General features: G+C 48.9%; 2 protein-coding genes and 1 long non-coding RNA gene across 13 annotated transcripts; 2 read left to right on the top strand and 1 right to left on the bottom strand.

The window, feature by feature from the left end:
• The first annotated feature begins 63,213 nt into the window (after nucleotides 1–63,213).
• LGALSL (galectin like) lies at nucleotides 63,214–69,661 on the top strand. The gene is made up of 5 exons (XM_056342304.1): nucleotides 63,214–63,386; nucleotides 63,573–63,644; nucleotides 63,803–63,891; nucleotides 64,363–64,540; nucleotides 67,255–69,661. Exons 1-5 carry the CDS (start codon nucleotides 63,354–63,356, stop codon nucleotides 67,396–67,398), a joined length of 516 nt encoding a protein of 171 aa, XP_056198279.1. The 5' UTR covers nucleotides 63,214–63,353; the 3' UTR covers nucleotides 67,399–69,661.
• On the bottom strand, nucleotides 67,428–92,293 carry LOC130150955 (uncharacterized). Of its 8 annotated transcripts, none has more exons than XR_008822437.1 (6): nucleotides 91,900–92,144; nucleotides 91,254–91,439; nucleotides 90,305–90,378; nucleotides 87,409–87,491; nucleotides 85,756–86,742; nucleotides 67,450–67,558 (listed from the first exon to the last, which is right to left on the bottom strand). It is a non-coding gene; the product is annotated as an uncharacterized LOC130150955 (long non-coding RNA). The 8 variants fall into 8 exon arrangements; XR_008822436.1 differs by lacking the exon at nucleotides 87,409–87,491 and adding an exon at nucleotides 86,868–87,054; XR_008822440.1 differs by lacking the exon at nucleotides 87,409–87,491 and having other exon boundaries at nucleotides 85,756–85,868; nucleotides 86,080–86,742; nucleotides 91,900–92,142.
• A 59-nt stretch (nucleotides 92,294–92,352) lies between these two features.
• Nucleotides 92,353–139,733, top strand: AFTPH (aftiphilin). 4 transcript variants are annotated; one of them, XM_056342300.1, is made up of 10 exons: nucleotides 92,353–92,506; nucleotides 104,148–105,951; nucleotides 116,836–116,987; nucleotides 117,525–117,651; nucleotides 117,974–118,030; nucleotides 120,337–120,459; nucleotides 126,766–126,826; nucleotides 128,481–128,564; nucleotides 132,526–132,649; nucleotides 138,508–139,733. In XM_056342300.1, the coding sequence occupies exons 2-10, from the start codon at nucleotides 104,179–104,181 to the stop codon at nucleotides 138,650–138,652; spliced, it is 2,646 nt and encodes an 881-aa protein (XP_056198275.1). In that variant the 5' UTR covers nucleotides 92,353–92,506; nucleotides 104,148–104,178; the 3' UTR covers nucleotides 138,653–139,733. The 4 variants fall into 4 exon arrangements, 3 of the variants coding, with proteins under 3 accessions (XP_056198275.1, XP_056198277.1, XP_056198276.1); XM_056342301.1 differs by lacking the exon at nucleotides 128,481–128,564 and having other exon boundaries at nucleotides 92,354–92,506; XR_008822433.1 differs by lacking the exons at nucleotides 126,766–126,826; nucleotides 128,481–128,564 and having other exon boundaries at nucleotides 138,508–138,647.
• Nucleotides 139,734–141,228: the final 1,495 nt, after the last annotated feature.

The following is a 141,228-nucleotide window of genomic DNA, read 5'->3' as shown; positions in this document are numbered from 1 at the left end:
CATTAGGGCTGCCTTGAGGTGCTTTAGGTGTGAAACCACATCACAATATCACACAGAAGGCTGCCACCGGAAGGGACCCATGGAGATCATCTGGTCCAACATCTGCTCAAACAGGTTGCACAGCCGCAGCATGGCTGCTCTGCTACAGACAGAGCCGGGACCTTGGGTCCTGGTCCCGTTGACTCTGCTGCTTCCTACCATATGACTAGAGTGGGACAACCTCCCAAAGCCTGTCTACTTCTCAGAGGCAAATCCCCTTACAAAAAGCAGTCTGAGGTCTTCAACTAACTCATGGCCACTCCACGCCACAGAACTCTAGACACGTGTGGAGCGGCTGTCTCCTAGTCCTCAGAGGGAAAGAGGACGAGAGCCACCAGAGCCACTTCCTCCCGAGCCACCAGAAGCTCTTCTGAAATGCCAGGGGGGTCCGTCAGAGCAGTGGTCTTCCATTTTTGGCCGGCAGACCGGGGGCATCCAAAGTCCGTTAAAGCTAAGAAAACCAGCCTCTTACCCGTGGGCTTCAATTTGCCATCAAGGAGGCCGAGCAGCTCCCCAAAGCCTTTTCAAGACCGGCAAATCAAGAAAGCTGGAAAATTGCTCCCTCAACATTCTGCACCAAAATTCTCATTTCACCTCCCTCTCTGGGGAACGAGATAGGACAGCACCATGAGCCAAGGCGCCGTGGCTGCAGGCATAACCCCCAGCCTTCTCACTCAAGCTGCTCATCAGATGAATAACCTGGATGAGTCTCCCTTCATGGTGAGTCTCTCGGGGCTCAAAGAAGCCACAGCTACAGAACTGGAAGTCTAATTCTGTGTGTGTCCTTGGGAAGTGCTTTCCCGTAAGGTCAAACAATAGCAACTGCTCAGTCAACACCACGAATCGCGTTGCGGTACCAGCCTTTATCCCCTTTCAGAATTCTGTTCTAGAGAAAAAAAGGGCAAAATAATATTAGAATGTTGAGGGATTGCACAGTTCCATGGGAGAAGGTGCCCCCTGTGTTGCAATGCCTGTGTGTGCCTGCACGGGGGTGCGCACAAGGATATTGCCTTGGCCCTGCTGGGTCACAGTCATCACACCTGACAGAAAGGCTTCACAGCTCCCCAGTACCCAAAGGTTTTGGGAAAACAGACAACAAAGGTGAGGAGCCAGACTCCACCGATGCCCTCGGTGAGGGGAAGGCCACAGCGGCACCCCGTGATTGCACCATCAAAGGCCAACATCAGGCGTCCCTGGGACTAGCCTTTAGCCGCAACACCGGAGGAAACCAGGCTTTGCTGGCTCCACGGCTTGTGCCGTGAGTTGCGGCTCCCGCAGCAGTGTCACTGCACTGGGGACCTGGGCTGTCCTGGGTAGATGAGCACGGCTTTGTTCTCCTCCGCTCCCTCACCCCCACCTCCGGGGCAGGCTCGGCAGACACTTGCCCCGCTTCCCCACTGACCTGCTGAGACACTTTCCCTCTCAGCACCTCTGTTTCCTCTTCTTCAAAATGCCCACTATGACCTCTGTGAGACACTTGGATGTCCACAGGTGAAGCGTGCTACGGCACGCCTGTGCGTTCTCTCTATTTTAAACTCTAGGTAACATAGGGCCGTGGGTTTTTTCTTTTGGTTATTCACCTTTACGAGTAAAAATGGAAATCAATGAGCCACTCTGAAAAACAAACAAACAAAAAAAACCAAAAAAAAAACCAAAAAGGAGAAAACTCTTTGGATCAGCTTTCTCTTTCGAAGATAATTATGGGAAGGAAAGCAGTTTGAAACAATGGACGGCAAAGTGTAATGCTTAAAACTACAGGGCAGGGCATACTTGTCCACCCCACGGTTCACTGCTGCAATATTCCTCTTCTCTTCCGTTTTCTAAGTCATGTACAAAACATGCTTCCAAAATCAATTCTTTGGCTCCGAACCGCTGCCCCGTGCAGCAGGACGCCTGTCAGAGCCAAGCGTCACTAACGGAGGATTCCTCAGGGGATCTGCATGGGAAAATGAGTTCAGACTGCAACAGGTCCGGAGCGAGAAGGCAGCAGCCCCCCCAGGCTCCGCCCACTTTCCATTGGGGGTGGAGCTTTGGTCTCTGTGTTGGTTGTTATGGACAGATTGTTGGTCTTTGTGTTGGTTGCTGGGGACAGAGCGTTGTTCTCTGTGTTGGTTGTTGGGGACGGAGTGTTGGTCAGTTGGAGCCAGCAGCCACCAGAGGTGGCAGGAGGGAGCTGTGCTGGCACGGAGTGGCGCTGGGACGAGGCAGGGTTTGGCCAAACAGCGCTGTCCTGGCACCAGCGCCCTATTTCCCATCCTCGCTATCGCCGGCTGGGCCACATCCTCTGTGCACGGCGAGGGTGCTGCTGTCCCGGGCAGGATGGGCCAGGCCAACTGCTGCAGTGGCTCCAGGTGGGCTCCCCCTGCGGCCTGGGGACACGCGGGCACGGCCGGACCCCGCAGCAGTGGCCTTTCTCATGCCCGCTCTTCTCTGCTCTGCAGGGAGGCTCTCAGCGACGACGAGGCAGCGCTGAGCGCAGACGTGCGGCTGACCCAGGGCCGCAAGAGGAGTGAGAGGCGCCTTCTCCTCCTCCCGGAGGAACTGGTGGTGGCCAAGTTGCAGTAAGACCCTCAGAGCCCACCTGCTTTTCCCCCAGCCCTTGCCTGGCGACCAGGACAGGGACACCCTGGCACCCACCCCGGGCCCCGGCACCTCGGTGCTGGAGGCACCGGTGCCCGTCCCAAGGGCAGGTGGGGGACAGGGCTCTGCCTGTGGGGATCCCAAGGAGGCCACCTCCACCTCACTGCCCACGTCTCCCCTCCGCAGACGTGGCACCACCCTGCGCCCACAGCTCCGCGTGGCCCTGCACGAGCTGTGGGTGCTCAGCAGCCCAGAAAGGGCAGCGGGACACCAAGAAGAGGAAGGCAGCCATGAGGGCAGGACCTCCCTCATCCTCGCCTGGCCCACTGGCTCCTGCGTTGCCGACTTTGGGTGAGTCGTGGTGCCACGTCCCATGGCCGGGCAGGAGAGGTTCCCAGCTGTGCCCACGCCACCCTGTGAGTGGCCTCTGCCCCCCGTGCAGAGCCTGGCCAGGGGACAGGCAGCACGCCGGCAGGGAGGGATGGGGGCATTGCCACCTCCTGCATCCCCTGGCCACCTTTTGGTCCCCAGAAGGGAAGGGCAAAAGCATCTGTGTGGGCAGGGTGGCAGGACAGAGGGAGCCAGGGCTTGGGCAGCACCTCTGCCCCGCCCCGCGGGGCTCCATCCTGCCCCTGTGCCCTTCCCCACGGGGTAGGGGTGTGCAGGCACCCACCTCTGCCCACGGGCTGGGGGCTGCGGGGCCTGACACTGTGTCTCCTCTCTTTCTGCAGCTCCTGGGCCCTGAAGGAGCAGTGGGTGGACACGCTGCTTGGGTAAGCCGGGGGGATGCTCCCAGCTGGCCGGGGGAACACAGCTCCCCAGCTCTCCAGACAAGGGAGAAGAGGCGGCCTGGGGCTCACCCAGCTCTTTCCCTGTGCCTTCCCGCTCCACAGGACACCAGAAGGGCACAAGAGACCTCGAGTCACCCATGTGCCGTCACTCAGACTCCTGGAGAAGGAGCTAAGCCGCCGCTGTGCCGTGAGTGTCTCTCTGCTCCGGGCTCTGTCCCCGAGCAGTGGTCCTCCAGCCGAGCAGCTGAGGCATCGCCGCTCATCTTCTTCCCCTCCTTCTCTCTTGCCCAGTGGAGGACGTTCAGCGCCAGGAGCCTGGAGAGGCTGGTGGAGCGGCAGGCAAGGGTGAGGATGGCTGCCTTTCACCCGCCTCTGGCTGTGCCGGGGTGCCAGGGATGTGGAGCGAGGCGGGGGAGCTTGTGCCGGGGGGAGGGAGAGAGCATCCCACGGTGCCTCTTGGGCAGTGGAGGGGGTCGGGGAGCCACTAGGAACACTGGCATGGCCTCGCCGGTGGCACTGGTGCTAAGCGCTGCCGCCTTCTTGCAGACTGATGCCAAGCAAGGGCCTCCCGCGGCCGAATCGAGCAACGGAGAGGGACTTTGCCGCTCACCAGGTGAGTTTTGGAACAAAAGGCCACCTCCTGCAAGCAGCTGATCTGTGTTCACTTGTCCCTGGAGCGTCACCGTGCAGGTTGGGCAGCCCGAGGGAGGACATCGCCTGGATGAGCAAGGACACCCACTGGGCAGCGGCTGCCGGATCTGGCTCTGGGGGGACACGAAACCTCTGCTGCTGCCCTGGTGGCACGCCGGCTCTCGGGAGCTTCCCAGCCACTGAACCGGAGCCACGGCTGCAGCTGCTGGCTCCCTGCCCATCCTGCCGCACTGCTCAGCACTGGGCGGCAGGCCGGGCAGGCTCCGGGACCGCTGGCCTGGCAGTCTCCACTGATGGGCTCTGGCTCTCTTTTGCTTTGCAGCAGGAGGGAGCAGCAGCAGCAGCAGCAGCAGCAGGAGGGGGCTGCCCTGGCCCTTAGCTCTGCGGCAGAGCGCGGCCGTTGCCCAGGCACCAGGGCAGGCGGGCTCCAGCTGTGGCAAGGCGCTCTTTGGGCAGCCCCTGGCAGCCCTCGGTGGGGAGGATGGCGCGCTGCCCCAGCCCATGCAGGTAAGCCAGCCTGCACAGGGCTTGCCCAGCCCTCCCTCCGCATTTTCCGTAGAGGTGGTGGGTGTCCCGCGGCTAACGGGCAAAATGGCTAACTGTCACGTCCCGCTCCAGGTTGTCCCTTGCCACCTCCCAACTGCAACATTTCCCTTGTAGGCACCTCCAGCTTTGCCTCCAACCACCATCAAGAGTGCAGCAGGCCCCCTGGGGTGTCCAGTCAAGCTGGCCAGCCTTTCAGAGGACAGAAGGTAAAATGGGCTCGCTTTGGGTCAAATCAGAGGGTACTCCGCTGGAGGGTGGCTTTCCCCCTAACTAATACCACTGTGGGATGGAAAGGTCTGCAGGCTCTCTCCAGAGCAAGGAAGGCAGAAGGCTAAGGAGAAGAGAGGCCTGGGGAGAGGACACTAAAAGCTGCACGGAAAAGAGGAGGACGACGATAGAAAAACTGTTGCGGGCTGGACCAGCCAAAAGACGCACGAAGGTGCAGAAGATCAGGAGGTCCAGGTGTGTACCAGGCGCTGCTGCCCATCTTTCTCAGCTCTCAGCACTGCTCTGCGTCAGTGCAACTCGCTGGCAAGGGCGGGCGAGGGATGGTGCTGGGCAGGGTTTGGAACGAGCTCCGTGGTGGCAGCCCAGGGGCTCCCCAGGGAGCCCTGCTGCGTGGCACAGGGGCACTACGCATCTCTGCTCCCACGCAGGTCTCTAGGGGCATTCCCCATGGGGACAAGGCGCCACAGACAACCCCTAGCCGATGGCAGCAACGGCTCTCTCTTCTGGGCCACAAAGGGTTCCTGCTGAATGCTGTTCCCCACAGAACGGGGAGCAGAGTCCTGCCTCTTCCTGCCCTCAGGGACTTAGCAGAGCTTTCTGACTCTCTCTTTGCAGGTGGAGATTCATTTCCAGCAGCTGAACCGCTCTGCCTGTTGGGCCTCCGCAACTGTTGTTTCCAATAAAATGTTCTTTTCTCTCTTCCGCCTGTGCCTGCCATGGGAGTTTCTGCTGTGGGGACCTCTTGTTTGGGCATGAATCCGCGGGGAGGAGTTTGGGACGGCCCCTTCTCCCAGCGCCCTGCCCAGTGGGCATTAGGGCTGCCTTGAGGTGCTTTAGGTGTGAAACCACATCACAATATCACACAGAAGGCTGCCACCGGAAGGGACCCATGGAGATCATCTGGTCCAACATCTGCTCAAACAGGTTGCACAGCCGCAGCATGGCTGCTCTGCTACAGACAGAGCCGGGACCTTGGGTCCTGGTCCCGTTGACTCTGCTGCTTCCTACCATATGACTAGAGTGGGACAACCTCCCAAAGCCTGTCTACTTCTCAGAGGCAAATCCCCTTACAAAAAGCAGTCTGAGGTCTTCAACTAACTCATGGCCACTCCACGCCACAGAACTCTAGACACGTGTGGAGCGGCTGTCTCCTAGTCCTCAGAGGGAAAGAGGACGAGAGCCACCAGAGCCACTTCCTCCCGAGCCACCAGAAGCTCTTCTGAAATGCCAGGGGGGTCCGTCAGAGCAGTGGTCTTCCATTTTTGGCCGGCAGACCGGGGGCATCCAAAGTCCGTTAAAGCTAAGAAAACCAGCCTCTTACCCGTGGGCTTCAATTTGCCATCAAGGAGGCCGAGCAGCTCCCCAAAGCCTTTTCAAGACTGGCAAATCAAGAAAGCTGGAAAATTGCTCCCTCAACATTCTGCACCAAAATTCTCATTTCACCTCCCTCTCTGGGGAACGAGATAGGACAGCACCATGAGCCAAGGCGCCGTGGCTGCAGGCATAACCCCCAGCCTTCTCACTCAAGCTGCTCATCAGATGAATAACCTGGATGAGTCTCCCTTCATGGTGAGTCTCTCGGGGCTCAAAGAAGCCACAGCTACAGAACTGGAAGTCTAATTCTGTGTGTGTCCTTGGGAAGTGCTTTCCCGTAAGGTCAAACAATAGCAACTGCTCAGTCAACACCACGAATCGCGTTGCGGTACCAGCCTTTATCCCCTTTCAGAATTCTGTTCTAGAGAAAAAAAGGGCAAAATAATATTAGAATGTTGAGGGATTGCACAGTTCCATGGGAGAAGGTGCCCCCTGTGTTGCAATGCCTGTGTGTGCCTGCACGGGGGTGCGCACAAGGATATTGCCTTGGCCCTGCTGGGTCACAGTCATCACACCTGACAGAAAGGCTTCACAGCTCCCCAGTACCCAAAGGTTTTGGGAAAACAGACAACAAAGGTGAGGAGCCAGACTCCACCGATGCCCTCGGTGAGGGGAAGGCCACAGCGGCACCCCGTGATTGCACCATCAAAGGCCAACATCAGGCGTCCCTGGGACTAGCCTTTAGCCGCAACACCGGAGGAAACCAGGCTTTGCTGGCTCCACGGCTTGTGCCGTGAGTTGCGGCTCCCGCAGCAGTGTCACTGCACTGGGGACCTGGGCTGTCCTGGGTAGATGAGCACGGCTTTGTTCTCCTCCGCTCCCTCACCCCCACCTCCGGGGCAGGCTCGGCAGACACTTGCCCCGCTTCCCCACTGACCTGCTGAGACACTTTCCCTCTCAGCACCTCTGTTTCCTCTTCTTCAAAATGCCCACTATGACCTCTGTGAGACACTTGGATGTCCACAGATGAAGCGTGCTACGGCACGCCTGTGCGTTCTCTCTATTTTAAACTCTAGGTAACATAGGGCCGTGGGTTTTTTCTTTTGGTTATTCACCTTTACGAGTAAAAATGGAAATCAATGAGCCACTCTGAAAAACAAACAAAAAAAAAAAAACAAAAAAAAAAACAAAAAGGAGAAAACTCTTTGGATCAGCTTTCTCTTTCGAAGATAATTATGGGAAGGAAAGCAGTTTGAAACAATGGACGGCAAAGTGTAATGCTTAAAACTACAGGGCAGGGCATACTTGTCCACCCCACGGTTCACTGCTGCAATATTCCTCTTCTCTTCCGTTTTCTAAGTCATGTACAAAACATGCTTCCAAAATCAATTCTTTGGCTCCGAACCGCTGCCCCGTGCAGCAGGACGCCTGTCAGAGCCAAGCGTCACTAACGGAGGATTCCTCAGGGGATCTGCATGGGAAAATGAGTTCAGACTGCAACAGGTCCGGAGCGAGAAGGCAGCAGCCCCCCCAGGCTCCGCCCACTTTCCATTGGGGGTGGAGCTTTGGTCTCTGTGTTGGTTGTTATGGACAGATTGTTGGTCTTTGTGTTGGTTGCTGGGGACAGAGCGTTGTTCTCTGTGTTGGTTGTTGGGGACGGAGTGTTGGTCAGTTGGAGCCAGCAGCCACCAGAGGTGGCAGGAGGGAGCTGTGCTGGCACGGAGTGGCGCTGGGACGAGGCAGGGTTTGGCCAAACAGCGCTGTCCTGGCACCAGCGCCCTATTTCCCATCCTCGCTATCGCCGGCTGGGCCACATCCTCTGTGCACGGCGAGGGTGCTGCTGTCCCGGGCAGGATGGGCCAGGCCAACTGCTGCAGTGGCTCCAGGTGGGCTCCCCCTGCGGCCTGGGGACACGCGGGCACGGCCGGACCCCGCAGCAGTGGCCTTTCTCATGCCCGCTCTTCTCTGCTCTGCAGGGAGGCTCTCAGCGACGACGAGGCAGCGCTGAGCGCAGACGTGCGGCTGACCCAGGGCCGCAAGAGGAGTGAGAGGCGCCTTCTCCTCCTCCCGGAGGAACTGGTGGTGGCCAAGTTGCAGTAAGACCCTCAGAGCCCACCTGCTTTTCCCCCAGCCCTTGCCTGGCGACCAGGACAGGGACACCCTGGCACCCACCCCGGGCCCCGGCACCTCGGTGCTGGAGGCACCGGTGCCCGTCCCAAGGGCAGGTGGGGGACAGGGCTCTGCCTGTGGGGATCCCAAGGAGGCCACCTCCACCTCACTGCCCACGTCTCCCCTCCGCAGACGTGGCACCACCCTGCGCCCACAGCTCCGCGTGGCCCTGCACGAGCTGTGGGTGCTCAGCAGCCCAGAAAGGGCAGCGGGACACCAAGAAGAGGAAGGCAGCCATGAGGGCAGGACCTCCCTCATCCTCGCCTGGCCCACTGGCTCCTGCGTTGCCGACTTTGGGTGAGTCGTGGTGCCACGTCCCATGGCCGGGCAGGAGAGGTTCCCAGCTGTGCCCACGCCACCCTGTGAGTGGCCTCTGCCCCCCGTGCAGAGCCTGGCCAGGGGACAGGCAGCACGCCGGCAGGGAGGGATGGGGGCATTGCCACCTCCTGCATCCCCTGGCCACCTTTTGGTCCCCAGAAGGGAAGGGCAAAAGCATCTGTGTGGGCAGGGTGGCAGGACAGAGGGAGCCAGGGCTTGGGCAGCACCTCTGCCCCGCCCCGCGGGGCTCCATCCTGCCCCTGTGCCCTTCCCCACGGGGTAGGGGTGTGCAGGCACCCACCTCTGCCCACGGGCTGGGGGCTGCGGGGCCTGACACTGTGTCTCCTCTCTTTCTGCAGCTCCTGGGCCCTGAAGGAGCAGTGGGTGGACACGCTGCTTGGGTAAGCCGGGGGGATGCTCCCAGCTGGCCGGGGGAACACAGCTCCCCAGCTCTCCAGACAAGGGAGAAGAGGCGGCCTGGGGCTCACCCAGCTCTTTCCCTGTGCCTTCCCGCTCCACAGGACACCAGAAGGGCACAAGAGACCTCGAGTCACCCATGTGCCGTCACTCAGACTCCTGGAGAAGGAGCTAAGCCGCCGCTGTGCCGTGAGTGTCTCTCTGCTCCGGGCTCTGTCCCCGAGCAGTGGTCCTCCAGCCGAGCAGCTGAGGCATCGCCGCTCATCTTCTTCCCCTCCTTCTCTCTTGCCCAGTGGAGGACGTTCAGCGCCAGGAGCCTGGAGAGGCTGGTGGAGCGGCAGGCAAGGGTGAGGATGGCTGCCTTTCACCCGCCTCTGGCTGTGCCGGGGTGCCAGGGATGTGGAGCGAGGCGGGGGAGCTTGTGCCGGGGGGAGGGAGAGAGCATCCCACGGTGCCTCTTGGGCAGTGGAGGGGGTCGGGGAGCCACTAGGAACACTGGCATGGCCTCGCCGGTGGCACTGGTGCTAAGCGCTGCCGCCTTCTTGCAGACTGATGCCAAGCAAGGGCCTCCCGCGGCCGAATCGAGCAACGGAGAGGGACTTTGCCGCTCACCAGGTGAGTTTTGGAACAAAAGGCCACCTCCTGCAAGCAGCTGATCTGTGTTCACTTGTCCCTGGAGCGTCACCGTGCAGGTTGGGCAGCCCGAGGGAGGACATCGCCTGGATGAGCAAGGACACCCACTGGGCAGCGGCTGCCGGATCTGGCTCTGGGGGGACACGAAGCCTCTGCTGCTGCCCTGGTGGCACGCCGGCTCTCGGGAGCTTCCCAGCCACTGAACCGGAGCCACGGCTGCAGCTGCTGGCTCCCTGCCCATCCTGCCGCACTGCTCAGCACTGGGCGGCAGGCCGGGCAGGCTCCGGGACCGCTGGCCTGGCAGTCTCCACTGATGGGCTCTGGCTCTCTTTTGCTTTGCAGCAGGAGGGAGCAGCAGCAGCAGCAGCAGCAGCAGGAGGGGGCTGCCCTGGCCCTTAGCTCTGCGGCAGAGCGCGGCCGTTGCCCAGGCACCAGGGCAGGCGGGCTCCAGCTGTGGCAAGGCGCTCTTTGGGCAGCCCCTGGCAGCCCTCGGTGGGGAGGATGGCGCGCTGCCCCAGCCCATGCAGGTAAGCCAGCCTGCACAGGGCTTGCCCAGCCCTCCCTCCGCATTTTCCGTAGAGGTGGTGGGTGTCCCGCGGCTAACGGGCAAAATGGCTAACTGTCGCTTCCCGCTCCAGGTTGTCCCTTGCCACCTCCCAACTGCAACATTTCCCTTGTAGGCACCTCCAGCTTTGCCTCCAACCACCATCAAGAGTGCAGCAGGCCCCCTGGGGTGTCCAGTCAAGCTGGCCAGCCTTTCAGAGGACAGAAGGTAAAATGGGCTCGCTTTGGGTCAAATCAGAGGGTACTCCGCTGGAGGGTGGCTTTCCCCCTAACTAATACCACTGTGGGATGGAAAGGTCTGCAGGCTCTCTCCAGAGCAAGGAAGGCAGAAGGCTAAGGAGAAGAGAGGCCTGGGGAGAGGACACTAAAAGCTGCACGGAAAAGAGGAGGACGACGATAGAAAAACTGTTGCGGGCTGGACCAGCCAAAAGACGCACGAAGGTGCAGAAGATCAGGAGGTCCAGGTGTGTACCAGGCGCTGCTGCCCATCTTTCTCAGCTCTCAGCACTGCTCTGCGTCAGTGCAACTCGCTGGCAAGGGCGGGCGAGGGATGGTGCTGGGCAGGGTTTGGAACGAGCTCCGTGGTGGCAGCCCAGGGGCTCCCCAGGGAGCCCTGCTGCGTGGCACAGGGGCACTACGCATCTCTGCTCCCACGCAGGTCTCTAGGGGCATTCCCCATGGGGACAAGGCGCCACAGACAACCCCTAGCCGATGGCAGCAACGGCTCTCTCTTCTGGGCCACAAAGGGTTCCTGCTGAATGCTGTTCCCCACAGAACGGGGAGCAGAGTCCTGCCTCTTCCTGCCCTCAGGGACTTAGCAGAGCTTTCTGACTCTCTCTTTGCAGGTGGAGATTCATTTCCAGCAGCTGAACCGCTCTGCCTGTTGGGCCTCCGCAACTGTTGTTTCCAATAAAATGTTCTTTTCTCTCTTCCGCCTGTGCCTGCCATGGGAGTTTCTGCTGTGGGGACCTCTTGTTTGGGCATGAATCCGCGGGGAGGAGTTTGGGACGGCCCCTTCTCCCAGCGCCCTGCCCAGTGGGCATTAGGGCTGCCTTGAGGTGCTTTAGGTGTGAAACCACATCACAATATCACACAGAAGGCTGCCACCGGAAGGGACCCATGGAGATCATCTGGTCCAACATCTGCTCAAACAGGTTGCACAGCCGCAGCATGGCTGCTCTGCTACAGACAGAGCCGGGACCTTGGGTCCTGGTCCCGTTGACTCTGCTGCTTCCTACCATATGACTAGAGTGGGACAACCTCCCAAAGCCTGTCTACTTCTCAGAGGCAAATCCCCTTACAAAAAGCAGTCTGAGGTCTTCAACTAACTCATGGCCACTCCACGCCACAGAACTCTAGACACGTGTGGAGCGGCTGTCTCCTAGTCCTCAGAGGGAAAGAGGACGAGAGCCACCAGAGCCACTTCCTCCCGAGCCACCAGAAGCTCTTCTGAAATGCCAGGGGGGTCCGTCAGAGCAGTGGTCTTCCATTTTTGGCCGGCAGACCGGGGGCATCCAAAGTCCGTTAAAGCTAAGAAAACCAGCCTCTTACCCGTGGGCTTCAATTTGCCATCAAGGAGGCCGAGCAGCTCCCCAAAGCCTTTTCAAGACTGGCAAATCAAGAAAGCTGGAAAATTGCTCCCTCAACATTCTGCACCAAAATTCTCATTTCACCTCCCTCTCTGGGGAACGAGATAGGACAGCACCATGAGCCAAGGCGCCGTGGCTGCAGGCATAACCCCCAGCCTTCTCACTCAAGCTGCTCATCAGATGAATAACCTGGATGAGTCTCCCTTCATGGTGAGTCTCTCGGGGCTCAAAGAAGCCACAGCTACAGAACTGGAAGTCTAATTCTGTGTGTGTCCTTGGGAAGTGCTTTCCCGTAAGGTCAAACAATAGCAACTGCTCAGTCAACACCACGAATCGCGTTGCGGGTACCAGCCTTTATCCCCTTTCAGAATTCTGTTCTAGAGAAAAAAAGGGCAAAATAATATTAGAATGTTGAGGGATTGCACAGTTCCATGGGAGAAGGTGCCCCCTGTGTTGCAATGCCTGTGTGTGCCTGCACGGGGGTGCGCACAAGGATATTGCCTTGGCCCTGCTGGGTCACAGTCATCACACCTGACAGAAAGGCTTCACAGCTCCCCAGTACCCAAAGGTTTTGGGAAAACAGACAACAAAGGTGAGGAGCCAGACTCCACCGATGCCCTCGGTGAGGGGAAGGCCACAGCGGCACCCCGTGATTGCACCATCAAAGGCCAACATCAGGCGTCCCTGGGACTAGCCTTTAGCCGCAACACCGGAGGAAACCAGGCTTTGCTGGCTCCACGGCTTGTGCCGTGAGTTGCGGCTCCCGCAGCAGTGTCACTGCACTGGGGACCTGGGCTGTCCTGGGTAGATGAGCACGGCTTTGTTCTCCTCCGCTCCCTCACCCCCACCTCCGGGGCAGGCTCGGCAGACACTTGCCCCGCTTCCCCACTGACCTGCTGAGACACTTTCCCTCTCAGCACCTCTGTTTCCTCTTCTTCAAAATGCCCACTATGACCTCTGTGAGACACTTGGATGTCCACAGATGAAGCGTGCTACGGCACGCCTGTGCGTTCTCTCTATTTTAAACTCTAGGTAACATAGGGCCGTGGGTTTTTTCTTTTGGTTATTCACCTTTACGAGTAAAAATGGAAATCAATGAGCCACTCTGAAAAACAAACAAAAAAAAAAAAACAAAAAAAAAAACAAAAAGGAGAAAACTCTTTGGATCAGCTTTCTCTTTCGAAGATAATTATGGGAAGGAAAGCAGTTTGAAACAATGGACGGCAAAGTGTAATGCTTAAAACTACAGGGCAGGGCATACTTGTCCACCCCACGGTTCACTGCTGCAATATTCCTCTTCTCTTCCGTTTTCTAAGTCATGTACAAAACATGCTTCCAAAATCAATTCTTTGGCTCCGAACCGCTGCCCCGTGCAGCAGGACGCCTGTCAGAGCCAAGCGTCACTAACGGAGGATTCCTCAGGGGATCTGCATGGGAAAATGAGTTCAGACTGCAACAGGTCCGGAGCGAGAAGGCAGCAGCCCCCCCAGACTCCGCCCACTTTCCATTGGGGGTGGAGCTTTGGTCTCTGTGTTGGTTGTTATGGACAGATTGTTGGTCTTTGTGTTGGTTGCTGGGGACAGAGCGTTGTTCTCTGTGTTGGTTGTTGGGGACGGAGTGTTGGTCAGTTGGAGCCAGCAGCCACCAGAGGCGGCAGGAGGGAGCTGTGCTGGCACGGAGTGGCGCTGGGACGAGGCAGGGTTTGGCCAAACAGCGCTGTCCTGGCACCAGCGCCCTATTTCCCATCCTCGCTATCGCCGGCTGGGCCACATCCTCTGTGCACGGCGAGGGTGCTGCTGTCCCGGGCAGGATGGGCCAGGCCAACTGCTGCAGTGGCTCCAGGTGGGCTCCCCCTGCGGCCTGGGGACACGCGGGCACGGCCGGACCCCGCAGCAGTGGCCTTTCTCATGCCCGCTCTTCTCTGCTCTGCAGGGAGGCTCTCAGCGACGACGAGGCAGCGCTGAGCGCAGACGTGCGGCTGACCCAGGGCCGCAAGAGGAGTGAGAGGCGCCTTCTCCTCCTCCCGGAGGAACTGGTGGTGGCCAAGTTGCAGTAAGACCCTCAGAGCCCACCTGCTTTTCCCCCAGCCCTTGCCTGGCGACCAGGACAGGGACACCCTGGCACCCACCCCGGGCCCCGGCACCTCGGTGCTGGAGGCACCGGTGCCCGTCCCAAGGGCAGGTGGGGGACAGGGCTCTGCCTGTGGGGATCCCAAGGAGGCCACCTCCACCTCACTGCCCACGTCTCCCCTCCGCAGACGTGGCACCACCCTGCGCCCACAGCTCCGCGTGGCCCTGCACGAGCTGTGGGTGCTCAGCAGCCCAGAAAGGGCAGCGGGACACCAAGAAGAGGAAGGCAGCCATGAGGGCAGGACCTCCCTCATCCTCGCCTGGCCCACTGGCTCCTGCGTTGCCGACTTTGGGTGAGTCGTGGTGCCACGTCCCATGGCCGGGCAGGAGAGGTTCCCAGCTGTGCCCACGCCACCCTGTGAGTGGCCTCTGCCCCCCGTGCAGAGCCTGGCCAGGGGACAGGCAGCACGCCGGCAGGGAGGGATGGGGGCATTGCCACCTCCTGCATCCCCTGGCCACCTTTTGGTCCCCAGAAGGGAAGGGCAAAAGCATCTGTGTGGGCAGGGTGGCAGGACAGAGGGAGCCAGGGCTTGGGCAGCACCTCTGCCCCGCCCCGCGGGGCTCCATCCTGCCCCTGTGCCCTTCCCCACGGGGTAGGGGTGTGCAGGCACCCACCTCTGCCCACGGGCTGGGGGCTGCGGGGCCTGACACTGTGTCTCCTCTCTTTCTGCAGCTCCTGGGCCCTGAAGGAGCAGTGGGTGGACACGCTGCTTGGGTAAGCCGGGGGGATGCTCCCAGCTGGCCGGGGGAACACAGCTCCCCAGCTCTCCAGACAAGGGAGAAGAGGCGGCCTGGGGCTCACCCAGCTCTTTCCCTGTGCCTTCCCGCTCCACAGGACACCAGAAGGGCACAAGAGACCTCGAGTCACCCATGTGCCGTCACTCAGACTCCTGGAGAAGGAGCTAAGCCGCCGCTGTGCCGTGAGTGTCTCTCTGCTCCGGGCTCTGTCCCCGAGCAGTGGTCCTCCAGCCGAGCAGCTGAGGCATCGCCGCTCATCTTCTTCCCCTCCTTCTCTCTTGCCCAGTGGAGGACGTTCAGCGCCAGGAGCCTGGAGAGGCTGGTGGAGCGGCAGGCAAGGGTGAGGATGGCTGCCTTTCACCCGCCTCTGGCTGTGCCGGGGTGCCAGGGATGTGGAGCGAGGCGGGGGAGCTTGTGCCGGGGGGAGGGAGAGAGCATCCCACGGTGCCTCTTGGGCAGTGGAGGGGGTCGGGGAGCCACTAGGAACACTGGCATGGCCTCGCCGGTGGCACTGGTGCTAAGCGCTGCCGCCTTCTTGCAGACTGATGCCAAGCAAGGGCCTCCCGCGGCCGAATCGAGCAACGGAGAGGGACTTTGCCGCTCACCAGGTGAGTTTTGGAACAAAAGGCCACCTCCTGCAAGCAGCTGATCTGTGTTCACTTGTCCCTGGAGCGTCACCGTGCAGGTTGGGCAGCCCGAGGGAGGACATCGCCTGGATGAGCAAGGACACCCACTGGGCAGCGGCTGCCGGATCTGGCTCTGGGGGGACACGAAGCCTCTGCTGCTGCCCTGGTGGCACGCCGGCTCTCGGGAGCTTCCCAGCCACTGAACCGGAGCCACGGCTGCAGCTGCTGGCTCCCTGCCCATCCTGCCGCACTGCTCAGCACTGGGCGGCAGGCCGGGCAGGCTCCGGGACCGCTGGCCTGGCAGTCTCCACTGATGGGCTCTGGCTCTCTTTTGCTTTGCAGCAGGAGGGAGCAGCAGCAGCAGCAGCAGCAGCAGGAGGGGGCTGCCCTGGCCCTTAGCTCTGCGGCAGAGCGCGGCCGTTGCCCAGGCACCAGGGCAGGCGGGCTCCAGCTGTGGCAAGGCGCTCTTTGGGCAGCCCCTGGCAGCCCTCGGTGGGGAGGATGGCGCGCTGCCCCAGCCCATGCAGGTAAGCCAGCCTGCACAGGGCTTGCCCAGCCCTCCCTCCGCATTTTCCGTAGAGGTGGTGGGTGTCCCGCGGCTAACGGGCAAAATGGCTAACTGTCACGTCCCGCTCCAGGTTGTCCCTTGCCACCTCCCAACTGCAACATTTCCCTTGTAGGCACCTCCAGCTTTGCCTCCAACCACCATCAAGAGTGCAGCAGGCCCCCTGGGGTGTCCAGTCAAGCTGGCCAGCCTTTCAGAGGACAGAAGGTAAAATGGGCTCGCTTTGGGTCAAATCAGAGGGTACTCCGCTGGAGGGTGGCTTTCCCCCTAACTAATACCACTGTGGGATGGAAAGGTCTGCAGGCTCTCTCCAGAGCAAGGAAGGCAGAAGGCTAAGGAGAAGAGAGGCCTGGGGAGAGGACACTAAAAGCTGCACGGAAAAGAGGAGGACGACGATAGAAAAACTGTTGCGGGCTGGACCAGCCAAAAGACGCACGAAGGTGCAGAAGATCAGGAGGTCCAGGTGTGTACCAGGCGCTGCTGCCCATCTTTCTCAGCTCTCAGCACTGCTCTGCGTCAGTGCAACTCGCTGGCAAGGGCGGGCGAGGGATGGTGCTGGGCAGGGTTTGGAATGAGCTCCGTGGTGGCAGCCCAGGGGCTCCCCAGGGAGCCCTGCTGCGTGGCACAGGGGCACTACGCATCTCTGCTCCCACGCAGGTCTCTAGGGGCATTCCCCATGGGGACAAGGCGCCACAGACAACCCCTAGCCGATGGCAGCAACGGCTCTCTCTTCTGGGCCACAAAGGGTTCCTGCTGAATGCTGTTCCCCACAGAACGGGGAGCAGAGTCCTGCCTCTTCCTGCCCTCAGGGACTTAGCAGAGCTTTCTGACTCTCTCTTTGCAGGTGGAGATTCATTTCCAGCAGCTGAACCGCTCTGCCTGTTGGGCCTCCGCAACTGTTGTTTCCAATAAAATGTTCTTTTCTCTCTTCCGCCTGTGCCTGCCATGGGAGTTTCTGCTGTGGGGACCTCTTGTTTGGGCATGAATCCGCGGGGAGGAGTTTGGGACGGCCCCTTCTCCCAGCGCCCTGCCCAGTGGGCATTAGGGCTGCCTTGAGGTGCTTTAGGTGTGAAACCACATCACAATATCACACAGAAGGCTGCCACCGGAAGGGACCCATGGAGATCATCTGGTCCAACATCTGCTCAAACAGGTTGCACAGCCGCAGCATGGCTGCTCTGCTACAGACAGAGCCGGGACCTTGGGTCCTGGTCCCGTTGACTCTGCTGCTTCCTACCATATGACTAGAGTGGGACAACCTCCCAAAGCCTGTCTACTTCTCAGAGGCAAATCCCCTTACAAAAAGCAGTCTGAGGTCTTCAACTAACTCATGGCCACTCCACGCCACAGAACTCTAGACACGTGTGGAGCGGCTGTCTCCTAGTCCTCAGAGGGAAAGAGGACGAGAGCCACCAGAGCCACTTCCTCCCGAGCCACCAGAAGCTCTTCTGAAATGCCAGGGGGGTCCGTCAGAGCAGTGGTCTTCCATTTTTGGCCGGCAGACCGGGGGCATCCAAAGTCCGTTAAAGCTAAGAAAACCAGCCTCTTACCCGTGGGCTTCAATTTGCCATCAAGGAGGCCGAGCAGCTCCCCAAAGCCTTTTCAAGACTGGCAAATCAAGAAAGCTGGAAAATTGCTCCCTCAACATTCTGCACCAAAATTCTCATTTCACCTCCCTCTCTGGGGAACGAGATAGGACAGCACCATGAGCCAAGGCGCCGTGGCTGCAGGCATAACCCCCAGCCTTCTCACTCAAGCTGCTCATCAGATGAATAACCTGGATGAGTCTCCCTTCATGGTGAGTCTCTCGGGGCTCAAAGAAGCCACAGCTACAGAACTGGAAGTCTAATTCTGTGTGTGTCCTTGGGAAGTGCTTTCCCGTAAGGTCAAACAATAGCAACTGCTCAGTCAACACCACGAATCGCGTTGCGGTACCAGCCTTTATCCCCTTTCAGAATTCTGTTCTAGAGAAAAAAAGGGCAAAATAATATTAGAATGTTGAGGGATTGCACAGTTCCATGGGAGAAGGTGCCCCCTGTGTTGCAATGCCTGTGTGTGCCTGCACGGGGGTGCGCACAAGGATATTGCCTTGGCCCTGCTGGGTCACAGTCATCACACCTGACAGAAAGGCTTCACAGCTCCCCAGTACCCAAAGGTTTTGGGAAAACAGACAACAAAGGTGAGGAGCCAGACTCCACCGATGCCCTCGGTGAGGGGAAGGCCACAGCGGCACCCCGTGATTGCACCATCAAAGGCCAACATCAGGCGTCCCTGGGACTAGCCTTTAGCCGCAACACCGGAGGAAACCAGGCTTTGCTGGCTCCACGGCTTGTGCCATGAGTTGCGGCTCCCGCAGCAGTGTCACTGCACTGGGGACCTGGGCTGTCCTGGGTAGATGAGCACGGCTTTGTTCTCCTCCGCTCCCTCACCCCCACCTCCGGGGCAGGCTCGGCAGACACTTGCCCCGCTTCCCCACTGACCTGCTGAGACACTTTCCCTCTCAGCACCTCTGTTTCCTCTTCTTCAAAATGCCCACTATGACCTCTGTGAGACACTTGGATGTCCACAGATGAAGCGTGCTACGGCACGCCTGTGCGTTCTCTCTATTTTAAACTCTAGGTAACATAGGGCCGTGGGTTTTTTCTTTTGGTTATTCACCTTTACGAGTAAAAATGGAAATCAATGAGCCACTCTGAAAAACAAACAAAAAAAAAAAAACAAAAAAAAAAACAAAAAGGAGAAAACTCTTTGGATCAGCTTTCTCTTTCGAAGATAATTATGGGAAGGAAAGCAGTTTGAAACAATGGACGGCAAAGTGTAATGCTTAAAACTACAGGGCAGGGCATACTTGTCCACCCCACGGTTCACTGCTGCAATATTCCTCTTCTCTTCCGTTTTCTAAGTCATGTACAAAACATGCTTCCAAAATCAATTCTTTGGCTCCGAACCGCTGCCCCGTGCAGCAGGACGCCTGTCAGAGCCAAGCGTCACTAACGGAGGATTCCTCAGGGGATCTGCATGGGAAAATGAGTTCAGACTGCAACAGGTCCGGAGCGAGAAGGCAGCAGCCCCCCCAGGCTCCGCCCACTTTCCATTGGGGGTGGAGCTTTGGTCTCTGTGTTGGTTGTTATGGACGGATTGTTGGTCTTTGTGTTGGTTGCTGGGGACAGAGCGTTGTTCTCTGTGTTGGTTGTTGGGGACGGAGTGTTGGTCAGTTGGAGCCAGCAGCCACCAGAGGCGGCAGGAGGGAGCTGTGCTGGCACGGAGTGGCGCTGGGACGAGGCAGGGTTTGGCCAAACAGCGCTGTCCTGGCACCAGCGCCCTATTTCCCATCCTCGCTATCGCCGGCTGGGCCACATCCTCTGTGCACGGCGAGGGTGCTGCTGTCCCGGGCAGGATGGGCCAGGCCAACTGCTGCAGTGGCTCCAGGTGGGCTCCCCCTGCGGCCTGGGGACACGCGGGCACGGCCGGACCCCACCGCAGTGGCCTTTCTCATGCCCGCTCTTCTCTGCTCTGCAGGGAGGCTCTCAGCGACGACGAGGCAGCGCTGAGCGCAGACGTGCGGCTGACCCAGGGCCGCAAGAGGAGTGAGAGGCGCCTTCTCCTCCTCCCGGAGGAACTGGTGGTGGCCAAGTTGCAGTAAGACCCTCAGAGCCCACCTGCTTTTCCCCCAGCCCTTGCCTGGCGACCAGGACAGGGACACCCTGGCACCCACCCCGGGCCCCGGCACCTCGGTGCTGGAGGCACCGGTGCCCGTCCCAAGGGCAGGTGGGGGACAGGGCTCTGCCTGTGGGGATCCCAAGGAGGCCACCTCCACCTCACTGCCCACGTCTCCCCTCCGCAGACGTGGCACCACCCTGCGCCCACAGCTCCGCGTGGCCCTGCACGAGCTGTGGGTGCTCAGCAGCCCAGAAAGGGCAGCGGGACACCAAGAAGAGGAAGGCAGCCATGAGGGCAGGACCTCCCTCATCCTCGCCTGGCCCACTGGCTCCTGCGTTGCCGACTTTGGGTGAGTCGTGGTGCCACGTCCCATGGCCGGGCAGGAGAGGTTCCCAGCTGTGCCCACGCCACCCTGTGAGTGGCCTCTGCCCCCCGTGCAGAGCCTGGCCAGGGGACAGGCAGCACGCCGGCAGGGAGGGATGGGGGCATTGCCACCTCCTGCATCCCCTGGCCACCTTTTGGTCCCCAGAAGGGAAGGGCAAAAGCATCTGTGTGGGCAGGGTGGCAGGACAGAGGGAGCCAGGGCTTGGGCAGCACCTCTGCCCCGCCCCGCGGGGCTCCATCCTGCCCCTGTGCCCTTCCCCACGGGGTAGGGGTGTGCAGGCACCCACCTCTGCCCACGGGCTGGGGGCTGCGGGGCCTGACACTGTGTCTCCTCTCTTTCTGCAGCTCCTGGGCCCTGAAGGAGCAGTGGGTGGACACGCTGCTTGGGTAAGCCGGGGGGATGCTCCCAGCTGGCCGGGGGAACACAGCTCCCCAGCTCTCCAGACAAGGGAGAAGAGGCGGCCTGGGGCTCACCCAGCTCTTTCCCTGTGCCTTCCCGCTCCACAGGACACCAGAAGGGCACAAGAGACCTCGAGTCACCCATGTGCCGTCACTCAGACTCCTGGAGAAGGAGCTAAGCCGCCGCTGTGCCGTGAGTGTCTCTCTGCTCCGGGCTCTGTCCCCGAGCAGTGGTCCTCCAGCCGAGCAGCTGAGGCATCGCCGCTCATCTTCTTCCCCTCCTTCTCTCTTGCCCAGTGGAGGACGTTCAGCGCCAGGAGCCTGGAGAGGCTGGTGGAGCGGCAGGCAAGGGTGAGGATGGCTGCCTTTCACCCGCCTCTGGCTGTGCCGGGGTGCCAGGGATGTGGAGCGAGGCGGGGGAGCTTGTGCCGGGGGGAGGGAGAGAGCATCCCACGGTGCCTCTTGGGCAGTGGAGGGGGTCGGGGAGCCACTAGGAACACTGGCATGGCCTCGCCGGTGGCACTGGTGCTAAGCGCTGCCGCCTTCTTGCAGACTGATGCCAAGCAAGGCCCTCCCGCGGCCGAATCGAGCAACGGAGAGGGACTTTGCCGCTCACCAGGTGAGTTTTGGAACAAAAGGCCACCTCCTGCAAGCAGCTGATCTGTGTTCACTTGTCCCTGGAGCGTCACCGTGCAGGTTGGGCAGCCCGAGGGAGGACATCGCCTGGATGAGCAAGGACACCCACTGGGCAGCGGCTGCCGGATCTGGCTCTGGGGGGACACGAAGCCTCTGCTGCTGCCCTGGTGGCACGCCGGCTCTCGGGAGCTTCCCAGCCACTGAACCGGAGCCACGGCTGCAGCTGCTGGCTCCCTGCCCATCCTGCCGCACTGCTCAGCACTGGGCGGCAGGCCGGGCAGGCTCCGGGACCGCTGGCCTGGCAGTCTCCACTGATGGGCTCTGGCTCTCTTTTGCTTTGCAGCAGGAGGGAGCAGCAGCAGCAGCAGCAGCAGCAGCAGGAGGGGGCTGCCCTGGCCCTTAGCTCTGCGGCAGAGCGCGGCCGTTGCCCAGGCACCAGGGCAGGCGGGCTCCAGCTGTGGCAAGGCGCTCTTTGGGCAGCCCCTGGCAGCCCTCGGTGGGGAGGATGGCGCGCTGCCCCAGCCCATGCAGGTAAGCCAGCCTGCACAGGGCTTGCCCAGCCCTCCCTCCGCATTTTCCGTAGAGGTGGTGGGTGTCCCGCGGCTAACGGGCAAAATGGCTAACTGTCACGTCCCGCTCCAGGTTGTCCCTTGCCACCTCCCAACTGCAACATTTCCCTTGTAGGCACCTCCAGCTTTGCCTCCAACCACCATCAAGAGTGCAGCAGGCCCCCTGGGGTGTCCAGTCAAGCTGGCCAGCCTTTCAGAGGACAGAAGGTAAAATGGGCTCGCTTTGGGTCAAATCAGAGGGTACTCCGCTGGAGTGTGGCTTTCCCCCTAACTAATACCACTGTGGGATGGAAAGGTCTGCAGGCTCTCTCCAGAGCAAGGAAGGCAGAAGGCTAAGGAGAAGAGAGGCCTGGGGAGAGGACACTAAAAGCTGCACGGAAAAGAGGAGGACGACGATAGAAAAACTGTTGCGGGCTGGACCAGCCAAAAGACGCACGAAGGTGCAGAAGATCAGGAGGTCCAGGTGTGTACCAGGCGCTGCTGCCCATCTTTCTCAGCTCTCAGCACTGCTCTGCGTCAGTGCAACTCGCTGGCAAGGGTGGGCGAGGGATGGTGCTGGGCAGGGTTTGGAACGAGCTCCGTGGTGGCAGCCCAGGGGCTCCCCAGGGAGCCCTGCTGCGTGGCACAGGGGCACTACGCATCTCTGCTCCCACGCAGGTCTCTAGGGGCATTCCCCATGGGGACAAGGCGCCACAGACAACCCCTAGCCGATGGCAGCAACGGCTCTCTCTTCTGGGCCACAAAGGGTTCCTGCTGAATGCTGTTCCCCACAGAACGGGGAGCAGAGTCCTGCCTCTTCCTGCCCTCAGGGACTTAGCAGAGCTTTCTGACTCTCTCTTTGCAGGTGGAGATTCATTTCCAGCAGCTGAACCGCTCTGCCTGTTGGGCCTCCGCAACTGTTGTTTCCAATAAAATGTTCTTTTCTCTCTTCCGCCTGTGCCTGCCATGGGAGTTTCTGCTGTGGGGACCTCTTGTTTGGGCATGAATCCGCGGGGAGGAGTTTGGGACGGCCCCTTCTCCCAGCGCCCTGCCCAGTGGGCATTAGGGCTGCCTTGAGGTGCTTTAGGTGTGAAACCACATCACAATATCACACAGAAGGCTGCCACCGGAAGGGACCCATGGAGATCATCTGGTCCAACATCTGCTCAAACAGGTTGCACAGCCGCAGCATGGCTGCTCTGCTACAGACAGAGCCGGGACCTTGGGTCCTGGTCCCGTTGACTCTGCTGCTTCCTACCATATGACTAGAGTGGGACAACCTCCCAAAGCCTGTCTACTTCTCAGAGGCAAATCCCCTTACAAAAAGCAGTCTGAGGTCTTCAACTAACTCATGGCCACTCCACGCCACAGAACTCTAGACACGTGTGGAGCGGCTGTCTCCTAGTCCTCAGAGGGAAAGAGGACGAGAGCCACCAGAGCCACTTCCTCCCGAGCCACCAGAAGCTCTTCTGAAATGCCAGGGGGGTCCGTCAGAGCAGTGGTCTTCCATTTTTGGCCGGCAGACCGGGGGCATCCAAAGTCCGTTAAAGCTAAGAAAACCAGCCTCTTACCCGTGGGCTTCAATTTGCCATCAAGGAGGCCGAGCAGCTCCCCAAAGCCTTTTCAAGACTGGCAAATCAAGAAAGCTGGAAAATTGCTCCCTCAACATTCTGCACCAAAATTCTCATTTCACCTCCCTCTCTGGGGAACGAGATAGGACAGCACCATGAGCCAAGGCGCCGTGGCTGCAGGCATAACCCCCAGCCTTCTCACTCAAGCTGCTCATCAGATGAATAACCTGGATGAGTCTCCCTTCATGGTGAGTCTCTCGGGGCTCAAAGAAGCCACAGCTACAGAACTGGAAGTCTAATTCTGTGTGTGTCCTTGGGAAGTGCTTTCCCGTAAGGTCAAACAATAGCAACTGCTCAGTCAACACCACGAATCGCGTTGCGGTACCAGCCTTTATCCCCTTTCAGAATTCTGTTCTAGAGAAAAAAAGGGCAAAATAATATTAGAATGTTGAGGGATTGCACAGTTCCATGGGAGAAGGTGCCCCCTGTGTTGCAATGCCTGTGTGTGCCTGCACGGGGGTGCGCACAAGGATATTGCCTTGGCCCTGCTGGGTCACAGTCATCACACCTGACAGAAAGGCTTCACAGCTCCCCAGTACCCAAAGGTTTTGGGAAAACAGACAACAAAGGTGAGGAGCCAGACTCCACCGATGCCCTCGGTGAGGGGAAGGCCACAGCGGCACCCCGTGATTGCACCATCAAAGGCCAACATCAGGCGTCCCTGGGACTAGCCTTTAGCCGCAACACCGGAGGAAACCAGGCTTTGCTGGCTCCACGGCTTGTGCCGTGAGTTGCGGCTCCCGCAGCAGTGTCACTGCACTGGGGACCTGGGCTGTCCTGGGTAGATGAGCACGGCTTTGTTCTCCTCTGCTCCCTCACCCCCACCTCCGGGGCAGGCTCGGCAGACACTTGCCCCGCTTCCCCACTGACCTGCTGAGACACTTTCCCTCTCAGCACCTCTGTTTCCTCTTCTTCAAAATGCCCACTATGACCTCTGTGAGACACTTGGATGTCCACAGATGAAGCGTGCTACGGCACGCCTGTGTGTTCTCTCTATTTTAAACTCTAGGTAACATAGGGCCGTGGGTTTTTTCTTTTGGTTATTCACCTTTACGAGTAAAAATGGAAATCAATGAGCCACTCTGAAAAACAAACAAACAAAAAAAAAACAAAAAAAAAAAAACAAAAAGGAGAAAACTCTTTGGATCAGCTTTCTCTTTCGAAGATAATTATGGGAAGGAAAGCAGTTTGAAACAATGGACGGCAAAGTGTAATGCTTAAAACTACAGGGCAGGGCATACTTGTCCACCCCACGGTTCACTGCTGCAATATTCCTCTTCTCTTCCGTTTTCTAAGTCATGTACAAAACATGCTTCCAAAATCAATTCTTTGGCTCCGAACCGCTGCCCCGTGCAGCAGGACGCCTGTCAGAGCCAAGCGTCACTAACGGAGGATTCCTCAGGGGATCTGCATGGGAAAATGAGTTCAGACTGCAACAGGTCCGGAGCGAGAAGGCAGCAGCCCCCCCAGGCTCCGCCCACTTTCCATTGGGGGTGGAGCTTTGGTCTCTGTGTTGGTTGTTATGGACGGATTGTTGGTCTTTGTGTTGGTTGCTGGGGACAGAGCGTTGTTCTCTGTGTTGGTTGTTGGGGACGGAGTGTTGGTCAGTTGGAGCCAGCAGCCACCAGAGGCGGCAGGAGGGAGCTGTGCTGGCACGGAGTGGCGCTGGGACGAGGCAGGGTTTGGCCAAACAGCGCTGTCCTGGCACCAGCGCCCTATTTCCCATCCTCGCTATCGCCGGCTGGGCCACATCCTCTGTGCACGGCAAGGGTGCTGCTGTCCCGGGCAGGATGGGCCAGGCCAACTGCTGCAGTGGCTCCAGGTGGGCTCCCCCTGCGGCCTGGGGACACGCGGGCACGGCCGGACCCCACAGCAGTGGCCTTTCTCATGCCCGCTCTTCTCTGCTCTGCAGGGAGGCTCTCAGCGACGACGAGGCAGCGCTGAGCGCGGACGTGCGGCTGACCCAGGGCCGCAAGAGGAGTGAGAGGCGCCTTCTCCTCCTCCCGGAGGAACTGGTGGTGGCCAAGTTGCAGTAAGACCCTCAGAGCCCACCTGCTTTTCCCCCAGCCCTTGCCTGGCGACCAGGACAGGGACACCCTGGCACCCACCCCGGGCCCCGGCACCTCGGTGCTGGAGGCACCGGTGCCCGTCCCAAGGGCAGGTGGGGGACAGGGCTCTGCCTGTGGGGATCCCAAGGAGGCCACCTCCACCTCACTGCCCACGTCTCCCCTCCGCAGACGTGGCACCACCCTGCGCCCACAGCTCCGCGTGGCCCTGCACGAGCTGTGGGTGCTCAGCAGCCCAGAAAGGGCAGCGGGACACCAAGAAGAGGAAGGCAGCCATGAGGGCAGGACCTCCCTCATCCTCGCCTGGCCCACTGGCTCCTGCGTTGCCGACTTTGGGTGAGTCGTGGTGCCACGTCCCATGGCCGGGCAGGAGAGGTTCCCAGCTGTGCCCACGCCACCCTGTGAGTGGCCTCTGCCCCCCGTGCAGAGCCTGGCCAGGGGACAGGCAGCACGCCGGCAGGGAGGGATGGGGGCATTGCCACCTCCTGCATCCCCTGGCCACCTTTTGGTCCCCAGAAGGGAAGGGCAAAAGCATCTGTGTGGGCAGGGTGGCAGGACAGAGGGAGCCAGGGCTTGGGCAGCACCTCTGCCCCGCCCCGCGGGGCTCCATCCTGCCCCTGTGCCCTTCCCCACGGGGTAGGGGTGTGCAGGCACCCACCTCTGCCCACGGGCTGGGGGCTGCGGGGCCTGACACTGTGTCTCCTCTCTTTCTGCAGCTCCTGGGCCCTGAAGGAGCAGTGGGTGGACACGCTGCTTGGGTAAGCCGGGGGGATGCTCCCAGCTGGCCGGGGGAACACAGCTCCCCAGCTCTCCAGACAAGGGAGAAGAGGCGGCCTGGGGCTCACCCAGCTCTTTCCCTGTGCCTTCCCGCTCCACAGGACACCAGAAGGGCACAAGAGACCTCGAGTCACCCATGTGCCGTCACTCAGACTCCTGGAGAAGGAGCTAAGCCGCCGCTGTGCCGTGAGTGTCTCTCTGCTCCGGGCTCTGTCCCCGAGCAGTGGTCCTCCAGCCGAGCAGCTGAGGCATCGCCGCTCATCTTCTTCCCCTCCTTCTCTCTTGCCCAGTGGAGGACGTTCAGCGCCAGGAGCCTGGAGAGGCTGGTGGAGCGGCAGGCAAGGGTGAGGATGGCTGCCTTTCACCCGCCTCTGGCTGTGCCGGGGTGCCAGGGATGTGGAGCGAGGCGGGGGAGCTTGTGCCGGGGGGAGGGAGAGAGCATCCCACGGTGCCTCTTGGGCAGTGGAGGGGGTCGGGGAGCCACTAGGAACACTGGCATGGCCTCGCCGGTGGCACTGGTGCTAAGCGCTGCCGCCTTCTTGCAGACTGATGCCAAGCAAGGGCCTCCCGCGGCCGAATCGAGCAACGGAGAGGGACTTTGCCGCTCACCAGGTGAGTTTTGGAACAAAAGGCCACCTCCTGCAAGCAGCTGATCTGTGTTCACTTGTCCCTGGAGCGTCACCGTGCAGGTTGGGCAGCCCGAGGGAGGACATCGCCTGGATGAGCAAGGACACCCACTGGGCAGCGGCTGCCGGATCTGGCTCTGGGGGGACACGAAGCCTCTGCTGCTGCCCTGGTGGCACGCCGGCTCTCGGGAGCTTCCCAGCCCCTGAACCGGAGCCACGGCTGCAGCTGCTGGCTCCCTGCCCATCCTGCCGCACTGCTCAGCACTGGGCGGCAGGCCGGGCAGGCTCCGGGACCGCTGGCCTGGCAGTCTCCACTGATGGGCTCTGGCTCTCTTTTGCTTTGCAGCAGGAGGGAGCAGCAGCAGCAGCAGCAGCAGCAGCAGGAGGGGGCTGCCCTGGCCCTTAGCTCTGCGGCAGAGCGCGGCCGTTGCCCAGGCACCAGGGCAGGCGGGCTCCAGCTGTGGCAAGGCGCTCTTTGGGCAGCCCCTGGCAGCCCTCGGTGGGGAGGATGGCGCGCTGCCCCAGCCCATGCAGGTAAGCCAGCCTGCACAGGGCTTGCCCAGCCCTCCCTCCGCATTTTCCGTAGAGGTGGTGGGTGTCCCGCGGCTAACGGGCAAAATGGCTAACTGTCACGTCCCGCTCCAGGTTGTCCCTTGCCACCTCCCAACTGCAACATTTCCCTTGTAGGCACCTCCAGCTTTGCCTCCAACCACCATCAAGAGTGCAGCAGGCCCCCTGGGGTGTCCAGTCAAGCTGGCCAGCCTTTCAGAGGACAGAAGGTAAAATGGGCTCGCTTTGGGTCAAATCAGAGGGTACTCCGCTGGAGGGTGGCTTTCCCCCTAACTAATACCACTGTGGGATGGAAAGGTCTGCAGGCTCTCTCCAGAGCAAGGAAGGCAGAAGGCTAAGGAGAAGAGAGGCCTGGGGAGAGGACACTAAAAGCTGCACGGAAAAGAGGAGGACGACGATAGAAAAACTGTTGCGGGCTGGACCAGCCAAAAGACGCACGAAGGTGCAGAAGATCAGGAGGTCCAGGTGTGTACCAGGCGCTGCTGCCCATCTTTCTCAGCTCTCAGCACTGCTCTGCGTCAGTGCAACTCGCTGGCAAGGGTGGGCGAGGGATGGTGCTGGGCAGGGTTTGGAACGAGCTCCGTGGTGGCAGCCCAGGGGCTCCCCAGGGAGCCCTGCTGCGTGGCACAGGGGCACTACGCATCTCTGCTCCCACGCAGGTCTCTAGGGGCATTCCCCATGGGGACAAGGCGCCACAGACAACCCCTAGCCGATGGCAGCAACGGCTCTCTCTTCTGGGCCACAAAGGGTTCCTGCTGAATGCTGTTCCCCACAGAACGGGGAGCAGAGTCCTGCCTCTTCCTGCCCTCAGGGACTTAGCAGAGCTTTCTGACTCTCTCTTTGCAGGTGGAGATTCATTTCCAGCAGCTGAACCGCTCTGCCTGTTGGGCCTCCGCAACTGTTGTTTCCAATAAAATGTTCTTTTCTCTCTTCCGCCTGTGCCTGCCATGGGAGTTTCTGCTGTGGGGACCTCTTGTTTGGGCATGAATCCGCGGGGAGGAGTTTGGGACGGCCCCTTCTCCCAGCGCCCTGCCCAGTGGGCATTAGGGCTGCCTTGAGGTGCTTTAGGTGTGAAACCACATCACAATATCACACAGAAGGCTGCCACCGGAAGGGACCCATGGAGATCATCTGGTCCAACATCTGCTCAAACAGGTTGCACAGCCGCAGCATGGCTGCTCTGCTACAGACAGAGCCGGGACCTTGGGTCCTGGTCCCGTTGACTCTGCTGCTTCCTACCATATGACTAGAGTGGGACAACCTCCCAAAGCCTGTCTACTTCTCAGAGGCAAATCCCCTTACAAAAAGCAGTCTGAGGTCTTCAACTAACTCATGGCCACTCCACGCCACAGAACTCTAGACACGTGTGGAGCGGCTGTCTCCTAGTCCTCAGAGGGAAAGAGGACGAGAGCCACCAGAGCCACTTCCTCCCGAGCCACCAGAAGCTCTTCTGAAATGCCAGGGGGGTCCGTCAGAGCAGTGGTCTTCCATTTTTGGCCGGCAGACCGGGGGCATCCAAAGTCCGTTAAAGCTAAGAAAACCAGCCTCTTACCCGTGGGCTTCAATTTGCCATCAAGGAGGCCGAGCAGCTCCCCAAAGCCTTTTCAAGACTGGCAAATCAAGAAAGCTGGAAAATTGCTCCCTCAACATTCTGCACCAAAATTCTCATTTCACCTCCCTCTCTGGGGAACGAGATAGGACAGCACCATGAGCCAAGGCGCCGTGGCTGCAGGCATAACCCCCAGCCTTCTCACTCAAGCTGCTCATCAGATGAATAACCTGGATGAGTCTCCCTTCATGGTGAGTCTCTCGGGGCTCAAAGAAGCCACAGCTACAGAACTGGAAGTCTAATTCTGTGTGTGTCCTTGGGAAGTGCTTTCCCGTAAGGTCAAACAATAGCAACTGCTCAGTCAACACCACGAATCGCGTTGCGGTACCAGCCTTTATCCCCTTTCAGAATTCTGTTCTAGAGAAAAAAAGGGCAAAATAATATTAGAATGTTGAGGGATTGCACAGTTCCATGGGAGAAGGTGCCCCCTGTGTTGCAATGCCTGTGTGTGCCTGCACGGGGGTGCGCACAAGGATATTGCCTTGGCCCTGCTGGGTCACAGTCATCACACCTGACAGAAAGGCTTCACAGCTCCCCAGTACCCAAAGGTTTTGGGAAAACAGACAACAAAGGTGAGGAGCCAGACTCCACCGATGCCCTCGGTGAGGGGAAGGCCACAGCGGCACCCCGTGATTGCACCATCAAAGGCCAACATCAGGCGTCCCTGGGACTAGCCTTTAGCCGCAACACCGGAGGAAACCAGGCTTTGCTGGCTCCACGGCTTGTGCCGTGAGTTGCGGCTCCCGCAGCAGTGTCACTGCACTGGGGACCTGGGCTGTCCTGGGTAGATGAGCACGGCTTTGTTCTCCTCTGCTCCCTCACCCCCACCTCCGGGGCAGGCTCGGCAGACACTTGCCCCGCTTCCCCACTGACCTGCTGAGACACTTTCCCTCTCAGCACCTCTGTTTCCTCTTCTTCAAAATGCCCACTATGACCTCTGTGAGACACTTGGATGTCCACAGATGAAGCGTGCTACGGCACGCCTGTGTGTTCTCTCTATTTTAAACTCTAGGTAACATAGGGCCGTGGGTTTTTTCTTTTGGTTATTCACCTTTACGAGTAAAAATGGAAATCAATGAGCCACTCTGAAAAACAAACAAACAAAAAAAAAAAAACAAAAAAAAAAACAAAAAGGAGAAAACTCTTTGGATCAGCTTTCTCTTTCGAAGATAATTATGGGAAGGAAAGCAGTTTGAAACAATGGACGGCAAAGTGTAATGCTTAAAACTACAGGGCAGGGCATACTTGTCCACCCCACGGTTCACTGCTGCAATATTCCTCTTCTCTTCCGTTTTCTAAGTCATGTACAAAACATGCTTCCAAAATCAATTCTTTGGCTCCGAACCGCTGCCCCGTGCAGCAGGACGCCTGTCAGAGCCAAGCGTCACTAACGGAGGATTCCTCAGGGGATCTGCATGGGAAAATGAGTTCAGACTGCAACAGGTCCGGAGCGAGAAGGCAGCAGCCCCCCCAGGCTCCGCCCACTTTCCATTGGGGGTGGAGCTTTGGTCTCTGTGTTGGTTGTTATGGACGGATTGTTGGTCTTTGTGTTGGTTGCTGGGGACAGAGCGTTGTTCTCTGTGTTGGTTGTTGGGGACGGAGTGTTGGTCAGTTGGAGCCAGCAGCCACCAGAGGCGGCAGGAGGGAGCTGTGCTGGCACGGAGTGGCGCTGGGACGAGGCAGGGTTTGGCCAAACAGCGCTGTCCTGGCACCAGCGCCCTATTTCCCATCCTCGCTATCGCCGGCTGGGCCACATCCTCTGTGCACGGCAAGGGTGCTGCTGTCCCGGGCAGGATGGGCCAGGCCAACTGCTGCAGTGGCTCCAGGTGGGCTCCCCCTGCGGCCTAGGGACACGCGGGCACGGCCGGACCCCACAGCAGTGGCCTTTCTCATGCCCGCTCTTCTCTGCTCTGCAGGGAGGCTCTCAGCGACGACGAAGCAGCGCTGAGCGCAGACATGCGGCTGACCCAGGGCCGCAAGAGGAGTGAGAGGCGCCTTCTCCTCCTCCCGGAGGAACTGGTGGTGGCCAAGTTGCAGTAAGACCCTCAGAGCCCACCTGCTTTTCCCCCAGCCCTTGCCTGGCGACCAGGACAGGGACACCCTGGCACCCACCCCGGGCCCCGGCACCTCGGTGCTGGAGGCACCGGTGCCCGTCCCAAGGGCAGGTGGGGGACAGGGCTCTGCCTGTGGGGATCCCAAGGAGGCCACCTCCACCTCACTGCCCACGTCTCCCCTCCGCAGACGTGGCACCACCCTGCGCCCACAGCTCCGCGTGGCCCTGCACGAGCTGTGGGTGCTCAGCAGCCCAGAAAGGGCAGCGGGACACCAAGAAGAGGAAGGCAGCCATGAGGGCAGGACCTCCCTCATCCTCGCCTGGCCCACTGGCTCCTGCGTTGCCGACTTTGGGTGAGTCGTGGTGCCACGTCCCATGGCCGGGCAGGAGAGGTTCCCAGCTGTGCCCACGCCACCCTGTGAGTGGCCTCTGCCCCCCGTGCAGAGCCTGGCCAGGGGACAGGCAGCACGCCGGCAGGGAGGGATGGGGGCATTGCCACCTCCTGCATCCCCTGGCCACCTTTTGGTCCCCAGAAGGGAAGGGCAAAAGCATCTGTGTGGGCAGGGTGGCAGGACAGAGGGAGCCAGGGCTTGGGCAGCACCTCTGCCCCGCCCCGCGGGGCTCCATCCTGCCCCTGTGCCCTTCCCCACGGGGTAGGGGTGTGCAGGCACCCACCTCTGCCCACGGGCTGGGGGCTGCGGGGCCTGACACTGTGTCTCCTCTCTTTCTGCAGCTCCTGGGCCCTGAAGGAGCAGTGGGTGGACACGCTGCTTGGGTAAGCCGGGGGGATGCTCCCAGCTGGCCGGGGGAACACAGCTCCCCAGCTCTCCAGACAAGGGAGAAGAGGCGGCCTGGGGCTCACCCAGCTCTTTCCCTGTGCCTTCCCGCTCCACAGGACACCAGAAGGGCACAAGAGACCTCGAGTCACCCATGTGCCGTCACTCAGACTCCTGGAGAAGGAGCTAAGCCGCCGCTGTGCCGTGAGTGTCTCTCTGCTCCGGGCTCTGTCCCCGAGCAGTGGTCCTCCAGCCGAGCAGCTGAGGCATCGCCGCTCATCTTCTTCCCCTCCTTCTCTCTTGCCCAGTGGAGGACGTTCAGCGCCAGGAGCCTGGAGAGGCTGGTGGAGCGGCAGGCAAGGGTGAGGATGGCTGCCTTTCACCCGCCTCTGGCTGTGCCGGGGTGCCAGGGATGTGGAGCGAGGCGGGGGAGCTTGTGCCGGGGGGAGGGAGAGAGCATCCCACGGTGCCTCTTGGGCAGTGGAGGGGGTCGGGGAGCCACTAGGAACACTGGCATGGCCTCGCCGGTGGCACTGGTGCTAAGCGCTGCCGCCTTCTTGCAGACTGATGCCAAGCAAGGCCCTCCCGCGGCCGAATCGAGCAACGGAGAGGGACTTTGCCGCTCACCAGGTGAGTTTTGGAACAAAAGGCCACCTCCTGCAAGCAGCTGATCTGTGTTCACTTGTCCCTGGAGCGTCACCGTGCAGGTTGGGCAGCCCGAGGGAGGACATCGCCTGGATGAGCAAGGACACCCACTGGGCAGCGGCTGCCGGATCTGGCTCTGGGGGGACACGAAGCCTCTGCTGCTGCCCTGGTGGCACGCCGGCTCTCGGGAGCTTCCCAGCCCCTGAACCGGAGCCACGGCTGCAGCTGCTGGCTCCCTGCCCATCCTGCCGCACTGCTCAGCACTGGGCGGCAGGCCGGGCAGGCTCCGGGACCGCTGGCCTGGCAGTCTCCACTGATGGGCTCTGGCTCTCTTTTGCTTTGCAGCAGGAGGGAGCAGCAGCAGTAGCAGCAGCAGCAGCAGGAGGGGGCTGCCCTGGCCCTTAGCTCTGCGGCAGAGCGCGGCCGTTGCCCAGGCACCAGGGCAGGCGGGCTCCAGCTGTGGCAAGGCGCTCTTTGGGCAGCCCCTGGCAGCCCTCGGTGGGGAGGATGGCGCGCTGCCCCAGCCCATGCAGGTAAGCCAGCCTGCACAGGGCTTGCCCAGCCCTCCCTCCGCATTTTCCGTAGAGGTGGTGGGTGTCCCGCGGCTAACGGGCAAAATGGCTAACTGTCACGTCCCGCTCCAGGTTGTCCCTTGCCACCTCCCAACTGCAACATTTCCCTTGTAGGCACCTCCAGCTTTGCCTCCAACCACCATCAAGAGTGCAGCAGGCCCCCTGGGGTGTCCAGTCAAGCTGGCCAGCCTTTCAGAGGACAGAAGGTAAAATGGGCTCGCTTTGGGTCAAATCAGAGGGTACTCCGCTGGAGGGTGGCTTTCCCCCTAACTAATACCACTGTGGGATGGAAAGGTCTGCAGGCTCTCTCCAGAGCAAGGAAGGCAGAAGGCTAAGGAGAAGAGAGGCCTGGGGAGAGGACACTAAAAGCTGCACGGAAAAGAGGAGGACGACGATAGAAAAACTGTTGCGGGCTGGACCAGCCAAAAGACGCACGAAGGTGCAGAAGATCAGGAGGTCCAGGTGTGTACCAGGCGCTGCTGCCCATCTTTCTCAGCTCTCAGCACTGCTCTGCGTCAGTGCAACTCGCTGGCAAGGGTGGGCGAGGGATGGTGCTGGGCAGGGTTTGGAACGAGCTCCGTGGTGGCAGCCCAGGGGCTCCCCAGGGAGCCCTGCTGCGTGGCACAGGGGCACTACGCATCTCTGCTCCCACGCAGGTCTCTAGGGGCATTCCCCATGGGGACAAGGCGCCACAGACAACCCCTAGCCGATGGCAGCAACGGCTCTCTCTTCTGGGCCACAAAGGGTTCCTGCTGAATGCTGTTCCCCACAGAACGGGGAGCAGAGTCCTGCCTCTTCCTGCCCTCAGGGACTTAGCAGAGCTTTCTGACTCTCTCTTTGCAGGTGGAGATTCATTTCCAGCAGCTGAACCGCTCTGCCTGTTGGGCCTCCGCAACTGTTGTTTCCAATAAAATGTTCTTTTCTCTCTTCCGCCTGTGCCTGCCATGGGAGTTTCTGCTGTGGGGACCTCTTGTTTGGGCATGAATCCGCGGGGAGGAGTTTGGGACGGCCCCTTCTCCCAGCGCCCTGCCCAGTGGGCATTAGGGCTGCCTTGAGGTGCTTTAGGTGTGAAACCACATCACAATATCACACAGAAGGCTGCCACCGGAAGGGACCCATGGAGATCATCTGGTCCAACATCTGCTCAAACAGGTTGCACAGCCGCAGCATGGCTGCTCTGCTACAGACAGAGCCGGGACCTTGGGTCCTGGTCCCGTTGACTCTGCTGCTTCCTACCATATGACTAGAGTGGGACAACCTCCCAAAGCCTGTCTACTTCTCAGAGGCAAATCCCCTTACAAAAAGCAGTCTGAGGTCTTCAACTAACTCATGGCCACTCCACGCCACAGAACTCTAGACACGTGTGGAGCGGCTGTCTCCTAGTCCTCAGAGGGAAAGAGGACGAGAGCCACCAGAGCCACTTCCTCCCGAGCCACCAGAAGCTCTTCTGAAATGCCAGGGGGGTCCGTCAGAGCAGTGGTCTTCCATTTTTGGCCGGCAGACCGGGGGCATCCAAAGTCCGTTAAAGCTAAGAAAACCAGCCTCTTACCCGTGGGCTTCAATTTGCCATCAAGGAGGCCGAGCAGCTCCCCAAAGCCTTTTCAAGACTGGCAAATCAAGAAAGCTGGAAAATTGCTCCCTCAACATTCTGCACCAAAATTCTCATTTCACCTCCCTCTCTGGGGAACGAGATAGGACAGCACCATGAGCCAAGGCGCCGTGGCTGCAGGCATAACCCCCAGCCTTCTCACTCAAGCTGCTCATCAGATGAATAACCTGGATGAGTCTCCCTTCATGGTGAGTCTCTCGGGGCTCAAAGAAGCCACAGCTACAGAACTGGAAGTCTAATTCTGTGTGTGTCCTTGGGAAGTGCTTTCCCGTAAGGTCAAACAATAGCAACTGCTCAGTCAACACCACGAATCGCGTTGCGGTACCAGCCTTTATCCCCTTTCAGAATTCTGTTCTAGAGAAAAAAAGGGCAAAATAATATTAGAATGTTGAGGGATTGCACAGTTCCATGGGAGAAGGTGCCCCCTGTGTTGCAATGCCTGTGTGTGCCTGCACGGGGGTGCGCACAAGGATATTGCCTTGGCCCTGCTGGGTCACAGTCATCACACCTGACAGAAAGGCTTCACAGCTCCCCAGTACCCAAAGGTTTTGGGAAAACAGACAACAAAGGTGAGGAGCCAGACTCCACCGATGCCCTCGGTGAGGGGAAGGCCACAGCGGCACCCCGTGATTGCACCATCAAAGGCCAACATCAGGCGTCCCTGGGACTAGCCTTTAGCCGCAACACCGGAGGAAACCAGGCTTTGCTGGCTCCACGGCTTGTGCCGTGAGTTGCGGCTCCCGCAGCAGTGTCACTGCACTGGGGACCTGGGCTGTCCTGGGTAGATGAGCACGGCTTTGTTCTCCTCTGCTCCCTCACCCCCACCTCCGGGGCAGGCTCGGCAGACACTTGCCCCGCTTCCCCACTGACCTGCTGAGACACTTTCCCTCTCAGCACCTCTGTTTCCTCTTCTTCAAAATGCCCACTATGACCTCTGTGAGACACTTGGATGTCCACAGATGAAGCGTGCTACGGCACGCCTGTGCGTTCTCTCTATTTTAAACTCTAGGTAACATAGGGCCGTGGGTTTTTTCTTTTGGTTATTCACCTTTACGAGTAAAAATGGAAATCAATGAGCCACTCTGAAAAACAAACAAAAAAAAAAAAAACAAAAAAAAAAACAAAAAGGAGAAAACTCTTTGGATCAGCTTTCTCTTTCGAAGATAATTATGGGAAGGAAAGCAGTTTGAAACAATGGACGGCAAAGTGTAATGCTTAAAACTACAGGGCAGGGCATACTTGTCCACCCCACGGTTCACTGCTGCAATATTCCTCTTCTCTTCCGTTTTCTAAGTCATGTACAAAACATGCTTCCAAAATAAATTCTTTGACTCCGAACCGCTGCCCCGTGCAGCAGGACGCCTGTCAGAGCCAAGCGTCACTAACGGAGGATTCCTCAGGGGATCTGGATGAGAAAATGAGTTCAGACTGCAACAGGTCCAGAGCGAGAAGGCAGCAGCCCCCCCAGGCTCCGCCCACTTTCCATTGGGGGTGGAGCTTTGGTCTCTGTGTTGGTTGTTATGGACGGATTGTTGGTCTTTGTGTTGGTTGCTGGGGACAGAGCGTTGTTCTCTGTGTTGGTTGTTGGGGACGGAGTGTTGGTCAGTTGGAGCCAGCAGCCACCAGAGGCGGCAGGAGGGAGCTGTGCTGGCACGGAGTGGCGCTGGGACGAGGCAGGGTTTGGCCAAACAGCGCTGTCCTGGCACCAGCGCCCTATTTCCCATCCTCGCTATCGCCGGCTGGGCCACATCCTCTGTGCACGGCAAGGGTGCTGCTGTCCCGGGCAGGATGGGCCAGGCCAACTGCTGCAGTGGCTCCAGGTGGGCTCCCCCTGCGGCCTGGGGACACGCGGGCACGGCCGGACCCCGCAGCAGTGGCCTTTCTCATGCCCGCTCTTCTCTGCTCTGCAGGGAGGCTCTCAGCGACGACGAGGCAGCGCTGAGCGCAGACGTGCGGCTGACCCAGGGCCGCAAGAGGAGTGAGAGGCGCCTTCTCCTCCTCCCGGAGGAACTGGTGGTGGCCAAGTTGCAGTAAGACCCTCAGAGCCCACCTGCTTTTCCCCCAGCCCTTGCCTGGCGACCAGGACAGGGACACCCTGGCACCCACCCCGGGCCCCGGCACCTCGGTGCTGGAGGCACCGGTGCCCGTCCCAAGGGCAGGTGGGGGACAGGGCTCTGCCTGTGGGGATCCCAAGGAGGCCACCTCCACCTCACTGCCCACGTCTCCCCTCCGCAGACGTGGCACCACCCTGCGCCCACAGCTCCGCGTGGCCCTGCACGAGCTGTGGGTGCTCAGCAGCCCAGAAAGGGCAGCGGGACACCAAGAAGAGGAAGGCAGCCATGAGGGCAGGACCTCCCTCATCCTCGCCTGGCCCACTGGCTCCTGCGTTGCCGACTTTGGGTGAGTCGTGGTGCCACGTCCCATGGCCGGGCAGGAGAGGTTCCCAGCTGTGCCCACGCCACCCTGTGAGTGGCCTCTGCCCCCCGTGCAGAGCCTGGCCAGGGGACAGGCAGCACGCCGGCAGGGAGGGATGGGGGCATTGCCACCTCCTGCATCCCCTGGCCACCTTTTGGTCCCCAGAAGGGAAGGGCAAAAGCATCTGTGTGGGCAGGGTGGCAGGACAGAGGGAGCCAGGGCTTGGGCAGCACCTCTGCCCCGCCCCGCGGGGCTCCATCCTGCCCCTGTGCCCTTCCCCACGGGGTAGGGGTGTGCAGGCACCCACCTCTGCCCACGGGCTGGGGGCTGCGGGGCCTGACACTGTGTCTCCTCTCTTTCTGCAGCTCCTGGGCCCTGAAGGAGCAGTGGGTGGACACGCTGCTTGGGTAAGCCGGGGGGATGCTCCCAGCTGGCCGGGGGAACACAGCTCCCCAGCTCTCCAGACAAGGGAGAAGAGGCGGCCTGGGGCTCACCCAGCTCTTTCCCTGTGCCTTCCCGCTCCACAGGACACCAGAAGGGCACAAGAGACCTCGAGTCACCCATGTGCCGTCACTCAGACTCCTGGAGAAGGAGCTAAGCCGCCGCTGTGCCGTGAGTGTCTCTCTGCTCCGGGCTCTGTCCCCGAGCAGTGGTCCTCCAGCCGAGCAGCTGAGGCATCGCCGCTCATCTTCTTCCCCTCCTTCTCTCTTGCCCAGTGGAGGACGTTCAGCGCCAGGAGCCTGGAGAGGCTGGTGGAGCGGCAGGCAAGGGTGAGGATGGCTGCCTTTCACCCGCCTCTGGCTGTGCCGGGGTGCCAGGGATGTGGAGCGAGGCGGGGGAGCTTGTGCCGGGGGGAGGGAGAGAGCATCCCACGGTGCCTCTTGGGCAGTGGAGGGGGTCGGGGAGCCACTAGGAACACTGGCATGGCCTCGCCGGTGGCACTGGTGCTAAGCGCTGCCGCCTTCTTGCAGACTGATGCCAAGCAAGGGCCTCCCGCGGCCGAATCGAGCAACGGAGAGGGACTTTGCCGCTCACCAGGTGAGTTTTGGAACAAAAGGCCACCTCCTGCAAGCAGCTGATCTGTGTTCACTTGTCCCTGGAGCGTCACCGTGCAGGTTGGGCAGCCCGAGGGAGGACATCGCCTGGATGAGCAAGGACACCCACTGGGCAGCGGCTGCCGGATCTGGCTCTGGGGGGACACGAAACCTCTGCTGCTGCCCTGGTGGCACGCCGGCTCTCGGGAGCTTCCCAGCCACTGAACCGGAGCCACGGCTGCAGCTGCTGGCTCCCTGCCCATCCTGCCGCACTGCTCAGCACTGGGCGGCAGGCCGGGCAGGCTCCGGGACCGCTGGCCTGGCAGTCTCCACTGATGGGCTCTGGCTCTCTTTTGCTTTGCAGCAGGAGGGAGCAGCAGCAGCAGCAGCAGCAGCAGGAGGGGGCTGCCCTGGCCCTTAGCTCTGCGGCAGAGCGCGGCCGTTGCCCAGGCACCAGGGCAGGCGGGCTCCAGCTGTGGCAAGGCGCTCTTTGGGCAGCCCCTGGCAGCCCTCGGTGGGGAGGATGGCGCGCTGCCCCAGCCCATGCAGGTAAGCCAGCCTGCACAGGGCTTGCCCAGCCCTCCCTCCGCATTTTCCGTAGAGGTGGTGGGTGTCCCGCGGCTAACGGGCAAAATGGCTAACTGTCACGTCCCGCTCCAGGTTGTCCCTTGCCACCTCCCAACTGCAACATTTCCCTTGTAGGCACCTCCAGCTTTGCCTCCAACCACCATCAAGAGTGCAGCAGGCCCCCTGGGGTGTCCAGTCAAGCTGGCCAGCCTTTCAGAGGACAGAAGGTAAAATGGGCTCGCTTTGGGTCAAATCAGAGGGTACTCCGCTGGAGGGTGGCTTTCCCCCTAACTAATACCACTGTGGGATGGAAAGGTCTGCAGGCTCTCTCCAGAGCAAGGAAGGCAGAAGGCTAAGGAGAAGAGAGGCCTGGGGAGAGGACACTAAAAGCTGCACGGAAAAGAGGAGGACGACGATAGAAAAACTGTTGCGGGCTGGACCAGCCAAAAGACGCACGAAGGTGCAGAAGATCAGGAGGTCCAGGTGTGTACCAGGCGCTGCTGCCCATCTTTCTCAGCTCTCAGCACTGCTCTGCGTCAGTGCAACTCGCTGGCAAGGGCGGGCGAGGGATGGTGCTGGGCAGGGTTTGGAACGAGCTCCGTGGTGGCAGCCCAGGGGCTCCCCAGGGAGCCCTGCTGCGTGGCACAGGGGCACTACGCATCTCTGCTCCCACGCAGGTCTCTAGGGGCATTCCCCATGGGGACAAGGCGCCACAGACAACCCCTAGCCGATGGCAGCAACGGCTCTCTCTTCTGGGCCACAAAGGGTTCCTGCTGAATGCTGTTCCCCACAGAACGGGGAGCAGAGTCCTGCCTCTTCCTGCCCTCAGGGACTTAGCAGAGCTTTCTGACTCTCTCTTTGCAGGTGGAGATTCATTTCCAGCAGCTGAACCGCTCTGCCTGTTGGGCCTCCGCAACTGTTGTTTCCAATAAAATGTTCTTTTCTCTCTTCCGCCTGTGCCTGCCATGGGAGTTTCTGCTGTGGGGACCTCTTGTTTGGGCATGAATCCGCGGGGAGGAGTTTGGGACGGCCCCTTCTCCCAGCGCCCTGCCCAGTGGGCATTAGGGCTGCCTTGAGGTGCTTTAGGTGTGAAACCACATCACAATATCACACAGAAGGCTGCCACCGGAAGGGACCCATGGAGATCATCTGGTCCAACATCTGCTCAAACAGGTTGCACAGCCGCAGCATGGCTGCTCTGCTACAGACAGAGCCGGGACCTTGGGTCCTGGTCCCGTTGACTCTGCTGCTTCCTACCATATGACTAGAGTGGGACAACCTCCCAAAGCCTGTCTACTTCTCAGAGGCAAATCCCCTTACAAAAAGCAGTCTGAGGTCTTCAACTAACTCATGGCCACTCCACGCCACAGAACTCTAGACACGTGTGGAGCGGCTGTCTCCTAGTCCTCAGAGGGAAAGAGGACGAGAGCCACCAGAGCCACTTCCTCCCGAGCCACCAGAAGCTCTTCTGAAATGCCAGGGGGGTCCGTCAGAGCAGTGGTCTTCCATTTTTGGCCGGCAGACCGGGGGCATCCAAAGTCCGTTAAAGCTAAGAAAACCAGCCTCTTACCCGTGGGCTTCAATTTGCCATCAAGGAGGCCGAGCAGCTCCCCAAAGCCTTTTCAAGACTGGCAAATCAAGAAAGCTGGAAAATTGCTCCCTCAACATTCTGCACCAAAATTCTCATTTCACCTCCCTCTCTGGGGAACGAGATAGGACAGCACCATGAGCCAAGGCGCCGTGGCTGCAGGCATAACCCCCAGCCTTCTCACTCAAGCTGCTCATCAGATGAATAACCTGGATGAGTCTCCCTTCATGGTGAGTCTCTCGGGGCTCAAAGAAGCCACAGCTACAGAACTGGAAGTCTAATTCTGTGTGTGTCCTTGGGAAGTGCTTTCCCGTAAGGTCAAACAATAGCAACTGCTCAGTCAACACCACGAATCGCGTTGCGGTACCAGCCTTTATCCCCTTTCAGAATTCTGTTCTAGAGAAAAAAAGGGCAAAATAATATTAGAATGTTGAGGGATTGCACAGTTCCATGGGAGAAGGTGCCCCCTGTGTTGCAATGCCTGTGTGTGCCTGCACGGGGGTGCGCACAAGGATATTGCCTTGGCCCTGCTGGGTCACAGTCATCACACCTGACAGAAAGGCTTCACAGCTCCCCAGTACCCAAAGGTTTTGGGAAAACAGACAACAAAGGTGAGGAGCCAGACTCCACCGATGCCCTCGGTGAGGGGAAGGCCACAGCGGCACCCCGTGATTGCACCATCAAAGGCCAACATCAGGCGTCCCTGGGACTAGCCTTTAGCCGCAACACCGGAGGAAACCAGGCTTTGCTGGCTCCACGGCTTGTGCCGTGAGTTGCGGCTCCCGCAGCAGTGTCACTGCACTGGGGACCTGGGCTGTCCTGGGTAGATGAGCACGGCTTTGTTCTCCTCTGCTCCCTCACCCCCACCTCCGGGGCAGGCTCGGCAGACACTTGCCCCGCTTCCCCACTGACCTGCTGAGACACTTTCCCTCTCAGCACCTCTGTTTCCTCTTCTTCAAAATGCCCACTATGACCTCTGTGAGACACTTGGATGTCCACAGATGAAGCGTGCTACGGCACGCCTGTGCGTTCTCTCTATTTTAAACTCTAGGTAACATAGGGCCGTGGGTTTTTTCTTTTGGTTATTCACCTTTACGAGTAAAAATGGAAATCAATGAGCCACTCTGAAAAACAAACAAACAAAAAAAAAAAAACAAAAAAAAAAACAAAAAGGAGAAAACTCTTTGGATCAGCTTTCTCTTTCGAAGATAATTATGGGAAGGAAAGCAGTTTGAAACAATGGACGGCAAAGTGTAATGCTTAAAACTACAGGGCAGGGCATACTTGTCCACCCCACGGTTCACTGCTGCAATATTCCTCTTCTCTTCCGTTTTCTAAGTCATGTACAAAACATGCTTCCAAAATAAATTCTTTGACTCCGAACCGCTGCCCCGTGCAGCAGGACGCCTGTCAGAGCCAAGCGTCACTAACGGAGGATTCCTCAGGGGATCTGGATGAGAAAATGAGTTCAGACTGCAACAGGTCCAGAGCGAGAAGGCAGCAGCCCCCCCAGGCTCCGCCCACTTTCCATTGGGGGTGGAGCTTTGGTCTCTGTGTTGGTTGTTATGGACGGATTGTTGGTCTTTGTGTTGGTTGCTGGGGACAGAGCGTTGTTCTCTGTGTTGGTTGTTGGGGACGGAGTGTTGGTCAGTTGGAGCCAGCAGCCACCAGAGGCGGCAGGAGGGAGCTGTGCTGGCACGGAGTGGCGCTGGGACGAGGCAGGGTTTGGCCAAACAGCGCTGTCCTGGCACCAGCGCCCTATTTCCCATCCTCGCTATCGCCGGCTGGGCCACATCCTCTGTGCACGGCAAGGGTGCTGCTGTCCCGGGCAGGATGGGCCAGGCCAACTGCTGCAGTGGCTCCAGGTGGGCTCCCCCTGCGGCCTGGGGACACGCGGGCACGGCCGGACCCCACAGCAGTGGCCTTTCTCATGCCCGCTCTTCTCTGCTCTGCAGGGAGGCTCTCAGCGACGACGAGGCAGCGCTGAGCGCAGACGTGCGGCTGACCCAGGGCCGCAAGAGGAGTGAGAGGCGCCTTCTCCTCCTCCCGGAGGAACTGGTGGTGGCCAAGTTGCAGTAAGACCCTCAGAGCCCACCTGCTTTTCCCCCAGCCCTTGCCTGGCGACCAGGACAGGGACACCCTGGCACCCACCCCGGGCCCCGGCACCTCGGTGCTGGAGGCACCGGTGCCCGTCCCAAGGGCAGGTGGGGGACAGGGCTCTGCCTGTGGGGATCCCAAGGAGGCCACCTCCACCTCACTGCCCACGTCTCCCCTCCGCAGACGTGGCACCACCCTGCGCCCACAGCTCCGCGTGGCCCTGCACGAGCTGTGGGTGCTCAGCAGCCCAGAAAGGGCAGCGGGACACCAAGAAGAGGAAGGCAGCCATGAGGGCAGGACCTCCCTCATCCTCGCCTGGCCCACTGGCTCCTGCGTTGCCGACTTTGGGTGAGTCGTGGTGCCACGTCCCATGGCCGGGCAGGAGAGGTTCCCAGCTGTGCCCACGCCACCCTGTGAGTGGCCTCTGCCCCCCGTGCAGAGCCTGGCCAGGGGACAGGCAGCACGCCGGCAGGGAGGGATGGGGGCATTGCCACCTCCTGCATCCCCTGGCCACCTTTTGGTCCCCAGAAGGGAAGGGCAAAAGCATCTGTGTGGGCAGGGTGGCAGGACAGAGGGAGCCAGGGCTTGGGCAGCACCTCTGCCCCGCCCCGCGGGGCTCCATCCTGCCCCTGTGCCCTTCCCCACGGGGTAGGGGTGTGCAGGCACCCACCTCTGCCCACGGGCTGGGGGCTGCGGGGCCTGACACTGTGTCTCCTCTCTTTCTGCAGCTCCTGGGCCCTGAAGGAGCAGTGGGTGGACACGCTGCTTGGGTAAGCCGGGGGGATGCTCCCAGCTGGCCGGGGGAACACAGCTCCCCAGCTCTCCAGACAAGGGAGAAGAGGCGGCCTGGGGCTCACCCAGCTCTTTCCCTGTGCCTTCCCGCTCCACAGGACACCAGAAGGGCACAAGAGACCTCGAGTCACCCATGTGCCGTCACTCAGACTCCTGGAGAAGGAGCTAAGCCGCCGCTGTGCCGTGAGTGTCTCTCTGCTCCGGGCTCTGTCCCCGAGCAGTGGTCCTCCAGCCGAGCAGCTGAGGCATCGCCGCTCATCTTCTTCCCCTCCTTCTCTCTTGCCCAGTGGAGGACGTTCAGCGCCAGGAGCCTGGAGAGGCTGGTGGAGCGGCAGGCAAGGGTGAGGATGGCTGCCTTTCACCCGCCTCTGGCTGTGCCGGGGTGCCAGGGATGTGGAGCGAGGCGGGGGAGCTTGTGCCGGGGGGAGGGAGAGAGCATCCCACGGTGCCTCTTGGGCAGTGGAGGGGGTCGGGGAGCCACTAGGAACACTGGCATGGCCTCGCCGGTGGCACTGGTGCTAAGCGCTGCCGCCTTCTTGCAGACTGATGCCAAGCAAGGCCCTCCCGCGGCCGAATCGAGCAACGGAGAGGGACTTTGCCGCTCACCAGGTGAGTTTTGGAACAAAAGGCCACCTCCTGCAAGCAGCTGATCTGTGTTCACTTGTCCCTGGAGCGTCACCGTGCAGGTTGGGCAGCCCGAGGGAGGACATCGCCTGGATGAGCAAGGACACCCACTGGGCAGCGGCTGCCGGATCTGGCTCTGGGGGGACACGAAGCCTCTGCTGCTGCCCTGGTGGCACGCCGGCTCTCGGGAGCTTCCCAGCCCCTGAACCGGAGCCACGGCTGCAGCTGCTGGCTCCCTGCCCATCCTGCCGCACTGCTCAGCACTGGGCGGCAGGCCGGGCAGGCTCCGGGACCGCTGGCCTGGCAGTCTCCACTGATGGGCTCTGGCTCTCTTTTGCTTTGCAGCAGGAGGGAGCAGCAGCAGCAGCAGCAGCAGCAGCAGGAGGGGGCTGCCCTGGCCCTTAGCTCTGCGGCAGAGCGCGGCCGTTGCCCAGGCACCAGGGCAGGCGGGCTCCAGCTGTGGCAAGGCGCTCTTTGGGCAGCCCCTGGCAGCCCTCGGTGGGGAGGATGGCGCGCTGCCCCAGCCCATGCAGGTAAGCCAGCCTGCACAGGGCTTGCCCAGCCCTCCCTCCGCATTTTCCGTAGAGGTGGTGGGTGTCCCGCGGCTAACGGGCAAAATGGCTAACTGTCACGTCCCGCTCCAGGTTGTCCCTTGCCACCTCCCAACTGCAACATTTCCCTTGTAGGCACCTCCAGCTTTGCCTCCAACCACCATCAAGAGTGCAGCAGGCCCCCTGGGGTGTCCAGTCAAGCTGGCCAGCCTTTCAGAGGACAGAAGGTAAAATGGGCTCGCTTTGGGTCAAATCAGAGGGTACTCCGCTGGAGGGTGGCTTTCCCCCTAACTAATACCACTGTGGGATGGAAAGGTCTGCAGGCTCTCTCCAGAGCAAGGAAGGCAGAAGGCTAAGGAGAAGAGAGGCCTGGGGAGAGGACACTAAAAGCTGCACGGAAAAGAGGAGGACGACGATAGAAAAACTGTTGCGGGCTGGACCAGCCAAAAGACGCACGAAGGTGCGGAAGATCAGGAGGTCCAGGTGTGTACCAGGCGCTGCTGCCCATCTTTCTCAGCTCTCAGCACTGCTCTGCGTCAGTGCAACTCGCTGGCAAGGGTGGGCGAGGGATGGTGCTGGGCAGGGTTTGGAACGAGCTCCGTGGTGGCAGCCCAGGGGCTCCCCAGGGAGCCCTGCTGCGTGGCACAGGGGCACTACGCATCTCTGCTCCCACGCAGGTCTCTAGGGGCATTCCCCATGGGGACAAGGCGCCACAGACAACCCCTAGCCGATGGCAGCAACGGCTCTCTCTTCTGGGCCACAAAGGGTTCCTGCTGAATGCTGTTCCCCACAGAACGGGGAGCAGAGTCCTGCCTCTTCCTGCCCTCAGGGACTTAGCAGAGCTTTCTGACTCTCTCTTTGCAGGTGGAGATTCATTTCCAGCAGCTGAACCGCTCTGCCTGTTGGGCCTCCGCAACTGTTGTTTCCAATAAAATGTTCTTTTCTCTCTTCCGCCTGTGCCTGCCATGGGAGTTTCTGCTGTGGGGACCTCTTGTTTGGGCATGAATCCGCGGGGAGGAGTTTGGGACGGCCCCTTCTCCCAGCGCCCTGCCCAGTGGGCATTAGGGCTGCCTTGAGGTGCTTTAGGTGTGAAACCACATCACAATATCACACAGAAGGCTGCCACCGGAAGGGACCCATGGAGATCATCTGGTCCAACATCTGCTCAAACAGGTTGCACAGCCGCAGCATGGCTGCTCTGCTACAGACAGAGCCGGGACCTTGGGTCCTGGTCCCGTTGACTCTGCTGCTTCCTACCATATGACTAGAGTGGGACAACCTCCCAAAGCCTGTCTACTTCTCAGAGGCAAATCCCCTTACAAAAAGCAGTCTGAGGTCTTCAACTAACTCATGGCCACTCCACGCCACAGAACTCTAGACACGTGTGGAGCGGCTGTCTCCTAGTCCTCAGAGGGAAAGAGGACGAGAGCCACCAGAGCCACTTCCTCCCGAGCCACCAGAAGCTCTTCTGAAATGCCAGGGGGGTCCGTCAGAGCAGTGGTCTTCCATTTTTGGCCGGCAGACCGGGGGCATCCAAAGTCCGTTAAAGCTAAGAAAACCAGCCTCTTACCCGTGGGCTTCAATTTGCCATCAAGGAGGCCGAGCAGCTCCCCAAAGCCTTTTCAAGACTGGCAAATCAAGAAAGCTGGAAAATTGCTCCCTCAACATTCTGCACCAAAATTCTCATTTCACCTCCCTCTCTGGGGAACGAGATAGGACAGCACCATGAGCCAAGGCGCCGTGGCTGCAGGCATAACCCCCAGCCTTCTCACTCAAGCTGCTCATCAGATGAATAACCTGGATGAGTCTCCCTTCATGGTGAGTCTCTCGGGGCTCAAAGAAGCCACAGCTACAGAACTGGAAGTCTAATTCTGTGTGTGTCCTTGGGAAGTGCTTTCCCGTAAGGTCAAACAATAGCAACTGCTGAGTCAACACCACGAATCGCGTTGCGGTACCAGCCTTTATCCCCTTTCAGAATTCTGTTCTAGAGAAAAAAAGGGCAAAATAATATTAGAATGTTGAGGGATTGCACAGTTCCATGGGAGAAGGTGCCCCCTGTGTTGCAATGCCTGTGTGTGCCTGCACGGGGGTGCGCACAAGGATATTGCCTTGGCCCTGCTGGGTCACAGTCATCACACCTGACAGAAAGGCTTCACAGCTCCCCAGTACCCAAAGGTTTTGGGAAAACAGACAACAAAGGTGAGGAGCCAGACTCCACCGATGCCCTCGGTGAGGGGAAGGCCACAGCGGCACCCCGTGATTGCACCATCAAAGGCCAACATCAGGCGTCCCTGGGACTAGCCTTTAGCCGCAACACCGGAGGAAACCAGGCTTTGCTGGCTCCACGGCTTGTGCCGTGAGTTGCGGCTCCCGCAGCAGTGTCACTGCACTGGGGACCTGGGCTGTCCTGGGTAGATGAGCACGGCTTTGTTCTCCTCTGCTCCCTCACCCCCACCTCCGGGGCAGGCTCGGCAGACACTTGCCCCGCTTCCCCACTGACCTGCTGAGACACTTTCCCTCTCAGCACCTCTGTTTCCTCTTCTTCAAAATGCCCACTATGACCTCTGTGAGACACTTGGATGTCCACAGATGAAGCGTGCTACGGCACGCCTGTGTGTTCTCTCTATTTTAAACTCTAGGTAACATAGGGCCGTGGGTTTTTTCTTTTGGTTATTCACCTTTACGAGTAAAAATGGAAATCAATGAGCCACTCTGAAAAACAAACAAACAAAAAAAAAAAACAAAAAAAAAAACAAAAAGGAGAAAACTCTTTGGATCAGCTTTCTCTTTCGAAGATAATTATGGGAAGGAAAGCAGTTTGAAACAATGGACGGCAAAGTGTAATGCTTAAAACTACAGGGCAGGGCATACTTGTCCACCCCACGGTTCACTGCTGCAATATTCCTCTTCTCTTCCGTTTTCTAAGTCATGTACAAAACATGCTTCCAAAATCAATTCTTTGGCTCCGAACCGCTGCCCCGTGCAGCAGGACGCCTGTCAGAGCCAAGCGTCACTAACGGAGGATTCCTCAGGGGATCTGCATGGGAAAATGAGTTCAGACTGCAACAGGTCCGGAGCGAGAAGGCAGCAGCCCCCCCAGGCTCCGCCCACTTTCCATTGGGGGTGGAGCTTTGGTCTCTGTGTTGGTTGTTATGGACGGATTGTTGGTCTTTGTGTTGGTTGCTGGGGACAGAGCGTTGTTCTCTGTGTTGGTTGTTGGGGATGGAGTGTTGGTCAGTTGGAGCCAGCAGCCACCAGAGGCGGCAGGAGGGAGCTGTGCTGGCACGGAGTGGCGCTGGGACGAGGCAGGGTTTGGCCAAACAGCGCTGTCCTGGCACCAGCGCCCTATTTCCCATCCTCGCTATCGCCGGCTGGGCCACATCCTCTGTGCACGGCAAGGGTGCTGCTGTCCCGGGCAGGATGGGCCAGGCCAACTGCTGCAGTGGCTCCAGGTGGGCTCCCCCTGCGGCCTGGGGACACGCGGGCACGGCCGGACCCCACAGCAGTGGCCTTTCTCATGCCCGCTCTTCTCTGCTCTGCAGGGAGGCTCTCAGCGACGACGAGGCAGCGCTGAGCGCAGACGTGCGGCTGACCCAGGGCCGCAAGAGGAGTGAGAGGCGCCTTCTCCTCCTCCCGGAGGAACTGGTGGTGGCCAAGTTGCAGTAAGACCCTCAGAGCCCACCTGCTTTTCCCCCAGCCCTTGCCTGGCGACCAGGACAGGGACACCCTGGCACCCACCCCGGGCCCCGGCACCTCGGTGCTGGAGGCACCGGTGCCCGTCCCAAGGGCAGGTGGGGGACAGGGCTCTGCCTGTGGGGATCCCAAGGAGGCCACCTCCACCTCACTGCCCACGTCTCCCCTCCGCAGACGTGGCACCACCCTGCGCCCACAGCTCCGCGTGGCCCTGCACGAGCTGTGGGTGCTCAGCAGCCCAGAAAGGGCAGCGGGACACCAAGAAGAGGAAGGCAGCCATGAGGGCAGGACCTCCCTCATCCTCGCCTGGCCCACTGGCTCCTGCGTTGCCGACTTTGGGTGAGTCGTGGTGCCACGTCCCATGGCCGGGCAGGAGAGGTTCCCAGCTGTGCCCACGCCACCCTGTGAGTGGCCTCTGCCCCCCGTGCAGAGCCTGGCCAGGGGACAGGCAGCACGCCGGCAGGGAGGGATGGGGGCATTGCCACCTCCTGCATCCCCTGGCCACCTTTTGGTCCCCAGAAGGGAAGGGCAAAAGCATCTGTGTGGGCAGGGTGGCAGGACAGAGGGAGCCAGGGCTTGGGCAGCACCTCTGCCCCGCCCCGCGGGGCTCCATCCTGCCCCTGTGCCCTTCCCCACGGGGTAGGGGTGTGCAGGCACCCACCTCTGCCCACGGGCTGGGGGCTGCGGGGCCTGACACTGTGTCTCCTCTCTTTCTGCAGCTCCTGGGCCCTGAAGGAGCAGTGGGTGGACACGCTGCTTGGGTAAGCCGGGGGGATGCTCCCAGCTGGCCGGGGGAACACAGCTCCCCAGCTCTCCAGACAAGGGAGAAGAGGCGGCCTGGGGCTCACCCAGCTCTTTCCCTGTGCCTTCCCGCTCCACAGGACACCAGAAGGGCACAAGAGACCTCGAGTCACCCATGTGCCGTCACTCAGACTCCTGGAGAAGGAGCTAAGCCGCCGCTGTGCCGTGAGTGTCTCTCTGCTCCGGGCTCTGTCCCCGAGCAGTGGTCCTCCAGCCGAGCAGCTGAGGCATCGCCGCTCATCTTCTTCCCCTCCTTCTCTCTTGCCCAGTGGAGGACGTTCAGCGCCAGGAGCCTGGAGAGGCTGGTGGAGCGGCAGGCAAGGGTGAGGATGGCTGCCTTTCACCCGCCTCTGGCTGTGCCGGGGTGCCAGGGATGTGGAGCGAGGCGGGGGAGCTTGTGCCGGGGGGAGGGAGAGAGCATCCCACGGTGCCTCTTGGGCAGTGGAGGGGGTCGGGGAGCCACTAGGAACACTGGCATGGCCTCGCCGGTGGCACTGGTGCTAAGCGCTGCCGCCTTCTTGCAGACTGATGCCAAGCAAGGCCCTCCCGCGGCCGAATCGAGCAACGGAGAGGGACTTTGCCGCTCACCAGGTGAGTTTTGGAACAAAAGGCCACCTCCTGCAAGCAGCTGATCTGTGTTCACTTGTCCCTGGAGCGTCACCGTGCAGGTTGGGCAGCCCGAGGGAGGACATCGCCTGGATGAGCAAGGACACCCACTGGGCAGCGGCTGCCGGATCTGGCTCTGGGGGGACACGAAGCCTCTGCTGCTGCCCTGGTGGCACGCCGGCTCTCGGGAGCTTCCCAGCCACTGAACCGGAGCCACGGCTGCAGCTGCTGGCTCCCTGCCCATCCTGCCGCACTGCTCAGCACTGGGCGGCAGGCCGGGCAGGCTCCGGGACCGCTGGCCTGGCAGTCTCCACTGATGGGCTCTGGCTCTCTTTTGCTTTGCAGCAGGAGGGAGCAGCAGCAGTAGCAGCAGCAGCAGCAGGAGGGGGCTGCCCTGGCCCTTAGCTCTGCGGCAGAGCGCGGCCGTTGCCCAGGCACCAGGGCAGGCGGGCTCCAGCTGTGGCAAGGCGCTCTTTGGGCAGCCCCTGGCAGCCCTCGGTGGGGAGGATGGCGCGCTGCCCCAGCCCATGCAGGTAAGCCAGCCTGCACAGGGCTTGCCCAGCCCTCCCTCCGCATTTTCCGTAGAGGTGGTGGGTGTCCCGCGGCTAACGGGCAAAATGGCTAACTGTCACGTCCCGCTCCAGGTTGTCCCTTGCCACCTCCCAACTGCAACATTTCCCTTGTAGGCACCTCCAGCTTTGCCTCCAACCACCATCAAGAGTGCAGCAGGCCCCCTGGGGTGTCCAGTCAAGCTGGCCAGCCTTTCAGAGGACAGAAGGTAAAATGGGCTCGCTTTGGGTCAAATCAGAGGGTACTCCGCTGGAGGGTGGCTTTCCCCCTAACTAATACCACTGTGGGATGGAAAGGTCTGCAGGCTCTCTCCAGAGCAAGGAAGGCAGAAGGCTAAGGAGAAGAGAGGCCTGAGGAGAGGACACTAAAAGCTGCACGGAAAAGAGGAGGACGACGATAGAAAAACTGTTGCGGGCTGGACCAGCCAAAAGACGCACGAAGGTGCGGAAGATCAGGAGGTCCAGGTGTGTACCAGGCGCTGCTGCCCATCTTTCTCAGCTCTCAGCACTGCTCTGCGTCAGTGCAACTCGCTGGCAAGGGTGGGCGAGGGATGGTGCTGGGCAGGGTTTGGAACGAGCTCCGTGGTGGCAGCCCAGGGGCTCCCCAGGGAGCCCTGCTGCGTGGCACAGGGGCACTACGCATCTCTGCTCCCACGCAGGTCTCTAGGGGCATTCCCCATGGGGACAAGGCGCCACAGACAACCCCTAGCCGATGGCAGCAACGGCTCTCTCTTCTGGGCCACAAAGGGTTCCTGCTGAATGCTGTTCCCCACAGAACGGGGAGCAGAGTCCTGCCTCTTCCTGCCCTCAGGGACTTAGCAGAGCTTTCTGACTCTCTCTTTGCAGGTGGAGATTCATTTCCAGCAGCTGAACCGCTCTGCCTGTTGGGCCTCCGCAACTGTTGTTTCCAATAAAATGTTCTTTTCTCTCTTCCGCCTGTGCCTGCCATGGGAGTTTCTGCTGTGGGGACCTCTTGTTTGGGCATGAATCCGCGGGGAGGAGTTTGGGACGGCCCCTTCTCCCAGCGCCCTGCCCAGTGGGCATTAGGGCTGCCTTGAGGTGCTTTAGGTGTGAAACCACATCACAATATCACACAGAAGGCTGCCACCGGAAGGGACCCATGGAGATCATCTGGTCCAACATCTGCTCAAACAGGTTGCACAGCCGCAGCATGGCTGCTCTGCTACAGACAGAGCCGGGACCTTGGGTCCTGGTCCCGTTGACTCTGCTGCTTCCTACCATATGACTAGAGTGGGACAACCTCCCAAAGCCTGTCTACTTCTCAGAGGCAAATCCCCTTACAAAAAGCAGTCTGAGGTCTTCAACTAACTCATGGCCACTCCACGCCACAGAACTCTAGACACGTGTGGAGCGGCTGTCTCCTAGTCCTCAGAGGGAAAGAGGACGAGAGCCACCAGAGCCACTTCCTCCCGAGCCACCAGAAGCTCTTCTGAAATGCCAGGGGGGTCCGTCAGAGCAGTGGTCTTCCATTTTTGGCCGGCAGACCGGGGGCATCCAAAGTCCGTTAAAGCTAAGAAAACCAGCCTCTTACCCGTGGGCTTCAATTTGCCATCAAGGAGGCCGAGCAGCTCCCCAAAGCCTTTTCAAGACTGGCAAATCAAGAAAGCTGGAAAATTGCTCCCTCAACATTCTGCACCAAAATTCTCATTTCACCTCCCTCTCTGGGGAACGAGATAGGACAGCACCATGAGCCAAGGCGCCGTGGCTGCAGGCATAACCCCCAGCCTTCTCACTCAAGCTGCTCATCAGATGAATAACCTGGATGAGTCTCCCTTCATGGTGAGTCTCTCGGGGCTCAAAGAAGCCACAGCTACAGAACTGGAAGTCTAATTCTGTGTGTGTCCTTGGGAAGTGCTTTCCCGTAAGGTCAAACAATAGCAACTGCTGAGTCAACACCACGAATCGCGTTGCGGTACCAGCCTTTATCCCCTTTCAGAATTCTGTTCTAGAGAAAAAAAGGGCAAAATAATATTAGAATGTTGAGGGATTGCACAGTTCCATGGGAGAAGGTGCCCCCTGTGTTGCAATGCCTGTGTGTGCCTGCACGGGGGTGCGCACAAGGATATTGCCTTGGCCCTGCTGGGTCACAGTCATCACACCTGACAGAAAGGCTTCACAGCTCCCCAGTACCCAAAGGTTTTGGGAAAACAGACAACAAAGGTGAGGAGCCAGACTCCACCGATGCCCTCGGTGAGGGGAAGGCCACAGCGGCACCCCGTGATTGCACCATCAAAGGCCAACATCAGGCGTCCCTGGGACTAGCCTTTAGCCGCAACACCGGAGGAAACCAGGCTTTGCTGGCTCCACGGCTTGTGCCGTGAGTTGCGGCTCCCGCAGCAGTGTCACTGCACTGGGGACCTGGGCTGTCCTGGGTAGATGAGCACGGCTTTGTTCTCCTCTGCTCCCTCACCCCCACCTCCGGGGCAGGCTCGGCAGACACTTGCCCCGCTTCCCCCACTGACCTGCTGAGACACTTTCCCTCTCAGCACCTCTGTTTCCTCTTCTTCAAAATGCCCACTATGACCTCTGTGAGATACTTGGATGTCCACAGATGAAGCGTGCTACGGCACGCCTGTGCGTTCTCTCTATTTTAAACTCTAGGTAACATAGGGCCGTGGGTTTTTTCTTTTGGTTATTCACCTTTACGAGTAAAAATGGAAATCAATGAGCCACTCTGAAAAACAAACAAAAAAAAAAAAAACCAAAAAAAAAAACAAAAAGGAGAAAACTCTTTGGATCAGCTTTCTCTTTCGAAGATAATTATGGGAAGGAAAGCAGTTTGAAACAATGGACGGCAAAGTGTAATGCTTAAAACTACAGGGCAGGGCATACTTGTCCACCCCATGGTTCACTGCTGCAATATTCCTCTTCTCTTCCGTTTTCTAAGTCATGTACAAAACATGCTTCCAAAATAAATTCTTTGACTCCGAACCGCTGCCCCGTGCAGCAGGACGCCTGTCAGAGCCAAGCGTCACTAACGGAGGATTCCTCAGGGGATCTGGATGAGAAAATGAGTTCAGACTGCAACAGGTCCAGAGCGAGAAGGCAGCAGCCCCCCCAGGCTCCGCCCACTTTCCATTGGGGGTGGAGCTTTGGTCTCTGTGTTGGTTGTTATGGACGGATTGTTGGTCTTTGTGTTGGTTGCTGGGGACAGAGCGTTGTTCTCTGTGTTGGTTGTTGGGGACGGAGTGTTGGTCAGTTGGAGCCAGCAGCCACCAGAGGCGGCAGGAGGGAGCTGTGCTGGCACGGAGTGGCGCTGGGACGAGGCAGGGTTTGGCCAAACAGCGCTGTCCTGGCACCAGCGCCCTATTTCCCATCCTCGCTATCGCCGGCTGGGCCACATCCTCTGTGCACGGCAAGGGTGCTGCTGTCCCGGGCAGGATGGGCCAGGCCAACTGCTGCAGTGGCTCCAGGTGGGCTCCCCCTGCGGCCTGGGGACACGCGGGCACGGCCGGACCCCACAGCAGTGGCCTTTCTCATGCCCGCTCTTCTCTGCTCTGCAGGGAGGCTCTCAGCGACGACGAGGCAGCGCTGAGCGCAGACGTGCGGCTGACCCAGGGCCGCAAGAGGAGTGAGAGGCGCCTTCTCCTCCTCCCGGAGGAACTGGTGGTGGCCAAGTTGCAGTAAGACCCTCAGAGCCCACCTGCTTTTCCCCCAGCCCTTGCCTGGCGACCAGGACAGGGACACCCTGGCACCCACCCCGGGCCCCGGCACCTCGGTGCTGGAGGCACCGGTGCCCGTCCCAAGGGCAGGTGGGGGACAGGGCTCTGCCTGTGGGGATCCCAAGGAGGCCACCTCCACCTCACTGCCCACGTCTCCCCTCCGCAGACGTGGCACCACCCTGCGCCCACAGCTCCGCGTGGCCCTGCATGAGCTGTGGGTGCTCAGCAGCCCAGAAAGGGCAGCGGGACACCAAGAAGAGGAAGGCAGCCATGAGGGCAGGACCTCCCTCATCCTCGCCTGGCCCACTGGCTCCTGCGTTGCCGACTTTGGGTGAGTCGTGGTGCCACGTCCCATGGCCGGGCAGGAGAGGTTCCCAGCTGTGCCCACGCCACCCTGTGAGTGGCCTCTGCCCCCCGTGCAGAGCCTGGCCAGGGGACAGGCAGCACGCCGGCAGGGAGGGATGGGGGCATTGCCACCTCCTGCATCCCCTGGCCACCTTTTGGTCCCCAGAAGGGAAGGGCAAAAGCATCTGTGTGGGCAGGGTGGCAGGACAGAGGGAGCCAGGGCTTGGGCAGCACCTCTGCCCCGCCCCGCGGGGCTCCATCCTGCCCCTGTGCCCTTCCCCACGGGGTAGGGGTGTGCAGGCACCCACCTCTGCCCACGGGCTGGGGGCTGCGGGGCCTGACACTGTGTCTCCTCTCTTTCTGCAGCTCCTGGGCCCTGAAGGAGCAGTGGGTGGACACGCTGCTTGGGTAAGCCGGGGGGATGCTCCCAGCTGGCCGGGGGAACACAGCTCCCCAGCTCTCCAGACAAGGGAGAAGAGGCGGCCTGGGGCTCACCCAGCTCTTTCCCTGTGCCTTCCCGCTCCACAGGACACCAGAAGGGCACAAGAGACCTCGAGTCACCCATGTGCCGTCACTCAGACTCCTGGAGAAGGAGCTAAGCCGCCGCTGTGCCGTGAGTGTCTCTCTGCTCCGGGCTCTGTCCCCGAGCAGTGGTCCTCCAGCCGAGCAGCTGAGGCATCGCCGCTCATCTTCTTCCCCTCCTTCTCTCTTGCCCAGTGGAGGACGTTCAGCGCCAGGAGCCTGGAGAGGCTGGTGGAGCGGCAGGCAAGGGTGAGGATGGCTGCCTTTCACCCGCCTCTGGCTGTGCCGGGGTGCCAGGGATGTGGAGCGAGGCGGGGGAGCTTGTGCCGGGGGGAGGGAGAGAGCATCCCACGGTGCCTCTTGGGCAGTGGAGGGGGTCGGGGAGCCACTAGGAACACTGGCATGGCCTCGCCGGTGGCACTGGTGCTAAGCGCTGCCGCCTTCTTGCAGACTGATGCCAAGCAAGGGCCTCCCGCGGCCGAATCGAGCAACGGAGAGGGACTTTGCCGCTCACCAGGTGAGTTTTGGAACAAAAGGCCACCTCCTGCAAGCAGCTGATCTGTGTTCACTTGTCCCTGGAGCGTCACCGTGCAGGTTGGGCAGCCCGAGGGAGGACATCGCCTGGATGAGCAAGGACACCCACTGGGCAGCGGCTGCCGGATCTGGCTCTGGGGGGACACGAAACCTCTGCTGCTGCCCTGGTGGCACGCCGGCTCTCGGGAGCTTCCCAGCCACTGAACCGGAGCCACGGCTGCAGCTGCTGGCTCCCTGCCCATCCTGCCGCACTGCTCAGCACTGGGCGGCAGGCCGGGCAGGCTCCGGGACCGCTGGCCTGGCAGTCTCCACTGATGGGCTCTGGCTCTCTTTTGCTTTGCAGCAGGAGGGAGCAGCAGCAGCAGCAGCAGCAGCAGGAGGGGGCTGCCCTGGCCCTTAGCTCTGCGGCAGAGCGCGGGCCGTTGCCCAGGCACCAGGGCAGGCGGGCTCCAGCTGTGGCAAGGCGCTCTTTGGGCAGCCCCTGGCAGCCCTCGGTGGGGAGGATGGCACGCTGCCCCAGCCCATGCAGGTAAGCCAGCCTGCACAGGGCTTGCCCAGCCCTCCCTCCGCATTTTCCGTAGAGGTGGTGGGTGTCCCGCGGCTAACGGGCAAAATGGCTAACTGTCACGTCCCGCTCCAGGTTGTCCCTTGCCACCTCCCAACTGCAACATTTCCCTTGTAGGCACCTCCAGCTTTGCCTCCAACCACCATCAAGAGTGCAGCAGGCCCCCTGGGGTGTCCAGTCAAGCTGGCCAGCCTTTCAGAGGACAGAAGGTAAAATGGGCTCGCTTTGGGTCAAATCAGAGGGTACTCCGCTGGAGGGTGGCTTTCCCCCCTAACTAATACCACTGTGGGATGGAAAGGTCTGCAGGCTCTCTCCAGAGCAAGGAAGGCAGAAGGCTAAGGAGAAGAGAGGCCTGGGGAGAGGACACTAAAAGCTGCACGGAAAAGAGGAGGACGACGATAGAAAAACTGTTGCGGGCTGGACCAGCCAAAAGACGCACGAAGGTGCAGAAGATCAGGAGGTCCAGGTGTGTACCAGGCGCTGCTGCCCATCTTTCTCAGCTCTCAGCACTGCTCTGCGTCAGTGCAACTCGCTGGCAAGGGTGGGCGAGGGATGGTGCTGGGCAGGGTTTGGAACGAGCTCCGTGGTGGCAGCCCAGGGGCTCCCCAGGGAGCCCTGCTGCGTGGCACAGGGGCACTACGCATCTCTGCTCCCACGCAGGTCTCTAGGGGCATTCCCCATGGGGACAAGGCGCCACAGACAACCCCTAGCCGATGGCAGCAACGGCTCTCTCTTCTGGGCCACAAAGGGTTCCTGCTGAATGCTGTTCCCCACAGAACGGGGAGCAGAGTCCTGCCTCTTCCTGCCCTCAGGGACTTAGCAGAGCTTTCTGACTCTCTCTTTGCAGGTGGAGATTCATTTCCAGCAGCTGAACCGCTCTGCCTGTTGGGCCTCCGCAACTGTTGTTTCCAATAAAATGTTCTTTTCTCTCTTCCGCCTGTGCCTGCCATGGGAGTTTCTGCTGTGGGGACCTCTTGTTTGGGCATGAATCCGCGGGGAGGAGTTTGGGACGGCCCCTTCTCCCAGCGCCCTGCCCAGTGGGCATTAGGGCTGCCTTGAGGTGCTTTAGGTGTGAAACCACATCACAATATCACACAGAAGGCTGCCACCGGAAGGGACCCATGGAGATCATCTGGTCCAACATCTGCTCAAACAGGTTGCACAGCCGCAGCATGGCTGCTCTGCTACAGACAGAGCCGGGACCTTGGGTCCTGGTCCCGTTGACTCTGCTGCTTCCTACCATATGACTAGAGTGGGACAACCTCCCAAAGCCTGTCTACTTCTCAGAGGCAAATCCCCTTACAAAAAGCAGTCTGAGGTCTTCAACTAACTCATGGCCACTCCACGCCACAGAACTCTAGACACGTGTGGAGCGGCTGTCTCCTAGTCCTCAGAGGGAAAGAGGACGAGAGCCACCAGAGCCACTTCCTCCCGAGCCACCAGAAGCTCTTCTGAAATGCCAGGGGGGTCCGTCAGAGCAGTGGTCTTCCATTTTTGGCCGGCAGACCGGGGGCATCCAAAGTCCGTTAAAGCTAAGAAAACCAGCCTCTTACCCGTGGGCTTCAATTTGCCATCAAGGAGGCCGAGCAGCTCCCCAAAGCCTTTTCAAGACTGGCAAATCAAGAAAGCTGGAAAATTGCTCCCTCGACATTCTGCACCAAAATTCTCATTTCACCTCCCTCTCTGGGGAACGAGATAGGACAGCACCATGAGCCAAGGTGCTGTGGCTGCAGGCATAAACCCTTCAGCCACTGCCCAGTGGGTGTCCTTGCTCATCTAGTTGATGTTCTCCCTCAGGCTGCCCAACCTGCATGGTGACGCTCCAGGGACAAATGAACACAGATCAGCTTCTTGCAGGGGGTGGCCTTTTGTTCCAAAACTCCAAAACTGCCACCTCTGGTGGCTGCTGGCTCCAACTGACCAACACTCCATTCCCCATTTAAAGTGGGTAGAGCCTGCGGGGGGCTGGGGTCTCTCTCCAGTATGGCCACCTCTTCCTTGCCATGAGGAGCCCCAGCACGACAGGGCAGGGGGCAAGGACCCCCTCCCTCCCCCTGATGGCAGTGCCCCTTGCCTTGGCCTTCACCGTTGCTTCCCAGTGTCCAACTAGTTTCGGTGCCCCAGGCCTGGTGGTTCAGCCAGGTCTCCATTCCTCGCGCTGCTCATCAGCCCGTGGTGTGTTTGCTTTCCTCCAGGCCTCAGGCCTGGCTCCTGTTGGGAGCGGCCTCGCAAACCCGCCTGCCAGGTCCCGCAGCACTTGAGGGTGCACCCCATTAGGGACATGAGCATCTCCACTGGGCTCAAGTGTCATCTAATCTCACCCTCTTCCAACCGACCTTACCCAATCTCCTTGCACTAAGGGTACCTCTTCTCCAGCCTTTCCAGCTCTCCAGGGCCTGGCATGTCTGAAGGCTGGTCTTGCCAGAACCACCATACCCCAGGAGGATTGGCAGAACCTAGACCAGCCCCAAGTGCTGCCATGGTCTAGTGAAGGCCAGCAGAGGTTTACCGGAGAGACAAATAATTCCCTGAAATTGTGACATATGATGAGTTCTTGTAGCCCTGGGGAACTGGGCATCGGAGCTGTTTTCACTGCTGTGCCTTGTGCTGGTTCTGCCTTACGGTGCTCAGCTGGCACGGTCTTCACTTCTCTGTTGGCAGTTCAGTGTGGCAGCAGCAGCCGGGGGTTCCAACCAGCAGCAACGCGGTGTTGCCACCTGCTTAGCATAGAGGTCCCTCAGCCACTGTGCCTTGCCCAGTGGGGTGTGTGGCTTTCCCTGGATTCCCCATGCCTGTGTCTGTGACGCTCACAGTCAATCCCAACCTACATCTGGAGGTCTCCTCAGGCCACTGTGATGAGGATTAGAAGTGTATCTTTTACCAAAATGGGGGGGGCCACCTCTTGTTAAGGGACAGGGAGAAAGAGGACAAACAGCAGTCACTAATAATTCAAAATGTACATAGAAAGAAGAGCTTTTGGCATGCTGGTACTTTTGTGTAAAAGCTCTTTAGCAGTCTTCTTCCACATCGTCTGGCAGATGTGATGTAGGCGTAAAGCATCATGGTCATGAATCTCCATCACTAAAATCATGAGTTTGGAATGAAAATCACAAGATTTTAAAATGTATGTATATAATGGTCCTTTTTATTTGCCACTAGATTTCAGTTTTTAGGAAAGCAGCCAAATTCTGAAATTGCTAGAAACTGCCTCCTTAAAAAAAAAAATTTTAAAATGCCTGAATAAAGTAAAAGCCAGGTATTGTGAAATGACAAAGACCTCAAAACTGAAGCTGAAAGACAAAAGAGCCGATGTTATGAGATTCACTATCAAATTGTTGAGATGTGATAATACCAAACAAGACACAGCAGGAAAGACCAGCCTCTGATGCATTCGGACATCAATTCTCTGTAAAAAGGACTGGAAGAGTTGAAAGATCCTGAACGCCAACAGTCATCAACCAGCAAGTAATGCCTTATCTGACATGCCTTTACGTAAATGACCTTGGTTCCTGGTGCAGACTCCAGTAAACAATCTGCAAGACAAATATTTTTGATGCGCACGTGCTCTGCACCAGAAGTTTGCAGCAGTTCTGTGTGCGACCAAATGACTCACTCACCAGGACCATCTCCTTAAACACCAACTTACACAATCTCTGTTACTGAGAGCCTCAGAAAATTAACTTCTCCCCTGGATTCATGCACAGCCAGAGCTTGAACCCCTAAAGGCAAGATTCAGCCCAGAATAATTTAGGGGGCAACAAGAAGCAAGGAAGCCACATGAAATAAATGTCAAGAAGAGGGTGCTGGCTCTTGGCACCGGGTTCCCTCCTCTGTCCATGAAGATGTGACAGCACTAGCCTGTGAATGCATACAGGCGTGCTAAACACCCTCCCAGCACTGCCTGTACTGATAACTGTCATTTCTTTCCGACAAGTGAGCGTGGGAGGGCAGAGTTATGAACATTTCCACAGGTACACAGCACCTCACACTTTAGATTCGCTACACAGTGCCAGGTGACTCCATCCTTGGGACACTTTGAAGCCACGCAGCAAAAGAGCAACTACAACATCTACCACTCTGCTCTCCGGCCAGCACTGTCCTCTCCCAAGCCCTGCCTTGGGCACCCACCCAGGGCAAATTTATGTATGGTTGGGTTTGGTGTCCCAGACCTCTGCCTGAGAATTTGCAGTAACAAAACTACAAAGGTCATAAAAAACCCCACCCAACCCAAATAATTGTTTATCAACACTGCAGTTTTACTGCTGTAATTCTGTAAAGGAGGAAATCCTCCAAACTATCACACGCTTGGCTCCACCCTCTGAATGAAACTTTTTCCAAGACTTTCTCCTTTATTGTATTACTCAGCTTTTTCCGAGTCTTACAGAAAACAGGACTTCGGTGCCTTGCCACGCAGAAACTAAAGGAAGCTTCCACGAAACCAGCAAACCCCTCCCATCTTCCTACCAACCATTAGAAAAGCAAAACAAACCAGAGAGGTTGTACAAGTCAGCCTATAAACCCAGGTGTGAGGAAGGCAATGTCAGTGGTAATGGGGCAAGAAAGGCAGGGTAATTATACCACACCAAAATTGCAATCATGCTGCATTCCTTTCCAGTGAAGGCCAGCTAAGAATTAGATACACCTTTTAAAATCATCAAAGGGAGAGGCTACAAGATACAAGGTGCTGGGATTAAGATGAAGTTCTGGGTTTGCCAGTTCTCAGAAATGGCTTTGGTGGCTGGGCTGGGCATGTCATTAATTGTTCCCAAATGGTGCTCACACCATGCCACTTCCTTTTAATCTTTATACAATTCCCAATATTTCAACAGTCCCTGGCTCCCACTGAGCAAAGGGCTGTACGAACCCAGAAAGAGAAGACAACACCTTTCCACAAGGCTGTTTGTACATGGCCAACCAGCCAAGCTCAGGAACTTGTACCTCAGCATTATTTCAGTGGAGCACAAATATTTATCATGTTGCTCCAACTATTACCACAAGGTCTGCAAGCTCAGGCCCTTCAAGCATGAAACCTCAAGAGCTTCACCATCAAGAGGGCTGGTACAAATACTGAACGGGGCCTAGTCTGTGCAGATGATTTAGCAAGGACTGCATGAGTGAGGGAACAGATTTGGCTCAGACCTCTCCCTTCTTCAGAAGAACAAGCACAGGAGCTTAGATGGCAGCACTCGCCCTGCAGCCTTTTGCAGAGGGGAACCTGGTAGGAAGCTGGGTCTGGAGGAAGCTTCTGCGTGGGTGGGAGGTATGGTGCTGCTGAGAAATGCAGCCCTGCTCCACAGACCACTGGCCAGTGTGGAGGCACATAGTCCTCTTCTGCCGGAGAACACCTCCCTAGGAGAAACCACAGGAGCAGCCATCACACAGGCAGGACAGCCGCACACAGAGGCAAAGCTCCTGCTCTGGCTGCCTCACCTTGTTTGTGGTGCAAACAGGATTTTCAGTGTCCTCCTGGGCTGTCATGGGGCAAAAGGAGAATGTGGCACAGAAACAGAAAGGCACAGACCACCACTGCCTTAAAAACACGGGAACGTCCTCCCGCATCCTAACTTCATACTGCAGGTTGTTCCAGTCAATCCATGTTCCATAGCCAACAAAATAAATGTTGCATTTGTGCTACTTCAGAAAACATGCCAAAAAAGACAAACACAAGGCAAAGCAGCTAGCCAAATCACCAAGTCTTCTGCTATTTAATTATTCTGAAATTAAAAAGTTCAATTAAAACCAGCTACAAAACAAAGACATAATGATGACCTCTCTCCTCACAATAATTTATGCTTTGGCACATGCAACTGCCTGGCCTGATTTTACATCAAATAAATTTAATCTTATCCAGTAAAGTGGCTCCCTGTACAGCAGAGGAAAAGATGAGGCATTCTGAAAAGAGTTCTTCAAGCATTGTGTAACACTGTACCATGAAATAAAAATAAAAAGCGTAGAGTGATTTCTGTTCTTTCTCAGGCCTGCAGAAAAAAAATGCATAATGCAGCTGGCATCAGCATTGACGAGGTGCACAGCACACAGGAGCTGACAAAACCATCAAGCTAAATCCAGTTCCTCTTTGTGGCGAAGTTGTGAGTGCACTCAACTCACCACTTGATAGCCAACCATTTCTAATGTGCGGTGGTTTCACTTTACTGCACTCTCCTGGCAGTATTTGAGGAAGGTGCTTTTCTGTGTGGTGATGGCTGACACCCAATGTTTTGGCATGAAAAAACAGTCCAGTGGTTTTCGTATGCCGAGACCTGGGCAAGAGGGATGCCCATTGCCTTCATGCGTGGCTATGTTGGTACAGCTGAAGAAGCCATGACTCCAGTACATGACTTCCAGCAGCGCCGTATGCACAAACATAAACTTCTATGAGCCACCTCTAGCTGGGCGTCCAGCGACGAAAACATCCCCAAATTAGTGGGCACTACTGAAAAAGTAACTGAGCGTCTAAACACTTGCACAATCTGCACTTACTCTCAGTAGCTCTTGATTTCTCAAAGGGCATCACCTATTGATTCCAAGGATTTCCCAACAGACACACACCATCACACTGAAACCCTAAATATTGCAATGACTTAGCTCCTTCCACTCTGTTCCATTTTACTCAATGCAAGTCACTAACACCCCCAGTGCGTCAGAGGAGGGACAGTGACATTCACCAACCCTGACTAATGCGCAGGTACAAGTCATGAAAAGACAAACGACTTGTGCAAGGTCCTTCAGGCAGCAAGCCAAGCCCAGCCGCTGTATCACCTTGCTAAAGAGATGCTCATGCCACCAAACCCCAGTGGTGAGGAAGAAAGCCTTCCTCATTCTCCCCTCCAGGACCCTAAACTCGTCAACAGGGTCATTACAGCATGCTTGCCAGGACAAGTCACTTTGCTGTGGTAAAGGCGAGGGATTCCTGGTGTTGCGCAGCAGCCACGAACAGGGCTGGTGGCCTCGGCAGGAGCCTCGCCGTGCTCTCAGCAGAGCCGGACACCCACAGGTGCTGCCACGTTGCATAACTACGGACACTGCCTGTAAACAGGAGCTCCCTGCTCCGTCACCGGCCGACCGACTTATGCAATCAGCGTGCCTCGTTAGGAGGCTGGTGGGGAGGATTTCCAAGGAGCTGCTGCTGCCTGACTTGACTTGGCCAAGCGGCTGCAATCCATGCAGCAGCCGCCTGCCACCACGGGCCATGGCACCCTCCAGCGGGAGACGTGCCACCCAGCCCAGCCCTCAGGGACTCGACGCCCCTCGGGTCCATGCCACAGGGTGGGCACACCGGCGGGGGGAGCGGGGTGACGGCTCATTGGGGGGGGCTGAGCCATCGCTTCCCCTCTGGAGAGATGGGGATTTACCCGACACCCGTCTCAGCTTCTTCACCAGGGTGTCCAAGCTCAAAACTAAAAGTGACCCCTGAAATAAGTGGCACAGGGCTCCTGTAGCCCCTCTCACAGCACACAGCACCTGCAGCGCCCCCCCCCAGCCTGGAGGCCGGCCAGGGCCCACCCCGGGCCCACCACCAGCACCCCCCGTCCCGGCTCCAGCCGCCCCCTCCTCAGCGAGGCCGCGGACGGGGCCTCCCGCTGGGGCTCTCAGGGACTCCGAGCGGCGAGAGCCCGAGGCCCCGCGTGTCCGAGGCCACGGAGCGGACCAGCAGCAGCGGCAGCAGCCCCCGCCCTGCCCGGCTCCCCCTCAGGCCAGGGGCTGGGCTCCCCGCCGGGCGAGGCAGGGCCGGCCACCTCCCCTCCTCTTCCTCCACCGCCGCCGCCTCCTCCCCTTCCTACTTCTGCACCGGCTCCGCTGCCGCCGCAGCTCCGCCACTGCCCCTAGCCGCCGGAGCCGCCGCGCAGCCCCCCCCTCCCTCCTCCCTTCCTCGCCCCCGCCCCGTCCCCAGCGCCGCCGCTTCCACAAGATGGCGGGGACCGTGGCCGAACGGGACGCGCCGGTGAGTGCTGCTCGGCCCCCTCCCCGCGGCTCCGGGACGGGACGGGGACGGGGACCGGGACCGGGCTTGGCGCTGGGGGTGGGCGACACACGGGCAGGGCAGCCCCCACCCCCCCCGGCGGGCACCTGCGGGGGGAGCGGGAGGGCCCCGCCAGCCCTGCCTCAGCGCTCTCCTTTTTACCTGCAGAAAATAGAAGACGGGCATTTAAACAATTCCTTGGGATCCCCGGTGCAAGCTGATGTGTACTTCCCTCGCTTGGTAACTCACCTTTATTTGGGGGTTTTATTTGTTGGGGGGCATTTTTTTAACCCCTTTATCAACACCCCAGCCCACCCTCCCCGCCCCGTGCGGCTGCACAGGGGCGGCCGCCGCCGCTACCGAGCTGACCCTCGCCATCCTCCCCCTGTACTTTCCAGATCGTCCCCTTCTGTGGGCACATCAAAGGAGGAATGAGGCCGGGAAAGAAGATCTTAGTTATGGGCATAGTGGACCTCAACCCCGAGAGGTAACAGCTGGGCAGGGCTGCCCGCCCCGGGGGCGCTGGGCCCGGGGAGGGGGCGAGGCGGGGAGGCCACACGCTTACACACAGATCCCTCCTTTCTGGAAAAGGATTATTTTTATCATTTTAAATATAGCGTGCTGATTTCTCCTTTGACCCATAGAGGGGGCATTTCTTCAAGGGATCCTGTTTCTCAACGTTGCACTTGGGAGTAAAGGAGGCATGTATGGCATATATAGATACACACACCTATGCACATGCACGCACATACATATATATATATATATATATATATATATGCTATAACCACGTTCTTGTCCCTGCTGAGCTTTAGGAGCATTCTCCGAACAAGCTGAGCTGTCACCCTTACCGTGCCACCCTACCATCAATGGCTTTGACAAGCTGAGAAATGAGACTGGTGGTGTTTGGGGCATGTTTCCTTGTTCCCGGCTGAATACGAGCCGTTCTGTGTTGCAGCTTTGGCATCAGTCTGACTTGCGGGGAGTCGGAGGATCCTCCTGCGGACGTAGCCATTGAACTGAAAGCCGTGTTTACAGACAGACAGTTTGTCAGAAACTCTTGTGTAGCCGGAGAATGGGGGGAAGAGCAATCGTCTATTCCTTATTTTCCGTTTATACCGGACCAGCCTTTTAGGGTGAGTACCAGGATGACAGCAGCATGCGCCATATCTGATAAGTATAATTTGATCATTGCCGCAGTAGAACCCAACTTGCCTCTTGTGAAATTGCAGTGTAGCCCGCGCTTCCCTGGTTGAGACACCAGTTGACAGATTGTTTGTATTGACCAGAAGTTGCACGGAGATTCCACTGGTGTGTGCAACTGCAGGCATTTTGCATGGGGCTACAAACGCCTCACCGGGGTGCTATGACAAGTTGGAGGCTGTAATACTGCGTGATGAAGCACACTTCCTCAGCTTAGTTTTATAGCTATAAATTAAACAGTACCTCTATGTTATTAGTGCATTACAAGTTATTACAGGAGAATGTAAATACTCGGTGACTGTTGTATGTTTTGATGGTTTTCTTAATGGATATAGTGTTTGCAATTTAGTGCGGCTAATAAGGATCTTGTTCATCCTTTTTCTCCAGGGGTGTTGTGCTGAGGTTGGCTGTAGCCCTTCCTGTTAAGAGATTAAACAGCTAAGCGATAGTGGTATTCTTTTCTGAACCCTGGGATTAAATCTCCTGTCAAATTTAAGTCTGTAGTCACTTGAAAATGGTGTATGTGGAAATGCCGTGGTGCTGTGGATGGACTGAGTTGACCTAGAAGCAAATTCCCATCTGTTTATGGTTATGTGAAGATGTCTTTGCAAATTAGGACTAACAAAGTGTGCAGCTGCAGAGGGCTGCTTCTCTCTCAGCAGCTTCACTACATTGAGGAAAAAAGGCCGCATATCTTTTCCATGCGGCTGACCCAGAAAAACCTTCCTCCCTTCCCCTCTTACAAAACTTCCCTGGCCCCTCTGCTAAATGCCAGTGCTCTGACTGGCTGCCAAACTCTCTTAATCCTTCTTGCCCCCAAGATGGTCTCCCCCACCTCCAAAAACTCACCATCTCCCCAGATGCTTGGGCTTTGAGAGGGTGTTTGTGACTGGTTTTGCTGCAAATTGGTTGCGCTCTACTTGCTTCTACAAACTCTCCCATCAGAACTGGCAACACCCTTTGGTGCGTGTGGGAAATGCACTTGAAAGGGCTCGGAGGCTTGGTCCTGCTCTGGCTGAGAAGGTTATAGTACCTGCTGCAGTGGGCGGTGGCTGGGCCCTCAGACAAGCCAGACAAATTACCCAAAGCATGTTTTGTGGGTGTCCCACTAATAACAGTTGATGTTAGAGGACAGCAATATTGCACATTTGGCATGAGATATTATAGAAGGGAAGTTGTTCATCTTCATTCTTCCCCCCCGCCCCCTTCCTTTTTTCCCAAACGCATAAATGGAATTTAGGTTCCCAGTTGACTTTGTACCTTTGACGGTCTCCCTCTCAGTGAATAAATTAGACTATTAAGTGTCTTGCCAGTTACTTGTGATCCATTGCAATTATCGTTCTGGTGTGGCCCACGGTGATCTGAAAATGGATTGTAAGCAGTGTTGAGGCTAACCATATCTTTTACATAACAAGGCCTAAGGCTGGATGTGCCTGCCGCAGTGACACGGGAGCTACGCGGCAGCACGGGTGCTTCCCTGTTACGTGGTGCGCTGCTGGGTCCCCAGGAGCTTACGCTCTCCTGGACTGTCTGCTGCCACTGCTTCCGGTGCAACGTGCCCCAAGTCAGTTGGGCTTTAGCTCAGTGTTTGTCGCTGGCCCCATTGCCATTTTTATACCCCGTGATAGCAGCAGAGTCAAGTGCCTGGAAGTAGCACCTCGCTCCAGACTACCAGCCTCTTGAAATGAGCCAGGGTTTACGTGTGGCTTCCCTGCAGATTTTCTTCTTGGGCTGTTCAGACTTGGAGGTCTCTGAGGGCCTGCACAAGAAGCACAAGTTCGGTGTCCTCCTACCCCTGCCTCCTGCCAGGGCAGCTCCAGTGAAGCTTAAATACAGGGCACCCTCTCAAGCCACCCCTAACATCAGGAATCTCCCAACCTGCCCAAGCTTGTTCAGCTCCAGGCTTTGTTGCTTTTCCAGAACATTTCTGCCAGGCTTGGAGGAGGAGGGATGAGCTGTGTCCCTCCCCGATCCTGCTTGTGCCTCGTGTGAATTGTCTAGCTGAATTCAAGCCATCCTGCACCGCATTTCCCTTGCTGCAGCCCCAGCATGGAGTCTAGTCCAACACGGAGTCCTGGGCTGTCTGCAGCCACAATTAGCGAAGGCTTTTTAGTTTTACAGCAGCTCTGTGAGTATGTGTGGGATGGGAGGGGAAACTTAGTCCTCCTCTCCTGTTCGCTCCCTCCCAAGTAAATTAATGGAAGCATGGAAAGCATTGCAGAGGGAACTGCCCCCTCATTCTGCAGAAAAAAAAACCACCCAAAACACTTCTGTAGCAAGACGTACAAGATAAGATTTGGGTTGGCAATAGAGTTTCTTCCCCCTGTGATAGCAGTTTGAGTCTGTTTCTGGCCTTATTCCAAGAGGCAAAGCCTCCCTGATGCCAGTGGGACTGGGTTCCAGTCCTTCCCGCCACAAAGCTGTGAGACTGGATTAATGTCCCTATGAAGAGAGCAGAGCCATCGTAGTGTAACTGGTGTCATGGGGGCAAACTGGTCTCAGCCCTGTCTGTTACGTGGCACGTAAGTAGCAAAACGTGTAACCGTATCAACACTACTTAAAAGCTAATGGAGTGGTCTTCATGTTCTGTGAAATAACTTCCCAATCACACTGTGAACAGCATGCTTCGTTGTTTTGTTTTTTACAGGTTGAGATACTTTGCGAGCATCCCCGTTTTAGAATATTTGTGGATGGACATCAGCTTTTTGATTTTTACCACCGTATTGAAACACTGTCAGCAATTGACACGATAAAGATAAATGGAGATCTTCAGCTTACAAAACTTGGCTGAACTTGTTAGGACTGCAGATTCCAAACCGGCTCAGGTGCCATCATCCATTTGGAGAAGTGACAGCCGGCTCCGGACACAGCTATGGTAGGAAGGCTGCCCCATTCCTTTTCCACATGCAGTTCCTTCACTCCTGTGCTGATGAACCAGGCTGTTGTTTATCCTAATGAAGAACATAATTGGTTAATAGACATTGAGCCATTTTTCTTGGATCAAAATAGCCCACCTGTACTGAATAATCAAATTGGAATGGATTCAGAAAGACTTGTTTCAAATCTCACAGAAAGGTAATTTCTGAAATGCACTGCTAAAACCAGTTACTGAACAGCAGTGACAACAAAACAAAAAAGTTTTTCTTTTGCAAATATTGTTTCTGCACTGAAGTGGAGTAGTGTAGCACAACATAGGGCCACGTGTTGACGTCCTTACCTGGGGCCTGAGCCTGGTTCCGTGGAAATCAATGGCAAAATCCCACTCACTTTAATGGGGTACAATCAAACTGTCTAGTCCTTAGTCAAGCACAATTCCCACTGATTTCTATGGGATTTTTGCACACGCCTGAGGGCCAGCTCGCCTGTTGGTGTAAATCAGCATTACCTCCACGGCTTGCAATGGAATTTTGCTGATTACTCCACGCTGCTGATTTGGCCCAAGGACTGCGCAAAAACTGAATGGGGGTGTGAGGACACAGCCTGTATATTTTAGTCAGGGTATTTGCATAGAATGTAGATCATTATGAGTTTTTGCACAATGTATTGTTAATACAGTTTTTAAAGCTTATCTGTAGTTTATTTATTTATACTCATTGTATGTATTATTAGTAAAATTGAACAATCTTACCGATGGTTAAGAACAGCAAAGTGTAAACATTTTGAATGTACAAAATGTCTTAGGTTCTTTGGGCAAACTTTACATATCATTCTTGAAAAATAATGTTTCCTATCAAACATTTAGTTACATTTTAATGGAGCCCTCTAGGCCCTGGGGAAATGTGGGCATGGTAGTTGGTGGGAACTCTGCATATTCACTAGAAACTGTTTTTCAGGGCTTACTAACTTTGCTGCACAGGATAGGTCTGAGTTAAAGTCGATCCATTTTAAAAAGATAAACAGCAAATTTGTAGGTTTAACTGTGTTTTTTTAACCTGAGAAAAAGTTAAATTTGGTAGTCTCTTAGTTCAGAAAGAGAACCAGCCTCTTTCCAAGGGAGATGGGAGATCGTTGCACTTGTTTGAGAACATATTTGGCCTTTGATATGACAATTAAAACTTGTCTAGACAGCCAAGTTATTAATGCTTGAAAATCAGCTACTGCACATGAATAATAACTTTTCAAGTAGCTTTTTAAATAGTAGGTATAGCTGTATAAACACAGTCACTGCACTACACTATAAATGAACACAGGCCACTTTTCCTGACTTCTTTAGGACTAAATACTTTTTTTCCTTGGCTGCTCACAACAGACTGTAGCAAGTCTTTCTGAGTAGTTATAATCATGACATAAACATGTATTTAGGCAATTCTGAAAACATGTAATATAGGGACTTTGTAAGACACAGTATACAATAACATCCTTTGTAGCACAGTATTTAAAAAAAAAAAAAAAAAAAGAAAAAAAGAAGAATCTCACAAACAGAACTATGTTAAACCTGCAATAAAGCTGTGGTTTAAAGCAACCAGAACTGGAATATCCAGAGTTAAGGGTAGAATGCCAGTTGCAAAGCCTCATTTTGTGCTAATTTGGCTTGCAGTTAAGAAGCCTTAGACTGCAAGCTGAAATTCCAACTGTGGCTCTAGTCCAAAGCCTGCTGAGGTCAATCGGAGTCCTCCGAGCATAGAAGCCTGATTCTTATTTCATGCAAGTGCAAATCTCTTTGTAAAGCAAGGGAGATGTTGTTGCTACTGCAGACGAGTTAAGATTCACGCTGCCACCTATAAAATATGAGTTAAAAATGGAATTTTTAGCCTTAACATTGACATTCCCTGATTTTTCCTCCTTTTTCCAAATTAAGAGAGAACCTGTTTGTTTTCCAGATTATCTTTTTATCTGGTGTGTGGCTTTTAAGTCATACATCAGAATCTATTTGTACTCCAGATCGAATCTTGATATGAAATTTTCCTGTCTTGCTCTGTTTTTACTCTTTTACAAGATACATGATGACTGTGTCATTTTCCATTGTATAAAGAATGCTGACAGTGTTTCGGTACAAAATATATTCTTAAAAATTACAATGATGATAATAAAAATCCAAGGGAAAGGTGCTTCTACATGAGGTGTTTGGATTTTTCTCCAGCTTGGAAATGCTTTATGGTTCTAAAGCGGATGCAAGCAGAAGATGAACTCTCTTTGGAGATACTTAGCACCCTCTCTGCCTGGTGCTTTTATCCAACTAGATATGTAAAGCCAGGGTCGTTGATGCAGCCTGAGGCTGCCCTGCTAGTCTGGTGGGCCAGAAGTAGGAGGCTGGAGAGAGTAAGTAGCACCATGACCCTACAGTAGCACAGAACCAAAAGGGATCTCCCTGATGGCACACTAGTAGAGATTTCCACTCCATGCTTTTACTGTAGCTCAGAAAACACAATTTGACTGACTTGAACTTTCAACTGCTTGGGATTCCAGGTAGGTTAGCATAGCCCTGAGACTTTTGCTATCCACACTGGCTCAGCACAGCGCAGTGCCTATGCCAGGGATGCCAAGATGAGCTTAGCGCACCACCATGTCAGCAGGGTCTGTCAGGAGCAAGGGCCCAGTGATACTGCTTTGCCTCTGTTCCCAGCTGCTGCACTGGGCACTCCTGTTTGTTCCTGCTTGAGTAGTTTCCTGTCTCAGGAAAATGCTTTTTTGAACCTGATTCTGGTTTTGCCTTTGCATAACACGATCAACCACAGCGCCCACCACCTGATTCTGCACTGTTTTTTCTGCACTGTGATTTTCTGAGCCAGGCTTCGAGCAAGGGCTGTGAACCCACTTCTGACAGGTTGTGGTTTGGCTGAGCGCTCAGAAAAGGGCAGAAAGTCACAGTTAAGGCTTCCACATCTATTTGTCTGTCTAACGCCAGTTTGGAAGAGGTTTTATTTTTATTTCGCTCTTGGGCAGTACCAGCCCGTGGCAGGCAAAAGAAGGATGATGGCTACGTAACCAAGGGCTGTTCCATGCGTGCTTGGCTTAATGTTGGCTGATCATGTTCAGAAGCAACTGCTGAACACTTCCACGTGCAGCGTAAGTCAGAGAAAACTGAGGCCTTAAATGTTTCTGTTCAGTTGGACCTTGAGCCAAATCCAAATGTTTAAGATGGGAGATTGTGCTGCAAAACTTCTATCTGCATTTTTTGGTCTCCACAATTTAGGGGTTATTCAGATCTTCATTTCGGATATAAGCCCTGCTAGACGTGAAATAAGACTGTTTCCAAGTTGGGCCAGGTTTTCAAAATGTTTTTCAGTAGGGACAAGTAGTGTGTGAGCTTCTCAGAAGCTGCAGTTGTTCAGGACTGAGCGTGCGAACCAACTTCTGTAATCTTATGCTAGAATTTACTAGCTGAATATTTCCATGGATTCCTCTGAATGAGGAAATGAATTCTGAAATGAAAGAAGCCTTGAATGGCTAGAACCCATGTGGAGTGGAGTCACACAGCATAGCTTTATTTTTTCCAAAGAGGAAAAAGCAAAAACAAAAACTACAACCAAATTATTTAGTTACGTTTGGAATTTGCTGTGATAAAGCTGATGTAATTAAAAAAAAAAAAAAGTTAAGGCTCAGAAAGAGCCTTGGAATACTTCAGTATCAAGTGAGGTAGTCTGTGTCTAAACATATTTCACATAAACACTTTTTCACAGCCAAGTTTTTAAAAATGTTACAAAATACCTTCTTTTTCTGTCACAGCTAGAAATGTTTGCCCCACCTTGAAAGAACATTTTGTACTAAATATTCATTTGTTGTCTATGTGAACTTGCAGTAACATATATTCTCCCTCCCCTCCTTGACTAGCTTGAGAAGAAATAGGCGTAATATTGCTAAACCGGTTGAATGTGACATCAGCTTGAGGCAAAGCATCTTTCTCAAGGGTTGTTTTGAGTAAACAGCCTGAAAACCAAAGAGAGAGCCTGATTCACTATTCTGCTGTGCCAGCTTTCCACCCCTGCCACTCTCCTGCTGTGAGGCTGAGACTGAAGCCCTGAGATTTTAATGTAAGGGAGCAGCACTGAGATTTTTATCTTCCGGGACTTAAAACTATTCACTGTGGAGGAAACAAAACCTGAATAGCCACTGTGCTCTTAAGCCTGGTAGTAGGGTTGGGGTAGCATGATGTGCTTTAGTCCTAATGGAGCATGAGTTCAGAGGGAGGTAGTGGACATTTCAGAGCATAGGCTTTGGAGCTGCATGACAGTTTCCCAGGGATAGGCATTTGCCACATCATTAACCGGCACCTTTGACAACCCCATACCAGGACACGCAGCAAAAAAACCAGCCCTGCTTACAAGTTTGGAAGACATGAATGGGTTCATGTTCCTACTCGCCTTCTTTAAAAGAGGCTCCCAAATAAGTAATAGGAAAATTTAGGAGTAGCCATGCCACTAAGGTACTTCCCCTCCCCCCACCCCCCACCCCCACCCCCCGACATTCAAGCAGTGTATCTGATGTGGGGCTTATCTTGCCTCCCATCCACGAGAAGCACTCCCCTCAGAAACCTACAGCACTGCTTTTTCTTTTGAGACTGGTTACAGTGACCTTTCCATGCAGAAAACTGCAGAACCACAATTCTGCTAAGCCAGTCAGTGGCGGGCGGCTCTAAGCAACCTCCCAGCGCCCCTGGAATTGATATGACAGTATAAGGAACAGAAGTCATGCTGAGAGCAGCCTTAAATGCTCACTCTGATAAGCACAGAAGTCAGGAAGAAAAGGTACACAAGACTAGGAACAGTCAGTGACCTGGTGAAGATTTTTTTGTAATTGTGGGTATTGTTCTTGTTTTCTGACGTGGAGTACAGGTAAAAAAGTCACTTTGCAATGAATGGTGTGTGAGGTTAGAACCAAGACCAACCCAAACGGGGAGAAAAAATGAGCTGCAGACGCTTTATCTGGCTTTGATACACCCTCCCAGCTCCTCCCAGCAATCACGCTGTTGTGAACATGCACAATTACTACAAGGAGATTCAGCAGTATGTGCAAGATCAAAATAATAAACTCCTACTTTGCCACAGGTCCTCCCTAGCTTCTGTTGCTAGGCCTCGCCATCTGTCTGTCAACAAATAACTATATCCTGCTGCTTTTAAAATCCATGGCAAAAATCCCTTTGACTTTCATGGAAATAGGTCTGTAAGAAAAGGGTTATTTCCAGCTCTCCCTCTCCAGTTATTTTCAGCTGGGGCATACTCTAAAACTGAGTTTATTTTTAAGTATGAATAGAGGACTATTTCTGTCTGCATTATCCATTTGATTGAGTCAACAGAAAGCGCAGCCTCTCTCTGCTGTGCTAACATCAGTTTCGCAGTTAGCCCATGAAATGTCTTTTATTCATTAGCTTCTGGTTTTAAAAAGTGAGGGTGTGCACAAAACAAGCGGGCAAGAATAGTAATATGGATCACTCACCACAGATCTGTTTTTATGTGTTGTGCCAATTTCATGATGAACTTTTAACAACAATAAAACATGAAATCTTCACTAGGTCATTCTGTCTTTTATCTGAATTATTTATGCTCATTACACACCCTCTTGGCTTCTTTAATTTCCGGCTTCTTTTACCTTCTGATTGTTTTGCAGATGTAGCTAACTTTTTCCCTCGTAAAACTCTAGTGTGAAACTTGACAATGAGATGTTCAACTTTGGTAGCAGCTTGTGTAGAACTCCTTTACAGTTTAAATGCACTACACAGAACAATCAAATAACTTAATTAGAGGAAAGAATAGCTTGCTTACTCACATAAAGAGTCCCACTGACATCACCGAGCAGTGTAAGCCTCAGGAGTTAACAGGCACGACTCAGACCTCACGGCCAGGCCATGAGACACAGATTGCTGATGGTTTTTTGCATAGGATAAAACAGCCCGTCAGCAGCGCAACTCACACATGCTTCAGTTCACTCTGGTGGGACTGGATTCATAAGTGAGGGTTACACGGTGAGTAAAACCACCAGATCAGCTCCAGAGACATGTTATTATGAGATCCAATGTTTCAATTGTTGGCATGATCCTTACTAAAGTTCATGTTGACCTGAGCAAGAGGAAACTCTAAGGTCTCAGCTTCTTTCAGTTAAAGCTGTTGGAAAAATTCTGCATGACTCAAATGGGAAAGGATTATGCCCTGTCCAGCTGTGGCTGTAAAAATGTGTGAGGTTTCCGAGGGCAACCTCAAAATCCAAACAGCACTGAAGCAGCAGATGAACAGGATTTGAATACAGCCAGTTCTGTGTTTTTTCTCCCGATAAAATAACTATGAATCAGATGCTCCCACACAGTTCATCCTAGCTCTAACCCATAAGCATGGATCTGTGGCCATCTTTGCTCAATGCCAGCCTGAAATTGCCCCTTTGTTTACTACACACACCCCACAAAGGGGCATGTTAAGACATCTAGAGATTCTGAGTTAAAACACAGCGCTAGGTGACGTAGATGCAAACCAGAAACGACTGTGAATGGTATAAAGGCAGCATCTAGTCCCCACCAGACAGCAGAACAGCAGCCACTTAAGTGTCTGAGGGATTTTTAAATGGGGGAATATATACATCAGATTTCACCACTTGGCATTGGCTAACTCTTATAGAGGCCCTTGAAAAGCTCTCGTTTGACCTATAATACCAAGTAAGCTACAGGCATGGTTTCTTGGGGGAAGGAAGGGAAGGGGTTGCCCACTCCACTGAGAGCACCTGATGTAGCAAGTGCCATGTGTACTTCTCTCCCACTCAGATCAGTACTACAGACACCTCACAGCTGGGCCTTATTTTGGTGGAGTGCTTCTGAGCTTGAAGTCAAGCCAATTCATGTTGAGGGATTTACTCACAGGAATACCACGAATATGATTCTTTGCTAGCACTGCACTGGATCTTTTTAAATTACGACTTTCAACACTCTTCTAAGAATAGAGGCTGGCTCTGAAACATCACATTGGCTCCAGCATTCTCCAAAAGTTACACATTTCTCATCCTGTTCAGGTTTTGAGGCTTCAGTTTCCACACTGGTGCCTTGCTAGAGCAGTGCTGTGATGCTGGGGGAGTCATTCTGTGAAAGACCGTAAACAGGAGATGCCTCTCAGCAGCTCTCTTCCCAGCAAGCAGAAGGAGACCTGCAAGACTCACACCCTCAGCAGTCAGAAGCAACAGCAAAACAGAGCTATGCTGACTCCTGGTTTGCAGAACAGGGAGGGCTTCCTTGCAGCTCTGAAAGGTAGGAACAAAAGCCCGGTTAATTAGGAAAAACGTCACTAAAGCTGAACAGTAAATCTCAGCGACAAAGAAAAGAGGATATCAGTACTAGGCAATCTGATACTAACAGCAATGAGCCATCACCTCTTGGTGCCCAGAGGCCACGGTCAGGTGTTGCTTTGATTGAACAGAGACAGAGCTCCATTCTGTGGAGCAGCCTGTCGCCATGACCTCATAGAGATGCTAGAGGTTTCCGAGAGTGCTCAGTGGCTCTGCCTTTGCCTGGCTCCAAAACTTGTGATGGAGAAAAGCCAGCGCTGACAGTACTGTAACGTATGACAAGCTACAGCAGCAGCTCCAGGACTGCGTGCTCAATGAGACAAAAAGGATTCTTTCCCAGCTGCTCTCTAAGAAATTTTCTGTTCAATGAAAAAGATAATTGCTGTCTAGAAAAGATCCAGACCAGAACTAAGGACAGAACATGGCTCTAGGTAGAAGAAACATTCTTGGAAAAGCAACAGATTCACTACAATCTCCAGGGGAAAACAAAACATTTTAATTTAGAAGAACAAAGGCCACACCAAGGATAGTGGGGTTCCTTTCACACTCTGTGTTTGGAAGAGGCGCAATGAGCTACAGCAGCTAGAAAACAGATTCTGAGGGGCAAAGTTTGGGAGAAGCTCTGGATTATCACATGGGAGCAGAACACAGCTTCCACATCCATTCACCTCCATTTTACCACTGCTCCTTCTCAGGAATGGCCATTCCTCTCCATGAGAGAGGACCATTGCTGGCAACCCCACAGCCAGAGGAATCCTGTGGCTTCAGACCTTTACATGTCCTCTACAGACACAGACCAAGGTGTGCTTTATTTAGCATCCCTCACTGAAGAACTTCAAAGCACTGACAAACTTTATAATTTGTGTTAATTCATGAAGGCTCCTTCCCATTTCTAGCATTACTGATGTATATTATACATACAGTACACAGCAGTATATATATTTCCTACATCTACATCCTATATCCTATATCCCTGTATGTAGGTAGGGGGAAGAACAGAAATGTAACAATAGTTTCTCAGCAGTCAGTGCTGTGATTTGGAATACAGTGATTGGCACACACTTAATGTCTCATCACTGTGAATTTTGGCTACAACACTGAAGTTCAGGCTCCCAAGCTCCCTCCTTTGCTCACCAGACGGACATGTTATTTTGGGCCAGAATATATGACAGTAAGGTTGAGTAATGCTATACACTGAGTAGCTCCTCTGGGATCAGAGGGGCTATTTGTAATGCAAAATCCTTCCAAAATACCATTTTTTTAAATAGTAAAAATTGGGTTGTATTCTGTCAATTTTTTGTAGCCTCCACTGACTCATAGCGCTTTCAACTGCAATTTAAATAATGCAGAAGAGAAACTGGAACATGGAAGATCAGGTTTCTTAGCAGGGAGTTATTTGCTGCATCTTGAATTCAAAAGATGATATGCACACACATTTCCCTAGACAAAATACAGCAATCACAACCTGAGTGATGCAAACAGGTAGATCTCTCTCAGTTTTGGTGGAAGTACAGTGATTGATAGCAACTGAGCACCTGCTGGAGTATGAACTGGTTTGAGGTTCCCATAATAAACCTAACCTCCCTGAGCTATTCAGAAGATGTTCTCAGGATCTATTTAGCAAGGGGAAGCACATGATTGTTTTGATGCATTGCAGGAGCTGAAGCTGTGCTAATGCAGGCTAGAAGATGATGTTTTTAAGTGAAAGGGAAATCAGTTGCGATTATAATTGTTGTCTTTATGTATTACTAGCTGTATGGATTACTTTCATCCTGTGTGTCACTGGCAGTGAGGGAACTTGATACATTACCTCATGCTAGTGCTGGAGACCAGCAGAGATTGGTGTATTTTTAGAAACAAGATTCCCACAGTGTAGTTGTAGCAACTGGATGATCATACACATGCATATTAAAATGCCAGCAGATGAATTCCTGGACAGTGCCAGCAAACATTTCACTGTTTCGGGTAGGAGGAAAGGGCAGGAATGAACAGCTCAGGAGTTCAACTGACAAGCACAGCGGTTTTACCTCTAAGACTGTCCTCTGAGAGCTGTGTGCTCACACTGGCCAGTGTGAAAGGGAAGCTGGTAAAAAGCAGAATCTCACTTTCCAGGATGAAGAGATGATGCATTTGCAGGTCAGAGGGTCCGTATGCCTCCTGCCTTACCTGGTCTCATAACACATGAAATTACATCCCTGTACCAGTAAAGAGAACTGATGGCCATCTAAAGACATCCTTCAAGGGCTCAGTCCTGGGTCTCAGCTGCCAGAGGGCAGTATCTGGGGTGCTTGTGTTGCACAATCGAGCACGGTGCAGTGGTCCCTCACTAAGTCTTATGAAGACTGCAGAAGTGCAAGGCTTATTACTGGGTGCAAAACTGTACAGATGCGGGCACGCAGCTGGTAGGGCCAAGCTATAAGCAAAGTCAGATGGGAGGCAACCAGGAGCTGCCTGTGCAAAGCAGATGTGCTGCAGCATCTGTTGGGAACTTAGATGTCTCATAAAGCATTTATATGTCTCATAAAGCAGAAGAAGCTGTTTCAGACTCTGGGAATATCTTCAGCCAGGTTAACAGTCCTGTCATTGGGCTGGTTTAGACAGGAGTTGTACAGGATGGATCAAAGTCTGAACCTTTCCACTAAGAGCCAACCCAAGTATCTCTAAATAGAGCACAGTACGTGCTCACTGGTAGAAGAAATAACGTATGTACACTTGAAGCATTCAGCAGTCATTCAGGTAGGTGTCAGAATGCCAGATACCTTCCAGTAGACTGTTGCTGTATTCAATATAAACTGATGACCACCAACCACCATAGAAGCATGGTGACTATTACACTTGATAAAACTGGCCAAATAGTCCAAACAGCTCACAGTCTTTGGCTGTGCTAACTGGAATGTGTTTTGCAGGAGAGCACAAGAGATGCTCTGGCAGATGGCTATAGCATAGCTGGCCCCAGACAGACTTTTCTTTCAATTCTCTTTACGTAGAATTCTCTTTCAGTCTGAAACTTATTCAATAGTCTTAAATTCTATGCATTTACCACTGATATTGCAGTGATTGCAATTGGTGCTGTAGGCTACTAAAATGCCTGATCTTTTTAAGGATCCTGTTACATTTACACACATTGATATTGTTCATGAGTGGCAATATACTTCATGCAAAGAAAATTTCTGTCTGCCTTCAATGTACCACTCTTCTGTCTCATTATATGCCCTTTTATCCTTTAATAGGTGGATGAATAAAGGGAAGACTCTAAACTACCTTCTCAGTGTCATTTAGCTTTCCATATACTTTCACCATGTTAATTATCACCTTTTTCAAGGTACACAGACTTTTTCAACCTAATGACCAAATAACAGACTGGAAACTTTTCTAAACCATGGCTTCAATCCACACTATAAGGATTAAAAGTTACCACAGTCAAAGTAAATTGCAGGTGGTGGTGTATTGCCTAACATCCTGATGTAAATGTAAGATAAAGGCCTTCTCCAGGGGGTGTAGTTCAATGTGAAATCCAAGTGTACAGACTTTGCATATCAATTTTTATCTTCATTTCAGAAAAACCTCTAATTATATTGAAGTGTGTGCTTTCAAGCTTTCCTACATCTCGCCTTTAGGAACCCCCCTAGTTAACTGCAGCCAATGACTCCTTCCATGCAATTCTCTCCCCACATTTTAGACACTAAATCTACAAAGCCAGACCAAACAGACCTCCATCTCCTCAGCCTGTTCCCACCTGCCTCTGGCCAACCTCCAAATAATTTTCATGGCTTCCTTTATGTTTAAGCCATCTTTTTCTACCTGAAGTGCTGGAAGGGAGTAGCCTTTCAGAGCATACCACTCCACAGAGAACATCCTGATCTAGACAGGGCATGGCAGGAAGAAACGTCCTTCATAGCTATGTTGGTGATGTGAGCTAGGTTTCAAACAGGAGGCCACAACTTTCAGTGCCAGGACTACCACCTATCTCGGGCACATAGCTGCTCCACTTGCCCTTTTCCAAGCTGCTTGGTTTAGACCTCAAATAGATCCAAAGGGAAATTCTGGATACCTTCACAGGTGAACTTCCATATACGGCCACGAAGCCACAGGCTGTGATGGTTGGCATGCAGATATATATCAGCACGCCAAAACTTCCACAGCAACACGTAACTAGTATACACAAATACAATTACACACACATTTATTGGGAGAAGATGGTAGAGTGACTCGAACATGTGTCAACAGCTTCCCAGGGTGAGGATTTAAAAGAGGTATTTGGTGCAATAAAGTTTGATGCTTAATACACAATTTTCTGCAAAGACATCTTTTTCTGCTTAGGTGAGCTGAGTGGCTGCATTAATGGGAAAACTGGAAGCCTTTTAGTGGGTGAGTAGTAGCTGAAACTGCAGGGGCATTCATGCCACCTTCTGCAGCATCTAATTTCAGCTGTGGTAATTCAGTCTGGTCTCTGTGGGTTCCATATATAGGCAGTGGAAAGAGAGACACTTCTCCAGAGGATGATTTAGCAGCAACAATTTTCATGCCCTGAATGGTCTTCCAGAGGTCTTAGCTCCAATGTTTATAAAGGGAGGTTGAGGACACTTGCCTTCTACCAAACACCCAAATGTAGCTGCCTGATCTCCCTGTCACACACATACACACTCTGTGTTTGAAGTTTTTTAAAAAAAAAGAGGGCTGGAAACAACAGGCCACAGATAAGGGACTCTAGATGTTTCCTTAAGTACCTGCTAATAGGAAGGAAACTCCCACCCTAAGAAAGTGAAGAACAGCAAAGGCTTTCAGTGCTGAAGGCAGAAGGTTATGCATCCCTCACACAACAAAGATGACATTTGCAATTCTGCTTCCACAGGGGTTCACCTGTCTTGCCAGGCTTGGAAAGAAATCTGAATAAAAAGCCCCGGAAGGAGCTGAGGCACTTAGGGCAGCACCTGCTCTTTACCATCCCACAGGCAATACAAGCATCTTCTACATACAGGAGTAAGAAACACAACACTCTATCAACTAGAAATGCTAAATGATGTGGAAAGGGTTCTATAAACATGTGACTTTTATTTATTTTTAATTACTTTCCATACTGCTGAGAGCAGAGTTTCTTACAAGCCAGATCCAAAGTAATTATTGGTTATGAGAACTTTCAGTGGCTTTCAAGCAGGTTGTGCATTGCCAGAAACAGGCAGCAATGGGAAAACACTGTGTGCCTCCCTTCCACCAAAAGCAAAACCAGATAAAGCAAATTTATCATTTTGCTTAGACCAAACAAGGGAATTTTTTTATCCCTGTCTTTTTTGAACTGCCCAGCACTGGCATACAAAGAAAGAGAACGGCTCCTTCTCAGAACCCAAGCTACCAAATAGCTCTTGGTTGGTGGGTTTCTTTGCAAACAGCACTGGGAATGCTAGATGTTTCAGCCTTCATCCCTCAGTGGTTTCCTACTCTTGAATGTAGAGGAAACAATGCTGGTAATGCTACAGACGTCAAGGTCCAAGGACGTTACAGCAGCAAACAAATCTGACCTGAGCTGTTTTGGGTTGCTAGTCTTGTGCATAGCTTACATTTTATCACTTCAAAATGGCCAAATGTCAGCGATAGGCGAACGACCACTGGCTACACAAAGTTCAAGTCAGTCTGACAGGTGTTTTGGAGTGCTTTATCAAAAAGTTTATACCTTTCGTTAAGCGACCACCTCTGGGGGAATGGGACAGAAGCAATTTGTTGAGCTCAGTCTCAGCTAGCATCAACGCTGTAATGTATGTGAACGTGCTCACCCTCCCATAAGGCTGCAGCCTTTACAAAGGAGGAAGAATGGGCAGAGCGCCTGAAAAGAGAAAGGAAACAGGCCCATGGCTCCGCACAGAGATAACAGCCTTCCAGCTGCTTATTTAGCCACAGTGAGAATGCATCCCATTTTGTGAATCTGCCAGCATGCAGGAAAACAACATGGGCATGAAACCCCTTGCTCAGCAGATGTAGGACACAGGCTTTTAATTTTCTAAGACAATATTATTTTTATATGCAGTCTTAGCTAAACACAGGAGTCCTGATGTGTTCTTACTCACTTCAAATTCCTTCTCTACTTTGCCCAGCTAAAGACTGAGCAAGGACTGGAGCTAAAGGCTCTGGTGGACTGCAGAAACAGGGGGACAATGATATGTTCATCTGTTCTGTTAAACCTGAAGGGTGCAGAGATATAAGACTTTGCATTTACAGGCAATTTTTATTGCCAGTGAGGTTCAGGATGGTGAGGTCTTTGGAGCTTAGAGATTCAGAGCCTGAATCGTTTTTTTGGTTTTCTTTTTACTTCTGCCTGTTTCATACTCTTCATATCAGGATAACCCATTTTAATACACCCCAAGGAAATGAGGGGAAAATCCTCAGGTTCCTAACTAAGTTAGGGCTATACTAAACCTTCCATGGGCAAAGAATCTAGGCAAGGTTGATCCCACTCTGACAAAGTGACAGCACTAAGGATGTAATTTAAAGATAATGGAAGCCAAAGGAGATGTCAAAGAAGGACTGGGACACAATCTTCTGGGTTTAAATTACAGCTGGCTCCTCTGGAGTATCCTCTGAAGGAATTTTACAGAGAAACAGCTCATTAGCTGTAAAAGACCACGCACAAAAGCCTCAGGGAAAACAATCTTCATCCACACAAACAGTATTAATCACCAAAAAAGTAGGCACCACTCTCTTTTCTTTTTGTCCTTTGCAACAGAAGTGTAAATACATACAAGGCAGTCACATACAGATCTATTCCCGATCTTCAAAATGTTTTTAATGCCAACAAGTCCAAAGCCTACATATGTGTATTAAGTAGATATCACTGCAGCTTGTTGCATTCTACCAACACAGCAACTTGCCACCTATAATTCCTCGGGAGACCTCGCTTCTAGCAACCATTGTCTTTGTAAAACAGGGATTCTGTTTTCCATAGCTGAGCAATACCAGTGCAATGGGAAACATAAACAGCATCTTCGTGCACCAGAGAATATTCTGTGGTGTTTGCTTCCTGGGAGGTGAAACAGTTGAATTCAACATCAAGGTGTTAGAACAGCCAAAAAGGATCACAGGAATAAAACTGGTACTCAAAAGCTCACACAAATGCTGTGTATTTCCCACATACTAGCACTAGTTGCCACAACTGCAGAGATTCCTTCCTGTTCTTCATGGGACTCATCCACCACTATATTTTCTCTGACCAAAGTTTTGACTTCCAAGGAAAACTTGGAGACCACTGCAAAGCCTTACCTAGGGCCAGCATTACATTAGGGTCAAACACAGCTCTGACCTACTGCTATCCACAACCTCCTATCAGTTCCAGTGCAGAAAAAATAAACAGTCATATTTCAGCTCAGGAGGTAACGGTCCAGCCTATCCCACAGAAAGCCAGGCCTGATGCCTTTTGCACGTGAAGCTTTCCCACAGGCAAGAGTGAGCCTCGAGAAGCTGTAGAGATAAGTTCATAATGCAGCGATGACTCCTACACAATCAAGAGAGAAAAACACACCATAGACACTGCACGGGGCCCTGGGGCATGCTTGTAGCTGTATGATGCTACCAGAATGCACATTAACAAACAGAGCAATAACAAGGTAATAATTGTGAAGGGGTAAGAAACCTATCTGATCCACTCTTAAACTGAATTAAAGGCATCACAGTAGCTTGCACATAACAGAATCTGACTCAGGAGAACCTGGTCCATCTCTGTAAAAGCAAACCAGCCCCAAGGCAAACCTGAGCACACAGTGACACTTCATCATGCTTTGTAGGGAATTATCAGCCTGAGTTTTTTCAGGTAGCACAGAGCTGTAGCTCCATCTGCCTGCCTCTCTGTCAGACTGAGAAAGGGGGACTCTTCAGAGAAGTGGCCTAGCTAGTAACAGTGTATAAATTGTCAGCCAAAACCAGAGATGTGTAACATGGGCCTCTCCGAAGGTACAGCCTGCAGGATAATTTAAGCATGTCTTGATGGTGTAGAACTGCAGAGTGGAAAAATCTCACTATAACCGGCTGTCAAACTGCATCTGAAGACATTTATATGGGAAAAAAAGACCAGAAGACTCATAGCTCAGCAGCCACAAAATGGATGCACCATCCACCCCTGACTGGTTGGCTGCAAGCAAGAGAAGACTAGGTCAGTTTGCAACAGCTGCCCCAGCAGGTTCAGTCTACATCAGCCTCATCCCTGAAGCAATTCTGCAAAGGGCCATCTGATTGATAGCAATTGAGTTCCATTAGTACAATTCAGATAAAAATGATACCAGAAGGCACAAGAGGACGTGCTAGAGGGGGGGCAGTCATGTGCTAAAATGCCTATGTTATTTTTGAACAAAAGTTGGTTCACATCCCACCATCTCTTTGAATAAGAAGAACAAGCACCTGACTGGTGAGAGATCTCTGCAGTGCTCCTGAAACTCCCTCCTGCTCCACATGATGATAAGCACAGGAGCCTTTGCTCCTCAAAAAAGCCAGGCTATTGCCAACAGGTTTCGTATCAAGAATTAGTTGCTACTCAAAGAACCGTGAATGATCTCATAATCTGCAATATTTCCTAAGTGAGACAGGCTACTGAGGAGACAGCAGTCTCATTTTGGGAGATAACTGCATCACTAGGAAGAAGGGTCATGCATCTTGGCTCCTCCACAGAGGATCCACCCAGTATAGGCTAAACAGCGAGTTACTGAAGATATGCTCTCTGCCCAGAGGATTTCTTGCTGAAGGAGACAAGCCCCTTGCAGCAATATATGGATAAATATGGATAAAATATGGATTGTGGCCAAATTTGGAAATAATTATATCTGCTCTGCTCACATAACATTCCACGACAGGGCAGTTGGCTCAATGCCACTTCCACGCAAACCGATTGTAAGTTGCCATCAGTCTTTCATTTAAATCCACTGAACTGCTGACTTACAGCTGACTGAGCAGACAGAAAAAAGCCTGTGGCCAACATTATAAACAATTCCATAAATGCAAGGAAAACTGAGATAAAGTTGTTCCTTTAAAACATCTGGCAATCAGCTTGTCTCCCAAAGGCAGGTCTTGGTGTTTTTGGTGCTGTTTGGAGCTGTTTCCCACTCACTAGCAGTGCATATGTGGAAGAACAAGGGCGTGAGAACTCTCAACATCACGATCTGATCTCAGATCCCCCTTTGGCCAGATGAGGGTACAGAGCCCAGCTAGTGCTCTGAAAATAGCCCTCTCTCAGCTATGGTGGGAATCCAAGGCTCATTGCAACAAGCGCTAGACTCTATAATTGATAGGTTAATTGTGCTTATTAAAATTTTTTCACTTCAGTGGTAATAAAACTAGAAAACCATGAGCCAAATTCACCACTAATGCACACTTCTTCAGTTCAATAACGTTAGAGATGGGCTGGCTGCAGCTTACTGCTCCCTTGAAATGACACAGGCTGTACGTAGACTGTAGAGCTGGCGCAGAGAGATGCAGGGGATGGTGAAGGGAAGCGCTCCCTAGCATGGGCTCCTGCAGTGATGTAAGCCTGCTGGGGGATCATCCTCACTTACTAGAACAAAGAAGCTGGGTCAGAGACAGCAAACTTTTCCCAGCCCTGAAACCCTGTTAGCTATAATTTAAAGTGAGAGTTCCTACTTAAAGCCTAGTGAATTTAAAAAGATTGCTCAGGCACCTGGATTTACCTAATCTCATCTTTCCTAGCTCTCCTTGTGGCAACAGAGCTGGTTCAGCTGCTCTCAAGAGATCTCAGATTGATCCTGGATACTGAAGGGGTGGAAGTTGAACTTCTCATCTCCTCATGTGTGCCACCGTCTTTGTGCTTGCCTTTGTTATCCTGCCATTTCCCTCCCTCACCAGTTCTCCACACTTCCTTCTGCCTGTGTCTTCCCACATTCTGCCTGCTCTTGGTACAAACATCAGGGGTTCACTCTTGCTTCTTTCTGCTGGTGAGACAACAGCCAGGCACCACACAGACCCCTCTGTCTGACAGTCTCATCCTGACTGCTGGTGCAGCCAAAAGTCATTGCATGCAGGACTCCAGGGCAGCCGGGGCAGATAGCACTTCTGTTGGCATTCAAAAACATTTTGGCTATTTGGAGCATGGCATTTTCTCTCCAATCTGTCTTGTTATTATTAATTTACCTATGACAACAACCTTGTCAGGTTTGGCACCAGATATGGCCAATCTCACGTATTTCTTATACAACAGTGTTCCAGAATGCAATCCTGTTTTTCTGAGATGTTCCCTTGTTATGTTCCTACATCCCAGATGCTTTGCATCTCAATGAACAAGAAAGCAAAGCCACTACAGAAAAATAGGACAGAGGATAAAATTGATATACTTGGTACTGAAAACAGGCATCAGATATGACTGCGAAAGACAATGAGAAGGATTTTGACAAGTATGTATAAAAGGAACCACCTTCCTTGCCATGGCAGTTGCATTTGAGACAGAAATTGTCATTAACTCAGAAAAATCTCAGCCATTTCCATTTTAAAACCTAGAACTGAATCCTACGTTCACTTAAGTGTAATGGACATTTTGCCATTCACTGTAAAGAGATAAAGACATGATCTTTGGAAAAAAAAATCTGAAATTATTTTTATTGATATGCATCACTGCCAGTCACACAACACTGGTTCACGAGGAAAACTTGTCCAAAACATCTGAACCTGGCACCTGAATTTCACTGTGTTGACATACAGATGTGAAATGAACTTGTGTGATTACAACAGGATATTGCAGGTCTTGCTGTAAATATAAAAACAGCTGTACAGGTAAGTTTCAATGTTCCTAAACCTCAAAACCAAACAAAAAACCACCACAAAACACACACAACTCTGAAATGCCTTAGAACTGAAAAAAGCCTTAAAATACATGTCAGTAAAGATTACGGGCATGTATGTTAGTATGCAAAAGACTGCTGTAATAGTGCCCGCCACATACGTACACAGTGTTAGTAGTTTGTACCTCAGAATTTCCTACCAGCTGATCTACAAGGGTGTTTGGAGGCTCTTGACTCCTGTCATCACAGAAAGGAGCTGACGCACAAGGAAGGAGGATGGCTATGGAAATCAGCTCACCTTTGTCCAACAAATAAATTGGATAATTAAAACAGAATAATGGTCTTCAGCTATTTTCATCTTAAATGTACATAACTCACAAGCCGCCATGTCTCTTAAAGGCAAGGGACTGTCTTTAAATGATTTTGATTTATTTTCTTACTGGCTTTCTGCATTTAGAGGCTCTAAATTGAAAAAAGAAAACAAAAAAACCCCCCAAACAATTACTCACAGTGGAAAGCTTTGCTCTACTACTGAAAGAGTTAGAAATCTTGCTTTCCTGCTGTCAATTGAGGTGCTCACACAGTACCACCTTCTAGGAGAAAGAAGTATTGTCAGACCTGGGAGGAAATAGAACATGCTGCCTGTTTATCATCTTGGCTGTCTATAGCTTGCTGAGCTGCTACACTTGTCAGCTGTTTTTTCCCCCTCAGCTTGCCTGAGTAACACAGTTAAATTAGGGCTGAAGTCAGATTTTTTTCAGTCTGCATTCATCTTAAAGTTTCTTGTATCTCCTTCACACCTGAACACACCAGCACTGCCAACAGCTTGCCAGTTTTCACCAGCTACATTGGTTTGTCTATTGCCTCTGCTAACAAGCCTTGCTGATGTTAAACTGTACATACAATAAAATACACTTTGCACACACTGCTGATGAGTTACTTATAAAAACATGTTGAGGCCAGGTGTACACATAGCATTGCCGCACTGAAGTCATTAACTTCTGCCTCTTTGAGGATGTGGTCTGGACCACAGCAGGTAAAATGGGGCTGTTTTGACATTCATGAGCTGGTTAATCCACTGGACAGCCCTCATATGGCAAGAATGTGAGCCTGCATGTTCATTAGATGATCCAAATCAGCTGCAAGCATGGTCGAGACTCAGAAAGGAGTTCCTTAGAAGAAAAAAAAAAAAGCCAACAAGAGCGTCAGCAGCCCTTGCCCAATCCTTGCCCAAATAAGCCTGAGCCAAAAACCAGAGCATCTACATGCTCTTCAGATGTAGATTTCTAAGACCTACCTAAAAAAACTGTCTTTTCATCCATTTTGTGTAACTACATAGGGTTCTTTGTAGTTAACGCATTTAGGATTGTTCAAGGACAATTCTGGGATTTTTAATGGCTTGTGAATCAGAAGAGAACAGGCCTGATGTCATAATGCCTTCTCACTTTTGTAACTATGACTCCAGTAAAGATAGCTAGGGAGATCTGTAAAAATAACAAACACTACAAACAGAAGATTTATATGTTCCATCTAAAACATATGTTACAATGGTTTATATGTTATGCCATTGCAACTAGACGGATACAGTCCCTTCCTTGAAGAGCTAGGAAAAAGCTAAGACACCTTTGTTGGATCCCCAAAACAAGAAAAAACAGTGCCTGGTCATTCTGCATGCCCAGAGGTCAATGCTAAAGGAACTAGCAGTGGTGCAAAAGATGTGGGTATTTGAGATGTTTAGAAAAGTATCTTAGCATCTCTGGAAAGATTTGAGAGGTACTACAGCCCTGGGAGAGAATAGAGACCACCACATAGGTGTTGTCATAATGGCTAACACCTACCACGAGGGAGACGAGGCTCAGCAAGTTCCTTTCACTATCATGAAGACCACATGGAGCAGGAATTAATTCAGATGCTGTGAGAACTGCAGGGAATAGGGAACCTCAGTATCTCTGTCTCACAGCCAGCTTACAGACCCAGACATGCTCTTCAGACAGGGGTCCCTGATGCAGCTGGGGGATGCCTTGAGGCCTAGCGGCACTCCTGGCTCCCTCAATTCTAACACAGACAAGAGCCCTGCAGTGCCCTGTGGAAGTGCCGGACAGCCTGCACCGATTCTGAACGGAGCTCAGGGCGCCAACCACTGCTCAAAGAAACAAGCATCAGCTGCTCATAGATCTGTTTTACCAACTTTCCATGCTGAAGGACAGATCTGCAGTGGAGTTTAGTAACAGGCTGCTTTAGTAACAGCTCATTCGCTGCTCAGCTGCAACTTTAACTCTAGCAGTAACTGCAGAATTTTTCTTTTACTAGCTGTTGTTTATTTAGAAGCCAGCAGAAAGCACATATTACTCATTCAGCTAGCTTTGATAATGCCCACCTTACAAAACCACAGACACAAACAATTTTCATGTAAAGCCTTTGAGGCTGACTGGCAAATTTGGGCAGACAAGCTCTTTCTGCTTGATAATGCAGTATTAGAGGTTATTTCAGCTATAATGGTCTAAGTGAAATGCAGTTTTAATGAATTAAAAAACATTTTAGAGAAACGTGACAATTCAGTTTCATGTCAGGATGGGAAGAAGTCAAAACATTCTGAGAAGAAAAATTGCAATGGTTTGATTTCCTGTTTTCAGTTTGCTGGATTTTTTTATTTCATTTCCACAGAAAAATTTAAATTACTTAGCATTGCACTGATGAGAACAGAAATTAAAGCCTTTAGCATTAGTGAAATGAAATTACCTGGCAGGTCCAAAGACCATTTTAAATTCATTCTATGGATAATTTCAAATTTTCAAATGTCTGATTCAAATTGTGAATTTAAAAAACAAAAAAAAAAGAAAGAAAAACCAAGCACAATAATTTCTCACGAAACTGTCTAGTTTCTGATCAGCAGCATTGCTAGACACAGCAAAGGGAAGCAAACTGCCTGAAGTTTGAAGATTTATCTAGTCTTTGGTTAGAGAAAGTTTCTTCCCTGTACACTGAGCGAGGAAGCCAGAAAAAGCTTGCGCTGCCAGGAGCCATATTTTTGAAGTTTAAAAACCAAAACAAACAAAAAAAGTAAAAGAAAGAACTGCACTATCCACTGCTAGCAATCCAGCATCTTCCAGAAGATATTCTGCATTACACTACACGATAGTTACCTTCAGGAATCATGTTGTAAATGCAAAATGAGAAATAAAAAGCTAAATTGTTTCCCTATAAATACTGTTTCCTTGAGAATTATGAATGACTAAGTTTTATGATGGACATGGATGTAGACCATAACAAGTTCTACCTGCTACCTTCAATTCTCAGCCCAGGAGGAGTGTCCGAGCCTCCAGACCACGCAGGTTTTCCGGAGAGCCTTCCTAAATGATCTTGACACACCACGGTACCTTTTTCCATTTGAGACTTCTAGGGAGGCTGCGCCCTCTCCTGACAGTTTAGGACTCAACTGCAGTGACCGATAAAGCCGCTTTGCCACAGCTAACAATCAAGGCTGGACCTCGGAGTTACCAAGACTAGTCCTGCTTGACTTAAAACCTCTATTGCACTGTGCAGAGTGGCTTCACACTGAGAAGGATATCTCAGAATTACAACGTTTTCTCATTGTGCTGTGAGAAAAAAAGAATTGCTTGGAAGTATGTGCTTTAGAAAAACCACCACCTTATGGCTGAAAATGGATAAACGCCACTCTAGGATAATCTCCAGATAACATACAGTGTTTACAATCTATGCAATTCTGTAAAGGAAACTTTCATATGTTGATAATATAACCTTGAAATCACTGTTGTAACCCATGGATTCCATTTCACAGAACTAATATGGCTAATGCTATTATAAAGAGTCAGTCTACCTTCATAAGCAAATGTAATCTCCTTCAATCAACAAAGCTTAGGGAGGAATGACTAAAGAAATCCCACACATCTTGTCAATCATTCACACTATGCCTAAGTGAAGATTACCTTCATTTTTTTTTTAATGTGGAACGCTTATCTCTCATCTGATCCTGCATTCAAGTTAAATTTTATGGACTCACAAACTACATACTGATTAAAGCTTCTGGTCCTAGATACTACAGAATACCACCAAGAAGAGAAGGAAATTTCTCTCTGGTAAAACTGGCATGGACCATTTGGAAAGATTTACTGCCTGTCTGTAGCTTCGGATATGAAACACTTCCTCAAATCACCTGGGAATTTTACTTAACAAATTTCCTTCTATTCTAGGACCTAATTACTGACACTGTTGATATTTCTGGCTCTCTTCCTGTGGTACACAGTCGTTCTTGTGGCTTTGGTCTTTTCCACAGAAAGGCTTTAATTTTCCTTTTTCAGGGTGCTAGGGCGCAGGTTGTGGAGTTTACGGAGAGTATGTTTATTCCTTAAGCTCATTCAAATCATTGATATAGCAGCTACGTAAAAGGAAATAATTATTCAATTACTTCCTCTAATTATATTATTTACAATGTTGACATAAGGATGATTAACACTCACAGCCAATGACCATCAACTAAACGCAGCTGGAATGGGAAAATGTTCTTCACGGACTAACACCACACACTGAGGCGTATGTTGGGCCCCTGGAGCATAGTGGCAGCTACTGCCCGATCTGGGAAGAAACAATCTAGCTTGTTGCTTTACAACAAAGTATTTCACTGCTTTTACAGGTTCGTCTCTGCACCCTTACGATTTGTAAATCACATTACTGTACACTGGGTGAAAGTCAAAGATCTTTGCTAAATTGTCCTACCTTTGTTCCCTCACCACTTCATCTTCTGTCCTTCCAGGTAAACATAAGCTTTACGCTGCCTTTCTGATACGAGGCTGAAAAAAAAGAGAACAGCCACCAGGCGGCGAAATTTAATACTCATACAGCCTCACTAACAGTTACACAGCCTCATTAATAGTCACCTATGATTATCCTCAGCTACTGTAACAGGATTCCTAACATAAGAGAAACATTGTATTAACAATATAGCTTCCCCACGCTTCACAAAGGCCTTATATTGCTTATTAAATTAGCAAATTAATTATAATTACTCTTAAATATATTTGAGGCATTTTTATACCACAAATCTATCTCAAGCATGAAAAGTTGCATGAATAGCCTTGTTTTAAGCCTTCCTCAGCCAAACTACTGTGTGTTTAAACTTGTCTCTATGGGAACAAATTAATATTACACTTTGATCACTATTTTATTATTGTAATTTGCCAGCATGTTGTAACTGCTATACAGCATTCAGTTCACTACTGACAAAAGATGAATAGCAGGCTTTGCACATTATTTAAAACCATGTTATGCATTTTTAAAGACCTAATGCACTGGTAGTTCTGGTAATATTCACCAGTACAGTATAAATGGATATTAGAAAACAAACAAATAAAAATTTGCAAAACAGAAGCATGCACGTGTTACTATTTCTCATGACTTCATTTAGTGGTTTTGCTGTAAACGTTCTTTCACCTATGAGGTCAAACTATTGTCTGCTTGTACTCCTTGGGAAAAAGGGCAAATAAGACACATATAAAAATATGAAAATAATTTTTTAATAGAGTATTTCCCTGTATACCTTTTTGAAAGCCTTTCTACTCCTTTTCATGGCATTTGCACAACCAACAAGTAACAAAACCCTAAAAAGCCAGTTCAACTCAAGCATGATTTCACTGGTGTTGCACTTACAACTAGCTTATGTACACACCTTCCCTAGGAAGCGTAGGCAGATGCAAATCTCTTTTTCCAGAGACAAACTGGTACCAGGCGACTCTGCAGGCAGTAGCTCTGGCAGACCCTGGTGCTTGTGAGCCGAGGTTTCCGCACTATGCAGACAGGCCTCGGGGACTCCTCCACCTGGACTAAGCAAACTCCGAAGCTGAAGGAACTTACCCTGTGGTCACAAGAAGAGATAAAAGGTGGAACAGTGGGTACGGTAGCCTGTTCCAGGGGCGGGTTTGGGAACAGGCATGCGGGATCATACATATAGGATCAGACTGCACCCCACCCCAAACTTCAAAGGGGCAAAACTTTACAATAAACAATTTCCTGTGCAGAAATATTAGCCTAACCCTCAAGACTTGGAAATGAAAGCCTCCCAACGCCAGCTACCAGCTTGATAGTGTTTGCGGCTGAGAGGCTCCGCCGGGGCCCTCACCCCGGTGCTACCGGTACCACAGCGTTGCTCGCAGCCCCTCGACCCGCTTTCCTCCCGCCACCTCCCCGCACTCCCCATGTTTATTTCGGTGGCTTTATTTATATCACCGCCTGTTTTCGGCGCCTCTCCGCGGGCAGCCGCCCCAAACGGCCACGGCCCCTCTGAGAGATCCCTGGCACCGATCGCAGGGCTTCACCTGGCGCAGCCCACACAACACCCCTTGGAGCGGGGGGGGATAATAAAAAAATAATTAAAACTCCTCATCTTGCCAACGCCAGGGCGCGGAAAACACCGCAACCCGGCACTGCTCTCTTCCTCCCACACTCAACATGACGGCCGCAGCGTCCCTCACGGCATCGCCTCATCCAAAATGGCTGCCCTGGCGCGGTGGAGGCGGCATGCCAGCACTTAACATGGCGGCTGCGCCGTCCAACCACCGCCTGCCCTTACCCGGCAGAGGGAGCGGGTAGGTACCGCTGCAGCGGCTTTAGTCGCTCGTTTATTTATTTATTTATTTATTTGCGGTCCCGCCCCGCCGGCCGCTGCTGGAAGTGACGAGGCTCCGGGGGCGGTGGTGCGGTGCTTGCCGGGAGGCCAAGTAGGCGGTGGCGGGGTGGGGAGGCGGTGGCCGCCGGGAGGGGGCCGGGCCGCAGCGACGCGGTTCCTGTCGCCGTGACATGGGTTCCCCCTGGATGGCGGTTGCCGCGGGAGGCCTGAGATAACCGGCCGCGTCCCCTTTCCCCTTCCTTCCCCGCCCGCCGCCATGCCCGCCCGGGCACCGCCGCCCCCCGCGCTGCCCTCAGGTAAGAGACGGCACCGTCGCTACCGCCGGCTGAGGGGCGGCGTGTTTCCTCCGGGCCTGGCCGGGGAAGGGCACCCCGCGGTGGCGGGCGGGGACCCCCTCCGGGGCTTTCTCCGGGGGCCTGCAGCGGCCGGGGCCTGTCAGGGCACCGCGCTCCCCGTCCTTCCCCCGCCAGCCTCAGGGGAGCGGCGGGGCCGGGCCGCCCTGCCCGGCGGGAGGGCTGGGTAGGGGGCTGAAGCCCTCAGCGCTCCCCCTCGCTGAGGCGCTTCTCTCCCCGGCTCGTCCCGCCGCGGCGGAGGCGAGGGGCCGGGCGGGGGCAGGGCCGGCCTGGGGGCCGGGCGGCTTTGTCCTTCGGCGGCGGGCCCCGGGGGTGGCGGCGAGCGCTTTCCCATAGTGGCTCCGGGGAGTGGCGGCCGGCCCGGGCCCGGTGCCCCGCGTTTCTGTGGGGTTCGGTGGGGCCGCCGCTGCGGAAAGGGCTCGGTGATGTGGTACCAGAAGTTCAGCTGTCCTGAGTGGTATTTCCTGATAAACTATTTTTGAAGGGGCATAAAGCGTGCTAGTTGCTAAATGGCACACTGAGGCAGAGTTACGGTCATATTTGACCTTTTCTTTTAAGAAGTACCGCCATTCTAAAATGGGGCGAAACTGCCAGCATGCTTATTAGGTCCAGTTGCTTCAGTTTGCTATTCTGAGCAGCTACCTGATGAACCAAAGTATTCTTTTCCCATAGAGAAGACAGTTCCTTAAACCAAGGATTAAACCTTGGGATCCTTTCACAGTGTCAGTAAGCTGGCTGCTTGATGGTGACAGCCCCTTTCTTCCAGCTTCAGCACAGAAATTGAAACCTGCAGAAGTCTGATGCTCCCTTTAAAGCAAACATCTGTTCATAAATGGAGTGAGTAGAAGAAGCATTGTTGACAACAGCTGTACCGCGTTGGTCGTATAAGTTTTCTTTTCATGCATGGTTCACAGCATGATGTGCTTCATTAGAACTAATTTTTTCAGCTTTTGAGTCTGTGGATGCTGCTTTTTAATTGGGGTGATCCTTAGAGGTTGAACAAAATTAAAAGTATTTCCTCTTTGTTTTATTCTCTGGACACGTGAACTAGACTTGGAAAACCAATTAGCCTACTTTAAACATTAAAGCATTAGGTTGTATTGTTGGCACAGACATAAGTTTGTTTGCTTGCTCGTGCAGCTAATGCATCAGTAGTGGTTCCTCTTCTTGAGGTTGGAGCTGTACCTGGAGGAATAGAACGTTAAATCGGGAGAGCAGGGGGAAGAGGTGAAATACCCTTGGCTGCTGAGGGGCTGTGGATTTTTTTGAAATGTTCCTATCAGTGAAAATAAATAGCACAAATTTGAGGATATGAGAATTTAAACTTAAAAATGTGAATTCACTGTATAGTAAAAGGGACTTCAGAAAAGCTAATGTGGCTATGGTGTTTCTGTTCCACATGATGTTTCCATAAAGTACATGTTGTGTGACCTTCTAAGGTCATGTGAAAGTATGACCTCAACTTTTTACTTCCTTAATTTGTTTGTAAGTGAGCAGTTGAAGGATCTCAGCCTCAATAGATCAGTTCATGATGTCTGGTTTTTTATTTCTTTCACTTTCATTTTATTTTTGCTCAGATCATAGGTTTCATTTAGCAAAGGATATAATAGACTAAAATTCAGTTATACACAGTGAATCATTTGTGTTGCACATTTCTGTTGACGAAGGCAGTGTGTGATCTTAGATTTATACTTTAAAATTTCTTCAGTAACTTACTAAGTTAATTCAAGCATTTTAACACCCTAATTACATAAAGATATTCTGAAACTTTCAGTGCTTTGAAAGACTTGTCTTTCACAGTGGAAATAATAGAGCGGGTTAGATGGACTTCAGTCAAGTCTTTGCCCTTTCCTCTTGAAATATTCATAGAGCTCTCCTTGCAGTTGTGTAGTGGTATCAGTTGGAAACCCAGTGGTGAAGAAACTGATGCTGGATCTTGTTGTTTTCACTGTACTCAGAGGCGTAATTTTCTTTCAGATACTCATTCTCTTTTTCAACAAAATGTTCATTCCGTTCTGTGCTATTGTACTCTCTGACAACTTAAACTATGTCTTTGTGAACATTTCAGTGCAATGACATGTGAACCCTTTCATGGGGATTCAAAATACTCATAACTTTTCTGGATAGTCCTCTTAAGAGAAGTGGTTTAGATCTTTCTCATTGCTAGGTTTCAGAAATTCTGTCTGTTAATTTTATTTTTCTTTTGAGCAGAAAGCACTGTGTAAGCTACTCCTATGCACACACAAAAAAGGCCTTGAAATGTGCCTTGTTTGAAAACTGTCAGCCTCATTTCCAGTAGACTTTCTTCCATGCTTCTTCTGCAATTAAAATTTTTGGATTGATACTGCAAGGAGTGTTTCTGTATCGATACAGGTTGCAAGGTGATGTAAAGAGTGCTTCTGTAAATTTGGGTTTTTCAAATCCAAAAGTCCTGTTTTAGAAGAACCACAAGGCGGGGCAAATCTGGTCTTTGCTTTAGTATGTTTGAAAGTAGGTGCCAGGGGGAAGGAAATGTGAAACCTCAAATTCATATGTCTATTGAAAAGTGATGGAAAATAGATTATTATTCTTTGGAGTATCAGGTGTCCCTCCTGTATTGTGTTTTTAATATGAGATAATGTCTGTAGGTGGGATAAATGATGAATGATGTAAGCCTGTTCTTGCTAGATGTGTTTAACTTGCTTCAGTCAGGTTGGGTTTTTTGCCTTTTTTTCCTCTCACTTACTTGTTCTCTGCATGTTGAAGAAAATACTTGTTCACTTAAAAACAAGCAGAAGTTTATAAAGTAATGGAAGGAAGACCTATGGCTTTTCTTCACCCTATGTAACTGTGTATTTCCTCTGCCAAGCTGTGGGAGAACCTTTCATAAAAGCATGTGCCTCTGGGCAGTTGTAATCTGCTCTTTACTGTAGCCTGTATGAAGTTTGAAGGGTTTATATATGAAGGAGAACATAGCGCTCTCTAAATAAATCTCGGAGAACAGTTGACTTTAGGTAATCTAGTTCTAATGCTTTCTAATCTAGCATATTTTCGTCTTAATTTAGAACAGGTTTGCAGCTAACCTGTTTGAGGGTAACATCCAGAAATAGGTTTTCTCACAGAGTTGAATGCTGTTTTAAAAGGAATTTAAAAAATGGTAAGAATTAAAACATCCCAGTTATGTGTTACTTACGGCATCTGTCTTTACACATTGTATAGATGTGAGCTGTACATTGGACACAAATACTGTGTTCCCACAGAGCCAGATTTTAAACCTGATTGACTTTCCCAGCTGGTTGTGTTTGCCTATATGAATTAAAAAGATGCTTGTTCTTGCAACATTTCCGCCACTGTCTGTTTACAAATTTAAGTACAGGCAGTGTCTTTCTCTGCAGCTGGTTTAAGCAAGTCAGTATATTTTGAGTTGAAACGTACTTCTTTTTTGCTTATAGTAACTTTATAAAAATAACCTGGTCTTTTGGTTTTGGGGAAGTGACACTAGTCTTGGTTGACAGAGAGCTTCGCAAGCTAGCACAGCGTTTAGATTTGTACTTTTCAGATGTTTTTCTGATTCCACAGCTAAGCCAAAATGAAATAGGGAGAAGTAAAACAGCACAAATACTGAAGGTACATTCAATTGCTTCTATATGTAATCTACCAAGTAAGATTTAAAGGAATATATCTGTATCCCAGCTCTGTTTAAATTTCGCATTTCTGCCACCTGTCTTAGTCTTCCTGTGTTGTCAGTGATGAGAGAGGAAGGGGACCACTGTCAAAGAGGTTGGAATCTTATAGAGGCTGGATTGTCTGAAGATGCTTGCTGTTTGCTGCTGGCCTGGGGAGGGCAGGAGGACAGGAAGAATGAGCTGCCTGAGATAAGTGCCTGAATTCTGACAGCAGTCTCCTGAGTTTTGTTTCTTTAATGTTCATTTCCCATACAACACTTTCTAATAGAAGGTGCCTAGTATATTCAGTGTTTATTGAAGCCACAGTAATGTACAGTGGTATTGATTAATTCCAAAATGTTGGGTAATGAGAAATAAGGCTTAAATATATTTGCCTTATTGGAACTGGAGAACATTGTTTTCCTCAACTCATACATGTCCAAGCAAAAAAGAAGTGCTCTGAAACTCCTGCTTTGGGTAATGGACCTTCTGGCTGTAACAGCATTATATTCACAATCGAAAACATTGATTTCTCAAAGGCTTTATGAAGTAAACATTTTCTTGCAGTATTTTGTTTGCTGGTAACTTATTCCAAAAATAAAAGTAAGCAAACCAATTTAAGAACATACTGACTTCAGCCTGGGCAGTGACTCTCTGTCTAGAGTGAGTTTGGGTTGTAGAAATGCTATTTTAACAGACAGGCTCTCCTCATTTACACTGGCCCTTTTAGAAAGAAGTTCTCGGATGCAGGAAGACTGTAATACGTTTTTCCATTGTTTATAAGCCAATGAAAAAACAAAGGCCTAACAGAAGAGGACAGCTTTTCTTACTTCTAAGCTAACATTTTGCTGTAATGAGAAGTCTAAATCTGGTCCTTACTGTGGTATTTTTGGTATCTGCAAGAGAAATTCCCTTGCAGTAGAAGAGTTAAATGTTCTTGGAAAGATCAGATGCTAGCAGCTAATGACTTGAATCCATATCCTTGCCATTGCAAGGCTTTTACTGCAGGGCATTTCAGTAACATTGTCGTTTCTGTCATGGAGATCTCAACCATGTCATTTCTGATTATTTTGTTTTCTTTGTGCTTTAAGTAATGGGTTGCTTAACTCAGCTTTGCTTTCAGAATAATCCACAGCTGAGAGGTTATCTGTTGCTTTGCTATGTTCATTTTTTTTTTTTTTTTTTGCTAATGTTTATCTTAAGTTAAGGGAACTTTCTGCTCTGGAATTTACATACCTTAGGTATTTCTTTAGAGATGCTTTTGGTGGTATCCTAGGTTTTTAGGTCTTATTTAAGAGCCAAACATGCTATTTCGAGTTTTTCCTTAGGAAAGGAAAAATTTTATACCTGCTTTTGTGTATTGCAATTACATTGTTCTCTTTGCTGCCACATCTTTGTTAGACTGTCACTGTTACTCTACAAAAAGGTAATGAACAAGGTTGTGATCAGTGTGTGATGAAAGCAGGTATTGTGCCTTATTTACTGCAAGCAAATAAGATACCCTGGTTTGATAGTAAATGCTTTAGAAACCTAGTTAGTGACTTGAGATAAAAGAAGGGTATGCATTTTGTCTTTCCAAATCCTTGCCCTATCAAAACTTAAGTCAATCACTACTCTTATCTTTTCCAGTGTTAAATTAACCTGAGTTACATTCTTAAATTCTTGTGACCTTAGAAAAAAGGCTTAAACCAAGACCTGCAGTAATAGAATTTAATCTTACCTAATTAATCAGCAAATACTTTTTTCTTTGAAGTCAAATGCCAATATGTACTTTTAAGTGTATTGGTGAATTACATTTCTAGTATGACTTTTACAGTGATCTTCTAGTTATGATACTGAAACTTCTGTGGAATTTCTTGATAGTGAATATCAAAGTATGAATATAAAAAAAGACATGGATGCAAGAAGTTAATGAGTGTTTTCAGCTTTTTCTTCCTTTTTTTAAAGGAAAAAAATAGGTGAGAGACTGCAGAAAATGGCCTCTGAAAGCCAACACAATTCTTTAGTAGTTTTTTTTCTGGAAAATGTTGGACAACTGCATGTCATGAGGAATTGGTAGAAATCCATTATCAGTCTAATATTGAACCGTTATGATCTGAAAAACTTATTAACGTAAATCTGTGATTGTGGCTAAAATAGTCCAGTCTAAACATGAACACTTAAAGCCTGTCAGATTCTTCACTTGCAGGTGTAAGGTCTGATGCCAGAAACATGGGTTGTTGCATGTTAGAAAAAAATCATGGAAGTACCTGCTCTATTATATGCAAGTAAAACCACTTACAATTCCTTTCAACGAAGACTCCTTTCTGTATAGTGTGCTGAAAAATTGCTGGTTTCCATTTGTTTAAAATTTGTATGTTTCAAGAATGTTTAAATGAACAGGTAACTGCAAAAGTGCATGTTAACTTCACATCTGAGTTTTAAATTTGAGACCCAATTCCCTCAAAAACATGGGGAAGATAAATAATCTGTGTATTGGTCACAGATTTTTTTTCCAAATTCTGCTTTGAGGTTAATCACTTGAAATACCAGGTTTACTAAATTATATAGCCTAATGTCTTGACCAAGAATATGTCTGATTTGGGTCTAAAGTACTACAAAAGATGAAGCCACAGTTCCAGCTCTTAGCCTCTATTTGATATGCCAGACAAAGCAGGGATTAACTAAATGAAGTAATGAACAAAACTGTTCTGTCAGACCTGTGGGTTTTCACCATGTTAGTGTTCCAGTGGACAATAATTAATTTGGTTCAACAGTTTATGGTTGGCAGGTGGAACACTTGGAAGTCGAGAAAGGGGATCATAATGAAATTCTTTCTGAAGAAAAGTACAATAAGGCTAAACATTCCCGTTCTGTTTTTATATTGCAAGGAGAATTGGGATTATGCTTTGTCTAAAAAAAAAAAAAAAAAATTTTCACTAATTAGTTAAGGGGAGGGGGTATACTAGTATGACTTTCTTCTTTCTGTTACATTTTTGAGTATGGTATTCTTTTGAGTTCTGTAAACAATTAAATTGTGTTAATATAGCAACCTTACACTCATATATAATACAGATTCATACATTTTTGAGCTCTGACTTTGGCCTTTAAAACACAGCTGTTACATTGGAAGTAGCTGACATTTTAAAAAAAAAGTACGTGAGTCCATACAATTGATTATGCAGTTGGTTCTTACGGGTTAAACTGATTAAACATGTAGTAGAGTGGCAAACCATTGATCAGATTGTTAAATGCATTGTTAACGTTCCTTGTGGCTCCTGTTGGCAACCATTACTGAAACATTTCTGGAGCAGAGCATAGTGCTACTGGACTGCTGCTGTGTAAATGATCCCTGTGATGTTTTAAAAGTGCTTTGAAATGAAAAATTGAAGGAAATTTCTTCTCTATGGCAGAAGTTGCAGAGGAGAAAAATTTTAGATGGTCAGAGATCTTTCTACACATTTGATTGGGCTTTGGCAGTCTGCTTCAGGCCCCATGCAGTCTCTTCATGTTACCTTTCTCCTGTGCTTGTCCCTACTGCTCTTGTTCCTTGCCTCCCCTTTTTACGTTAAAAGAAAAGGTGTCTTGTAGGTAAATTCCCTTTGACTTTGATGCTTGCTGCTCTCGCATTACTCAGTCTGTTTTCTGAATGCTTCATCTTGGAGTTTTTTTGGATCATCCTTGCCTCTAAGGGCTCTCTCAACTCTATGGTTTATTTTTAGCAGAGGTTATGATATTAATACAGTAAATGGACAACAACAAAAAAAGGGTAGACTTGTTATGATGGTTAATGTATGGATGTGTGTCCAGCGCTGGTTAAGAATTAATTTTTTGTTGGCATTTCTTACATGAGATCTTCTGATGTCAAGTGTAGCAGTTACTAATACAGGGCTGTATGTGGTATTTCAAATAACTCAAGTGAAAACCAACTTACACAAGATGATAAATCTGAAAAGACTTAAAAATAAAACAACACACATGCTTTTGGTGAAACATACAGACAAATTTTATTTTTAATGGGAAAGTTCAGAAGTTTTTTTTTTCAAGGCCTCTGATTCATAGTGTTAGGAAATGTCTTTGAGATACAGTGAAATGAAAAAAACCCAACTTTTTAGTTAGGTTTCGTTGTTTAGTCTGAGTCATGACGACTGCAGTTTTTTAATTTAGTTTAAGTAATACTGGCCTATATAATACATAAATTAGGAAGCTAATCAGTATCCTCCTGTATGTAATTCCTATCCATTTAGCTCTGGTAATCTAGATAGGCCACTGAGCTGGCAGTGCTTCTTAGCCAAGCAAAAGAATTGCAACTTATCAAAGTACTTTCCAAGATTTTAGAAACTTTCAGGCTGTAGGAGTACAGTGTGGATCTGTTTTATTACTGAACCAGCAGAACTATACTTTGACGTCATTGTCTGTGTACAGGGCTGTATGTTTATATATTTGCCAGTTGGAAACAAATTTGAAGTTGCTTCTGTCTTCTGCTTTTTCTTCTCCTTCTCATGACTTCTTGTCAATAAAAATAAGGTTTCTGGGAAAGGGGAGGTGGGTCTACCTAGATTTAATCTCCTTTTTACTTGAATATAATTGCTTGCATGACTTGATTACTCTAAAACTGTTGGAAAATAGGAAAAATCTGGTATGTATCTGTATTTTTTTAATGTGTGTATATATATAATACTGAGGTGGTAAACTGGGATCTTTTATTACTCATACTGCACTGAAAGCTTCAAGGATGGGTCCTGTCGACTTCAGAAATCTTGGTTTTAAAATCAAATGTGTTAGCTTACTAGCTTTAACTTGTGTCAGCATTTGACTTTAAGCATGTAATGTTTTATAGACTACCAGTTTGAGAGTAATTGAAATATGTAGGGATTTTATTTTGGTTTCTGCTTCAGATTTCTATGGGTTTAGTTATGGCTTTTTATTTCCAATGTAAATCAACATGCTGTAGAACTGTCATTTTCTATTCTAAAATCTTTTCTTTCTAAATGGCTTTAGAGATATGTTTTAGAGGGCTTGTACATCTCTGCCTAATAAAGAATAAAACATCTAATTACATGATGAAATTACTGTTGAGGTTGCAGTGGCTTCGATGTTAGTATTTTGTCTTGGTCAAGGACCTGCTTATTCCACCCTCCAGTATTATTCCCCAGAAGCCAATCGGGGTATTTTTTGTAGGACTCTTGTTTCCACCTTCCTTCTTCCCAGCTACTTCATTCTTTTTCTTCAACTTCCTTTTTCTTCTGGAATCATGAAGGTTTATATCCAGTCAGTGCTGTCCTTGAAATAGTGCTGAGGGGGTTTTGTTTGTTTCAAGAGCCTTTTTTTTTTTTTTCTTTTTTTTTTTCCAAGTTTTCAAGTTTCTTGCCTTTGCGGTCTCTAAAGCTTTTGTCACGTGGGATCAGGTGATAAATGTTGTGTTGACTGAATTTTTCAAATGGGTATAACAACTCTTACTAAATTTCCAGAGGTTTAGTAATAAAACTTACGGTTTTGCCTACTGAGATTCAACTGTGAACTTAAATTTAGTTACAAGGAATGATTTGTTATAACCAAATAAGCCTACTCCTTTTTTTTTTTTAATTAAAAAAAAACCCAATCCTTTCTGTTTTCCAGGAATTGTGTGGGTGTGTGAGTCCCATCCCAATTAATGCAATGTTCTCTGTCCCGTCTCCCAAATGTAGTGTGTTACTGAAGAGTTACTGTTTCATGACCCTAGGAATTCCAGAGACTGTGCCATTCAATGTTTAACCAGCTCCCCTATAGCTTTAAAAATTGCTATCCCAAGATAAAGATACCTTGAGATGAGCAGATCTAATATGTACCAATACATACCAAACTGGTCTTTTCTTTTTTTTTTTTTCTTAGTTTCTACTAAAGAACAAAACCAGCATTTCTACCTACCAAGGCATATCTTTGTGTGTAACACATGGATCTTCCTCTGCAATGAAACATTCAGAAAGCTGTTGTAGTCTGGATGTATTTACTGGGTGTTTATCTTAGTGCTGCTGGTTGACCACAGTAGATCTTGGAAGTTTGGATATAAATCAGGAGTGGCTGCTTTGATAGTTACAGTAGCTATTATGTTTAGTAGGTTGTAACCCAGAAGCTTGGAAACTAAACAGGTTGGAGTAATCTCAGTGTGAACACAGTCACGCTCTACATACATCTTGGAAAGGATCTTTACGTTCACCTATGATGTTAAACAGCAATTGCTAGACCTTTTCCAGAACTGCAGGGAGAGTGCTTTTGAGAGATGAGGCCTCTGAGATAAGAGTGAAGTTCTTCTCTCAAATACCTTGTTAAGCAGCTGGTGCTGAGTAAGCCTATGTGGGAGCTTGTTGACAACTTACTCTTTATTCTAAACAAAATTCCTTTGCAGTCTTCGGTTTGCATGTGATGTTACAAATTACTTCATAGTTTCATCTGATAAGCGTGATGTTCTTCTATAACTGCAAAATACCCTTTTAAAAGAAATTGTAGGTATGTTAGTCACCTTCAGGATGCCGGACTTCCCTGGCAGGTACCAAGAGTGGTTGGGCTCAAGTGCTGTGGGACATTGTGCTTGAGAAGAACTGCAGAGCTTTGTTTCTTGTTGTTATACCCTTTGTGTGCTGCTGTTCAGGTGCACATACAAAGTCACTTGGTAAAGATGCTGGAGTTAAGGATCATGCTCTACCTGTGTTTCAGAACTAGTATTGTAATGCCTGCACTTATTCTGGTGGTTAGAAATTCAAATATTTAAGAATATGTATAGGTTGGTTTTGCTCTTTTTCTGTAGATAATGGTTAGTATGTTATTGCAGTTCATGCGTGACAGGTGTCATTTGAAACGGGAAAAGCCTGGTTGTAGCCCTTCCTTTCAGGGCTCTAAGGTATGAACTACTTAAGTGATGCGTACAATTGTGAAGCCATAAGTAGTAGTAGTTATTTCATTAATTACTTACAACATTGAAAAAAATCAGGATCACCTTTTAGGAAGGAAAATTTTCCATCCATACTTTGCTTGTTACTGTAATGGTTTGCAATGTTAAAATGGAGTCCTTAATCTGTTTCTCTCTAAACCATGGGAATACTTTCTTCTCTCTTTTTTTTTCTTTTTTTTCTTTTTTTTTTTTTTCTCCCTTCCCCCCTGCGATTTCGTGATTTGTGTTTAAATATTTTATGGATGATCTTGCTCCATTCTGCTTTTGAGAATAAGCTTTGATGAAGAAGTTTGTTTTGCTCTAGGCTTTGCGAGCACCAGCAATGGCATTTCCCAACTGGCGGTTCATAAGACAAAAGCAGGCTGGCAGCAGCAGCTGTGGAGGCAGCATTACAAAAACCAGAGAACAGGGAGACCTAACAGAAACCCATAAATTGGTAGGAAAAAAATTTAAACAGTAGGGCAGCAGATCATAGTTAGTGATTATAACAGCAGTTCCTTCCTCCGCTTCTTTACAGTTTCAAAGCCTATGGGAACATCTTTCAAAATCTTTGGTGCTGCTGAAGGTGCCTGATGTACGTGATTGTTGTGGCACAGTCCAAGTGGCTTAATTTCTGTCACAGTCAGCTGAGCACACAAATGAGTGTGGCAAAAGGTGGACCAGGTCATTGGCTATTTTATGAATTGCTGGTGACAGAAGGTAGAGAACTGATGGGTTAAAACTGAGTTCAGCTGTGTCAGTGTGTTGCACAACAGCTCAAGACAAATGTGTTTCGTATTCATGTTTCAGCACTGTCTGCTGAGAATATGATCATGTAGTAGTTTACAAGAGGATTGAACTGTCCCTAGTAGATTCTCTGTGACTTTTAAAATAAAAGAATCGGTTAGAAGATGGGTTTGGGGAATGTGCCTCTCATATCCAATATGGACATTGACCTATATGCACACTTCTAAAACAAAACATGAAATAGGAAAAATAAAAGATGACAACAGCTAGGCAAATTCTAATATACTTCTTTTTTTCCCTATTACAGAAATGCATTAACTTTGAAGTGAAACTAAACAATGGAACCAGATATTATTCGAATGTACTCCTCATCCCCTCCACCATTAGACAATGGAGCCGATGATGATGATGAAGATGAATTTGGAGAGTTTGGAGGATTTTCTGGTGTAAGCACTGCTGGTGTAGCTTTTGCTGATTTTGATACGGCAGACTACGGTCATCCAAAGGAAGAATTTATACCCACAAATCATTTCATCCCACTTGATTATTCTGATTATTCTGACAATGTAGCTAGCATTGCAACTTTCACATCTGTTAAAAATGTTAAAGACTGCATTGCAGAGCTTCCTACTCTTAGTAAGGATCTTTCTGATATGTCAGCTACTAGTGCCAGCAAAGAAAAATCTAAGTGTAGAACTTCAGGTACTGCTTTAGAAGATGTAAACAAAAGAGGGGAACAGAAAGACACCACTGGGAAATCAGAGGGGTTTTCTTCTCATGTTGTTAGAACTGGTATAGCAGTTGAGATCCAGGATGAGCAAATAGATGCTTGTAATGGTGAGAAACTTCCATGTCTAGAGATTCTAACAAATGGATTTGCAGCATCAGACCCTGTAAATCCTCAGGGAACAGAAGATCTAGATGGTATCAGTGACACAAAGGGACTGAAAACCATTAGCACCTGTAGTACCAAGCAAAATTTGAACTCAATGCCTAGCTCAGGTGAAGACTTTGCAGATTTTGCTACATTCTCAAACAAAAAACCAATCCATTTAGAGGGAACAGGACCTACAATATGCAGTGTTCTTAATGAAAGAGACTCTCTGAGCATTCAGGAGAACAACAGAATAAACAGAGTAACTCGTATTGAAGAAGAGGTTTGCACTTCAGAAATCAGTTGTGAACAGGGGCCCTCAGCACTGGAAGATAATGAATTTGCAATTTCTAGTACATCTCAAACAACTGGAAGTTCAATATGCACTACTGAAAATGGAGAACACAGCGGGAGGAGAAGACAGCATGGCATAGAGAATGGCAAAGATTTTACTAGGCCTGATGACTCTTCAGGAACAGAGGACATCAGGGTTGATAAGACCCAAAGCCTAAGCCGTGATCTTGCAGGAGAAAAATCAGGTGATTCTAAAGATTTGAAGAATGGTGGTAGTAGTATCGAAGTTGTAGCTTGCAGTGACACACATGATGATGATTTTGGTGATTTCGGTTCAGTCAGCAGTGCATCTCTCCCCTTCGTTAACACTCAAGAGTTGATAAATGCTTTAGTTGTAGAAGGAACTTCCAAACAGCCTGCACATGTTAGCAAACATAATGATGAATTTGGTGAATTCAGGGACACGAGTACTGTTTCTCAGCCACCAGCAAAGTTGGATCAGGCTGAACTAAGTCAGACTGCTGACACTTTAGAATGTGATACTACCAATACAACTTCTGGCTTAGACTTCCAGCATACTACTGAGGTAGGAAATGGTGATGATAGTGAATTTGGAGACTTTGATTCAGTGCCAAAACCTCAAGACGAGAGTGTTGCTTTTCAGTACTCTGACGACTTTGCGGACTTCAGTTCAGCAGGTTGTAACCAGGCTACAGACTGGAATGCTTTTGAAGATGAACAAAAGGACAGCTGTTCCTGGGCTGCCTTTGGAGATCAGCAAGCTGGTGAATCTCATCACAGAAAAGAGACGTGGCAGTCACATAGGACAGATGCATCTGCCAGAATTGATGGTCCAGTATTACACAAGACTGACAATTTTGCTTTAGCATCTTTCCAAGGAGCTACCAATAAGCAATCTCAAGAGCCAGCACCTTCAGTTCAGGTAAGGTGTTCTTGATTTTTGTTCAGTCTTGTTCTGCTCTTGTGCATACAGTTCTTCCTGGTTCCTGCTTCTGTGTACAACAGATGTTTGAATAGTTCTTGTTTGTCTTGTGGGAGGGATTTAATTTGGTGGGTGAGACGGGTTGGTATGAAATAGTATGCTGTGTTTGCATCTTCTATCTTTTGCACTGTTACTATCCACGGAAAAATGAGCAGAGTATGCTGCAACTTGTATGCATTTGTTTTGACTATTACATGTGGTTCTTTACATAAACTGATCAAAGGAATAAGCCATCATAAACGTTTCAGGACCTGTAATAGTTCTTCCTTTGCTTCGTAGTTTACTGCCTGTTAGGGGGGCACTCTCTAAAATAGTGGTGCTACTGGAAGCTAAGATTACTGGTTCCCAAAATTTTTCATCACCATTCTCTATCATGTTTTCAAAACCTTAAAAAATAATGACTCTGTTTGTAAATAGCTGCCCTCATTTGTTTAGAGCAGAGAGCATGGTAAAATACAACCTGTGGAATTCTGTCCCTGCTATTCCAACTCCTGGGAAGTTTGCCACTGAACTTATTTGAAATGTCCCATTAATTGTGGGAAGCTCCACATTATAGCAACATCACAAATACAGAACTGATGATGTCTTAAAGCAGCTGTTTCTAATCAGGACTTTTGGGGAGGGTGAAGTAGGTAGGTTTATTTCTTACCCCCGTCCCCTTGGTTTTCTGCTTTAGTGCCTAAGTATGTATGAATTCCCCAAAAAATTCCTTCCAAAGTCTTTTCAACAGTCATCTTTGCGATCTGCACCTGTTCATATATTTTTTACTAAGTATTTAATACTACTTTTACAAAATTCAGAACAAGAATTTGAGTTTAAAATTCTGTGTTGCTTTTTTTAATCATGTCATCCCATGTGAGTAGTTTAGAGTATGCTCTGTCTTTTTTGAAGCATGTAGCAGCGCCAGCAATAAAGGGTTTTAGTGGTAGTGTGTGTCTGAAAGGTTTGGATCTTCTCCGGCAATAAAAGGAAATTAGGTAAGTCCTTTCTTCCAGGACCCCTTGTGTAGGCTTGGTGACAGCCGTCCCTCTTCCGGTTTTCTACAGTGACAGGTGAAATAGCTTTTCAGAAGAAGATTGTGCCAGCTGGAGCTTTGCGAGCATCAGCAAATGGAATGGAGCTTTTGGGACTTAGTGCTGACTTCTTGTCACATTAAAAGGTGTGAGCCTCAGCTCCCAACACTTCCTGCCTGCTGTTTTGTGCAATGACTGACACACCAAATTTCAAAGGGGCTTCGTGAGCCAAAAAAAGGCTTGCAAGGGAACCTGCATGTGGATTTTTGTGCCTATGCAAAACCTTGCTCATCATCACCTGAATGCGTGAATCCATTTCTCAAGTTGAAAGCACAAATCTATTGTTACCTATTCTGTTGGTCATTCACCCATAAAATTGGAGAGTGCTAAGGTCATTAGTGCTATTAATCTAAATTGTTCCTGTTGCCACTTGAAAGACTGTCCAGAATCTAACAAAGAAATAGGTGGGGAGATGATTCTAGTAAGTCATCCATTTTTCTGGTTGATCATGCTGTTAAGAGATAGTCTGAAGGTTTCAACCATTTATTTTTACTTAAAATTTTTCATAATTTTATGATGCCGTTTCAAAAGTAAACGCTTCTGAATGTAGATGTTTATAAAAGCAAAACCTTCAGAGTTTCTATAGTTATTGGATTTGTTCCCCCTCCCCAAGTCTGCCTTAACAAAAGATAAAAGCCAAGTTACAATGGAGGTTCTTCAGTGATCTGTCATGAAGTCATGGAGTGGTTCAGTTAGATTGTAAAGCAAGTTCTATTAAAGATTTTGTCATTCCTTCTCCTTATGCTGCAGCCAGTTGTGACTGTTTGGATATATCAAGTGACGTAGTGCCGGTGAGGAAGTACAATGCAGAGAATGTTTTACACAAGTAAGCTGTGGAGGAAGTTAGGCTGGTAATGTTTTTTTCTGTTGTAATAGTTTTGTTAGCTTTGAAATTACAGGTTGTTGCTACTCCCCTCCCCACCCCGTTAACTTAAAACAATAATTTCACATTTTCAAAACTTACTTTGTATTCTTTAAGTGCTGTGAGTTTTGGAGTTTTGGAAGGATCTATTGAAACCTTTTAATATTTTTTTTTAAATGCGCTTTTTTTAATCTGAAATAGTGCTTTTGGTTTTAAGTCATTGAGCCACAGTTTAGCAAACTGCAGTTAGAAACATTGAGATAAATTAAGTCAACATGAGCCAGCAGACAGTCCCAGTACTTTAAGTGCTGAATCTTAGTAAAATTAAAATCATATTTTGATCCTCATCCTTACTTTCATATAAGAGGATGTCACTGAGGTCAAACCACAAAACACAGCGTTTTAAAGTATTTGCTGAACTTTTTTCTCTTGTATTAAAGCTGAGTTCTGGAGCTGTTTGATGCAAAAGCAGAAACACTTGCATGCGTAATAAAGCTAGGGAGAGATAAGAAAACAAAGTTGTTTTTTATTTCCCTGACCAAAGGATAGGGAGGAGTAGATCACTTGCATCGATGTATTGCTGGCAGATCAAAAAAAGTACTTGCTCTAGCAACTTAAAGGGAGCAGACTGTGCAAGAGAGAAATACTGCGTGTGTTAGACACTTGAGAAGTGAAAACTGAGACCTCAGCTTAGGCTAGTTGTGAACTGGGATCATTTACAAGATACTCTCTATGCTTGATCTGTGATGTCGCGGCTGGGAGAGTCACTGTAATGTGGTAGTGAAATAATTTTGAATGGTGTATAAACCGAATGACCCTAATTTAATTCTTTATTTTTCAGTTTTCTGCATTTGTATACTTAGCCAGCAGCATTACTGTTTAAATGTGGAAATGATGTATACAGTGTTTTTCATCCATCCAGAATGCAGTATGAAAGTTATTTACCAGTAGCTCAAGTTCCCTTACCAATGGTCTCTGTATTTTTCTTTCTGTTTCCTTAGCTTGTGTATTCTGGATGTGGAGGTGGCAGCAAAATTTTGTGCCTGCTGAATGTGGTCTTGATTGTAAGGTATATGTCGGGCAAGCTGTTTAAAGAGTGTGGATTTGGTATAACATTTAATTAGAAGTTAGACCTTGCCTGAATTCAACTAATTAATCCGGTTTTTCTTACAAAATACAGAACATAAAAGAAGAAAGTAAGGGGGGAAATGACAAAAATGACCTTATATAGTGACATGTAGTAGCAAAAAGATCATTATGTCTTTTCTCTGTTGCCTTTGGTCTTAGGCTCTCCAAATCCTGCACACAGTCTGCAATGCAGGATTTGTAACACGCTGACCTCTTCTATTCAGTAGTGCTGTGTGGAGGGGAGAAATAAAAGGGCATGGTATATGTTATTCAGTTAAAACTACTGAAAGAATTTGTAACCCCTTAGAAAAGGTTCCAGGTTCAAAGGCAGGATACAGATACGCAGACTGCTATTTGAATCCATATTAATACTAGCATATACCTTCATCATTTCATACCTGTCTTCAGATAAAAAATATGTAATAGTTGGTTTCAGTATAGATGTGTCTTTGTGTTCATTAAAACTGGTTTAGGATGTTGTGGTGGGTGAACTGGTTGATCTAACTAATTTTGAGCAAACCTGCACTGTACCATGTACATTAATCCCTCTTATGTGATCACATAGCTTGCTGCTGAGTTATGTTTATAAGGAATATAAGGCTTGTAGCAGAGCTTTTTCCATGAGATAGTGTTGAACATTAGTCAGCTGAGAGGGTTACTCTGCTGTATTGTGCTTTAAGAATATATATAGGACTTAGGCAGCAAAGCACAAGAGCATTTATTAGCTATGGCAGCCATGTGGGTGGGCGATACAGCCGTGCCTAGCGGTGTTGAAGGAGTATAGGCATCTCTGGAGGAGGAGGAGTGGCTTGGCTGGAAATCCAAAACTCTTACCTGATTTAGCTGAGAGTCAACAAATCCTGGAAAGGGAGGATTGGAAGCCTGAACAGGCCTCCAAGTGGGTTTTAAGATCCTCTTCTTATTAGGGAGCCTGTGCTCAGAGGCTCTACCCTTCCAGATTAATCAGAGGGTGTGGGTGGCACACAGTTACTAAGCCACAAGTATGCATCAAGACAAAGAAAACCCTGGATCGCTGTCACTTAGAGAGTACTTTGTCTTGGGCAGTGAATGAAGTCATCCTCTTGCAAAAAAGTAATTATGACCATAAAGACTTCAGCCTCCCAGTTCACTAAGATAAATTAAGATAGTGTTGGCTAAATTAAGTTCAGACAGTTGGGTAACAACTTGCAGTGAGAATGTATCTGTCTGGAAGTCAGTTTAAGTCCATGGCACAGTTCTTAAGTATGTGCAGCTGAATAACAGTAAAAACCAGACTGTTAAAAGTACCCCATAACTGCTGTATTTCAGGACAGGCTGGCTAAGAGGATCTTACAAAAAACCACCAAACCAACAGTTTGTGAGGGCATTGTTTTAACATTTCTGTTTATATATCACAGAACAAAATTATTTTCCATTTTGTACATGTTAAGTTTCACCTGCTATACTTCCTCTCAGAGCCTGACTGAATAGTTTTTAGCACAGCACTAGGTAATAACATGACCAACTGAAATGGGAAGTATTTTTTTATGTAGTCTAGATAAGTAACTGTTAAACTTCACTTTGCCTGCATGGAAGATGCAAGATTTGATACATTCTGCAACTGAGGGAGCATAAATGTGCAAGCCTTCCAGCAAGAAGGATGGAGACAGCTTCACATTTCTGCGCTGAACTTCCCTGCAGTTTATAACTCTCCTGTATCAAACAGTAAAAAGAGCAGAGGGGTCTTGTTCAAACCACTCAATTTTCAAATTTGCTTTGTAGGTGAGCTCAAGACCTTTATAGTTCCTGTTTTAAAATGTTTTTAGGATATTTAGGACTATCATTGCAACCTTTAATTCTTCAAATTATTGTGAAAAAAAAATCTTACTCCTCATTTAATTTTGGTAAAGGCTTTTAGCTCTTGTGGCATCTTCTTCCTGGCTTGTAAATCTCAGTTTAGGACCAGTGTTTCCATTATAAATTACCTGTGGTCATGAAATGAAATAATTGCATTTTTTTACTTAAGAAATTTATGGCACCATCATAAATTTACCTGCTTTTCAAGAAGGGATGGAGAAAAGCCATCACATTTGAATCCTGAGAAGTTAAACTAGCATTCTTTGTAAGCTTTGCTGCTGCTTTTTCTACCTGTAGCTCTTCCCTTACTCCTTTTGAGAAGGTGTTCTCTTTGCTAAGCAAAACCTGCTCAACAGAAAAAGAATTAAATTGTGATTTGGAAGGGAAGCTGTTCCTTAGTTTAAGCAATCTATTTTCCAAAGAAAAAACTGTCCCCATTAAACTAGGAGCTTAGTAATTTGTTTGTTTGCTTATATGCATTTAGGTAACTGTTCAGCTTTGTTTAATGCTCGAGTCCAAAAGATATTGAGACCCCACTGAAGTTTATTTGTGTGTTCCCTATGATGAATTGCATCCATTAAAATCAGTTTTTCAGCTCCCCTATGTTAATGGTATGGTCGTGTAGTTTAGCTCTTTAAAAAAATCCCCAAAACTTAAAAAAACTCAACTCAAAAAAAGCCCAAATAAAAAAAAATAAAATATAATTTAAAAAAAACCAACAAAAAAAAAACCCAAAAAAACAAAACAAAACCAACCACCCAACCCACATACACATATGGTGAAGGAGTATATGGCGACTTAGCTCCTCACAGGCAAATGTGTTGGTGGAAAATATGGTTTGATTGTTAGAAAACCTCACAAAGGGAGTTTCTCATTTAACCTCTGCGTTATTTTGTTAAAACGGTCATAAATACCCGTGTTAGGCACTCTCCAGAACAGTGTGTTCATGATTTAAAATAAGTAAATTCTCTCTGGTTAATCAGTTTCTTTTCTTGGCTTCAGGCCCCTAAGCTTTGTTCTGCTGTTTTGTGAGAGCCTTCACTCGGCTTCTGAATTCTAACTAGAAGCTGATCACATCCATATGGACTTCTCCTTTCCTAAATTATACATTTTAGCATCTTGGATCCTTCATATGCTAATTTCTGTCTCCTTTCTTATGCTTTTCAATCGGATAAGACTTGAGTATCAAATATTCTCAATAATTTAACTATTACACCAGTTTCATTTATTTTTAGGTCTTCCAGGTTTGTGTTTGATAGATGCAAACAGACAGCCCAGAGCTTGAGTGTTGCTTTCTCCGTAGCCTGTTTTCCTGACAGCAGGAAAAGGAGGGCTGAAGGCGTGCTCTTGCTTTTGACTCTCCCCCTTCTTAAAGCACCTCTGAAGGCTGCTGGAGCAGAGATGCTGTAAGCAAGAGAGGGGCAAATAAGGGATTGCATTGAGAAATGGGGCTGTCCCCTGGAAAGTGGGGAGGAAGGAGGGACAAAGTGCTACTCCACTCTTCAGGTTTCAGCACGAGACACTCCCTGGATGAGCTCTTGTGTCTATTCTCCAGCTCATGCGATTGAGACTGTGGAGTGAAGCAAGAGGACTCAGGGCAGGGGGATTCCCCCTCGTACACAGAGCTCCCTGCAATTTCACCCAGAGAAGCGTTACAGCAGTCATATGGTGAGAGCTGCAGTTAGTGTCAATGGTTTCTGTAGTGTGGCCCAAGTGTGTTGTCTTTAGTATCCTCTCTTTTTATAGCTCTGAAGAAGGGCAGCAGCCTGTCACTGTTGAGCTCATGTGGAGGTGGCTGGGGAGGCTTTGGTGTGCTGGATGGCCAGTTCAGATTTGTTGTGTTGAAGGAGTTCATTGATTCGCTAGTCTTGTGGTGGAGAAGAGAAAAACAAACTCCGTAAACCAAGTACTTCGACCTTCCAGCCCTGAGGGCTGGATCTTGCCCCCTATTTAACTGCCAAGGAGAGAAATTCTAATCCTGTGGTTATCATTCTCACTTGTAAGTCTGAGATATTTTGATTGTTTCAGGTGGCAATTACTGCATATCTTAAGTGCTCACCAAAAACTTCTGTGCAGTCACAGAAACTAAGGGGCTTTGAGTTTGTCACTGTTTGGAGAAGCACAGTTTTTAGAATGGCAGCTGTAGTCTGTGTTCACGTCCTCAGTAAGTGCCTTTGAGAATTACTCTTTTCAAATGGCAGTGGAGAACACTTGGGTACTGAATGCCTTTAGTGACATGAAAAGTAGAGAAAAGTTCTTGTTTTCTTTTCTGCCTTTTTTTTAGGATTTTTCACACTGAAAGATATGACACTACTGTGTATAACAAAAGTAGTATTTTCTTACAGTCTGTTTTATATAAACAATAGATTGAGGTTTGTAGAAGATGGGCCTGTACACTAATTTTAAAATCTTGGTAATGCCCTTTCTACCTGGGAGCTGTGACCACAGAATGACATTACCAATTAGAAGAACAAGTTCGGCTGCTTCAGTTTAGGACATTGCCACTGCCTGGGAGATGTGTGTTTGCACACTCATCCCTGTGTCCATTTGCACACATAGAATTAGTTACTCTGATTTGCTATGGAAACAGTTCTTCCCTATTAAATAAGGGCTAAGCATTTCTGGAAAATTAGAAAAGATGAAAGGAAGTGTAAAGAAAGCTATAATTAAATGTTCCTGAAATTGTGGCACAATTCTTAAGCTGAAATTTGAAATAGGGTATTGACTGAGATGCTGCTTGGTTCTTGGGGAGTTTCTGTTAATTCTTCCATTACCTAAGTGAGCATATTCTTAGTCACCAGCATGTTCTCAAGTGTTGATCCTTTTCAAGAAACACAATGCCTTGCTGTTTTCGTGATCCAATGCCTTTTGTCTGCCCCTTCCTTTTCACTGGGGACGCTATTACTGCTGTGTTACATAAGTGAAGTAAGCATCACCTGTTCATGTAAGATGAGGGCAAGTGACATATTGTAGGCAAAGTTAAGTTTTAAAACTTAAGTAGAGCATGCTTTTGTGTGCTGCGATGTTAGGGTAGAATTTACTTCCTAAAATGGTCAACAAACGTGTAACAGCCTACAAGTAATGTAACAAGTATTGTAACTTGCTGTATGGCCAAAATAATTGGGCATTAAGAGAAACTATATTCTGTAGAGCATGACTCATTATGATCTGAATATACCGGTGAGGTACTGAAGAGGAAAAGGAAGAAAGGAAAAAAAAAAAAGTGAGTCAGGTACGCTGTGTAATTCAGATCCTTTGGTAGTATAACTACGCATTTTGACATTATCCTTTGGAAATAATTGAACCTGATGGTTGTCCCTGTCAGGCATTTCTTTCACAGGTAGCAAAAGTGAAGAGCTGATGTTCTAAGCAAGTTCATTTTCTGGCTTTTTGCAGTTAGCAGTTGAATAGAATAGACTGAACAGACTTGGTTCCCAGTTCCCAACTCATCATCCAGACTCCAATACAGAATCAAGATGTTCCGATAACGCGGCGTTTGCCTCCATGTTATGTTTCCTGTACTATGCTTGCTGATGTACATGGTCAGTGATCTGCTTAATTGAGACAAGAGACGAGGCAAATTTTTTCAAATAAAAATTTGAATGAGAAATGTTACACATAACTATTATAACTGTGAAGCAGATACTCTAGTGCATAAAGGTTTGTCCCAACTGCATTGGTTGGTCTAATTAAAATATGTAACTTCCACCTACCAGCCTTGCTTCTTTGAACCTTATATCATTTCAGTTGTTACAAAAAACCTCTGTATGAGGTTTGTGTTTGTAAGTTGAGCATTGCTGCTGGAATATGCTGCATCTCCACAGGAGGGCTCTGCTGGCATAGCTATACTGGCACATGCTGTGGGATGCTCATGGGATTTTTGCCTACTCGGTTTCTTTTCTGTTTCCCTGGTAGGAAAGCAGGTGTTGGAGCTGCTGGCACTGCCCTGTGTGTGGGGTGGCAGAGCATTGGAAAGGTGGCTGTTGAGGAACTCCAAATTAGAAAGATAAAACTGCTGCTTTTGTGCCAGGCTTGTGTCTTCTTCCCCTAGCAAGAAGAGAGATTCAGGTGTTTCTGGTAAAAAACCCAAGTACATTTAAAAAAAGCTTTAATTTCATTTTTATGAGCATGCTTTGTAATTGGTACTTTTTAATAAATGTTAAGAGCTTGCTGTTTACCTGTCTTTAATGGGTCGAACTGAGGAGAAAAAATATATTCCATGTCAGTCATACATCTGATGTTTTGAGACAGTTCATAGAGCTGTAACAAAGCTGAAATTCTGTGTCTCTATGGAAATACAACAGAGAAAAGTGATAGAAATTTAAGGGAAGAACTTGAAAATAAGAAAGCATATAGTGCCTGTCCAAAAAAAAAAAAGGAAGGGGGGGCCACTTTTTTTTTGTTTTGTGGGGACAGGAGTTTGAGCGTTTTCTTGGTTTTAATATTATATCCATCTGCCAAGGCCCAGTGCATGCTGTGGAATTAAAATGCCTGGAAATCATTAGGACCAATATATGCTGATTATATTGCTGAGACCTTATCCTACCCAACAGCAGTGATCATGGCAGTGGTGGAGAGAAAAGCAGGAGACATTTTCTGCATTGTGAAACTTAAGAACTCTGCCTTCCTAAGATGCTGAAGTTTCCTTTCTCCCAAGGGCTGCTGAAGTAATGGCAGCATCAAGACATGGTTGCAACTGCTTTGACAAGCAGGAAATCCTGCTTAGTGTTTCAAAACAGTGAAATATAGATCTGTAGCCCTTCTGCAAACTTCTGAGTATTTGTATTTACATGTTCTTGGTGTGAGCTTATACTGTAAGGCAGCAGAAAGAAGGTCAGACAAGAGTAACATTGATAAAAGTTGAGGTTATGCAAACCATGCTGCTATCTAGCTGGCTTCTTATGCAGCTAAAACAAAAGTTAGTAGGGTTCTTGTTGTTTCAGTTATTTGGCTAGGATAGAAACTCCCAAGGTTGGTTTTTAACCCCTGAAGGATCACAGCATTCAGCATCAGCTATGAATCGTGAATGGGAGGAAAGGGAAATTGCTTATTTAAATAGAAGAATTGCTGTTCTCCAAGCAATGTCTTATGTGAAAAAATGGGTAAATAGGTTTTGGGGCAAGAAATTAAGGCATGGAGTAATTATTTCTCTCTCGTTGTTTTGATCTGCGGAAGTACAAAACGAATCTTACAAATACTTTTTGACAAACAATGTTTAAATGCCTTAGTCTTGGGTCTTCTGCATTATACCTGACTATAACATAAACTATAATCCCCAGCTTCATTTGCTATAGTTTTTCTACATCTAAGTCATTGATGTAACAGTTTTTTAGGAAGTGTGCAGTGTTTGGACTATAAATAGTTTTTTCTTTACTGTTTTCAAAGTCGCTATCACACCATGAGTTTGCTGCACATCAGGTTAAGTTTTGTGAGACCTTTAACTGCATGCATCTTATAAGTGAAGCTATTTTCTGAATCAGTGTTATGTCTCAAGCTTGGATTGAAGTGCTTCATCTTTAAGTGAAATGATACTGATTGATAAGAAGCTTGCTGAAAAGATGTATTTAGTAAAACCCTTAGCATGTATAGATTTGGAGACTTTCACACATCTTACGTAGCATAATACTTGCTGCACATATTTTCTGCTAATTTATGACATAGTAACTTTGATAAGAACTGTTCTGGATTCTTCTATAAGAGCTCTGTTTGCAGAGAGTAAGACCCTTACTGTTTCTCAGTAGCTAGAAGCCTGTGTTTGGTGCTTAAAAAAATCTTGTGATCCTCTGGCAGTTACATATTTCATGGCAAGTGAAACTTTGTATAGCTATATATTGTTTTCCATCTTAACTTATTTTTATAATTTTTGACCCTTTTCTTTAGAATAATTAACAAAACTTGACATAAATATTTTTCTCTTTAATGTAGACAACGTTGCTAAGTCGTCTGGAACGAATATTTGAAGTCTGTTTTCCTCCCATGCCTGTTCTTGAAATTGAAGAAGAAATAAGTTCCTTGAATCATCTGTTGGAAGCGGGTGAAAAGCAGATGACAGCTGAGGAGACTTTAGCAAATACTGGGTAAGAAGCCACAATGCAACAAACTAAAATTACATAGAAATGTGTCATCTTTGGGAAATTAAAACATACAGCAGTAATTAAAAATGAGTTATTTTCTTCAAGCATTTTGAAAAACTATCAATTAAAAATTGGCTATCTAGCAGAACGCTTGTTTTCAGTGACTGTGTATGCCAGGAGTATTTCACTTAGCATACCAACTTAGTCAGCAGCGTATCATCCTCTTTAAAATGATGTCTTGGATTTAATCAGAATATGTCTTATTAGTTACACTCGATATAAATTGCTATATTTATTCATGTGATGATGATGTCTAAATATGCCTTGTCCTGTCTGCTATGGACATTATTCTCCAATAAGAAGTCTGAACTATAGTTGTTCTGAGAACACTGCAGCTTTAGTTCCTCTGGGTATTGTGTTTGGGCGTAAGTTTAATTGTGATGCATAATAAGTCACTTGCATTAAAAACTAGAATAAAATATTTAAGGCTTCTAAGGCTGTTATTCTTGTTGATAACTTGATTTATGATGGATTGTATAGGGAACTGATGGACGTGTGGACAGAGCTGCAGGATATCCATGATGCATATGGACTGAGATACCAGTGGGGTGGCTCCCACAGCAACAAAAAGCTTTTGTGCTCCTTGGGAATCGACACAAGAAATATTGTGAGTCTGTCTGTAAAACTTGCTTTCTAAATAACGGAGTTCCTGAAAATGTAGGATCAGATGGAAGTCTTTTTGTATGAATGCTTGTCTCTTAATGGCATAGCTGCACTGAAAATGGCTTTTCATGACAGTCTGCCTGACAACTTTTTATAAGCCTTATTAATATTAAAAGTTGTATTAGTTTTTAACCATTGTGTTACACTTAACATAACATTAGTATGAGAGAATAAATGCTATACAAGTTGTATAACATTGCAATAAATTTTATCATCACAGGCACAGAAATTCTTGAGTAAATTTTTTGTTGTTGTTGTTTTATCAGCTCTTTACAGGCAACAAGAAACAGCCTGTTATAGTACCCATGTATGCAGCAGGACTGGTAAGCTTTTTTTGTGTGTTATTTTTTGTTACAGTTCCAACAACATTTATATAATGAAATATATTAAGTGACATCAAGCACCAAGTGTGCTGAAAGATATTTTTTGGAAGTATGGTTATGGCTTAGGCATCAGTAAAAATGCTAGAAAAGAATCATCAGATAAACAATTTTCATTACATGTGCAAGAAGATACTTTAAATGAAAAAAGTATAGATTTACTCATTTCATAAAGCAAGCTATTTATCTAAGAAGATGGGTCTAAGTTCAATTTGAGGCATTTTCTAAAAAAGAAAAAAATGAAGTAATGTATTAGTGTGTATGCAGCAATAAAATTTTTTTGTTGAATTTTAACTATTAAATACAAAGTATAGATGTAAAAATGTCAGCTTAAACTTGAAATGAGAAACTAGATTATCAAAAACAACAAAGGAGCACTGAAATTAATCAAAGCATCAATTCATATCAGCTCTTGTGGGAAGCCCTGGCACTAAGACCAGATGAACTGCTAGGTAGTTATGGTATTACATGAAATGTGTGTAGGAAGTTTTCTCATCTCTCTCGAGCGTTCCTCTTTGTACAACTGTTTCTGTGACAGACTGTTTGTTAATTGATTGCATCTCAGTATCCCTGGGTCAAGAGGGATGAGTGGTAATGCTTTGCAGTGTTGTTGGCATATTAAAAAAGGACCCATATATAAGTATCTATGTATAAAAGCCTATTTGTGCATACAAAAAGCATTGTATAGCCGGTATCGTTGTGTTGCCACAAGTGCTAGATAAAAATAATAAGCATAATTTAGATTTCTGTAGATTGAAGGAAAACTCAAGTAACCTAGTGCAGTAAGATCAACTGTTTTCATTTAAGCTCATATTCTGTAATTGCTGTGTGGCATTTCGGACTCTGCGATGTCTGTAGTAAAAACATTCAGAAGATAAGATTTGCTATTTTTGCTAGTCTGAGTAGAATAAATACATTTTTTTTTCTGGAAACCTATGTTTGTATATACACATACAAACACATGTACACTTTTCAGTTTGTGACTGACCATATAATATGAAAGGATTACAATGTTGTTTGGTGTATATTTAGCCAATTTAATCTGCAGGTTTATTTTTTAGAGTGCCTTCTACAGTCAGTTTCTATAGCTGCTGTTTTCTGATGCATCAGGGTCAGCTCACGCACTTTGGATGTAAGCATGGGATTCTGCTACAGAGAAATAAAAAAATGCTGGTTTCTTCCCGCAACATATTTGTGAGCGAGACTATGTTTGTACGCAGCATGTGCAGTTATTTTTTGCAACAGATTGTTGTTGCTAATTAATTATATGCTAAATTTTTTTTACATACTTCTGCACACAATAAGCTGGATAGAGATGATGGTAGGAGTAAAGTGGCTTGCTGCTTTCTGTTGCCACACTTCATGTGGTTTTCCACTGTCCAAAATAATTGATTTAACTGGTGGTTGAATTCTAAGCTCCCCTAATATGGTGTAGAAACATTTGTGGGGACAGCTAATCTTGGTGGCTGACGTCCTGAAATCATTTTAAAATTGGATTTGTTAGTTGCAAATCCAACCGTTTTATTTGGGGCTTCCTTTTCTCATACCTTACTGTTCTGAGGTGGTTTGCATGTCTCGGTGCAAACTTTAGTCTTCCTGTGGATCACTTTCTCGCCCTCAGTCTTATTCAGGAACACCAGAGGTTTCAGACATTTTTCATAGTACTGTCTATCTTTGAACTGTTTGTTTAAGAAAATAATTAAAACTGCATTTTTAATTTTAAAGTCTTTTAATGCATTTATTTCCATGTCAGTAATTATTGTTCTTGGTATCATTCTGCAAACTGATAATTTGACTTGTTTCTTCTGAATTTCTTAATTGTTGAAATGGAACGAAAGCACTTGTACCTTTTTAATGGTCCATTTGATACTTCTGGAATAGTCTACACACAATTGGGAGGAGAAGACGTAACCTTATCAAGTAACTGTTTCCTCCAGCTTAAATTACATTATCGAAAGTCGAAAGCAAGCTTCGGCTAAGTGCTGGGGTTTCTGTTACTGGCTCTAAAATGTTTCTTGGGCCTAAGGAACCAGGATGATTCCCTGCTCTGCCCTATCTCCTATCCCTTTCAGTGAAACTGTCCCAGAGAGATATGGCTACCCCCAAGCCCCTAGTTGAGGGTAGTACCTCCTAGTAGTGTGTGTTCTAGTTTTTTGCATCTGCAGTTCGTGGAATATATGTAAAGCGTGTGTGTTTGTGTGCATGCGTGAAATTTTTTTTAAAAAAAATTTATCTCTTTATTTATTTAGGGCATGTTAGAGCCTACCAAGGAACCTTTGAAACCAATATCTGCAGCAGAGAAAATAGCTTCAATAGGACAGACACCACCTGTATCACCAGAGATGAACACATGTACATCTGAGCAGTTCCAGGTAAAGAATAGAGAGCAAAGGGGGAGGAGAGGAAAAGAAAGAATGAGGGAAACAATGGGATGCCTTGCCTCTTCCTTCATGTTTAAAATATCTAGATGGTGTGTTCAAAGCCACTTGTATGTAAAGGGTAGGTATTCCCTGTGTCAGATTGAATTTCTGCTCTTGGATCTGCTTTTCATGTGTGACTGGAAGGGAGTCCCTGTGGTAAGACTGTAGAAGCTGGTGGCCAGCATTTTAAGAGTCCTGGTGATACCTACAATTACACAGCAGTTTGCTTTAAAAGGCAGTGGACAGTTACTTCCACAAATTTTAGGTGTAACTTTAGACTTATCCTTCCTCTGGATAAGGTTCTTCACCTTTGCTTTTTCTGGAGCTTATTTTAGGAGATTACTCTACCTGTTGGTTAGCACTAGGTTTTCTAAATTATTGTATTTACACGTATACTGTTCATGTTTTTTCCTTTTTCCCTTTCCTATCTTTTTCAGAGTAACATAAAAAGCCACCCAGCTGCCTGCAAAGAAATTCTGGGTACTGCAGTTATGACTAGCATAAGTGCCTGACTTTTTGATTTTTATGAGTTCTGCTGGCTCTTTTTGCCAGACTTCACTGAATAATTATCTGTTGAAGAGAAAGTTGGTTTGCTGGCTTCTCTGTCTTTTAAGTCGGATACAAAATATGCTCAGAGGAGTTTAGGAGTGAGCTTTTGAATTTCATCAATTCTGTTTTGTTGTTGTTTTGATATGATATTAGAAAAACTTAAATGCCATGTGTGTTGCAACTTTGTGGTTGTCAACAAGCTAATGGGATATGCAGAGATGCTGCATTTTCAGTGTCACTACAGTGGTACTCGGCACATACTCAGAGAGTCAGCTGTGTCCCTCCTTAGTACAGGTCTTGTTTAATCTGCCCAGCAGCTTTAGTTACCTGCTATGCTTGTGACTTCTGGTTGAAGGCATTCCCAAATTAATTATCCTTGTGCTACACCTAACCTTAACACTAGGTACTTCTGGTATAGTGATTTCTTTGCGCTTCTTGCTCTGTGCAGAACTCCGACTGTGACATGCTTGTGGTAGAGAAGAAATTTTTTTTGACTGTAGAATGAGCTCAGAATGAGGTTGTTTTATATAGTAATATACATGTTCGGTGATGTTTCCTATGCTGCTTCTCACAAACTGTTGTGGAACTGAGCAGTTGAACTGGATATTAGAAAAGATAATAATGATTATTGCAACCCATCTAAGCTGAAGAAATCACTTGTGTGATTTCTATATATGAACAAAGTAGGAAAATTTCACTGGCTTTCTGCAGCGTTCAAAGTTCCCTTTTTTACAGAGTGGAAAACATAAATTAAACCATACACCGAACACAGTGGAAAGAGCTGCAAGAGCCTGAAGTAGCAGCATCTCTGACGTGCTGTTTTCTCAGTTGCTTGGCAGTCATAGTGCTGAGTGCTGAAAATAAGAACCTCTACTTACCAAAGTCGTGTATCATCCTGCTGTCCCCCGCGTATGGATTTGTTCTTCTGGGTACTCCAGCAGTAGAATTTCTCATTACTTGTCACAGTTTGACAATGCTGTCCCATAGCTTGTTCTGACATCTGGCCATCTTGGTGCAATAGTCGTGGTCCATGAATACATACGAGAAGCTTCTATGGTATCTCTCTGCCCTTGCTGGCCTTAGGTTACTTTTTGTCAAAAAAAACCAAATGCTAAAATAAGCTTTTAGGGAAGAGATGAGTTAGAGTTCTAGCCATTAAGAATGCAAAGAGGCCACAGTTAAGTGACTTTCAGAAAGTTTCAGGACATGAATGATCAATTCTCTACCCCAGAGACCTAGTTTCTTTCTTGGCCTCATCTTCTGTTAATGCTTGGTGGCTTCAGTTTGCTTTTGTTCAGCCTTCTCTTCCCCAGGCTGAACAGGGCCAACTCTTTCAGCCTTTCCTCATAAGGGAGATTGGTGTCTGTGTATGTACATGTATGACTTCCTGCTGAGGGAATAAGATTTTGGAAGAAAAGACTCTGATGCTGCAAAAGTAGGAGTGAAAGGAACATTTGTAGAAACACAGAAGTGCCACCTAAGCTTTTTGGTGGTAGGCGAACAGAGGAAAGCACGCAGAGCTTTAAAATTGAGAGCATTAGAAGTCAAAAGAATGAGGAAGAAAGCAGCAAATGAGCTGCATTCATTTTTCCTAGTTATGTAAACTGTATGTTTTGGCCTCATTCTCTGCAGGGGTTCTCACATGGTTGGCTAGGCTGTGGAAATACACTGGACAAATTTCTATCTGAGCTATTTAGGTTGGAAGGACAAGGGTTTTGAAATTGACTTCCCTTCTCAACCAAGTTAAGTTACTGAATGATCTTTCACGTTAGTTTGTTGTATAAAGATGACTTTTGTAGACTTGTTCTATTTTATATTTGAAGATAGCATCCAGGTTCTTTGATCTGTTGTTTATCTTGACAATTGAGGGGTTTATTTCTCTGTTCCTCTGTGCTTGTAACTGTAAGGCAGAAACAGAATATGAAATAATCCCCTGATTACTGTTGCCTTTCTCTAAGCACGATGTCTCAAAGACTGCAGGTCTGAAGCAAAAGGCGCTATCAGGCTGCTCAAACAGGCAACCTTTGATTGTGAAACCCGAGACAGGTACCCTTCTCTCTCCCCCCATTTTTTTTTCTTTTTCTCTTCTTTTTTTTTTTTCTTCTTTTTATAGCATCTGCTATAGTGAGCTTCTATACCATGGCCAAGTCTTCAGGCAGTGTGATTAAAATATATTCCAGTGCTTGTTAAAAAGGTTGCTGTCTGGATTTGATGTTGACTGCTTTCTCTTGATTTAATGTTGGCTTCTGGTGAATGTTGTTTTGATGTTTATTCACCTGCTTCTTTTTGGCTTTCTTGGAAAAAAGATATCTAGGTATTTCTGCTCATGCTATTGTTTCAAAGCATCCTCTTCCCTCTATTTGGGACTATTTTTCTTTGGTAGAGTCTACTGGTAGCTTTCAGGATAACTTTAGGATTTCTTACCTGCTTAGTTTTGCTTAGTAAGTTTTATATTGAAATAGAAATCTGCAGTCAGCCAGACCTTTCTAGAAGAAAATTACAAGTAATTCTTTTCTGCAGGTGCCTATTCCAGCACATCTGCATGCATCTAAGCCACTGGATTAGGGATCAGGTTATAATAGAGAGATGTATTTTACACTTGCTGGCTGTTAGGGGCTGAACCTTAATTAAACCCCATGGGGTGACAGTCTTCAAAACCACTTTTAATTACATAAGGGACCATCAGGACTTCTAACAATGACAGATGCAAACTACCATATTATTGGCCACCAGCCAAAGTCTCTATCATGGAACTGCTCTCCAGTTACACATATGAGAAAGATCCAAGAATATACATAGCTTTGTTGACAGAGTAGGAGAGAAAGATTTGCAGGTAAGAGATATTACAGAACTTATTATTCTATCAGATGTGACAGTTGCTTAAAGGTGGTGTCGGAGAAGAACAATTTTCAGAACTGTGGTAATTTTGCCAATGAATACACACAATTAGATGTATTAATTTCTTCCTTGTAAACCTTTTTCTGAAATGTTTATGAAGTTCATTTGTGGGATCTATCTAAATATTGACGCTACATTTGTATTGCAAGTCCTTCTATTTTTTACCACAGCTTTAAAACAGCAGAATATTTTTTTTTTCCTTTGTTTAATTTTCCTTGGGTAATTATTGGCACAAACACACTTACATTTTACTCTTTCAGATTATAAAAGCTCTTACATAATACCATTCTAAAATTACTGTGTGAAAACATCTCTCACTTTGATAAACGTGAAATACGATGCAGTATAACCAGCAGGCATTTTCGTTTCCTCTTTCTCACTTCCTTAACATTCAGAGTGATAGTCTTGACAGCTGAGTATACTTTTTCATTTCTGTACTGTATCCTGTAATCTAAGGTGGAGGGAGGAGTGAGAGCATTTCGCCCCAATTTTCAATATTCTTCTAGATTGGGCACTTTTCCTTAAAGCATGTTATTAAAATAATAGTTGTAAATGCAGTAGTCTAGCAACCTCACAATCTCTGAAAGACAAAACATTATATTCCCATTTGCAGGGTGTGTTCCCAGTGTCTGAGATTTCAGTGTTGTATTCAGCTGTCCCAGAATAGTTAGTTTTCTTTCTAGGACCAAGGTCACTAGAAACAGAAAACTTTCCTTTCTGTTCACTTGACTTTTGCCTCTGACCTCTCCTTTCACTTTGTTTGCTGTTGTATAAACAAGGGCTTGCCAGCATCCTGTATAGATGGGGTCCGCTTTACTTACCACCCCTTCTCTTTTGTAAGTTGGGGTCAGCAGAGTGTCCTCATCCCTCAGAGCAGACTAATATACATGGTACACTCTTACTGATTTGGAGTCGGGGAGCGGGCGGGGGGCTATGTCTCCTCCCCCTTTTAGGAAGAATTCATCCTGTCCTTTGTCCTCTCCTTGGCAAATCAGAAAATCATGTCATCATTAAAGGGAAGAGCTTAGCCAGCCATTGGTACCACACTTTCCATGTGATTCTCTTGCACTAATCAGTCCTGGCTAAGACCCTTGACACAAAATGCAGGGGGTGTTCTCCTCAGTAAGTGAGAATTGATAGGAAGTTATTTGGTTCCAATTTGGGTTCATTTTAGTCAGGGCAGAAAGCTATTTAGTTGTTATACTTGTCTCCTTTTTTTTTTTCTCTTTATTTTGTGTACAAACCCAACCCCCTTTTAATATTAATTATTCAACTTATGAATTTTGTTAGGTTTAGATGTGACAAACTTTAAACAACCTACTGATGATAGTGATTATTGCTTCATCAGGTGTAGCTTTCGCACTGGTAACATGTTTCCATGCAAATCATTTCAATGCCAGTAATTTCATTACCAAAGCAAAGTAGAAAGTGTAGCATCAGCTCCTTAAGCTCCGTGGAGTGAATGCTGTTCCATGTGTGCTCGGTACTGGAAATATTTCCAAGTAATTAGGTAGGGAAGATTTTTCTAGGCAAGTCATTTACTGTAAGTAAATACAGAAAATTCCAGCTCTCTTAACTTTTCTTTCTCTAAACAACCGTCACCTAGCAAAAACCTCTGACAATTAGCTTAATTATACAAAGCTAGCTCAGGTTGCTACAGCTTTGATTAGTGAATCTGCCTATTTTTTTCCAGTGGTGGAGAACTGAAACTTTTAAAACCAAAACCAAAAACCTGACTTTCTAAAAAAGCGAAGAGAAGGTACATCTCAGCCGCTGGAGGCTTGACAACTAATGATGCATTTTGAATAATGCTGCAGAAAACTTCCATTGCTTTTCTTCCACAAGTGTGATTGTTCTGTTCGAAGTTGAGGGCACATCGTTTCCCAGTACTTCTTGACAGTTGACCTCACTGGGGAGAGAGCAGAAATTTGATGCACAGAAGTAGAAAGACCACTTTATTTCAGACACTTCTGATATTATTCCATCAGCTTGTGGCCTGAGAATACAGGAGGACAGCACTTGGAAGTTACACTGCACTTGAACACACTTTCCCTGTAAAGCATGGTCCCTGCTGCTTGTTTGATTTATCTGTGTGTGTGCAAAAGACTTAACGAGGAATTGAAAAGGCAAGGATGGGCTCCCAGAGGGAGTCAAAGTTTCCATGCTCCTCTTGTTCAAGCATTGTTACTAATGGTTTGTTTAGATATTGGAATGAGTTAATCATTAAAGGATGATAAATCACAGTATTATTTTTTTCTGAAGGGGGTGGAGGGAGGAGGGTGTTGATGGCTTGTCCTTTGCATGTAGGGATTATGTCTCTTAAAAGCAAAACAAACCAAAAGAACCATGGGCTGTTTGGTAAATAACTGATTTTATGTATAATCAGAACAAAGCATGTACAGACAGCTTTCACTAATAACCCTATTCTAAATTTGCCCTATAATTGTGTATACATAACTTTTTATGCAAAACGCCTCGTCTTCCATGAAAGTAATAGTAGTTTAACTTTCGACTATGCCTGAAGGGTTTTTTTATCCAATTCATACGTTTTAGTTAATTTGCAAATCCTGTCTGAGTTAGAAGTTACCTAATCTGTACTGTTCAGAATCTAATGGGATTTCCTGTATTAGAACACATCTACTTTGAATCTTTAGTGCATATTATGAAAATACACGCCTCCTAAAAGTTGGGGCTTGCTCATTTAGTTGTCTTTTTAGTATGTAGACGCTAAAGAATCTGTTATTTGAACTGCTTTGCATTGTTGTAACCTGAACTGACTATAAAATCTGATTTCTGACTTTTCAACTCTAGGAATCTCTACCACCTGTCCAGTTTGACTGGAGTAGCAGTGGCCTTACTAACCCTTTAGATGGTACGTCTCTCCGTAGAGCCTCTAGCACCAGAGCTAGAGATAAGAAAGCTACAAAGTTCAGACAAACATCTATCTGCTGATTATTTTTTTAAATACACACACACACACATATATATATATAAATATATATAATATTTATTTCTTACTCCTAACTTTGGAAATTCAGGCTTTCTTTCTGATTAACTGTGCCCCTATGTGAAATATTATGTAGTCTGAAAAATACTAAGTTAAGTATTATTTTAGATTCCTGCCATATGCTAGTGACACAGTGGCAATATTAACACTTCATTATGTATAACTGCAGATTATAAAGAAACTCTGAACAAATGAGCATTTTAGATTGATGAGTTTTACTTCTTAAAAGTATTTTTCACCAATGAACTATCTCTTTAGACATCCTTTGAGTGACAAACTTGTGTATAGTGGCTACTTCAAAGCACAATATTTTAACCACAAACTGTTTGCAAAAGATACACTTCTTGAGCTGAAAGTTTTCAGATTTACAGATAATTTTATATTTCAAAATGTGACTTCATCTGTTACCACTTTTGCTTACACTCAAGCTAATTATAGCTAATAGATTAAATAAGAGGTAGCTACAAACTTATTTGTATCTGTAAATGTATATAGTTATCGCATAAAAGACACTTCACCTATGTCTATTTTAATAGCAAAGTGAGTTGTGCCACCGTCTCCAGTCTCCAGAAATGCAAGTGCATGCAAAAGAAATAAAACAAGTTTTGGAAACTTGTTTGTTTGACAGACTAGAAACCTGTAAGGAATCTGATACCTTTATGAGGAGCCTGCTAACAGCAATTAGTTTATGACACATAAGTTGTTCAAAAGCAGGCTAAAATAAACTGCATCTCTTACTGCAGTGGTGTTGCCTCATGGTATTGTTTCAGAACATGTGGGATGTGAGAGTTTGGATAGCAATATCATGGTGCTGAAGGAAAGCCTGGATGGACCCTTTGCTGTTGTCTGGTGTCTTATTACTTCAGTCAATCATCATGCTTTCTTTTTAACAAACAACTTCTTTAAAATGTATCTTGGTTTGATTTCTGTTTTAGTACTAAAGGGGAACAGTATAACTTAACCAGTGAGGAACTGAATAAAAGAGTGGCATTTGTTACCGTGTGTTCACACTACTTTAAGATAATCATAATTAATAGCTTAAAGCTGCTAAATAAAACTTTAAAGGTTTTTTTGGTTCTTTGCTATTTGGGGATCTGCTAAGTCTTCCTGATGAAAGAATGGCTTTCAATTTCCGTGAGGGGAGAAAAAGCCCACTATATTCTAACTGTCAATTGACCTATATATTGTTTCCCTTTAATTGATCACATCTTTCTCTCTGGGTCGTGCTGGTTCTCTTTCATTTTTAGATTGAAATAAATATCTCTATTTTAAAGTTACTAGTGTTGATTTCCTTGCTGCATTGTACATGAGGAAATGTGCACTGAATTAAGTTGTTAACATTTTAGAAGGTACAAACTAATATGTAAGCATTGTTTTCATGTCAATTTTTAAATTGCGTACTGAGTACTAATTATAACTTGCATGTTCAAGTGTGTGTCTTACCCCTTTTTACACATAAACCCCTCCCTTGGCTTACCTTCTATATGGCTGCCTACCAACACGGTCACTGAATTTCAAGCTAGTGGAGGTTCCACTCTTCTGAACCTTGATTTCTTTGGGCCCGTGGATGACAGTAGCTCTAGCAGCACCACCACAATCCCAGGTCAGCAGAGTGTTAAAACCAGGACTGTAATATTATAAACGACTTACTAGAAGCATGAGCACATCACTTGACTTTCCTATAAACAAGGAGAAACTTTACACTGCATTTCTGTAAAATGTTTTTTTCTACTGCATTTTTCCTTTAATCTGTGTCTTGTTTTCTGATGTTTTATATCGAGTGCGAAGTATTTGAAAGGTACTGTCAGCTCTGTGTTTTGTCACGTGCTGAAGGAATGAATGGCTCTTACGCTCTTGCAAATAAGATGTTAAAACACTTGTTTCAAGTGAGAAATTTTGAAAATTAACTTTTCTGAGCACTTAAGAAAAATTGAAAAATACTGTAAATGTGGTGATTCCAAAAAAAATGGGGCTTGTTCTGTCTTCCAAGTGAGTGCTTCCAAATTACAGGATTATGATGTTGTTTGGAAGTTTATATGTGAATACAAAGCCAGGGGGTTTAACACAACCCCGCTGGGGTTTGCCACTACCAGGAGGTTGTAAATTTTTCCTTTGTATGAACTAGTAATCTTAATGATAAGGTGAAAAAAGTGTTTTAACAACATTCATAATAGAAAATAAGGATAGTTGCATGTTTGGGGGACATTAGAAGTTCATTAACGTTAATTATATAACCAAAGCACTTTATCTGCAACTTAATCCCTTAGAAAGGAGATGAAAACACTACTCTCTCCATTGAATAATACATGAAAGTAATTTAATTCATTTATTGCGTGGTTTTTACATGCTCTGAGTATTTTGCGTGAGCTTGTAAAAGCCTACGCTTGGAATAAATTTCTGCAGGAACGTAAGGGAACATTTTGGGGATTTATCCCAGTGCATAGGTTAAGTAGATAAGGCAAATACTCTTTCACTACAATGCCTGAGGCCATCATCATAACTGTCTTTGAAGGTAGGGGTTTTTTCGGCTTAGTGATTTTAATTTTAAGAATCAATTTTTAAGAGGTGTGCTGTTTCCCCACATTTCAAATAAATGCTTTTAATTATTAATTGTATTTTTTATTTTTAAAAACCTGCTTTCAGTTACATAATCTGATCGTTGAAGGCAATTTTGTGGCATTGCATTCCAGATGTCGTCTTGTTCCACCCTTAAGACATGTCATTATCAGATGAAAGATGGCAGGTTTGTCATGGAAGTGATAGGTAGCAAATTCAAGATGCTTGAGTCTTAGAGATTCTTTCGTAAGTGTGTGCAAGTCTATCAACATCAGTTGTCAGTACCCAGTACATGTACTGCTCGTGCAGTTGGGTATGTTCTTACGTCTTGATGGCGTGCACACTTGAAGAGATTACTAGAGGAATACTCTGTTAGCCTTTTATTGCCTTTTGGTTGTTTTTTTTTTTTTATGTTGTTGTTTCATCGAGTTATAGGTATTATAACCTTCCCTGCTATGCCCCGTAGTGCATATTTTTGTCGGGGTTTTTTTTGTTTGTTTGGCTTTTTGGGTTTTTTTGGCTTTTCTTTCCTTCTGACTTGTTTCTGGGAAAGTCATTTGTTTCTTGGCTTGCAGCTCGTGTGTTTGTGTGTGTGTTTAGGAGCTTTGTGTGGGGTTTGGTTGGCTACCTTTTCTTCAATATCTCATTAAGGTTTTGCAGTGCTTTCCTTAAATATTCTCTAATCGTTTGAATAAAATTGAGAATATGCAACTCTTAAAGTTAAATAAAATAATTAAAAGACAAATTGTTAGATCTTTTGGCTTAAAGAAGAAACATTTATCAGTAGAAGTTTGTTCTTTCTCTGAAGACCTTCGTTTTGCTTACTATCGACCTATGCTGTATTCTTCTCAGTGTGATTCATCAGTAGCCAAAATAACTTTTTTATAAAAATTTGCCTTCTGCATCACAAATGAGGAGTTACTTGTTTCTAGTATGTTGCCACAGATTTCGTGTATTGTTTTATTTTTATGGTAATAGTTTAACATAAATCTTACTGAGTAAGAGGTCCCTAAAGTACAGTAAATTGAGCAGTGACATCGCACTACAATGAAAATGAATTCAGGAACATAAATGTGAATATCTAAATAATGTAACTTACAAGGTTGCATTTAACATTTGTTGCAGAGTTGCATGTCAAAGGACTCCTTATTTCAATTAGTTTTACAATTGGTACCTTAATGGGATTTCGCAGGCTTCTGCAAGTCCAAGTGTATTTCTTAAAGTCTTACTCTCCCTGATTGAAAGTGGATATTTTATGGAATAGTTGGGCTTTTTCCTATTTCCAAGTTCTGTAAACATCTGACAATACTTAGTCTTGGTATACTGGTCTCAGGACAGTACATTTTTGATGTTTTGCATGAAACTGGATGAAATTAATGTTGAAAATCCAGACTTATAAAAACGTATGTTGAAAGGACAGCTGATAAATTTCTAATCAACTCATATTTCAGTAAATCTTCTCCCTGCCCCACTACCTTCCTGCAGCTTAACCAGATGTTTTTCTTAATTTTACTTTTTGGTCAGCTTAGTTTCCCAACAATGAAAAAGTACTTGTGCACAAATGACGAATGGCCAAGACACAGTGCCTGGGGAGAGTTCCAGCAAAGCAGGAATGAGGATTATTAACCTTGTCTGTTTGCGCATGTAGTCCTGCAATTACTGGGTGGAAAAGGCAGGATAATAGGCACAGAGTTTTTATTTTTTATTTAGTGATCTTCCAGTATTTCAGGAGTACTTAAAAAATCGTCTTAATCGTCAAGTAAACTGGGTAGAATCATCGGCACATCAATTTATAAATGCTGGTTTTATATTGGGTAGCATGAGACCATCGTGTCCGAGTATCTGCAGTGTTTGTTCTCAGTAGTGTGAAATGCTTCTGTGTTGTCCGAACCAGCTAGCACTGGTGTTACACTTGTTTAGAATGCAGGTGTCTGTAACACATGATGCTTCTGCAGAAAAATTCTGTGCTGCTTTTGAAAAATACTAATTGTGGATGGCACATGTTCACACTTCATTTAAATCCGTGAAGCATGAAATAGCTGTAACTAGAGGAATATCACCAATTTAAAATGCTTCTAAGCAACAAAATGTGTTCTAACAGTCTTTCCTCTTGATTTATTTTGATAATTCATGGAGACTTTCTTAAAGAAAGCATACTTAATAACTGAAAATTCTAGAACTACTTCCTGCTGAGATGTGATGCTTGTTATTAAGCAGATAGAATTTTACCCCTACATACCTATCTTTTTGGATGCAGGTTTCCATTGTTTGCATTGTTTTCAGAATGACCTCTGCTGATAAAATTTGAAATCTGTTTGCAATGTATGTGATGTCAAAATTCAGCATTTGACTTAAGATACCTGAAACTAGCAAATCCAGGCTGAAACATCCATATACTTGATGCTTTATAAATACTTGAAAAATTAAAAAGGAGCATAGACTAAAAGTTTTGGTAGCGTTATACCTATTAGTATGTAACTTTTAATGCCATTCCACTTTGATGTATCATGAAAGCTGCTTTTCCTGACTTATTTTTTTTTTAACACAACCTCTTGTGAAAAGCAAGATGCTAAATGCACTCTAATGCATGCCAGTGTTGTGTGTAATCTCTTGTTGAAGAGTTGGTCCATGTTGACATGTAGGATTCTTTTAATACAGTTGAGTTGAAGTAATTGAAACAATCCATTTTAACCCAGCTGACATTTTTACAGGTGTTTCACTCTAAAAGGTAAATCAAATTTGTTTTGTTTACTTGTAGACTGAGACCTTTATGCCAGACTTGATCCAATATGTGTGTGTTTTGTAGTACCACTATAAAAGCTACTGAAAAAGGGTGGGGAGAGAGGACAGTGTTCCAGAAATACAGACATGTTCTGTCATGTTCTTTTCATGTATCTTAAAATTATAATTCAGATGTTTACAGAAAACAGTGTCTAGCAAGTTGGTCTGTGGCTAATTGTGGCTATACTTGCCTCCAACCATCACTGATTATAATTTTATACTATAAGGTGTGGATCCTGAGTTGTATGAATTGACAACCTCAAAACTGGAAACTTCCAATGCAAGCAACAGAGTGACTGATGCATTTGCAAGACTCATGTCCACAGTGGAGAAGGCAAGCACGTCCACAAGGTAAATACTCTTTGTTATGCTTTTTTCTTCTGTTTCTAAGGGTAGCATGAAATGTGAGAACTGAATGTGTATGCTATTTTAGGTCAGAAGTTCTTGAATGATCAAAAGGCTTAAATTTAATAATTAAATATGAAATCCATAGTGCTGTAGTTCATATTTCAAGTTATCGTAGAACTCTAAAATAAGATGGGAAACAGTTCATGAGCTGAACGAGAAAGATCACCAGAACCTAAGTTTAAAAAGCCTAGAGCCAGAGAGTGAACTGTAGCAAGTGGCTTTCTGAAGAGCAGAGCTCATTCCTACGAGTGGAGGACTGAACTGACCCCTGCAGTTCGGTGACCTGGGACTTTAACAGAAGACCCTCTTCAGTCCTCTGTGATTTATAGATACGGAAACTTCCACAAGTAAAATGATAAAACTGACTAATAAGTGTGATGATACTTGTCCCTTCACATATATTTCTAGCACCTGTCAGAACTTCAGTGACCAAACATCAGGTTCATTTTGCTGTTGCAAGTGAAGGAACAAGCAAATAAACCAATGTAGTTGGTTTAGGATGTCCTTTCTGCTTCCTGGATCCCGTGTAAAGTTCTTCTGTACTTTTTTTATAGGTAGAACCTATATAAAGGTTTTAGGTGTCAGATATCTTCCTTGAAGTCTGACCTGTTGAATGTGTGCAGAATAGTCTCTCCATTTATGAGCTTGATTCTTTGGTTTGTTTTTTGAATGCATATCTTAGCAGTAGAATCCTGGACTGTCTGAACATGTAATTAATGCCAGTGCCCATTAAAGAATCACTGAGTGATTCTCACCAAATAAAACATTTCTGTTGTTGAAGAAATGTGTGCCTCAACATGCAACGATTATTAGTTGCAAAGCAACTAATAAATAGTAACATATCCTCACTCGTAAGTGAGCTTTAGGGTTTATTCGGCACTCTAAAAAGTAGATAGGTTTTGATGCAGCATAGCACTCGGGAGGCACAGTGGAAGAGGTGTGGCAAAGGTAGTAATTTGTAGTGTTGGGAGACAGCTGGCTTTCGTAAAATGGCTAAAATTATGATTTTCAAGTGCTCTTCTAAAACATATTCTTTAATTGAGAAAACCGTCTGGCTAGTGTTCCTGCAGCGAGAGTGTTCGGTGAACACTGAATAAAAAATTTCAACAAGCCATGAAATGTCATAGGAGAACCAGTAGAGGGAACTCCACACTTCAGTGCTGATTTTTTTGTGGCTCAGCTTTTGGATTGCCTATTTTTCTCTCCGTGGAGTGCATATACTCTTTCTGAAGATACACTAGTAGGAAAGTTTGACTTTCACTAATTAGAAAACATAGTTATGGTTGAAATATTTTTGTAATATATTCTGTCTAATTTAAAAGTAACCACAAATTCACAGCAGGACATACCAATTTGAAATGTACCTCTGTTATTTTTATCTCCTCTTTTAGATTTGTACCTGCTTATTTGCTTTAACATGTCTTAGTTTACTTTTTCTTTACAAAGGAACAGGGAAGCCTGCTTTGCTTAAATGAATGTTGACCTTCATTTTTCTGTATCGTTAGTTTTTGATAGGAGCGGTTTGGATTTTTTTCCAGTGGTTCCACAGCGCACCTGAAAGCTCTTGCTTGTGCTGTTAAAGCTCTTTATCTAGATGTCAAAGTTCTTCCCCTGTTCTGGAGAACATTGCTTACTGATAGGAAGAGGTTCTAGGTCTGTACTGCAGCAATATATCAGGCTGTAGAGAGAGGCTGTGGACCTCAGACTTGGCAGTTAAGTTCAGACACACACAAAGGTTAGGTGTTTTAAAGCAGCTGTTTGCAGCATTCAATACATTTTGTATGTTTTTGTAACTCTGAATTTTAAAAATTTCAAGTGTTTTCAATTTTTATTTCATGCTCTCCAAAAGAAAAGCAGTCTTTTTTTCAAGCTAGAAACCTTTAGAGAAATAAGAAGGATTTATCTCAGCAATATGCCAAATGTGTAGCAGTATGTTAGCTTTTTGTAATAAACTGGTTTTCTTTTGAATTTTTTTTTTATTCTTACTGAACTGAAGACTTTAAAATAGGAGTGGCTGGATGCTGCCAGGTTAACAAAGATGACATTCATGCAACAACCTGGAAATGTGGACTGTTAGCTATTCATGGTAACTGATCAGGGGAAGATGTGGCCAGTGGCCATATCACTTTGATGGCAACTTCAGTTGGGCTAAGGCTATCCCATGGCTGTAACTTGTCTGAAGTTAGGATCTTTAGGGTAAAGTTTAGAGTGAAAATACCATTGTTCAGCTGTAGAGAGCCATGTAAAGAGTCGTCTTTGTGTGAAGTAGCCCCATCTTTTGCTTGCAAACCCATTACCTGAAGCTGGAAAGTCAGCTTCTCAGAAGGAAAGTGTTGGGAGAGGAAGGAAACTTCCCCCTCAGCTGGAGCCTGAAGCCTTCACAGCAGCAGCAAGTGTTGAAGGTCAGGGATCCAGCACAGCATTCCACAGAGACTCGGCAGCCTTGCCGGGTTCCAGAGAATTGGCAGAGATCAAAAGCTTATCTGCTGTCTTTTTGAAGAAGAGCAGAACAGATACCTTTCCAAGAAAGGGCCGAAACCCTCATTTAAACTAGAAATACTGCTTGGGGGCAATGTTAGATGAAGCAGGCTAACTTTTAATAACAGAGTGACTGGGGGTTTTTTATAGTGCATTTCTCTAACCAGCTCGTTGTTATTAGAGCCTGACCTTGCTGGTGCTATCCACAGAACTCTTTGCAAACATGAGATATGACTGAAGTCCTGAAAGACTTGAACACTGCAGGAAGGGGTTGGAATGCAAAACAGAACAGTAAGGTGTGAGTGACACATGGACAAAGCATTCCCTATTTCTTGCTAAACTTTCTTCCAACAACTTTCCTGCCTGTCACGCTGGCTCATTTCTTGCAGCTTAGCGTTAACCTGCCTTTGAAAAGCAATCTTTGAGTCGACAGGTAGATGAACTGGCACAGGTGCTTACATAAGGGCATCCTTTCTGTCCTCTGTCTTGGGAGGAAATGTAATCTTAAGAGAAGAGATGGATGGGGGTAGTTTTAAAACCTGAATGGGGCAGAGACCTTGTTTTGAGCCAGGGCTGGGTCCTTTCATGGTTTAGTAATCAAAACTTCTGGTTCCAAAGCAGACGGAACTCGTAACAGCTGCCACTGACATCTGCTCACTTGGGTGTCCTTCCTGCATGCTATGGCATCTAGAAGTTAAGAGTGCATAACCAAGAGAAGATCTGTAACACCCCCCTACAGACCAGGGTTTAGCAAAAGAAGCTCTTAACAATGGGAACTTCTTCAGCAAAAGTGGTGGCTGAAATTAATGCACCTAACATGGTTATTCCTCTTGCCTCTTTCAAAAGACACCACAGTTATTTGGCAGTTCAAGTTTTAAGGGTAAGAACACTCTGCAGTGATGGTGCTACTTTGTCTTCTAAATTTAGAGAGTTAATGAGTAGTTCTTTAAGGTTGACCGGGTGACATTTGCTACTGAAGGTGTTGACAGCTTCCCAGAAAGGGTACTTGCAGTGTCCAGTTTTATTGTCTTCCAGAAGAACCTGGCCCTCTCCGGCAAGGAATGGAGGCTGGAGGCTTTAGGCTGTCTCATCCCTCTCTGCACTGAGATGATTTTAAAAAAGGTTCTGAGTCTCATTGCCAGGTGATTGTATCTATTGCTGTAACTTGGTCATAATTAAATAATGTTTGCTGTGTTAGCTTGTCCTTCTGTATAGGTACTCTTTACAGAGCACATTAGGTACATAAATTACTGCAAAGGGCCTCCAGCCAGGAGGGGAGCATTCAGTAATTGTATGAGATTCACATCTGACTGTGGTCACTGGTGAGCATGTTCTACAGTGATGTTGCAGAGACCAGCTAGTACAGCAAGAGCGATAGCATCCTCCCATGGTAAAGGTCCTGCATATAAAATGCAACACTGCCTCTGGGATCCTGGAGTGCCATTTCTTAGCATGCCACAGTTGAGCAGAGGAGGAAGAGGCATATAAATAGCAAGGAGTGTGTGAGCTCCATCTCGGTGCCTGATTAACAATTACAGGAACTCCTTTTAATGCAGATCTTTGGGTCAGCCCTCTTCCTCTGGCTTCCTGTGTCAAACACTCCTTTGTTAGCTCTAAGTCCTTGATCACCAGGGGTTTGTACCTTTAAGAGGCTAGTGGTAAGTGATTACTAATAGTGGCACCAGATACTGATAACACAGTGGTGGGTGAGAATGACATTTCAACAGCTCAGGGATAGTCCTTCGAGCACAAACAGAGCTGACTGTGAAGTTGTTGGAGAAGGAGCCACATATTGGCTCTCTGCTTCTTCCCTCAGTAAATCCAGCACACAGCTTTGTTTATCCTCCAGAATTTGGTAATCTGCCTAGTCAGTGGCTCATGAAATTCCACTGCAGCAGAGAAAAGAAAATACTGCTATTCTAGCGAAGGAAAGTCAGATTTAGTATCTAGGCTGCCTCATCTAGAGATCTTTAATCAAGTGGAGATTTCAAGTAGCAAACAGAAGTGATAGTTCAGTGTCAACACAATGATCATCACTGACAGTGATGTCAAGGATGAGTTTGACTCCAGCTCTTCTTTTCTTTGCTTCCTAGCTATGAAATTCTGAGACAGCTGCTGAAGCAAACACGTAGCCCCTTGCTTTCCCCTGATCTCTGGTCACCTCAGGAAACAATACTAACGGGCGCTGGCAAAAGAAAATAGAAGTACATGCTGCTTTGTGATGGGAGTGGTCATTGCCTTCTCACAGGCTCAGTTTGAAGTTTATAGATAGGACAAGATCGAAAGGGAATCTCTGAGGCATTCTAGGGAAAGGCAGTTTATTTGGTTCAAGCCTTTTGTCTGTTTTTTGCCCCAAAGATGAGGGAGCTTGTTCAGCTAGAGTTCCTAATGTCATTACAGGGTGTAGCAGGTGCCTTTTTGAAACAGGAATAACGTTTGATGGGAAACTGACACTTTCTAGTAATAAGCAGTGTTCTTTAAATATAAACCAGATGTCTGTAAAGTATGGATTTTTGGGCAGAGGAGGGGAGGGGTCTTCTGTAGCAGTCTGAGCCAGGCTTCGTTTTACCTAGGAAATGTGAGGGTTTTGCATAATGGTGAGAACCAAGCACATGGGATTCAGACCTCTTTATTCATTTGCACTCAGTAATTCTTGTGAATAATGCAAAAGGCAAAGTAAACACCAGTGGTTCCCAAACTGCTGTGTGTATCATTATAGCTACAAATACTACTGCACTTCAAAGCAAGTAGCTACAAGTTGTGAGCCACCTTTTGCTGCTGATGAGCCCTGGGGGGAAAAAAGGGTTTGTGGATCACCCTGTGGAACAATGTGATGTATCATCTGAGAATGGTCTTGTTGGAAACACAGCATAAGTACCCTTTTATTTTAAAAGTATTAAGAAGTAAGTTAGGAACTTCTTGGTATCCTTTCAAGATTTTTCCACTTTGTTTTGAAAGATAGTACTGGATTTAGGTAGTTTAGAACTAAAGCTCCAGTTGTCTTATCCCTAGAATATGGGCATGGCTGTCTCTTCACACTGGAACCTGCCAAAAAAAAAAAAAAAAATCAGCATCTAAATAGGAAATCGGGGTATTTTTTCCCCTTATTACAACAATATGCAGGAACATTCTGCTGACTTTCTATGTTAACCTTTTGTTGGTAGGCAGGTAGATATTATAACATTAGACTACCTTCAAGTAGCTTACAGAAGTGCCTGTCAATAGGAGACAAACTGACAGAACATTGCTTCAATCAGCGATTCTCCCAGTGATCTGAGGGATATCAGGTACTGGATTAATGCACTTTGTTCTTTTCTCAACAGGAAGCCTAAAAAAGAAGAACATCTTAGTGAAGAGGCTGCCAAGGTGATTTCTAGCCTTCCTGACTTAACTTTCATGCATGCCAAGGTGTTGATGTTCCCAGCCACATTAACACCTTCAACAAGCTGCCAAGAAAAGGTAGACTAAAGTGATGTGAATTGGACGTTTTCTATTGATTTTTTTTTTTTCCTTCCCTCTGTGGGTCGTAAAAAGCAATCTTGCTTTAATTAAAAAAAAATCAAGTTCAGATGATTTGTTGGTAAGCAGCACTAGAAAGGTATACATAGTAATGTATATTTATTTACATACTGGAGTCCTAAATTTATATTAGAGAAAAATGTAAATAATTGGGGGCAAATCTTTTGGAAGATCTATTCTTTTTGTTGTGCTGGGATGTATACATTTATGTCTTTGTGAAATACACTGGTGGTGTCCTTCTTACAAAACTTTAAAAAGTTAAAAAAAAATATCCTAGAAACACATAATGAAAACTTCAATCTTCACAATCTGTGAAGTCCCCCGTAAAGGTTTTTAGATTGCATTGAGCATCTTTCTTTCCTGCATATATTAAAATACTTATTGCTGGGGGTGGGGGGTGGGGGGAAGAAAAGGTTACTTTGTCCCTTTGCAGGTTTTCAGTTGTTGTTGTTTCTTTAAGACCCAGTAATTTCTTTTGTGTTTTAACAAGCTTAAGATGTGTTTTTTCTTTTTCTTCTCCCCAGTCCCCTCCCCCTGTTTGATTGGTTGGCTGATCAATTTTTATGTTCTTCAATTTCAATAGTATGGCTCTGTCACTATATAGCCTTTTGAAAGGTATGCTGTCAGTAACTTCTTGTTCCAGTTATGGATCACTGTCTAAACACTTGATTTTTTTGGTCATTAGAAGGTTGTCTGCTTTTAATCAGTTTGATTTGGAAAAGAAGGACCAAAACTATATGAATGTCTTAAAATGAAATTTACCTGTTTAAAATTTTTATGTTCTGTTGTACCACTATTCCTGTTTGATTTTGCACAGTGTAAAATGACATAATCATAGATTGCTATGGTTTTAGGCTGTATATACAGTAAAAAACTATGGGTTGTAAATGTCTGGGGAAATTCCTATGGAAAAAAAGAGAGCTATGTAGAAGAACCTCTAAAAAGGTCAATGTGCATGCCCAAGGTCTTTTGAGATTTAAGTGTGTAAATTTCCTTTTAGCTTACACAAAATAAAATAATTTAAAAGATACGTACGTATATAGTCTGCTGTCTTTTTATACAGCATGCGTATACATCATTCACATTTGTGTTCATGGTAAAATCAATGCACTGCATTGAACAGTAGAACATTCTAATTTGTGTGGCACAGTCCCTCAAAACACACCTGTCGGGGTCCTGCAGAAGGAGCAGCAGACTTTAATTGTCCTGCCTCTTTGACGTGTTGTGATGTAGCCTTTTATTTCTGGCTCCAGCTAGCCTTCTGGCTGGTGGGGCGATGTGGCTCAAGACATGTTGGTAATTTGGATTAGAGACTTCTTCACAGTACTTGGTGATACTCAGCTGTAGTGAACACAAATTATGGTGAGGTGAGAAAGGACAACTGGTTTTGCCTAGCTAGAAATAAAAATGTAAACATAGCATTCACTTAAGTTTCCTACCTAACATGTTAGCTTGCACTGTAGCTCTTTCAGCAGCACCTCTTCAGCGGGTATCGGTGAACTGGCTGCAGGTAAGGCATGCTCTGGGTGCTGATATGTCTTGAAGGTGCTTTGCCTGGGCGTAGACTTTCCCATGGCTAACCTTTACTATGTGCACAGCTCTTTAAGTGCTCCGTAGTCACTGCCAGTTCATCATTTAATATTTAGTTTTGGGAAATCTCCAATGCATTTTCTTACTGTTTTGTTGAATTCTTTATCGTCTGATAGCACTTGGGTCAGAGAGTTGGAAGTTTGATGTCATTGGCTGGTAAGCTGAAATGCCCTGGCAAAAGGAAGCTTCTTTCCTCTTTAAATGTCCTGGAGAGGTGAGCGCTGGAGTTCCACCTTTGTGGACACGGGAGTTTCAGCGAGTGGTGGCTACTCAGAATTGAGAGAGCAGCTCCGACAGTTGTGATAAAGTTAATATGTAAAGGCTAAATTGGCTCATTTGACCTCTAATTAGTACTGCAGTGCACAGTGCTGCGGTGTCAAACCGCACCCTGTGCTAGCTGCAAAGGTTTATGCAGAAGCCATCTGCTTTATCATGTAGCCCCAAAACCACTTCTGTTTGCTGCCTCTGCAGATTTTCGTTACGGTACTGACTTCATGCCTGCTACATGTCAAAATTAGCATTGCTGATCTTACAGGTTTACCATAGTATTCTTTCGTGTGTGCATATATCATTCAGTTCTGGTGGTGGGCTGCTGTGGGTTGAAATTGGTCCTTTTGTTTTCCCAACTGTGGCGTGTCCCTTGGAGCCAGAGTAGTGGTATAGCTGCGGCAGAGCAGCTATTGTTTCAAGGAGAATATGTTTAGGAGCTGACTCATGATCCTTGTCTGGAAGCATGTGGACTGAAGTATTAAGGAGAGGTGGGGGTGGAAGTGCCAGCTGCAAGTTGATCTTTAGTCTCCTCACAATTGCCTCTAGAGGCAGCTGCCCATTTGTCTTCCAGTCTCCAAGTGCAGTACTGGTGGCCCGCCGTAGGTGGGGGAGGGGGAGAAGTGGCGGGGGGGTGGGGGGGGGGGGGGGGGGAAAGGAGATTTCTA

This window comes from Falco biarmicus, chromosome 6 (assembly GCF_023638135.1).
Source record: "Falco biarmicus isolate bFalBia1 chromosome 6, bFalBia1.pri, whole genome shotgun sequence".
NCBI classification, from domain to species: domain Eukaryota; kingdom Metazoa; phylum Chordata; class Aves; order Falconiformes; family Falconidae; genus Falco; species Falco biarmicus.
This window is presented reverse-complemented; position numbering and strand designations above follow the sequence as displayed.

What these genes read in the sequence shown, in the direction of transcription:
- LGALSL (XM_056342304.1), top strand. Translation starts at nt 63,354, where the DNA reads ATGGCGGGGACCGTGGCCGAACGGGACGCGCCG. An exon ending in TGGCCGAACGGGACGCGCCG is followed by an intron (nt 63,387 to 63,572) that starts GTGAGTGCTGCT and finishes TTTTACCTGCAG; the next exon opens with AAAATAGAAGACGGGCATTT. An exon ending in ATGTGTACTTCCCTCGCTTG is followed by an intron (nt 63,645 to 63,802) that starts GTAACTCACCTT and finishes TGTACTTTCCAG; the next exon opens with ATCGTCCCCTTCTGTGGGCA.
- AFTPH (XM_056342300.1), top strand. Translation starts at nt 104,179, where the DNA reads ATGGAACCAGATATTATTCGAATGTACTCCTCATCCCCTCCACCATTA. An exon ending in AGCCAGCACCTTCAGTTCAG is followed by an intron (nt 105,952 to 116,835) that starts GTAAGGTGTTCT and finishes TCTTTAATGTAG; the next exon opens with ACAACGTTGCTAAGTCGTCT. An exon ending in AAGGCAAGCACGTCCACAAG is followed by an intron (nt 132,650 to 138,507) that starts GTAAATACTCTT and finishes TTTTCTCAACAG; the next exon opens with GAAGCCTAAAAAAGAAGAAC.